At 38.4% G+C, this 110,939-nt stretch overlaps 4 protein-coding genes across 4 annotated transcripts; 3 read left to right on the plus strand and 1 right to left on the minus strand.

The window, feature by feature from the left end:
* Positions 1–22: 22 nt before the first annotated feature.
* On the plus strand, positions 23–3,661 carry LOC135478037 (uncharacterized). The gene is made up of 5 exons (XM_064758302.1): positions 23–463; positions 1,018–1,244; positions 1,548–1,755; positions 2,251–2,465; positions 2,896–3,661. Exons 2-4 carry the CDS (start codon positions 1,044–1,046, stop codon positions 2,424–2,426), a joined length of 585 nt encoding a protein of 194 aa, XP_064614372.1. The 5' UTR covers positions 23–463; positions 1,018–1,043; the 3' UTR covers positions 2,427–2,465; positions 2,896–3,661.
* A 32,341-nt stretch (positions 3,662–36,002) lies between these two features.
* On the plus strand, positions 36,003–40,210 carry LOC135478268 (sepiapterin reductase-like). The gene is made up of 3 exons (XM_064758542.1): positions 36,003–36,588; positions 38,457–38,615; positions 39,148–40,210. The coding sequence occupies exons 1-3, from the start codon at positions 36,003–36,005 to the stop codon at positions 39,264–39,266; spliced, it is 864 nt and encodes a 287-aa protein (XP_064614612.1). The 3' UTR covers positions 39,267–40,210.
* Positions 40,211–45,457: 5,247 nt separating this feature from the next.
* Positions 45,458–62,512, minus strand: LOC135477582 (beta-galactosidase-like). The gene is made up of 17 exons (XM_064757738.1): positions 62,438–62,512; positions 61,654–61,823; positions 59,927–60,077; positions 58,660–58,723; positions 57,739–57,833; positions 56,876–57,059; positions 55,490–55,548; positions 54,716–54,837; positions 53,988–54,028; positions 52,710–52,825; positions 51,523–51,597; positions 50,934–51,029; positions 50,080–50,184; positions 49,124–49,258; positions 48,340–48,446; positions 47,524–47,662; positions 45,458–46,548 (listed from the first exon to the last, which is right to left on the minus strand). The coding sequence occupies exons 1-17, from the start codon at positions 62,507–62,509 to the stop codon at positions 46,273–46,275; spliced, it is 2,007 nt and encodes a 668-aa protein (XP_064613808.1). The 5' UTR covers positions 62,510–62,512; the 3' UTR covers positions 45,458–46,272.
* A 4,251-nt stretch (positions 62,513–66,763) lies between these two features.
* LOC135477583 (kinesin heavy chain-like) lies at positions 66,764–103,372 on the plus strand. Its single transcript, XM_064757739.1, has 25 exons — positions 66,764–67,194; positions 68,270–68,357; positions 76,556–76,629; positions 77,365–77,469; positions 77,673–77,721; positions 78,172–78,227; positions 79,686–79,773; positions 80,668–80,792; positions 81,517–81,621; positions 82,119–82,267; positions 84,779–84,927; positions 85,583–85,776; positions 86,615–86,890; positions 87,183–87,332; positions 87,790–87,981; positions 88,334–88,451; positions 91,128–91,314; positions 91,954–92,116; positions 92,620–92,691; positions 92,915–93,031; positions 93,590–93,726; positions 96,528–96,607; positions 97,074–97,176; positions 99,344–99,368; positions 101,266–103,372. Exons 1-24 carry the CDS (start codon positions 67,057–67,059, stop codon positions 99,363–99,365), a joined length of 2,937 nt encoding a protein of 978 aa, XP_064613809.1. The 5' UTR covers positions 66,764–67,056; the 3' UTR covers positions 99,366–99,368; positions 101,266–103,372.
* The last annotated feature ends 7,567 nt before the right edge of the window (positions 103,373–110,939 follow it).

Genomic DNA, 110,939 nt, shown 5'->3' on the forward strand with positions numbered 1-110,939 from the left:
TGACAGTACACGGTAATTATCCCAGATGCCCAAACGCTGAGTGTTAAGAGGCTGTAGCAACAGCGACTAGAATGGGGCCACCATGCACCTGTGGCCAGAGGACAAGTCTGTCGATCGAAAACGGACAAATTTTGTTCCCCAAACGAGAGTGTGGTCGTCTGGACCGACTCCATACTCGGTACTGTGTTGTGAACATTTCGCAGCAGATTCTTACGGCAACAGTGAGCTGGAGCGGAAGCTTGGTATGAAACCTAAATTTAAATCGGGCGTAGTGCCCGTTATTCGAGATGACAGAAGAAACCGAACCACAGCTCACTCAAGCGACGAATGCTTGATTGACGAAAAGACGATTCGAGTTGATAGTGGTGAAGCCGGCACTATGGCCATTCCGCCTGTCACTCGCAACGCCCGTGTGGATTCGTCAACTGTGCCAGCAGCTATTCGAAAACGGCAGTGTATGAGAGTAGGTTAAGTTTGTTTACAAATTAAATCAGAAGTATCCTTTTTTTTCAAACAAATCGCTTATTCGTGACCTGATGTTAGCACTTTAATTTTCTCGGCATCATCAATACATATTCATGTTGTTGTTGTAACTCGTAAACACACCGATTTGTGTGCGGATGGCTAGCTTTGTCTGATAGTCACATATGGGTGTAGATCATAATAACATCTCCTTGTAGGGCTTTTATACCCACTAATTTCATTTTGGAAATGTTATGTATTTATATTATTATAAATGTGATTTGATGCTGCCTTTCCTCACGTCAGCTAGCATCTACTGTCGAGGCGGGTAGCGTGTTCTATGTTCCAGTCGAACCTAAGGGTTGAAACACGTTGCGTGGCATACAAATTGGCAAAAATTTACATTCTTGAATTTTATTTTGAATTACTAATACATGTAGTCATAAAACAACATCAAACTAAACCGTTGGTTTGAAGATCTGTTTTTCATTCTTTAATTGTGTAATGCCATATTGTTGCCTTTACGTAAAAAATGCATAAATTTCAATTTTTCAGATTATCTCTGTGGCAGAATCTTGGGAATGTTGTCCAGCAGAGGTTGCTCCATATATCTCAGAGCCGGATATCCCAGACCCAGAGACCCAGGTGCACGAGTGCTAGATACCTCAGAGTTAGATCAGACTCGTATGTTGAGGACATCAGTTTCACCACTGATGTTGGACTCTGCAGTCAGGGTACTAGGGCAACACAAGTTACTCTTCGCCCAAAACGAAGAAGCAAAGGTAAGAAGCTCCTGTTTTCTGTGTGATTCTTTTCTTGGATCCCGAATTGACTGTTTTCAAATTGTTTGTGTGACAACTGACTTACTATTTTCACTGCTTGTTTATCATTGTCTAAAATTGATTTCTGTTATCCTCAACATAGACATGAACATTACAAGTGAACCACTCGAGCTGAATGGTTCTCCAGAAATAGTTCCCTCAAGATATTTTAATTTGATAGCTACAGTATTGCAAGATGAATACCAGTAATGCATTTACATGTTCAGTTATGAATATTACTCCATTTGCTTTTTGGGTGTTTAGGTATTTCATACAAACGGCAGCCTGCTACTGCATGCACAGCAGTACAGTGTAAGCTATTGGACGCACCTGCTTTCCGCCGCCTGTCTGAGGTTGATGAAGATAGTGATGAGGAGAGTGGAGAGTTGGATGAAGATGACCATAATGAGACAGAGGATCAAGTTTATCACCCTAAGGAGGAAGACTTGCAAGAAGAGGAGCCAATCATTAGGTTTGTTCAAAATATCAACACTCGTGCAGTATCTATGAAGGTTTCGAATTGAAGCACAGGGTCAATAAGTACTACTAGGATGATTTCCCAAATGTCTTGAACTGGGAGTCTTATGAATAAAAACTATACTTCACTGATTATTTATTACTATACTCCATATGTCACAGTCGGCCATTATGTCCAGGGAAAAGACGATTCAAACTATGAAAAAAATCTTTTATTGTTTTTGAGTTCTGTCTCAGATACCTGTTTCAGCATTGTTTGCAGTGTTGTAGTGAATGTCTGATGACATTTAAGACAACAGGCACGATGGTCAGTGTGTGGCAGGTATGCACCAGCTGCAGTTTTACCTGAGACCTGGACAGTCAGCCATTGGTTGGAAATTATCCTGCAGGAAATATCTTAGTTTCCTCAGCTATTCTATTCTGGGGTGCAAATGTCTCAAAAACACTTCGTGCGCTCTCCTCTGCTGGAATCACTTCTTATTTCTACCAGACTTTCCTCAGTCACTAAAAGTCGTTATTGAAGAAAGCTGTCAGCACGGTGTGGTCAGAAGAGAGAAGAGCCTTGCTGACAGAACTCAGAAGGTGTCAGACTTACTCCTGGCAGGAGATGGAAGGGTTGAAAGTCCAGGTCACAATGCAAAGTATGGCACTTACAGCATTCTGTAAACGAAGATCAATAAAGTCATCAACACTGAAACAGTGACAGTAAGATCATTTCTTTCATGCATTTTGAGAAAAAAATTAATTGTAATAACTTAAAATGTGATCAGACATAAAATTATGTTAAATCATTCATGGTTACTATTTGCAGTTATGCCTCTTTTTTTTGACCGTCTTTTCTTTGTCCTGCTTTGTTATTGGTATTGTATCGAACAGTTAAAATTTTGCATTATACTGTGTGTAAATTAAGAGGTGTGTACTTTGTAATCGTGAGGTCTCAGTGGTTATGGTGCAGCTCTTTATGTGAAATTTCAAGAGGTTGTTTAACGTTATTCTCTCCATGTTCGTTGGATGTTGGTTATTGACATTCCAGAGTCTCCTTTAGAGGCTGAATTTCAGTCTTTTGACATATGAATGTAACTGAACATTGCTGATTGTGCAAATTACATAAATATAAATGTTTCATTAATATTAGATCACAGAAGTTGCCAACAGTAACGCAGTGGAGAAGGAGGGGTGAATCCAGGCTTTAGATAACCTAAAGAAAGAGAAGCTCAGTGTGGATGAGATTGTTACAGATCGACACACCTTTATTCGAAAATATCTTCGCCAGGAACAGCCTTCAATTAAATGCACCTTGGATGTTTGGCATGTTGCTAAAGGTATATCGATGCTTTTGTTTTACTGTAAAATGTTGTACTTTTAATGAACACTAATTCCATCAACCACAGGTCAGACAATACATCAGGGATGGAAATTTAATTCTTTGTCCACTGTTCCTTGGGTCATTTTAGGAATAGTGTTCAATGTATAAACTGGTGATAGCATGACTACAGATGAAAGTAATACTTAAAAAACTGATACAACATTTTAATAATCTGTTACCTTTCCAGAAATCGGAAAAAATTTCGGGAATGAATTAGTTGAAGCGCATCAAGCAGCTATTAAATGAACAGTGCCTGTAGTGTGATTTATGCACACTGTATTTGGTACTTATTGATCAATGGCCATTTTAATAGTATGCACATGTAATTGTAACACATTTACTGTTACCCCACTAATTCTGCAGTTGAAACAAAAAGCTTATTCAATAGCAACCTGTCATTTTGCATGAAGCAACCTTTTTTTGAGCATTTAGCAGTCAGTCATTTATTGGAAACACAATCTGTTCCTGGGCATGCAATTGCATGTCCCAGTGTATTGCCATATTTGATCCAAGGTCAAAGGTCGACTGTCAGTACTCCCACCAGTAAGATTCATATTACTTTAGGTATGTTATAAATGTGACAAATTAAAATCTCAACATATCTGAAAACGGCCTGTTGTGTTGATCTGACATCATCATTGGTTAATTAGTTCATAGATGATAGTTTTGTGATGTCACTACTCCGTTCAGCATTGAGACATCAAACTGTAGCGTGTGATGTAGTAGCATACCATACCACATATATCATATTCCGTATGTGTTAAATATAAAACGAAAATTTACAACCAATACAGTATGACTGGGCCAGTGCGGGCCTATTGTGGGAGATCTGTATTGAAGTGATTTTAGGCTGTATTCGAGCAATTCGTGTACTAATTTGATAAGTAAGGTAGGCTGGTGGCTACTGTGCCACACGTGTCACTTCCTCGCCTTTCACCAATGTGGCAGGCTCTTTGGTCGTGGTGGAAATCTGTGCTTGACGTGGGAACGTTTCCGACATACCTAGCAAAGATCAGTGTTTTTCTTCAATGTAATATCCAGTTTAGTACCCCATTATGATTAACCTGACTAAAGAGAAGTGGTATTGTGGGTTATCTTTAAGGGAATGGGGACCACATGATACCGGTAAATGAGGTTTTCTTTGTATATATTAGAGATGGACATCCCCAAAGGGGGGGGGGGGATATGTGACGTCACTGAGGGGGGCGGGTTGTGGCACAGTCTAGGGGGTATGACCTCACGTGTTCGTCAGCTGGTCGTCTACTGCACACACACACACACACACACACACACACACACACTCTCACACATATAAACAAAGATATATACACTGAGATGTACATAGATCTACATGAATATTTATAAAGTAACCACGGCATAGAAAATAAACATATGCTCAGATTGAAAGTAGACTATTCGGGATATTTGGGTTGGCCCTGAGAAGAGCCTTTTGAATGACGACAGCTGTTGGCGGGTTGGTTCAGGCAAATCACACATTTTTGCCCTGTTTCTGGTGAGTTGGGTTCTGGGACGAGAGCGTTGTGGTCATTGACAAGATCATTCGTAATACATCATGAAACCAGTATAGTCCGGATGGTGAAGGGAATCGGGCACGGATGGCGGCAACTGCACATGAAGGTATTACTCGTCTTGTGTTATTGCCAAGCCAGTGCCAACAGGACCGCATAAATTGGCGATAAGCAACGAAGTTTTCTGAAAAGATTAAGTTCAAATGGTGCAAGTTAATACACAATGCCAAATGAAGACCTCTATTTTTTAACTCTCAGATTACTAGTATTAGTCTCAAGACCAGTTTAGACAACTAAGTTCAAAATTGTCTACAATTAAATACCATGTAAAAAATTAGTTACTATCTGACTACTATGTCACCTAGCCGGTCATGTCTGATGTCTTTGCCATGATGTTTCTGTGGTGGCAGCTCTTTAGCGGCACAGACTTGCTCTCCCACAAGGAAGCACAGGATAGTAAGAACTCCTCATTGTCATATGACTGAAAAATTGTGAAGTATGAAGTGTTGTGAGTATAAAACCTAAACGTACATACATACATACATACATACATTTACAAATTTATTATCACTGATCTACTGATTTATTGTTGTCGTCCATCTTGCACTGTTGCCTGTACTGGTCATATGCCACGTGAAGCACATCAGGGTTGAGGCACACCGGTTCAAATCCTCTATGGTCTGTGATTCATTGGACTGGAACATCCATCTCCTCACAGTTGGCGTAATCATAGTTATTTCATGGCAGCAAACACATTCTGCTGAAGTTGGAATGATGATGCAGCTTCCACATTTAAACCTGTCAAAACATAGCCCACAGTTTCAGAATCTTTACCTTCACAACACCACAAAGAACTGTAGACTTAGATAATTGTTTAATTATCCTGCCGGAACAATCAGCAGACCGGACATCCAAACAGTGACGTTAACAAAAGTATAGTCACTGTTCAATGAACAGTAGGACTGGATTATGCGAAAGTAGAATTTCATAGACTTTAAAGTGTATATTTGGACTATTATGAATTTTGCACAGGAGAACCAAAGAATGTGGGAAAACATGTCTTGAATTCAATGAATTGACGTTATTCCTTGCTAAAAACAGCATAATATTCTGGTTCTAATTTTCTGGAGAATTGCACTGAGATGGTAATGTTAAAAAGCTGTTGACTTGCGTATTCCGAGTTGCATTTTCAGTTTTGTTTTGTTTTTTTCATTTTTGCAGACAAAAATCAGAGGACGTTGTTGTTGTTGTTGTGGTATGTAAGTATTGTTGACAGACGTTTGATAAATATAAAGTTCCGGTTATTAACCTGACCAACAAGTGTATTTGGTAATAGAAAACGTTTCACATATGTGTTCCTAGTGCCCTTAACGCAGGACTTACGGAAAAGTTATACTCTGCTGACAGTTTTATTCTACCGTATCATGCAGTGTTCAGCAAACGGGACTGCTCGCTTTCACTGTCTTCAGTTGCCACGCTTCAGACCTCGTCCCTCGAATCTGTGTCGTCGCTATTTTCCCCCATCATCAGACGCATATGGGTCAAATCATAGGTGTTGCCTTTCCACCAGTCAAGTGCATGCCTGAATGCAAAATGCATGCGGGCGTCTTTAAGGTATACATCATCAGTTAAAGAGGCTACCTACCGAAGACATATGCATAAATCCAATCCAATATTCACTGTTATTTTAGAATAGCTCAAATAACTAACTATCACAAAACATCAGCCTGTGCACATGCTACCGTTCAAAACTGGTAATCAAGCTACTAAAGTTTTTAAAGCGGTCCCCATTACAAGTTTTCAAAGTTTAAAATCATTTCAACGCTATAAATAGTATAATTATACGAGTCTGATATTTATTAATATGCAATAACTTTAACTATTCTTGCATGGTAAATACAGAAACTTTGGTTTAATTGGCGAATATGGATTGTTCTGCCAAAAAACACCGTTGCATAACCTCTGTGAGTTTATGTGATTTGGCCTACATAATGATAGCCGGACTAGAAGTGTCCAGTTCTCACTCTTGTCTGCGTCCGAGAGGAATACATTAGTGGATAGCATAAGTATGTAGATAAAACACACATATATAGACAACAAAATGTGGATGATATAAATAAGTAATTAAAAAGCAAAAAACAGTTACATATTTTCCAATGTATTTATCTTTCCATATACAGCACATGTTCAAGACAACATAGATAATTCATATTTCTTACATTATTTTGTTGAGAAGTTACGTTTCATGTTTGGTTGTCCTTACTGGCTATCATCGTGCTCTATGCCATCACAAGAATTTCAGTGAAAATGTCATCAGGTGGTGTGATTCTGGCCACCGCTGACAAAACCAGATCAAACATCTCGCCTATCGCATGTGATCAGTCGCCTCAGTATGTGTGGTGCATCAGTTTACGCTGAAACGAACAGCACAAGTAGTGACGCTTTGTTTGTGACGTCACAGTCACGCCGCGTCATGTCGTCTATCATTGCTCGGCACAAAACATATTCCCACTGCAGAATTGAGGTACGTTTGAGTACCTCCACTAGGAGTTTCTCCTATGTACAAGTTTGCTTGAAATTACAATAAATCCACTGGTAAGTTGTCGCCATAGACGTCTTTTCAGAGCCAAACTCTACATGATACAAACTATATGTGCGTAACGTTTGTTTCTAGGACTGTAATATGTCGATCGCATGCTTAGCAACGTCACGGCGGCGACGTTCGGTACACGTCGGTAATCATCGGCAGTGCATATATGAAGGAAATGTGTTGTAAGGTTGAGCACTGTTTAACCAAAACAATCTTATGTCATCCAAAAACACACAAGTGTATGGACAACCATGTAGACAAAAAATGCTTTCACTCGTCTGTGAGCTATATACATACATGTAGATTTTAAAAGCTAATAGGTTCTTAAAACACCATGGAACCCAGTGTTAAAGTTTTAGTGGTAGGGGTGGGATTTAGGGTAGAACTCAGCGTGAGGATTGCTTGAATAAACCTGCAAATTTCAGAGTTTAATGGTCAGGGTTATACATTTCTCTCTGTTTATTATACACAGTATTGATTTTACTATTAAAATCTGACAGCTGAGTATGGTGTTCTTTATCTCTTTAATCCTCAATTATCAAATTATCGAGGACAAAAACATATGATCCCTGACAGTGTTTTTCTCCTAAGGCAGGTTTTTTTTTTGTTGTTGTTGTTTTTTTTTCGTAACACATTCTGTGTTTTAATAAAGGTGTATTGAAAAAAAAACATAACGAATTTAAAGCAGGTTGCATGCATAAAACTCCTTGGAATGGCGATTACCAAGGCTGACATGTCGGTCAGCCCTTAGTACAGTTATACTTGGTAAGGTACTAGTATGGGTCGTGCCTAGTGTCTCCTTTTACGGGAAGATACTGTTGTGATGTAACTAAAATTCTGCTGAAAGAGCCGTGTGAGCAAAATCGTACAAACATACTGTTCCACACTAACCGTGTGTAACACAATACTCATCACTGCTAATGGCTCAGTAGTAGTTTACATCAACTCACGTTGGATTTGCTAGGCACTTCGCGCCATTATCAACCCTACGCCATTGTCACGGAAAGCGTAAGGTACACTTCCCGTTGAACTGGCTAATGGGTTTGCATCGATTCCTACGACGCCTACCAAAGACATCAGCACAAATGCAATTTAATTTTTAATATTATTTTAGAATATCTTAAATAATTACCTGTCACAAAACATCAGCCTTTCCACGTGTTACTGTTCAAAATTGGTAATCAAGTTCCTAAAGTTTTTGAAGCGGTTCCCGTTACAAGGTTTTCCAAGTCTAAAATCATTTTAACGCTATAAATAGTACAGGTACTCTAGTATGATATTTATTAATAGCCACTAACTTGAACTATTCTTGGATGGTAAATACAGAAACTTTGATTTAATAGGTGAATATACATTGTTTTGCCAAAAGTCTCGTGCGTATAACCTCTTTAAGGTTATGTGATTTGGCCTAGATAATGATAACCGGACTGAAAATGTATAGTTACCACTCCAGTCTTACAGCGTTCGAAAGAAATACATAAGTGAATAGCATAAGTATGTAGATAAAAATATACCTATGTAGACAAACATAATGTTTGGTGAGATAAATAAATAAATAAATGGCACAAAACGGTAACATATTTTCCAATGTGTTTATCTTTCCATATACATGTACAAGACAACATAGATAATTCATATTTCTTACATTATTTTGTTGAAAAGTTATCTTTCATGTTTGGTTGTCCTTACTGGCTATCATCGTGCTCTATGCCATCACAAGAATTTCAGTGAAAATGTCATCAGGTGATGTGATTCTGGCCACCGTTGGCAAAATCAGATCAAACACCTTGTCTCTCGTATGTGATCAGTCGCCTCAGTGTGTGTAAAACATCAGTTGACTCTAGAACAATCAGCACAAGTAGTGACGCTGTGTTTGTGACGTCACAGTCACGCCGCGTCATGTCGTGTATCATTGCTCGGCACAAAACATATTCCCACTCCAGAGTTGAGGTATGTTTGAGTACCTCCACTAGGAGTTTCTCCTATACGCAAGTTTGCTTAAAATTACAAAAAATACACTGGTAAAATATCTCCATAGACGTCCTTTCATAGCCAAACTCTACATGATACCGACTGTGTGCGCGTAACGTTTGTTGCTAGGGCTGTAATGTGTCCATCGCATGCATAGCAACGTCACGGCGGCGACGTTCGGTACACGTCGGTAATCATCGGCTGTGTATACATAAAGGAGATGTGTTATCAGGTTAAGCACTGTTTAACCAAAACGACATGTTCACATTAGGTAAAGTGTGTTAAGAGCTAATTCTATTTTATATACGGCTTATTTCCTCCCACCGTAATGCTGACGTATAAGTCGAAAACACAAGCATACATAACAATGGTGTTGCCTTGTTACACTCTTACCATATATTCAATAAATAAAATGAAGATATGCTCTATGTATAAATAAGTCACGCTCATTAATATTCAATATCTTTGATAAAATAAGCAGTTTATAACACTTGGACATTTGATAAGAGAAATGATTTTAGTGGACAAGATTTAGTCATGGATTAAAGAGTCAAGTCCTATCCGGTCGTACATGCATGGGAAGGTTTGAAGCAACCTGAGGATGGTCGTGAGTTTCCTCAGGCTTCTGTGAGCGGTTGCCTCCCACCATTCGTATAAGTGAAACATGCTTGAGTACAGCGTATAACACGAATCAAATAAATAAATAAACAGTCGAGTGTATGGTGTAATTATAATAGTGACACGTTCCAATGCAAATTTACAAATGTACCCTAAACAGTCAAGTACATGATTGGATCCAAAACGCATGCACGGTACTGGCGTCTTTAGGCGATTATGGAGACAAGCTATACTAGTAAGTGTGTTCCTTCTTGATCCACATGGATATGTAATCGTATATTTGAAAAATATCAACACAAACTGCGCTGCAAATATCTCCTCGTTCATTTAATTAGTTCTGACCATGATAGGGCTGCCGTACTGTCGATGTGGCGTTATAAGCCATAATATTCATTGATTCTTTTAATCACACATGTAGGTCTATCATTATATACTGACCTCAGACCATTAAATAATGAAGGATTGCATAACTTCTTAAGACATTCACATTAAATATGATAAAATGACACGCCAAAAATTAGGAAGATATTAAGCTACAAGTAGCAACTATGCAATTTATCTGAATGATGGAAACCGTCTAATGTCATCCAAAAAAACACTAGTGTATGGACAACGATGTAGACAAAAAATGCTTTTACTCGTCTGTAAGCTGTATACATACATGTAGATTTTAAAAGCTAATAGGTTCTTAAAACCCCATGGAACCCAGTATTAAAGTTTTAGTGGTGGGGGTTGAATTTGGGGTGGAGCTGAGCGTGAGGGTTGTTCAAATAGTGCTGAAATTTTCAGAGTTTAATAGTCAGGGTTATACATTTCTCTCTGTTTATTATACACAGTATTGATTTTACTGTTAAAATCGGACAGCTCAGTATGGCGTTCTTTATTTCTTTAATCGTCGAATATCAAATTATCGAGGAGAAAATCATATGATCCCTGACAGTGTTTTTCTCCTAAGGCTAATTTTTTTTTTCGTTATGTTTTTTTTTTTCATAATAGAATAAGTGTTTTAATAAAGGTGTATTAAAAAAAACATAACGAATTTAAAGCAGGTTGCATGCATAAAACTCCTTGCAATGGCGATTGCCAAGGGAAGCCTGGTTGGAATAATTATCTTTAGATTAGCTCAGTGTGTTTTAAACCAAACTAACACAGAGTCCACGTCAATTTCATGTGTCTTTAAAGACTTTACTGTTGGCGTAGAATGTCGACGGATCCCTGACAGGTTCTCGAAATAAAAGGATACTCCATGTCCTTGTCGGTCAGCCCTTAGTACAGTTATACTTGGTAAGGTACTAGTATGGGTCGTGCCTAGTGTCTCCTTTTACGGGAAGATACTGTTGTGATGTAACTAAAATTCTGCTGAAAGAGACGTGTGAGCAAAATCAGACAAACATACTGTTCCACACTAACCGTGTGTGATATAATACTCATCACTGCTAATGGCTCAGTAGTAAATTACATCAACTCAAGTTGGATTTGCTAGGCACTTCGCGCCATTGTCACCCCTACTCCATTGTTACTGGAAAGCGTAAGGTACACTTTCCGTTGAACTGGCTAATCGGTTTTGGATCCTTTCCCACGACGCCTACCAAAGACATCAGCACAAATGCAATTTAATTTTTTATATTATTTTAGAATATCTTAAATAATTACCTGTCACAAAACATCAGCCTTTGCACGTGTTACCGTTCAAAATTGGTAATCAAGTTCCTAGAGTTTTTGAAGCGGCTCCCGTCACAAGTTTTTCCAAGTCTAAAATCATTTTAACGCTATAAATAGTACAGGTACACTAGTATGATATTTATTAATAGCCAATAACTTTAACTCTTCTTGGATGGTAAATACAGAAACTTTAATTTAATAGGCGAATATGGATTGCTTTGCCAAAAGTCTTCTGTGTATTACCTCTTTAAGTTTATGTGATTAGGCTTACATAATAATAGCCAAACTGAAAATGTCTAGTTATCACTCCAGTCTTACAGCGTACGAGAGGAATACATAAGTGAATAGCATCAGTATGTAGATAAAAACACACCTATATAGACAAACAAAATGTTTGGTGAAATAAATAAATAAATAAATTGCACAAAACGGTAATATATTTTCCAATGTGTTTATCTTTCCATATGCAGTACATATAGAAGACAACATGGATAATTCATATTTCTTACATTTTTTTGTTGAAAAGTTATCTTTTATGTTTCGTTGTCCTTACTGGCTATCATCGTGCTCTATGCCATCACAAGAATTTCAGTGAAAATGTCTTCAGGTTATGTGATTCTGGCCACCGTTGACAAAATCAGATCAAACACCTTGCCTGTCTTATGTGATCAGTCGCCTCAGTGTGTGTAGTACATCAGTTGATGCTAGAACGATCAGTACAAGTAGTGACGCTGTGTTTGTGACGTCACAGTCACGCCGCGTCCTGTCGTGTATCATTGCTCGGCACAAAACATATTCCCACTGCAGAATTGAGGTATGTTTGAGCACCTCCACCAGGAGTTTCTCCTACATGCAAGTTTGCTTAAAATTACAAAAAATACACTGGTAAAATGTCTCCATAGACGTCCATTCTTAGCCAAACTCTACATGATACTGACTGTGGGCGCGTAACCTTTGTTGCTAGGGCTGTGATGTGTCCATCGCATGCTTAGCAACGTCACGGCGGCGACGTTCGGTACACGTCGGTAATCATCGGCTGTGTATACATGAAGGAGATGTGTTACCAGGTTAATCACTGTTTAACCAAAACGACATGTTTACATTAGGTAAAGTGTGTTAAGAGTTAATTCTATTTTATATACGGCTTATTTTCTCCCACCGTAATGCTGACGTATAAGTGAAACATTATTAAGTGCGGCGTAAAACACCAATGAAATAAATAATCGCACACACCTATCTGAGTGAAAAATTGTTAAGCATACGAGTCGAAAACCCAGGCATACATAACAATGGTGTTGCCTTGTTACACTCTTACCATATATTCAAAAAAATAAACTCAAGATATGCTTTAAGTATAAAGCCAGGCTCATTAATATTCAATATCTGTGATAAGATAAGCAGTTTATAACACTTGGACATTTGACAAGAGAAATGATTTTTGTGGACAAGGTTTAGTGATAGATTAAAGAGTCAAGTCCTATTCGGTCGTACATACATGGGAAGGTATGCAGCAACATGCGGATGGTCGTGAGTTTCCTCAGGCTTCTGTGAGGGGTTGCCTCCCACCATTTGTATAAGTGAAACATTCTTGAGTACAGCGTAAAACACGAATCAAATAAATAAATAAACAGTCAAATGTACAGTGTAAGTATAATAGTGACACGTTCCAATGCAAATTTACAAATGTACCCTAACCAGTCAAGTGCATGCTTCGATGCAAAACGCATGCGCGGTACTGGCGTCTTTAGGCGATTTTGAAGACAAGCTATACTAGTAAGTGTATTCCTTCTTGATCCACATGGATATGCAATCGTATATTTGAAAAATATCAACACAAACTGCGCTGGAAATATCTCCTCGTTCATTTGATTAGTTCTGGCCATAATAGGACTGCCGTACTGTCGATATGGCGTTATAAGCCATAATATTCATTGATTCTTTTAATCATACATGTAGGTCTATAATTATATACTGACCTCAGGCCATTAAATAATGAACGATGGCATAAGTTCTTAAGAAATTCACATTAAATATGATAAAATGACACGCCAAAAATTAAGAAGATAATAAGCTACAAGTAGCAACTATGCAATTTATGTGAATCATGGAAACCGTCTTATGTCATCCAAAAACACACAAGTGTATGGACAATAATGTAGACAAAAAAATGCTTTTGCTCGTCTGTAAGCTGTATACATACATGTAGATTTTAAATGCTAATAGGATCTTAAAACACCATGGAACCCAGTATTAAAGTTTTAGTGGTGGGGGTGGGGTTTGGGGTGGATCTGAGCGTAAATGTTGTTTGAATACTGCTGCAATTTTCAGAGTTTAATGGTTTGGGTTATACATTTCTCTTTGTTTATTATACACGCTATTGATTTTACTGTTAACGTCTGGCAGCTGTATATGGCGTTCTTTATCTCTTTAATCCTAGATTATCAAATTATCGAGGAAAAAATCATATGATCCCGGACATTGTTTTTCTCCAAAGGCATTTTATTAAAATTGTTAAGTATACGAGTCGAAAACCCAAGCATTCATAATAATGGTGTTTTCCTATTACCCTCTTACCATATATTCAAGAAATAAAATGAAGATATACTCTATGTATAAATAAGTCGCGCTCATTAATATTCAATATATTTGATACAATAAAACAGTTTATAACACTTGGACATTTGATAAGAGAAATGATTTTTGTGGACAAGACTGAGTCATCGATTAAAGAGTCAAGTACTATCCTGTCGTACATACATGGGAAGATCTGCCAGCAACCTGCGGATGATCGTGGGTTTCCCCCGGGCTCTTCCCGGTTTCCACCCACCATAATGCTGGCCGCCGTCGTATAAGTGAAATATTCTTGAGTACGGCGTAAAGCACCAATCAAATAAATAAAGAAATAAAATAAAGATATTAAGCTACAAGTAGGAACTATGCAGTGTGTGCGAATCATGGAAACCGTCTTATGTCATCCAAAAACACACGAGTGTATGGACAACGATGTAGACAAAAAATGCTTTCACTCGTCTGTAAGCTATATACATACATGTAGATTTTAAAAGCTAATAGGTTCTTAAAACACCATGGAACCCAGTATTAAAGTTTTAGTGGTGGGTATGGGATTTAGGGTGGAGCTGAGCGTGAGTATTGCTTGAATAAAGCTGCAATTTTCAGAGTTTAATGGTCTGGGTTATACATTTCTCTTTGTTTATTATACACAGTATTGATTTTACTGTTAACGTCTGGCAGCTGTATATGGCGTTCTTTATCTCTTTAATCCTCGATTATCAAATTATCGAGGAGAAAATCATTTGATCCCTGAAAGTGTTTTTTCCTTAGGCACGGTTTTTTTTTTCATGATACATTAATTGTTTTAATAAAGGTGTGTTAAAAAAATACATAACGAGTTCAAAGCAGGTTTCATGCATAAAACTCCTTGGAATAGCGATTGCCAAGGGAACGTTGGTTGGAATAATTATCTTTAGATTACCTCAATGTGTTTTAAACCAGTGTCTCCTTTTACGGGAAGATACTGTTGTCATGCAACTAAAATTCTGCTAAAAGAGACGTGTCAGCAAAATCAGACAAACATACTGTTCCACACTAACCGTGTGTGATATAATACTCATCACTGCTAATGGCTCAGTAGTAGATTACATCAACTCACGTTGGATTTGCTAGGCACTTCGCGCCATTATCAACCCTACTCCATTGTCACGGAAAGCGTAATCAACACTTCTCGTTGAACTGGCTAATCGGTTTGCATCGATTCCCACGACACCTACCAATGTTACGGTATGGAAAACAGCAACAGAAAACAGACTCAGTGACTCAATCATACAATGTAAACAATGACTTTATATATAAAATGAGACATACAGTTTTACAGACAGTTCAACAACAACAACATAAAAAAACATACACATCAGTATTACCGGTCTTTAAAAGTTTCCAGTTCACCTTTGCATCCCAAGGAACGTATTCCAGGAGGTCCAACGTAAAGACCATGGGATAAACACACAATTCACACAAGTCACAAATTGTCCCAGTCTGGTATTTCGCTAGGTTAGCGAACGCAGTACACAGGTTACACAGAACTGGAACAGTCAAGCCTTTGAATGACGTCACACCCGCAGAGCACAACACAGGATAAATACAGGCATGGAGGTATAATCCACTTTAGAACAGTCACAGCTCCCGCAGAAACTCACAAACGAGCCGTTCAGAGACGTGGAGTAATGTCACCTTGTGGCAGAACGAACGTCCTTTGCAAAACTGAAAACTTTTTAGAACAGTTTAGAGTCCGTGACGACCTTGTCGGTCAGGTGAGGTCAGCGTGTTAAACAAACTACACAGTCAACACTGTATAATCATAATAAAGATCCGAGCACCAATAAACGTGACTTCCGCAGAAATTCACTTAAACCAGACATCAGTACAACTGTAGTACACAAACGGTGCCGGCATAAAAATCTGTCCTCCCAAACGAAACGGGCATCACCAGCTCATATCAATATAATAGACTCGATAGGAGAGCGTCGCACACTCTCCTGGCTCCCAGTGGATGCAACAAAAATACCTCCCCTCTGCACAGAAAACACGGCTTATATACGTTCCAGGTGGATTCAACTATTTTTAAACACAGAATTAACAGCCAATGAACAGCTAATAAAAAAAACAAAGCATTCAACAAGGTGCTTTCCATCCGGTCCGCGCTGTACATGTATAATAGGCCCTGTTATGCTTTCACAATGGCCCGCAGACTAACAGTCCAAGAAAACGTTAAATAGTCATACATAACACCATCATTTTAACACTATAAATAGTACAGGTACACGAGTATGATATTTAATAAAAGGCAATAACTTTAACTATTCTTGGATGGTAAATACAGAAACTATGATTTAATAGGCGAATATGGATTGTTTTGCCAAAAGTCTTCTACGTATAACCTCTTTAAGTTTATGTGATTAGGCTTACATAACGATAGCCGGACTAAAAATGTCTAGTTATCACTCCAGTCTCACAGCGTACGAGAGGAATACATAAGTGAAAAGCATAAGTATATAGATAATACACACCTATATAGACAAACATAATGTTTGGTGAGATAAATAAATAAATAAATGGCACAAAACGGTAACATATTTTCCAATGTGTTTATCTTTCCATATACAGTACATGTACAAGACAACATAGATAATTCATATTTCTTACATTATTTTGTTGAAAAGTTATCTTTCATGTTTCGTTGTCCTTACTGGCTATCATCGTGCTCTTTGCCATCACAAGAATTTCAGTGAAAATGTCATCAGGTGATGTGATTCTGGCCACAATTGACAAAATCAGATCAAACACCTTGCCTGTCGCATTTGATCAGTCGCTTCAGTGTGTGTAGTACATCAGTTGACGCTAGAAGGATCAGCACAAGTAGTGACGCTGTGTTTGTGACGTCACAGTCACGCCACGTCATGTCGTGTATCATTGCTCGGCACAAAACATATTCCCACTGCAGAATTGAGGTATGTTTGAGTACCTCTACTAGGAGTTTCTCCTACGTGCAAGTTTGCTTGAAATTACAAAAAATACACTGGTAAAATGTCTCCATAGACGTCCTTTCATAGCCAAACTCTACATGATACCGATTGTGTGCGCGTATCCTTTGTTGATAGGGCTGTAATGTGTCCATCGCATGCATAGCAACGTCACGGCGGCGACGTTCGGTACACGTCGGTAATCATCGACTGTCTATACATGAAGGAGATGTGTTATCAGGTTAAGCACTGTTTAACCAAAACGACATATTCACATCAGGTAAAGTGTGTTAAGAGTTAATTCTATTTTATATATGGCTTATTTCCTCCCACCGTAATGCTGACGTATATATTATTGAGTGCGACGTAAAACACCAATGAAATAAATAATCGCACACACCTATCTGAGTGAAAAATTGTTAAGTATACAAGTCGAAAACCCAGACATACATTAACAATGGTGTTGCCTTGTTACACTCTTACCATATATTCAATAAATAAAATGAAGATATACTCTATGTATAAAAAAGCCAGGCTCATTAATATTCAATATCTTTGATAAGATAAGCAGTTTATAACACTTGTACATTTGATGAGAGAAATGATTTTTGTGGACAAGATTTAGTCATAGATTAAACAGTCAAGTCCTATCCAGTCGTACATACCTGGTAATGTTTCAGCAAACTACGGATGGTCGTGAGTTTTCTCAGGCTCCTGTGAGCAGTTGCCTCCCACCATTCGTATAAGTGAAATATTCTTAAGTACAGCGTATAACACCATTAAAAAAAATAAATAAATAAACAGTCGAGTGTATGGTGTAAGTATAATAGTGACACGTTCCAATGCAAATTTAAAAATGTACCCTAACCTGTAAAGTGCATGCTTCGATGCAAAACGCATGCGCCGTACTGGCGTCTTTAAACGATTATGAAGATAAGCTATACTAGTAAGTGCATGTATTCCTTCTTGATCCACATGGATACGCAATCGTATATTTGAAAAATATCAACACAAGCTGCGCTGGAAATATCTCCTTGTTCATTTGATTAGTTCTGACCATGATAGGGCTGCCGTACTGTCGATGTGGCGTTATAAGCCATAATATTCATTGATTCTTTTAATCATATATGTAGGTCTGTCATTATATACTGACCTCAGACCATCAAATAATGAAGGATTGCATAAGTTCTTAAGACATTCACATTAAATATGATAAAATGACACTCCAAAAATGAGGAAGATATTAAGCTACAAGTAGCAACTATGCAATTTATGTGAATCATGAAAACCGTCTAATGTCATCCAAAAACACACAAGTGTGTGGACAACGATGTAGACAAAAAATGCTTTCACTCCTCTGTAAGCTGTATAGATACATGTAGATTTTAAAAGCTAATAGGTTCTTAAAACACCAAGGAAACCAGTATTAAAGTTTTAGTGGTAAGGGTGGGGTTTGGGGGTGGAGCTGAGCTTGAATGTTGTTTGAAAAATGCTGCAATTTTCAGAGTTTAATGGTCTGGGTTATACATTTCTCTCTGTTTATTATACACAGTATTGATTTTACTGTTAAAATCTGGCAGCTGTGTATGGCGTTCTTTATCTCTTTAATCCTAGATTATCAAATTATCGAGGAAAAAATCATATGATCCCGGACATAGTTTTTCTCCAAAGGCATTTTATTAAAATTGTTAAGTATACGAGCCGAAAACCCAAGCATTCATAAAAATGGTGTTGCCTTGTTACACTCTTACCATATATTCAATAAATAAAATGAAGATATACTCTATGCATAAATAAGTCACACTCATTAATATTCAATATCTTTGATAAGATAAACAGTTAATAACACTTGGACATTTCATAAGAGAAATGATTTTTGTGGAAAAGATTTAGTCATAGATTAAACAGTCAAGTCCTATCCGGTTGTACATACATGGGAAGGTTTTCAGCAAAATGCGGATGGTCGTGAGTTTCCTCAGGCTTCTGTGAGCAGTTGCCTCCCACCATTCGTATAAGTGAAACATTCTTGAGTACAGCGTATAACACGAATCAAATAAATAAATAGACAGTCAATTGTATAGTGTAAGTATAATAGTGACCCGTTCCAATGCAAATTTAAAAACGTACCCTAACTAGTCAAGTGCATGCTTCGATGCACAACGCGTGCGCGGTACTGGCGTCTTTAGGCGATTATGGAGACAAGCTATACTAGTAAGTGCATGTATTCCTTCTTGATCCACATGGATATGCAATCGTATATTTGAAAAATATCAACACAAACTGCGCTGGAAATATCACATCGTTCATTAGTTCTGGCCATAATAGGGCTGCCGTACTGTCAATGTGGCGTTATAAGCCATAATATTCATTGATTCTTTTAATCATACATGTAGGTCTGTCATTATATACTGACCTCACGCCATTAAATAATGAAGGATTGCATAACTTCTTAAGACATTCACGTAAGGAACGTTGGATTTGTTAGGCACTTCGCACCATTGTCAACCCTACTCCATTGTCACGGAAAGCGTAAGGAACACTTCTCGTTGAACTGGCTAATCGGTTTGCATCGATTCCCACGACGCCTACCAAAGACATCAGCACAAATGCAATTTAATTTTTAATATTATTTTAGAATATCTTCAATAATTACCTGTCACAAAACATCAGCCTTTGCACGTGTTACCGTTCAAAATTGGTAATCAAGTTCCTAAAGTTTTTGAAGCGGTTCGCGTTTCAAGGTTTTTCAAGTCTAAAATCATTTTAACGTTATAAATAGTACAGGTACACGAGTATGATATTTAATAAAAGGCAATAACTTTAACTATTCTTGGATGGTAAATACAGAAACTTTGATTTAATAGTTGAATATGGATTGTTTTGCCAAAAGTCTCCAGTGTATAACCTCTTTAAGTTTATGTGATTTGGCCTACATAATGATAGCCGGACTGAGAATGTCTAGTTATCACTCCAGTCTTACAGCGTACGAGAAGAGTACATAAGTGAATAGCATAAGTATGTAGATAAAACACACCTATGTATGGCAAAACAAAATGCTTGGTGAGATAAATAAATAAATAAATAAATGGCACAAAACGATAACATATTTTCCAATGTGTTTATCTTTCCATATACAGTAGATGTACAAGACAATACAGATAATTTATATTTCTTACATTATTTTGTTGAAAAGTTATCTTTCATGTTTGGTTGTCCTTACTGGCTATCATCGTGCTCTATGCCATCACAAGAATTTCAGTGAAAATATCATCAGATGATGTGATTCTGGCCAACGTTGACAAAATCAGATCAAACACCTTGCCTGTCGCATGTGATCAGTCGCTTCAGTGTGTGTAGTACATCAGTTGACGCTAGAACGATCAGCACAAGTAGTGACGCTTTGTGTGTGACGTCACAGTCACGCTGCGTCATGTCGTGTATCATTGCTCGGCACAAAACATATTCCCACTGCAGAATTGAGGTACGTTTGAGTACCTCCACTAGGAGTTTCTCCTACATACAAGTTTGCTTAATATTACAAAAAATACACTGGTAAAATGTCTCCATAGACGTCCTTTCATAGCCAAACTCTACATGATACTGACTTTGTGCGCGTATCCTTTGTTGATAGGGCTGTAATGTGTCCTTCGCATGCATAGCAACGTCACGGCGGCGACGTTCGGTACACGTCGGTAATAATCGGCTGTGTATACATGAATGAGATGTGTTATCAGGTTAAGCACTGTTTAACCAAAACGACATATTCACATTAGGTAAAGTGTGTTAAGAGTTAATTCTGTTTTATATATGGCTTATTTCCTCCCACTGTAATGCTGACGTATAGGTGAAACATTATTGAGTGCGGCGTAAAACACCAATGAAATAAATCATCGCACACACCTATCTGAGTGAAAAATTTTTAAGTATACGAGTCGAAAACCCAGACATACATAACATTGGTGTTGCCTTGTTACACTCTTACCATATATTCAATAAATAAAATGAAGATATGCTTTAAGTATAAAGCCAGGCTCATTAATATTCAATATCTTTGATAAGATAAGCAGTTTATAACACTTGGACATTTCATAAGAGAAATGATTTTTGTGGAAAAGGTTTAGCGATAGATTAAAGAGTCAAGTCCTATCCAGTCGTACATACATGGGAAGGTATGCAGCAACCTGCGGATGTTCGTGAGTTTCCTCAGGCTTCTGTGAGCAGTTGCCTCCCACCATTCGTATAAGTGAAACATTCTTGAGTACAGCGTATAACACGAATCAAATAAATAAATAGACAGTCAAGTGTATAGTGTAAGTATAATAGTGACACGTTCCTATGCAAATTTACAAATGTACCCAGACTAGTCAAGTGCATGCTTGGATACAATACGCATGCGGGTCGTACTGGCGTCTTTAAACGATTATGAAGACACGCTTTACTAGTAAGTGCATGTATTCCTTCTTGATCCACATGGGTATGCAATTGTATATTTGAAAAATATCAACACAAACTGCGCTGGAAATGTCTCCTTGTTCATTTGATTAGTTCTGACCATAATAGGGCTGCCGTACTGTCAATGTGGCGTTATAAGCCATAATATTCATTGATTCTTTTAATCATACATGTAGGTCTGTCATTATATACTGACCTCAGGCCATTAAATAATGAAGGATTGCATAACTTCTTAAGACATTCACGTAAGGAACGTTGGATTTGTTAGGCACTTCGCACCATTGTCAACCCTACTCCATTGTCACGGAAAGCGTAAGGAACACTTCTCGTTGAACTGGCTAATCGGTTTGCATCGATTCCCACGACGCCTACCAAAGACATCAGCACAAATGCAATTTAATTTTTAATATTATTTTAGAATATCTTCAATAATTACCTGTCACAAAACATCAGCCTTTGGTAATCAAGTTCCTAAAGTTTTTGAAGCGGTTCGCGTTTCAAGGTTTTTCAAGTCTAAAATCATTTTAACGTTATAAATAGTACAGGTACACGAGTATGATATTTAATAAAAGGCAATAACTTTAACTATTCTTGGATGGTAAATACAGAAACTTTGATTTAATAGTTGAATATGGATTGTTTTGCCAAAAGTCTCCAGTGTATAACCTCTTTAAGTTTATGTGATTTGGCCTACATAATGATAGCCGGACTGAGAATGTCTAGTTATCACTCCAGTCTTACAGCGTACGAGAGGAATACATAAGTGGATAGCATAAGTATGTAGATAAAACACACCTATGTAGACAAACAAAATGTTTGGTGAGATAAATAAATAAATAAATTGCACAAAACGATAACATATTTTCCAGTGTTTTTATCTTTCCATATACAGTACATGAACTAGACAACATAGATAATTCATATTTCTTACATTATTTTGTTGAAAAGTTATCTTTCATGTTTGGTTGTCCTTACTGGCTATCATCGTGCTCTATGCCATCACAAGAATTTCAGTGAAAATATCATCAGATGATGTGATTCTGGCCAACGTTGACAAAATCAGATCAAACACCTTGCCTGTCGCATGTGATCAGTCGCTTCAGTGTGTGTAGTACATCAGTTGACGCTAGAACGATCAGCACAAGTAGTGACGCTTTGTGTGTGACGTCACAGTCACGCTGCGTCATGTCGTGTATCATTGCTCGGCACGAAACATATTCTCACTGCAGAATTGAGGTACGTTTGAGTACCTCCACTAGGAGTTTCTCCTACATACAAGTTTGCTTAATATTACAAAAAATACACTGGTAAAATGTCTCCATAGACGTCCTTTCATAGCCAAACTCTACATGATACTGACTTTGTGCGCGTATCCTTTGTTGATAGGGCTGTAATGTGTCCTTCGCATGCATAGCAACGTCACGGCGGCGACGTTCGGTACACGTCGGTAATAATCGGCTGTGTATACATGAATGAGATGTGTTATCAGGTTAAGCACTGTTTAACCAAAACGACATATTCACATTAGGTAAAGTGTGTTAAGAGTTAATTCTGTTTTATATATGGCTTATTTCCTCCCACTGTAATGCTGACGTATAGGTGAAACATTATTGAGTGCGGCGTAAAACACCAATGAAATAAATCATCGCACACACCTATCTGAGTGAAAAATTTTTAAGTATACGAGTCGAAAACCCAGACATACATAACATTGGTGTTGCCTTGTTACACTCTTACCATATATTCAATAAATAAAATGAAGATATGCTTTAAGTATAAAGCCAGGCTCATTAATATTCAATATCTTTGATAAGATAAGCAGTTTATAACACTTGGACATTTCATAAGAGAAATGATTTTTGTGGAAAAGGTTTAGCGATAGATTAAAGAGTCAAGTCCTATCCAGTCGTACATACATGGGAAGGTATGCAGCAACCTGCGGATGTTCGTGAGTTTCCTCAGGCTTCTGTGAGCAGTTGCCTCCCACCATTCGTATAAGTGAAACATTCTTGAGTACAGCGTATAACACGAATCAAATAAATAAATAGACAGTCAAGTGTATAGTGTAAGTATAATAGTGACACGTTCCTATGCAAATTTACAAATGTACCCAGACTAGTCAAGTGCATGCTTGGATACAATACGCATGCGGGTCGTACTGGCGTCTTTAAACGATTATGAAGACACGCTTTACTAGTAAGTGCATGTATTCCTTCTTGATCCACATGGGTATGCAATTGTATATTTGAAAAATATCAACACAAACTGCGCTGGAAATGTCTCCTTGTTCATTTGATTAGTTCTGACCAAAATAGGGCTGCCGTACTGTCAGTGTGGCGTTATAAGCCATAATATTCATTGATTCTTTTAATCATACATGTAGGTCTGTCATTATATACTGACCTCAGGCCATTAAATAATGAAGGATTGCATAACTTCTTAAGACATTCACGTAAGGAACGTTGGATTTGTTAGGCACTTCGCACCATTGTCAACCCTACTCCATTGTCACGGAAAGCGTAAGGAACACTTCTCGTTGAACTGGCTAATCGGTTTGCATCGATTCCCACGACGCCTACCAAAGACATCAGCACAAATGCAATTTAATTTTTAATATTATTTTAGAATATCTTCAATAATTACCTGTCACAAAACATCAGCCTTTGCACGTGTTACCGTTCAAAATTGGTAATCAAGTTCCTAAAGTTTTTGAAGCGGTTCGCGTTTCAAGGTTTTTCAAGTCTAAAATCATTTTAACGTTATAAATAGTACAGGTACACGAGTATGATATTTAATAAAAGGCAATAACTTTAACTATTCTTGGATGGTAAATACAGAAACTTTGATTTAATAGTTGAATATGGATTGTTTTGCCAAAAGTCTCCAGTGTATAACCTCTTTAAGTTTATGTGATTTGGCCTACATAATGATAGCCGGACTGAGAATGTCTAGTTATCACTACAGTCTTACAGCGTACGAGAGGAATACATAAGTGGATAGCATAAGTATGTAGATAAAACACACCTATGTAGACAAACAAAATGTTTGGTGAGATAAATAAATAAATAAATTGCACAAAACGATAACATATTTTCCAATGTTTTTATCTTTCCATATACAATACATGAACTAGACAACATAGATAATTCATATTTCTTACATTATTTTGTTGAAAAGTTATCTTTCATGTTTGCTTGTCCTTACTGGCTATCATCGTGCTCTATGCCATCACAAGAATTTCAGTGAAAATGTCATCAGCTGATGTGATTCTGGCCAACGTTGACAAAATCAGATCAAACACCTTGCCTGTCGCATCTGCTCAGTTACCTCTGTGTGTGTAGTACAGCAGTTGACGCTAGAACGATCAGCACAAGTAGTGACGCTTTGTTTGTGACGTCACAGTCACGCTGCGTCATGTCGTGTATCATTGCTCGGCACAAAACATATTCCCACTGCAGAATTGAGATATGTTTGAGTACCTCTACTAGGAGTTTCTCCTACGTACAAGTGTGCTTAAAATTACAAAAATTAAGCTGGTAATATGTCTCCATAGACGTCCTTTCATAGCCAAACTCTACATGATACCGACTGTGTGCGCGTATCCTTTGTTGCTAGGGCTGTAATTTGTCCATCGCATGCTTAGCAACGTCACGGCGGCGACGTTCGGTTCACGTCGGTAATCATCGGCTGTGTATATATCAAGGAGATGTGTTATCAGGTTAAGCACTGTTTAACCAAAACGACATGTTCACATTAGGTAAAGTGTGTTAAGAGTTAATTCTATTTTATATACGGCTTATTTCCTCCCACCGTAATACTGACGTATAAGTGAAACATTATTGAGTGCAGCGTAAAACTACCAGTGAAACAAATAATCGCACACACCTATTTGAATGAAAAATTGTTAAGTATACAAGTCGAAAACCCAAGCATACATAACATTGGTGTTGCCTTGTTACACTCTTACCATATTTTCAATTAAATAAAGTAAAGATATACCCTATGTATTAATAAGTCAGGCTCATTAATATTCAATATCTTTGATAAGATAAGCTGTTTATAACACTTGGACATTTGATAAGAGAAATGATTTTTGTGGACAAGATTTAGTCATGGATTAAAGAGTCAAGTTCTATCCGGTCGTACATACATGGGAAGGTATGCAGCAACCTGCGGATGGTCGTGAATTTCCTCAGGCTTCTGTGAGCAGTTGCCTCCCACCATTCGTATAAGTGAAACATTCTTAGGTACAGCGTATAACACGAATCAAATAAATAAAAAAACAGTCGAGTGTATAGTGTAAGTATAATAGTGACACGTTCCAATGCAAATTTACAAATGTACACTAACCAGTCAAGTGCATGACTGGATGCAAAACGCATGCGTGGTACTGGCGTCTTTAGGCGAATATGAAGACAAGCTATACTAGTAAGTGTGTTCTTTCTTAATCCACATGGGTATGCAATCGTACATTTGAAAAATATCAACACAAACTGCGCTGGAAATATCTCCTCGTTCATTTGATTAGTTCTGACCATAATAGGGCTGCCGTACTGTCGATGTGGCGTTATAAGCCATAATATTCATTGATTCTTTTAATCATACATGTAGGCCTATCGTTACATACTGACCTCAGGCCATTAAATAATGAAGGATTGCATAAGTTCTTAAGACATTCATATTAAATATGATAAAATGACACTCCAAAAATTAGGAAGATAATAAGCTACAAGTAGCAACTATGCAATTTATGTGAATGATGGAAACCGTCCAATGTCATCCAAAAACACACAAGTGTATGGACAACGATGTAGACAAAAAATGCTTTCACTCGTCTGTATGTTGTATACATACATGTAGATTTTAAAAGCTAATAGGTTCTTAAAACACCATGGAACCCAGTATTAAAGTTTTAGTGGTGGGGTGGGGTTTGGGGTGGAGCTGAGCTTGAGGGTTGTTCGAATAATGCTGAAATTTTCAGAGTTTAATGGTCTGGGTTATACATTTCTCTCTGTTTATTATACACAGTATTGATTTTACTGTTAAAATCTGACAGCTGATTATGGCGTTCTTTATCTCTTTAATCCTCGATTATCAAATTACCGAGGAGAAAATCGTATGATCCCTCACAGCGTTTTTCTCATAAGGGATGTTTTTTTTTTTCAATAATACATTTAGTGTTTTATTAATGTTGTGTTGAAAAAAAAACATAACGAATTTAAAGCAGGTTGCATGCATAAAACTCCTTTGAATGGTGATTGCCAAGGGAACGTTGGATGGAATAATTATCTTTATATTACCTCAATGTGTTTTAAACCAAACTGACACAGAGTCGACGTCAATCTCATGTGACTTTAAAGACTTTACTGTTGGCTTAGAATGTTGATGGATCCCTGACAGGTTCTCAAAATAAAAGGATACACCATGTCAGCCCTTAGCAGAGTTATACTTCGTAAGATATTAGTATGGGTCGGGCCTAGTGTCTCCTTTTACGGGATGATACTGTTGTGATGTAACTTAAATTCTGCTGAAAGAAACGTCTGACCAAAATCCTACAAACGGACTGTTCCACACCAACCGCGTGTGATAAAAAAACTCATCACTGCTCATGGCTCAGTAGTAGATTACATCAACTCAAGTTGGATTCGTTAGGCACTTCGCGCCATTGTCACCCCTATGTCATTGTCACAGGAAAGCGTAAGAGACACTTTCCGTTGAACTGGTTAATCGGTTTGCATAAATTTCCTCCGTACGGAATTTTTGGAATATTTTATCAGGAAATAACAACTTGCCTTTTTTCTCCATTGGTATACATTATTAGTTAAAGAGGCTACCCACCGTACCCATCAGCAATCTAATTTGTGCTGTTAATTTAGAATAACTCATATAATTACCTGTCACAAAACATCAGCCTTTGCTCGTGTTACCGTTCAAAATTGGGAATCAAGTTCCTCAAGTTTTTGAAGCGGTTCCCGTCACAAGTTTATCCAAGTCTAAAATCATTTTAACGCTATAAATAGTACAGGTACACGAGTCTGATATTTTTTAATAGGGAATAACTTTAACCATTCTTGCATGGTAAATACAGAAACTTTGGTTTCATTGGCGAATATGGATTGTTTTGCCCAAAATATCCATTGTATAACCTCTTTAAGTTTATGTGGTTTGGCCTACATAACGATAGCCGCACTAAAAATGTCTAGTTATCACTCCAGTCTTACAGCATAAAAGAGGAATACATAAGTGGATAGCATAAATATTTAGGTAAAACACACCTATATAGACAAACAAAATGTGGGTGGGATAAATAAATAAATAAATAAATGGCACAAAACGGTAACATAATTTCCAATATTTTTATCTTTCCATATACAGTACATGTACTAGACAACAGGCATAGATAATTCATATTTCTTACATTATTTTGTTGAAAAGTTATCTTTCATGTTTGGCTGTCCTTACTGGCTATCAACTTGCTCTATGCCACCACAAGAATTTCAGTAAAAATGTCATCAGGTGGTGTGATTCTGGCCACCGTTGACAAAATCAGATCAAACACTTGTGATGAGTCGCCTCAGTGTGTGTAGTACATCAGTTGACGCTAGAATGAACTGAACAAGTAGTGACGCTGTGTTTGTGACGTCACAGTCACGCTGCGTCATGTCGTGTATCATTGCTCGGCACAAAACATATTCCCACTCCAGAGTTGAGGTATGTTTGAGTACCTCCACCAGGAGTTTCTCCTAAGTGCAAGTTTACTTGAAATTACCACAAATACACTGATAACTTGTCTCCATAGACGTCTTTTCAGAGCCAGACTCTACATGATGCCGACTTTGTACGCGTAACGTTTGTTTCTAGGACTGTAATTTGTCCATCGTATGCTTAGCAACGTCACGGCCACGATGTTCGGTAAACGTCTGTAATCATCGGCTGGGTATCTATCAAGGAGATGTGTTGTAAGGTTTAACACTGTTTAACCAAACGACATGTTACATTAGGTAAAGTGTGGTAAGAGTTAATTCTATTTCATATACGGCTTATTTCCTCCCACTGTAATACTGACGTATAAGTGAAACATTATTGAGTGCGGCGTAAAACACAAATGAAATAAATAAATGCACACACCTGTGTGAGTGAGTGAGTGAGTGCTTGGGGTTTAATGTCGTACTTAACAATTTTTCAGTTATATCACGACGAAAGATTCCACCTTTTCGAGTGAAAAATTGCTAAGTATACGAGTCGAAAACACAAGCATACCTAACAATGGCATTGCCTTGTTACACTCTTACCATATATTCAGTTAATAAAATGAAGATATACTCTATGTATAAATAAGCCCCGCTCATTAATATTCAATATCTTTGATAAGATAAGCTGTTTATAACACTTGGACATTTGATAAGAGAAATGATTTTTGTGGACAAGATTTAGTCATGGATTAAAGAGTCAAGTCCTATCCGGTCGTAAATACATGGGAAGGTATGCAGCAACCTGTGGATGGTCGTGAGTTTCCTCAGGCTTCTGTGAGCGGTTGCCTCCCACCATTCGTATAAGTGAAACATTTTGGAGAACAGCGTATAACACGAATCAAATAAATAGCAAATAAACAGTCAAATGTATGGTGTAAGTATAATAGTGACACGTTCCAATGCAAATTTACAAATGTACCCTAAACAGTCAAGTGCATGCTTGGATGCAAAACGCATGCGCGGTACTGGCGTGTTTAGACGATTATGAAGACGCTATACTGGTAAGTGTATTTCTTCTTGATCCACATGGGTATGCAATCGTATATTTGCAAAATATCAACACGAACAGCGCTGGAAATATCTCCTCGTTCATTTGTTTAGTTCTGGCCATAATAGCTACTGCAAATTCAAATGTTAACAAAATAGCACCAAAATTAACACCTTGCTACAACACTTAATTAACACGTGTATGCGTTAAAGTGTTAAATCGTAAACACTTACGTTATTAAATATTACCACTCTCTGGTGTTTTAATTTTAACATTAAAAACGCGTTAAAAGTCGTGCAACACTTGATTAAGATTTTAATGCCATTTATGCCAGTATGTTGTAAAAATCTTATGACATAAACAGCGTTAATACGGGAAAGTGTTAAATGGTATTTAGCATACCACCAGACATCTTGTGAATTGGTTCTGCTAAGAAGAAAATCCATGTCTGCAGGTAAATTCACACTTTATGATGGAGAACGAAACTTTGTCCAAACCTCCACCGGCCTAAGAGGTATATGTAGTGAAGCTACTGTATATGAGAAGGTATTTCTGACACAAGCCACATAGAAGCTTTCAATGAAAGTTTCCCAACTACTGCAGGGAAATGAAATGGACAAATTCACATTGTGATTTTTTAGATAATTTTATTACAACACATACACATCGTAGTTTAGAAACCCTGCGATTACTGCTACAACTTGTCATACATTTAACAGCGCACAACACTTTTTATGTTTTCATGGAACTTGACCATAAAAGATTGTGTTGATCACATGAAAATCACACCGACTACAAATATTGGGTGAATCAAACATTTAATTAAAACTGTTATAATGTATTAAAATATATTGCAAGTAGCCAATAGATATGCATTGAAAACATTAAACATTTTGCCATTCACTTCATTACATTGAAGAAGGCTGTCAGTTGTTAGGAATTGCCTATTGAATCAACTATTGGCAGTCAAACATAGTTGAAATTTTCATGTAAAGTACTTATTTTACTTTGACTGGTTTAATAAATTTAATCTGAACCATTGCAGTAAATGAAGAAAACATCCCATTCACCCATTCAATCCAAACATATGTAAATAAAACAGTTACTTTTGGGCACCTTCGTTCATGTCTTCATAATATAATTAACATTAAAGCACATTCACAGGCTTGATCACAATATTGAATTAATAATAATGAAAATATGGCTGGAGACAGTTTACAATGAAAAGCGTTTCAATCTTCAAAAACAATAACTCTGCTTAAATATTATCAATAGATGAGATATTCCTTGAGAATCAGTGGTATTAAAGTCTGCAAAATGCAGAGCGTTAACGTTGTTCTCCCTTGTGGTAAAATGTTTACAAAGAAATATGCATGTATCTTATATTCAAAGGCCTCTACAAGCGGCAAAACCACAAATACAAGTAAAAAACATCAACAAATTTGAATATATTCAAATATGAAAGCAAAAAGTTATGCCCTTGTCTTACTGAAGAAATACATAACCACTTCATTCACACAGCTACCAAACAGTAGCTCAGTGATTTAGTTTTCTAGTAGTTTTCCACAAACTGGTGTCAATTAAGGTGCCCCGGTAGACACATGTTGTTACTGAATGTCTTCTTGCACTCTAAGATCATCTCAAAATTTTATTCAATTCCCTACTTTCTTATCTGTAAAGGGATCTCTTAAGACAAAGTGCTGGACGATGCCAAGAAACTACGAGTATATCTGAGGATAAGCCAAGTCAAAACATAATAGGTGGCCAGAAGCACAATTACACTGCCTAGAAGATTACCTGTCTGAGCCAATATTGCTTGCCCGTCAGCAAGCACATAAGAGGTTAGAAGCCTGCCGTTACTGGTAAACACCTTCAGCTCAAGTGGGCTAAGATCAGCTGAGTGGAGTTCTCTATTCGTAATATTGCCTACATCATCTATCTGAAAGTATGAAACAGAAGATATTATATTAAATTAAATGCTAAACATTCATTAAACTACACTACTAACTGTAAATTTAAAAAAAAGAAAAATATTTATCCTCTCCATTTATAAAACAAGAATTTATATATTCATCTAAAGCCAGATAATAACAAACTTACATTTTCTTAAAATAATGTTATATGAACACGTGAGGAAATCCACTTCTTGTTTCACAAAGCAGAAGAACAAATCTTACTCTCATTATCCTATCCCACATTATCCTATCCCAAATTACAATAAGTTTGCAGGTCAACTGTACCTTTTTGCTTAATGTTTGTAAGTCAATAAGAGGATGGGACAATGCATTGCATTAGTGATGTTCACAGAGGGCCATGTCCTTCACCATTCAGTTGTATTTCAACTGGCTGTTTGCTTGAGATCGACACATATATGTACATGTATTTATTAGAATTGGTTGAGCACGTGAAACAGGACAAGCACAACGCTCACACGCCTTCGATACACATCCAAGAAAGTCAACATTATGACATTATGGTATCAGCTAAAGCAATGAACTGTTCGCCATATTTCAGAAAGACAGAGGTGGCAACCATTCTACAATATGACCAAGGCCCAATGCCCCCAACAAACTGTGAGACTGGTGAAATCTACAAAATATCTGCCCTGGATTAACAAATGTTCACATTGTATATAACATGTGCTTTTACAGTAATTCGCAATAAACAAGAAATAGTGCCCGATAGAGGTCCTAACAATATAAATAAGGAACTGCTTCTGCTTCAAAATTTGGGTTGCCCGTTACACAATACTTGAATTCTGTGTCAATATTTGTGTTAATTGCTATTTAGGGATCTTTCTTCTTAAATTGTTATTGTACTGCACCATACATGACTTGCCTTTTGTCACGATAAAATCCTTTTATAGGGATTTGGTCAGCATGCTAATGGGTAATCAAGTGTATATCTGCAAAATAAAGAGGTATACGGAATTAAGATGCAGTCATGCACAAACTCGAGGTTTGTCAACAATTTGTATGAGACTTACGGCATTGCATTTTATCAGAATAACAATATTTCACTTATTAAGACTTTGTCAGTTTGTCGTCAAATATTACAATATTACAAAGTTTTTCTCATAAAGATATGTCAGTTTAAAATTCAAGTTAGATAAAATGACCCCCAGATTATAAAAATCTACGATTTAAAAAAAGTCACAGTATTTCATCAGATTGTATTATACCTTTTTACACATTTTTTCACGAAAGTACATACTAACTTCCTTTTTTTTTCATTGATAAAAAGTACAATATAACGCTTTGCTACTCACAAATATTACACATGGTCAATGACATATTTATTTATTGATTACACTAATTCTTCAACTTTCTTCTTGAATATTTCCATAGTTATTCTTGTGATGACATTGGCTCAATGAGAGGTCATTATTTCTATTTTCAGCTCTTAAAAATCAGCGAGACAAAACATTTTGACTCCTTATTTAACGCCATTTAGTTTTTCAAATTACGTTATTTCTTGGCCTATTTGCATACCAGCTTAATCCCTGATGCTGACTGAACTAAATATAACAGGATTCTGTGTCCATTTTTTTAATGCTTGACATCCAAATGTTGTTTATTAAAATTTTACCAACTTTTATTTATACAGACAACACAAGTATATTGATAAGCTTTCATATACGTAGGCTATGGAGAATGGTAATAGATAATTAGTGAAGTATAGTTCTTATTCATAAGACTCCCAGTTCAAGACTTTTGGGAAATCATCCTAGTAGTACTTATTGACCCTGTGCTTCATTTGGACAACTTCATAGATACTGCACGAGTGTTGGTATTTTGAACAAACCTAATGATTGGCTCCTCTTCTTGCAAGTCTTCCTCGTTAGGGTGATAAACTGGATCCTCTGTCTCATTATGGTCATCTTCTTCCAACTCTTCACTCTCCTCATCACTATCTTCATCAACCTTAGACAGGCGTCGGAGAGTGGGTGCGCCCAATAGGTGTGACCTGACCAGGATTGACGTGCAGTGATTTTCCCCACTATACAGTGTCTAAGGCTTTAAAAAGAAGGTATTTCAGTGTGACTGGAGTAGGCTACCATTTTTCGATTTAACTTTCGATGTAAGTCGCATATTTGTCATATAACAGGTAATCTACTGTTCTCAAGCAACACAAGTTCGTCGGATTCATCTATTCCGGAACATACAGCACACTGCGCTGCGTAGATCACATAAGCCGTTCGTTCATTGCTTTCCATCTCATCGCCACTCATCTCTGCCGACTTGCACCTTATCCCCTTCCGGAGCGGATTCTTGGCAAACGGATTCGTGGCAACCGAATCCGTGCCAACCTAATCGTGGCAACGTAATCCGTGGAAGCTTAATCCTCGACAACCTGATTCCCGGAAGCCTTATCCACTGCAATGAGGCTCTACGTAGGCATATTCCTTCTCTGGTTTAACACGTAAAATAAAACATTCAATTTAGTAACGAACAGTAGAGGTGGGCATCCGTAAGTGTATTCGCAATACCATCGACGTTGAATTTATTAAATTAAAAAAAAAAGGCTATGATATAGTAATGCCCTACCAATAGTGAGCCTAACATTCGTTGGAATGAGGATAGAGTTGGGATAAATAGAGTTGCCTATATTGTTTGGCAGAGTACAGTCCTGTGAAATCTATTTAGCAACATTGCTGATGAAGGATATAATCTCCCTATACACAGAAATGATCACGTCTGTGTGTTATATTCTTCCTTGGTGCTTTGGACTCGAAAACAAAATTTGGTGTACGACTGCATCCTTTTTGAACTTTTTGTTTTTTGTTTCATGATTATAGCATCCATCGCATCTTTCTCATACAGATGAACATTCATATCCCTGATATAATCTCGCTAGGCTGATAATTAGCGGTAAAAGAAGCTAAAAGAAATCAGTTATGTTAGCGTTAAATCAGAACCATTATATATTAATTCCGTAAATTATATATTGAAACATTATTCTCCAAAATCCGAGAAAATGAATATTGGCTACACCTTTCTGAACAATCTACACTCTGAAAGAGCGAAACTGTCATGTTTTATTTCTTTTTTTTTTTTGAGGTTAAGGCCATTTCTGTTTAAAGTATTTAGACTCAACCATTTTTTAGAACTGTCAAGCTATATTATAAAAAAATATATTTCCGAGATAGAAACAATTGACATAGATTCATGTATAAGACCTGTGCTCTTAGGAAAAGAGTAAAAGTCTAACACAAGCTACAAACAAATTGTTATACCGTGTTTGGAACTTACAGTTAGTCAAACACAGCATGAGAAATTTTAACAGTGAAGCGAATGAAGCAAAAAAAAAATGGCAAAATAAAGACGTCAAAGGGTATGAAAATATTAAGCAACAAACGAAAGGAAGAATAATGACATACGGTAACGCAGGCAACTGGTGATACTAGAAAGGTATTTCAGAAGTTGTAATTAATGCTTTGTTCTTTGGATTTGATGAATCTCACTCAACGAAAACCCACAAGAGATTATATAGTGAGGCCCATACTGGATCAGCACAAACTGGAAACAGTAAGCTTTGAAACTGCTGATCGACAAGGTTGGCCTATGTGTCTCTATACTCGAAAGGTGTTCGCATCCCATGATGGACAAACTTTTCTGCAGAGAAGGAAACTATAGTATAATTACGACTGCCAGTTCAATAGTTCAAAGTTCCTCTGCGGCCGTACGTGGGAAAATCTTCCAACCTGCCTATGGTCGCGGGTTTCCCCGCGCATTGATCGGTTTCCTCCATCATAATGATGACCGCCCTCGTATAAACGAAATAATCTTACCTTGTCAAGCATCATTTTTACACTGTTACGTAAGAAATAACAATTGTAAAGTGTTGTGTAATCGTGATCCTGGAGCCAGGCGTATCTCATATAGGCCTATAACTACATCTAATCACATGATAACACTCATGGTGGTAGGACTTTGGCGGCATAGAGTCGCTCTGCCACAAATTAAGAAGACACAGTATCTACAAACACGCCAAATGAATATATGAATGTTAAGCAGTACGCACAGATCTACGACGTACGTAATTTTCAAGCGCAAGTATACATGCATATTCATATATGTAGGGGCCTACGGTCTATATGCGGACGCCTTTAATTTATCACAAACGCGGTGAAGCTGGTAATTATCCCAATCACTTAATTTAACAAACACGAGGAGCGGGTTCAATTCCGGGTTTAACTGGAGAATGAATTTGTAGATTTGTAGATAAAACCTGGGACTCATATAACAGATGTTAGCCCCAGATAAAACTGGGCAACGTCATAAAAGGTAGGATTATAGGCTGTTATAGGTGTCCTAAACAAGGAGGAAGAAAACCATCACTCCTTGATTAACGTTATGACATGTCTACAAAACAATTCCATACGCCATTCAACAACAGCATTCAGCATATTATATATAACCACGTGTGTACAGATATGTGCCTACCAAAATTCATATATTCCACCCCCACCCGACCGCCCACTCAACACTTCCCACGGCGCGTCTACGTCATCCTTATCTTACCTCAGCAATCACCTCCCCCCCCACCCACACCCTTCGCCCTCCCTGTGACTCTTAGCCCTCCATAATCCTCTTATCACCAGCATAGCTTTACACAGAAAACTGGTGTTGTTTCCAGTTTGGACCAGATTTTTTGTCTGTGGTTAAACATAATTAACACCCACAGCGTAACAGCTGCTCATTGTAACGAGCGCGACCGCAGTTGAGTCCCTTGACTCCTTCTCTAACTCCGGGAGGCTGAAACAGCGTCGCAGCAATGATGGAGACGGGTGTAAATGTAGATGGAGGCGTTTTCTCACGAAAAAGTATCTGTTTTGTCACAGGTGCCAGCCGTGGTTTGGGAAAGGCAATTGCGTTAAAGTTTGCCTCAACGTTCAAAGCTCCGATCACGTTTGTTTTGATCGCCAGGAATCAAAATGGGTTGACATCAGTGGCGGAATTGCTACGACAAGTCGATGACAGTTTAACGACGACTACACCGAAGACGAAGCTGTCAATCAAAGTCTGCACCCGTGCTGTTGATCTGAGCGATCTCACCACAGATTATTTCGCTCTGTTTTCTGGCATTCTCCAAGAACTCGATTCCAAACCAGGTGATTATGAGCAGGCCATCATTGTGCACAACGCCGGCAGCTTGGGAGACGTCTCCAAGAACGCCCGAGCTTTCAATGACAGAAAGGAGCTGGCGTCGTATTACAGTCTAAATCTGACAAATGTTATCGCTCTGAACTCGCAATTTATGCAGACTTTCTCAGAAGACAAGACCAAATTCAGGCTTGTGATTAACATATCATCGATCTGCGCCCTGGAAGCTTTTAAAACCTGGTCTGTTTACTGCACAGGTACAGTTACTAAGAATCTATAATGTTTTATGTTAAAACTTAAATCATGGCCAATTTAGTTGGAGCAGCCCTTAACACATACACTTCAGCGGGAAAATTCTGACATCTTTGCATGCCCCTGGTTAGTGCTAATATTGAGTGTAATATCGAAAGCAGGGGCTAGTATGGTGTCGTCTGAAAACCAGACATGTCAGACGCTATGAAGACAACACATAACGTTATAGAACTTGGGTTGAACATTTGTTTTTAAAATGCCTTTGAAATTGGTGTGGTTGCCTATAAATAATTTTCCCCATGTTGTATGTAATAAACTAATGATTTGTGTCGAAAATGTTGATAATTTATTTTATTCAGAGATGGCTAAATGTTGGAATTTTGCATTATAAATGTAGGACCTCTTAAATCTTTTCTTTACAAATATATCTGAACTGTCTCTCTGACTAAAATAATTTATCAACATTTTCAATACATTATTTTGAGTATTATATTATGGTATGATGTAAGAAAACAAAATTTTCAGAATTTTACATATAATGAGCAAGAATTGCAAGCATTAGTAAAATATATAACAGTGAATTTGTAATGTGTAAACATTTAACGTGCAGTTGATACTAAAAGAAGTTGTAATGTTTTATGTTAAATCAAGGCCAGTTTAGTTGGAGCAGCCCTTAACACATACACCTCAGCTGTTAAAATTCTGACATGTTTATTTTTGCGTAAGCCAGGTTAGTGTCAGACTGTACACTGGTATGCATCAGAAGAGATATGTGTGAAGCTATCTGAACACTCCCTTACGTAGTGCTCAGGTTCACAGTCTTATTTATTCCAGGCGGAAGATTTCACTGGTCTTTACAACTTGAATCTGTCCATGTATTTGGTACACACAGATACTCCAAGTCAGTCAAATTGTAGATAGTGGCCTCCAATGGCTGAGTGGTTAGCATGTGAGCAATGTGCATTGAATCAGGAGCTTCTTGCCAATACAATCACTGTGAGTTCAAGTCCAGCTCATGTTGACTTGCTCTCTGGTCGTATGTGGGAAGGGCCACCAGCAACCCGCAGATAGTCATGGTTTTCGCATTTACGTGAAATATCATGGAACACAAATAAATAAATAAATAAATAAATATATAAAGTGTAGACAGGTCAAAGCCAGCATCATTAAACCATCACTTAACAGTAATCCTGCAATTTAAACTTTGGAATCAAGCAAGTCCATGCAACATTCACGTTTTGAAATAAAACTTCTGGTGAAAGCCGTGGGCAGTGAATTTTTTGCCCCATCAAACATTCTTCTTACACATTGTAAGGAATAATTTGCCTGGGGTAATATTTTGTTTTTTCTTGTTTTCCATACACTGTCTGCCATGTTTTGAAATTGTCAAAAGCCAGCATAAGTAAATCGTCTTTAAACTGTTATCCAGCCGTTTCAACTCGGCACGTTGAGGCAACATCCACCGTGTTTTGGCTCAAAACCTCTGAGAAGGCTAGGCAATGAGCAACAATAATTATTCCTATCCATGATGTTCCTTATGCATAGGACCCTGAGTATGTTGGCTGGGATAATATGTTCTGTTTGCTTATTTTTTGGGGTTCTGACTAATGAAAAAAAAGCCGTCATTAAAATTTAACATTGATGGAAAATCAAAACACTTCGGTCAAAAACCCAGTAAAAAACTATAAGTAGGGCCATCGTGTTTTGTTACCACCAACATGTGCAGTCTGAATGAACATATATTTAACAATGGCGTGAAAACCTGAATCATTTCTTATATAGACTTTGCAGGTGAAATGTCAGGGCTGGGTACATATGTATCATTATAGCCTGCGGGCTCTTTGCTTGTACATGTGTCATGTCTGTGTTGTAGGGAAGGCTGCCAGAGACATGTTTTTCTCTGTGTTGGGGAAGGAGGAGCAGGAGACAAAGACGACTGTGTTAAACTACGCCCCTGGACCTCTCATCACAGATATGGGAGACGAGGCCAGGACAAAGACAGCTGATCCTGACATCAGGAAAATGTTTGAGGGTGAGGTATCCAGTTAAGGATGTACAATGTACAGTGTAACATTATAGCAGGAGTATACACTGGATGGGGGGGGGGGGGGGGGGGGGGGGGGGGGCAGGCAACACACTCAGTCCTGCTGTGCAAGAGTTCAGCTAAAGTGGATGGAATAAAATTACAATTTTGATTGAAGCAGTGATTTTTCTTGTGGCTTAGCCTTACAATAAGTTTTGTTGTGGTTGCCCGTAGCCTATGTTGCCTATAATTACACAAATATATAGTCTCTTACTGATGACAGCATCCAAATCCACATGGAATATTCTGGCTTACACAGGTGTAAGGTGTAAAATATAATCCTCCGTTAAGAGGATGACAGTCCGATAAGTGACAAGCTGTATTGGGCACGGCACGCTGACGATGTTTATCATAAAGTGCCTGTGGAGGTGTAACTTCTCAGGTGCGGACGGGGCAGCAGAAGCGTCTATGATGTCAGGCTTGCAACAATAAAACAAGCAGTCAAGCAGATCTTTTTTTTTTTCTTTTTTTGTCCTTTCAGAATTTAAACGGGATGGAAAGAACTTGGAATGTGACACGTCTGCAGAACGGCTAATGGAAATTCTCTGGAGGATGAAGTTCACATCAGGCCAACATGTTGATTTCTTCGATGAAATCTGAGGCAGCTTCCACTGTACAAGAATACTGATCTGAAAATAGGTGCCTTTCAGAGACGAGAATTTTTGTTATTTTCACAAGGCAATTACCACTGGTTGATACACTGCAAAGCTAGTTTTAAATAAATGGTAAAATTTTTTAGCCGTGATTTAGAAGGCTTGTTTTCTTTGTCTTATGGGCTAGAATAGTGAAGTGGTCAAAAAAATGAATTTACTGCATGTTAGTAATGCTGAATTATTGTAAGGGTGCAAAATACAATGCTCTTCTGAAATGCTTGACAGTTATCAGACAGTGAAAAAGTGTGATGGAAGATGTAAGTCACTTCATCTGTAGCAATAATAATTTTAGTTTTGAGTTTGTTAAACTTGCCAAAACTGTGACTATATTAAAGGTACTTTAATGTATTTACATATCTTCCATAATATGTAATTTTAGAGGTGATAATAGTGGTTGAGAGAGTTGATAGAAAATCGAAAAAATAATATGTGGACAGTTGAGTATAAATTTTCATCATTACATTTATCTTGTTATTCAGAGGATCATTTCAGTTATGTTTTCTTTTTAGTACATTTTAAAAATGTGAAATAGAAAAGGCAATTTAAAATTATATTGAAACCACTTTTTGTAATACTTTAACAAGGTCACCGAGACTTTTTGCTCAGAGCTGTGCTAATGAACCTTTGGGTAACACAAGATTTATATGCTGGACAGTTTAATGACATTTGTAGTAAGTTGAACTTCTGTATTTTTGAAAATTAACATACTGTTAATTTATATTAACTACATATATTATATTGTTTACTACATATATTAAACAGGGTTTCTTGAAGTTAAATGGAACTGACCACAATGTGTGTACATGTTTTGTTGTGATTATACTTGATGATGGACACTTTGCATGGTCTTAATTTGTGCATTAATTAGAATGTCTTAACAGATTTTTTACTAGCTTTCTAACTACAGGTGGAGATATTGCTGTATATTTATGTCCAGGTTTTATTTGCAAAGTGGGGGCCTCCATGGTTGAGGTGGTTAGCATGCCAGCCCAGCACATTGACCCAGGAACCTCTCACCAATGCAGATGCTGTGAGTTCAAGTCCAGCCCATGCTGACTTCCTCTCCGGCCGTATCTGGGATGGTCATGGGTTTCCCCCCAGGCTCTGCCTGTTTTTCTCCCACAGTAGTGGTGCGCATGGTTGTATAAGTGAAACACCAGTCAAAAACACAAATTAAATAAATACGTGTAAATACTTGCAAAATTAAATCTACAGCCTACTTTGTCATGTCCAGCATGGTAGTGTCAACTAAGCCTTAGGCATTTATTTAATATAATTTTGAACAAAAGGAACATGGGATTCGGGACAAAGTTGGATCTGTTGTTTAGTGTGAAATACAAAATATTATTCCAACATCTCAGATTCATTATAATGGCTGATCATAAGTACTATATACTTACCATTACTTTGACTTGAATAACTCCAGGTAGATCAAAGCCTGATGGATTTGTGCCATGTAATGTTTTACCTTTTTCTGTAAAATATATACTTTCTGTGTTTGCTATGTATCAGGTTTTACTGAATATCCCAAGTTGTGATACTGAATTGTTTTTTGTAGTGTTTATATGTTTAATATCTAGTCACAAGAGATTTACTTGACCAGAAGACATTGGTTGGTAACTATTTCACCTTCGACATGTTGTTGTTGTAATGCCATTCCATGATAAAGCACTCCTGAAATGGCCAACACCCGAGTGAAATTTGATTTGTTGCATGCTAATTGGCAGACTGAAACATTTTAAATTTTGTCACAGAGGTTTAAGAATTACTGCTTTTATTGAGGTTATTTGTAGATCTTTTTTTCTGATGCCATAATTATACCAATGGTCTTCAATTCCTATTTTTGCTAAAAGTTATTGTAACCATAAAGCTTACATATTATTTTAGAAAATAGTATCCATATATTGGTCTATACATGTAAAATATGTAATTCATTTTTAATTGTATGTTATTTTAAAAGAATACTCTTTGCGAGACTTACAAATGTATTTCCTCTACTTAGGGAAGGTTGTTAGAACCTCCTTAAGCCTAATGTAATGTCCTCTCTTTTTGTGCTTTACACGCATTTACAATATTACATATCAAAATATAGTCAAGCTTATCATAGTATGAATTCACACTGAATTATCAAACAGTGTGTATATAATAATCAATAAGCTTTAACTTTTTACCCTGGACATTTTGCATTTTCATTTGTTTGTTTTTTGTACATGTATATTAAAATACATGTATATTAAAAAGCTCTTTTAACTTCATCATTGAAATGTGTAGGCTGCAATGACAAAATCATGTCTCCAAAAAATAGTTTGGTTTTCTTTTCCAATTGTGTAGGAACATACATATTCTTTAAGCCTCAGAATGGGTTAATTGAATATCTGACACTCCAGTGTCTCATGCAGTTGTTTATTATGTGGTGTGTGCTTGTAGATGCAAGTAGATAATATACAGATAGTGCATGCTGTGGAGAGGGACATCAGGAATTGTCAGTTTGAGAGAAATGGTAATCAACGAGGGCCGAGATGAAAGCCATAACCACCATCCAGTTGTTTACTTTACAAACAAGCAGACACCAGAGCTCTCGAAGGGAGATAAGTGCTGTGGAATAAACACATGTGATTGTTGGATATTCTTGTGAATGTTGGATAATACTTTGTGGGCGTAACGTTACATTTCTTGGCGCGCATGATCATTGTATATCATGTCTTGGGGAATATCATGTGACCGTCTCTCGACCAGTGGAAACCAAGAATTACCGTATGAGATAATAATTACTGTTAGGTTATTGTTGGTTTTGTACAATATAAAGCAATATCACACAAGCAATAATAATTCTTTGTCTTCATTGTTTATGGCTCATACCACATGCATGTGCATTATGATTAATACTTTGCTTTACATACGATAAATAAATTTAAAAAAACTCAGAAATTGTATTTGTTTTTCTTTTATTTAAATGTACCAAATACACATACAGATGGCATTTGCCTGGTTACATTCATAGTTCTCAGAGTTACCATTGTTACGTATGCCGATATACATGTATACCTAGACCGATACAAGGTTTGAATTTATTGTTTTGAAGGAAATCAAATCATGTTGAATATGAGTGTACATACATGACAAAAGGGATTAAGATATTTCCTGAAATACACTGTGTTCATGACTGAAGATGTGGTTGTATTTGTCATCTCCTTTTAACTCTGTCCATTTTTATCAAGATGGTCTCAAATATAAGTGGCTTATGCTTCAGTGAATTTCTGTGGAAGACACCATGCAGACAGGAAACTTCACCAGTCAGCAATAATGACATTAAGTGTATACCTTAATGATAAGCACTATAGCTCTAATGCTGGAAACTGGGAGACAATGGGAAGCAATGTCCCATGACCAACAAACAGCATAGCACCATCTGGATGTTGTGTAAGGGAAGATAACTCTGTGATATCACTCATTGATATTGCACATTGAATTATATACCTATGGATTATCCTCCGTTAGACGACATCCTGATGTTGCTATAACTACGGTTATTGGCTGCAAATGAATATTGTTTTGGCACAGGTATGGAAACAATTTATCTTGCATTAAGTCAGGAGTCTCCTGAGACAACAGGCAAAGTACTGAATGGCTCACCCTGTATATTTTATTTATTTATTTATTTGATTGGTGTTTTACGCCCCTACTCAAGAATATTTCACTTATATGATGGCGGCCATCATTATGGTGGGAGGAAACTAGGGGAAACCCACGATCATCAGCAGGTTGCTGGCAGACCTTCCCCCGTACGGCCGGGGAGGAAGCCAGCATAAACTGAACTTGAACTCACAGTGACTGCAATGGTGAGAGGCTTCTGGGTCATTACGCTGCGCTAGCACGCTATCCAACTGAGCCAGGAGGCCCCTCACCCCTTATGAAACAGGCAGCAATCATGTTACTGAAAAGTGTTTGATATAGCATTATAGCATTAAAGAAAAAGACCTCTAAAAATCGAAGTAGGCATCACTAAACAGACCACTTAAAACTATGCATAAATTTATTTTCATTTACTTTTTAGGATTTTTGTGAAATTTGTGCTCAACCATTTGAATTCTAAGGTGGGCTTTATGGACCGTACTATCACAGGTTAGGAATTCTAATGTCACAGGGAAGTTTATCCAATCTAATCACGGACATTGATTGGTTGGAACAACTCTTTTTACGTATGAGTAAAAGATTACTGAAATAATGTTCCTGAATATTCCTTCCTTCTGGTGATCATCGGGACAAAAAGGTGATGTGACGTCAGAGTTCCTAGATACGGTCAGTATGGCTCATAAAGCCCACCATAGTATTCACATACTTGAACACCTTTCAACACATTTCAATGCTGAGCGTCAAGTGATGCAGCAGCAAGTACCTTTCTAAAGTCTTTCGTATGACCAAACCTGGGTTTAATTTCAGGGTCTACCGACAGCATTAGTACAGGCAAACGAATGAGCATGGTGCGCAAATGTGTCACAGATGTGTCACAATGTGTCACAGATGTGTCAAAATTGGTGGAACTTAGAGATCCTGTGGTGTGAAGCTAAAGTGGTTCAAAGTGAGTTTCAAAACTTTTTGAAGACCCCACCTTCACTGTTCTTGGGCCTAACGTCTGGTGGCACATGTGGTACATGTAGTTAGCACGGGGATATTCCCTAGTCATACATGAAGTTTTGTACAGATAACTCACCTTTCAGCAATATAATGTACACACAGAGCCGAGCCTCTGGCACATGAAAATGGTGCGCATCATGTAAGTAAGTTTATCCTGAGATAGAACTGTAACACTTCAGCGGATACCTCACAAACATCCTGACGTAAAGCTACAGCCCATCAAGCAAGAGACATGACCTTGCTGACTTTCTCGTCTGGTATCCATGTGACCTAACTAAATTAGGGCCTAAGACTTTTTGATTCCTTGGAGATGACCCCCTTCACTGGCTGTTTTTTTTTTACTCTCAAATTGATCTCAAATCCGCCCACATGTTGTGTAAATCTGAGTCTACATGTACTTTCTGCCAAATTACCTGGTGATTCAGTGACCTTTCTTCATTATCAGTTCTCAATTTCTAAATGTCAATTAGATCATGCTTTAATAAATTAATAGAAAGCTAAAATATGAAGTAAGGTTCAAAATAAAGACAACTGCGTACATATACTTTCACTTATTTTTTCAGATTTTTTTTAAAGAGTGTTTAAAGGCATTCAAATATTTGAAAACTATGGTGGGTTTGCATCAGCCATACTGACAGCATCTAGGAACTCTTGACGTCACATCACCTCTTTTCGACATGATTTCAGTAATCTTTCATTCATGGGTAAAAACATTCAGTCTCGTGATTAGAGTTGGATAAACTTCATGTGACATAAAGAGTTCCAAACCTCTGAGAGTATGGTCCATAAAGCCTATCTTAGAAGTCAAATGTCTGAGTGCCTTTTGCCTCTTTTCACAAAAATCTAGATAAATAAATGAAAGTATACTTATGCATAGTTTTACATAATCTACTGAGTGATCGACTTTTAGAGGCCTTTCCCTTTAAAGCCAATCTAAACCCTTGTTTTTATTTATTTATTTATTTACTTGATTGATGTTTTAGGCCCTATTCAAGAATATTTTACTTCTCCATATCAGGATTATGGTGGGAGGAAACCGGACAGGGCCTGGTGGAAACACCCCTTGTTTTTACCAATTCCATGACAAATTTCACTTTGACTGGCCTTTCATTTCATTAAGGTTTCTAAATTATACTGGATATGTCATATCATCAGCCTTGCAAACTGTTCCAAATGAGTGAAATAAAATTTATGCCAAACACAACAGTAAATGAATTTCTTTTACCACAGTCACCATTTCTAAATAATTTGACAAAATTTAAATACATGACTGTAATGTCTAAGTTTTAGGCCGCATTGATACCCCTTACTGGTTATGTAACATGAGCTAGTCCGACTCCATGGGGACTAGCAGGGAGTCCGCCATCATGAAAAGAAGCCTGAATACAGCCGTCATTGTGTGCCACTAAACAAACTGTTTTTATATGTCTATGCACAAATAATTAAGACATTATAATGATTTCATACATTTATTTCACACAGACAATAAACTCAATACCCCAATACACTGAAAGCCCATCATTGTATAATTAATGAAATACAGACAACATAATCTTACAAACTGAAACATTTGCATGTCGACAAATAATGACAATATGACATGTTATAACTTTACAGTCTTACAAGATGCTATTCTTCATATACATGTACATATAAAAAGGCAGGCCTAGTCACATTATTCCACCGCAAACTGAAGAAAAGATTTTGATTTTTATGTTGAAATTCTTAAACCTTGCTCAATCTTTCTTAAAATTCTAAAATATTTCATTTTTCTTCCAACAGGTACCTTAGGCCTAAGCCCTACCACAATTTGACAAGAAGAGAGATATTGAATTTAGTATTTAAATTCAGCATAATTTGATGTATAACAATTTAACCCCCAATACATTTCATGAATTACATCTTTATATGAAATAAGGAATAAATAATTTTAGCCAAAAAAAAAACAATATAATAAATTTGGAAACGAACAACAGGAATTTGTATTTGATGTACCATTAAACATTCAGTCACAACAGTCACTGTTCAACAACAACATAAAAACAAAACAAATCAATACAAAACCATATAACAATTATTAAAAAAACTTACTTTTATTCCTTAATCACAGGAATCAAGTCCCTGTAATATTTTCAACAGTTTTAAAACAAAAATTTAACAAAAAATATAAAAAATGTCTTAATAATCTTAGGTTCAAAAGTGTACCCACCTCTATGCATGGCGATGGACAGCCATCGACGCCATGATGTAAACATAGTTTGAAATGGTCTGAAACAATTGTTTTTTAAGTGTAGAAAGACCTAAAACAGTCATAATCATCAGTGTTCTCTGTTCCAATCAAATGCCCACGAGTATTTTTTCTTTGACGACTCTGATAAGGTGCCACTGACTTTTTTGTCCAGGAATGGTTTATCTACGAATGTCACAGAACAGTCTAAAGAATCTGCACAAGGTGCATTTTCCACCTCAAACAATACGACTGTATTGGACTCCGGATATGGTTTGAGTACAGATTTTGGGACGAAGAGCGTGACCTGAGGCCCACGGGTCGGCCAGTATCGACCCAGGTTAAATCCATTAATAAAGGCATGTCCCTGTGAAAAGAACAAACGAAAAATTGAAAAGAAGGATCAAAGACAGCTTCTTAATTTGGATGCCTTCTTCAACTTCACCCTCTGGATTAGCATACCATGAAATTGTTAAAATACATCCAAAATTAGTCTACACATGCAATTTAATAATGTGGCGACTGAGGTACTGGACCAGCAAGGATATTACCTCAGATTGATTCAGTAATTTCACACATTTCCAGCATTGAATTAATCAAGATAAATATATCATTGCTCTGTCATTTTAATTTGGTCATTTACAGCTGTAATTCTGGGAACCAATTAATAAGGGTATGAAGAAAACTGCCTGCATGTGATTTTGTGCTCACACCAGAACCAGTCGCAATATATCAACCAGTCTTTGTGCTTATCCCTGAAGGCTGAAGTGATCGTATTTCAGGCCAAAGTATAGAAAACACATTCCATGACTTTATTTGAAAATTCAAATATTTCAGGTTTTACTCTATGCTCAAAAGCAATCCATTCACATCACTCGAGTTAATGGGTAGAGGAAACCTTAAAATCAAGGCCCAATAGTAACCAAAATGGTTTGGTAAATTTCAATTAAGTACGTATGTGCTTAAGTTGTATGGGCATTGCTTGCTGATTGCTTAAGCTGTATGGGCATTGCTTGTTGATTGCTTAAGCTGTATGGCCATTGTTTGCTGATTGCTGAAGCTGTATGGGCATTGCTTGCTGATTGCTTAAGCTGTATGGGCATTGCCTGCTGATTGCTTAAGCTGTATGGGCATTGCTTGCTGATTGCTTAAGCTGTATGGGCATTGCTTGTTGATTGTTTCAGCTGTATGGGCATTGCTTGCTGATTGCTTCAGCTGTATGGGCATTGCTTGATGATTTCAAATATGATTTTCATATTTGTTTGTTTTGTCTTTTGTCACCATTTTTTCTTCCACTGACTGAAGTTATCCTTTACACTGATCACAAATACAGTGGACTTACCTTTGAAAATGGCCGGGGGTCTAAGAATGTGTCAACAGGCATCTGAGTACCCGGGACATCAAAACTGCCCATCCAAAATGATGGCTTATACTGGATATATTTCACGGGCGACTTGTTCATCAGCTCAACTGGCCTCAACCTACAAGACAGGCAAAACCAAAATAAAGCAATCATTAAAAGTGTACCATACTGATCTAACAGTTTATTATTTATTATTTAATTTATTTCAATCAGTGCTTTTTTTTCTCTTTAATATGCATCTACAGTCATCTTCACAAAATTTCATAAATAAAACTTCTTTTGATGCAGAAAACTTATGGCCAGGTGGGAGGAAATCATGCTCTGAAATTTACGACTCTCCACAGATTGCTGGTAGACCTTCTCACATATGGCCGCACAGCAAGCCAGCATGAGACCTGAACTCACAGCAACTGCACTGGAGAGAGGCTCCTTTGTCATTGTTGCTGAGGCACTAACCACCTCGGCCACGGATGCTCGCCCCCTCCCCTCCCCCCCAAACTCCTGCGAACACAAATTTGACTTGAGTCTCATGCCTTGCTGTAGTATGAGCCAAGTTATATCAATACACGTATAATACAGAAAAGTCACAAATCTTTGTATTGCAGAACTGGCATGGGCCAAATTCACTGAAAACTGCCTCTGCAATTCCATATAATACAACCTTCAAGCAAATGGTTTACTGTTTTTGTCAATAAATGTAAAAATGAGCAATTGATTTATGTTTAATAATTTCAATTCATGGCCATTTGTGTTTTAAATGTCTTTTTATAGCAAACAAACTTCCTCAGATCTTACTTGGAGGGAACATCATCTGTTGAGTTGACGACCATGTCCACATACAGTGGATACATCTCCCAGTCTTCCAGCAACTTTCCACCCAAAGTTACGTTACAAATCAGACCCTGGAACCAAAGGAAACAGTTAACCATCTCTAGACAGAAGTTTATGTCACACAATCCTATATGTTCACATCTGTACTTCTTTTGTCAGCAAGAAAACACACAAAGCCATCTTATAATCATTTATTTATTTGACTGATGTTTTACGCCATACTCAAGAATACCGGGCCGATCCAGGGGGAAACGCATGGTCATCCACAGGTTGCTGCAAGACCTTCCGACTCATGACTGGAGACAAAGTCAGCATGAGCAGGACATGAACTCACAGTGATCACATTGGATAGAGGCTCCTGAGTCATTGCAATTTGATCTTCCCCACAGATTTTTGACAGCTACATGCATGTACATATCAATGATGACGTCCTGACTGCAGGCTACTTTATGTCCAGATTGACCGCTGGGATCTTCAGAAAACTGTACTTTAAAACCGTTTTTACCCCCCTCCCCCGCCCAACACACACAGACACACTAAAGGCTGCTGAGAATTTTTTCTATACTGTTATACATTATTACCCATCCGCAACTGCATATTAAGAAATAAACACGAAACCCTTTCATGTATCCTCTCAACACCTGTGAAATATGTTCCCTTTGGCCTTATGAATTAGATATATTATGGTTTATGTGGATAACACCTAACTTTATACAGTCTTATACAGAACACACATCAGTTATAATACCTTGCTGTTGTTGACCATAGCAGACCCAAAATTAATATGGCCTAGATTTTCCACAATGATAGTTAGGGCATCCCCCTCTCGGGCAGTCACTGTGATGTTCGTCACGTTATCACGCGTAGCGATTCCTTGGAACATCTGCAAGATCGATTCAAGAACATTCTCTCCTTTCTGCTATTCAGTTAACACATGATTTTATTTACTCATTTATTTGATAATGTAATCATTTATTTATTTGATTGGTGTTTTACGCCGTACTCTAGAATATTTCACTTATACAACGGCAGCCAGCATTATGGTGGGAGGAAACCGGCCAGAGCACCGGCAAAACCTACAACCATCCACAGGTTGCTGCAGACCTACCCACATACAACTGTGGAGGAAACCAGCATGAGCTGGATTTGAACTCACAGCGACCACACTGGTGAGAGGCTCAAGGGTCATTGCACCACACTGGCCATTGTTCTCATGTCTGAGGTTAGCTCAAGTTGCACCTTTATGGCAGGAAGTTTGTCAAGCACCACACAAAGTGTAATGGTTTCCTCAGGGTTCCTTCATCCATAAAAAGTCATATAAATAAAATTACCTTAAACATTTTGCCTCAAAGGTACTAATACAGATTCTAATAAACTTTGCCTTTGGACTGAAAACTTACATTTTTCAAGCGAAGATATCAAAATAACCCTCAAAAGCCCCTTACTAAGATCAATGGAGCTCTTAAACTCTGGGAAAAACAAGTCACTCAGTCACAGAATACAGTGTATTCTTCAAAATACCAATAGAGTAAATAGATTTATGCCAGGGTCTATGATATCTGCAGCAAGATTTATCCAGAATAAAGAAAATCAAAACTATGTGTTGTGTATCATACCGTACAGCACAACTGATTTTACCTTAAAAAAACAAGGTTATTAAGAGATTGAATAGGTTTAGGAAATTAGATGAAACCAGACACTCACGGATCCCACATAGACGTAACCACGATCCCGCACACAGTCCAATGCAAGCACAGCTGATGTGAAGTTAGAAGTCAATATGGTCCTGTATTGGATGTAGACGTATGTCTGAAAAACAAGGGAGGTAACTGATGGAAAAAAAACAAGGGAGATAACTGACGGAAAAAAACAATATCAAATCATGCATATCATGTTTTTTATGAGCTGATTTTATTAACAAATATTGAGTTTAACCTAAGACAAATCACAACTTTGGTATACCCAATCGAATCAAACAGAGAATTCCCACCAATTTTTTTGAAAATGCTGGTACATTTATTCAAACTTAAATTTGCATTTGCATTTAACTGGCTGTTTATATCAAATTGCTCCATCAGCTATATTTATGATCAATCTGGTCATTAATGACACAATATCCTACACACTTGTATAAATCAACATCTATTCCTATAGTGCCAGCATGTTCAAGTTTCTGTAGTACCTTGATTCCTCAACCATTTCGCATATAAAAGAGCAACTTCAGTGAAATATATGCACATTTTTAATTTGCTTTTGGGGACAAAACTACATCGATCTGATTTGCCAGTTTCAGGGCTCCACAAAAAGTATAATTTCATCAACACATAAAACTGTCTTCAGAATATTCTTGAATAAACACCTTGCAAACATGCGAAGAGGTTGAAGAATTACAGTACAATGCATGTTCAAGTTGATGAACACTATGAACTGTGTTGAAAAAAATGTCTGGCAATCTGACTTGTGACGGACTAACAGACTAACAGACCGAGGCCGGCAGACAAGGTGTAAACCTATGCTCTACTTCAATATTGGTAGGGGCTAATAACTTTAGTGGTTACCTCTCCTGTCCCTACTTGCTCCAGAGTCAAAGGATACCGTGATTTGACTGGCTGACCAAAACTCCCAGCAGCGATGGCCTCAGCTAATGACATTTGCTGAAATCAAAAGTGAAAGTGAACGTATCTTGATCTGTGCCATGACCTTATTCTTTTTCTAACAGACTTTACGGACAAAGATAACCTAATAATTTTGCTGACTTTCTCCATGCATAAAGTATAAGATGAATGACCGGATTCAGAAAAATGCATTTTTTTTTTAAATCTTCTCCCATTATGTGCTTTAAAATTACTCACAATCAAAAAAAAAACAACAAAAACATTAACTTGCAATTGATTGAATGTCATTTTGTAAAAAACAAACAAGTACAAGGTTACAGACATACAAGGTCAAAGACAAAAAAGGTATCGTATTATAAATATGTATTAAATTGAAACATCGCACAAGTAAAAATGAAGTTAAACATCAAGTGTAGTTTTGCTTTAAGGGGTCAAAAAGAACCACAAAATGCAGGACTTTGTGTTTCTTGTGCTTCCATAGAGTTCAAATAACGATGCCAAAATGATCTGAAGTTGGATCAGATTTACTTACAAACTCCATATGCACTTTCCCATAGTAGCCTTTGGTTGTGGATGGAGGGATTGGTACAGATGGGATTTTCCTGTACTGAAATCCAGGGAAATAAAACAAAAACGAAAATACATGGGAGCATACCTTAGTTCAGTTGGAAAAACTTTAAACATCACATGAAAAGGAGGTCTGGCGCAACCTGCAGATGGTCGAGGGTTTTACCCGGGCTTTGCCTGGTTTCCTCCAACCATAACTCTGGTTGCCGTCATATAAGTGAAATGTTCTTGAGTATGCCGTAAAACACCAATCAAATAAATAAATAAATTACTAGTAAAGGTACTCTAACACCATGAACACTATTGGGCTCTTTCCCTACAAACCTAAGTTGTTTTGACAGCTATCACTGTTGATATTACTGCTGGTCACTTCATTTCCTGACTGACAACTGTGTATTTTTAAACTGTAGTTTTAAGAAGAAAGCACAAAATCTGTTGTTTTTTTTACTTTCATATGTTAGGATGCATCTTAAACTTCATATTAAAAAAATATAAACCAATCATTTATTTAAACAAAAATATCATTTAATTCAACTCAGTTTGCTTTTGTCTTTGATTCCTGATCATGTAAGGGATATTACACTTTATTACATTTTATTACAATTTACCAACATAAATGTCATAAAATAATAGTTAAGGGGTTACAACATTTTTCCAGTGGGGTATCATCATACCTTTCAAGCAAACATGATCTAGGATCAATAGAGCTCCCATAATCAAGCCAAATCGGAGCCTTGTCATAGGTGAAATTTTAATTGGGTAGTTTCAAGTTTGAGCTCTTTAATGGCTAAATTTAGGTACAAAAAGCCCTACTGTATCATGTTTCTTGTCAAAAATGTTAGGCAACTGTTATTATTGATCACATTTACTAAAATATAGGCGTTCAGAAAAACTTTCACAAAAGGTAATTTAGAGTACACAAACACATGGAGAAAATTGAGAAACTGAATGTTTTTGAAGTTCCTAACAGAAAAGAGGTGTCATTTGTTCCTCTGGAACATGGCAAGATAATCGATAGGTAAACTAATGTCAACAAAGCTTGGCTGAGATTTTTCCTACGTCACAAAGAGTCTGAACTTGAAACTCCGCTATTCATTCACAATAAATAAATAAATAAATTAACAAATAACGGATACAGTGTCTGCGTCTTACTCTAGAAATCACATCTCGTATCTGCTTGTACTTCTCTGTGATGTCACCAGCCTCTGTTAATGGAGCGTCATAGTCGTAGCTCGTGATGTGGGACTGTATCGGAGAGTAATTGGCACCTAGAGAGAGGAGAGAGTCAAGGACTGTATCGGACAGTAATTGGCACCTAGAGAGAGGAGAGAGTCAAGGACTGTATCGGAGAGTAATTGGCACCTAGAGAGAGGAGAGAGTCAAGGACTGTATCGGAGTGTAATTGGCACCTAGAGAGAGGAGAGAGTCAAGGACTGTATCGGAGAGTAATTGGCACCTAGAGAGAGGAGAGAGTCAAGGACTGTATCGGAGAGTAATTGGCACCTAGAGAGAGGAGAGAGTCAAGGACTGTATCGGAAAGTAATTGGCACCTAGAGAGAGGAGAGAGTCAAGGACTGTATCGGACAGTAATTGGCACCTAGAGAGAGGAGAGAGTCAAGGACTGTATCGGAGAGTAATTGGCACCTAGAGAGAGGAGCGAGTCAAGGACTGTATCGGAGAGTAAATGGCACCTAGAGAGAGGAGCGAGTCAAGGACTGTATCGGAGAGTAATTGGCACCTAGAGAGAGGAGAGAGTCAAGGACTGTATCGGAGAGTAATTGGCACCTAGAGAGAGGAGAGAGTCAAGGACTGTATCGGAGAGTAATTGGCACCTAGAGAGAGGAGAGAGTCAAGGACTGTAACGGAGAGTAATTGGCACCTAGAGAGAGGAGAGAGTCAAGGACTGTATCGGAGAGTAATTGGCACCTAGAGAGAGGAGAGAGTCAAGATTTGCACAGTTACCTACTGCACATAACCCTGCATGGGGATGTAGGTTCAATACCAACATGGGTCACGATAAAGAATTCAAAACTTAGTGTGCATACAATGAAAGAAATGTCCAATTATTAGATTACCAAAATGCTGCGTTTAAGCTTCCAACAAATTCTCTACATACATCGAGCATGTACCAATAAAATGCTCGAGAGTCCAGATGCACGTCAATGTTAACAGACGTAAGGTCATGTATGTCTAATTCGTGAACCTTTTCAACCTCCTCTGCAACCAATGTTTTGAAACATTCTCAGAGAACAATGGAGTAAGGGGAAATAATTTTCAATAGCCTCATGAAGCATCTTCAGTCACACAAACAAATAATTTTTAGTGTCATTTTCATTATAACTGTATGCAAAAATTCCACTGCTAAAAAAAGAGCTTTAGTGTTTGAAAAGGTTGAAGATTTACAGTACATACAATTCCAGAAACACCTACCATTTGTGTAGCCAAAATTAGTGCCACCATGGTACATATATCTGAAAGACAAAAATTGACTATACTGAAAATTCAATTTCGATTTTTGGTCACATTTTTTTTGAATTTATAATTCAACATTTTGAAGTTGTAAAGTTGTAGAAGATAAAAACAATCAGACCTTCTCTCCAGCTCATCTAAAGCATTGTTCTCAGTATCTGCCAATCAAACGTTTATGTCACCACCTACATGTTGACATCAGCTTCAGCCTTCAACACCACTTACATGTTGACATCAGCTTCAGCCTTCAACACCACCTACATGTTGACATTAGCCTCACCCATGACAACCACTTACATGTTGACACCAGCCTCACCTTTGTCACCACCTACATGCTGACATCAGCTTCAGCCTTCAACACCACCTACATGTTGACATTAGCCTCACCCATGACAACCACTTACATGTTGACACCAGCCTCACCTTTGTCACCACCTACATGCTGACATCAGCTTCAGCCTTCAACACCACCTACATGTTGACATTGGCCTCAGCCTTGACAACCACTTACATGTTGACACCAGCCTCACCTTCGTCACCACCTACATGATGACATCAGCTTCAGCCTTCAACACCACCTACATGTTGACATTGGCCTCAGCCTTGACAACCACTTACATGTTGACACCAGCCTCACCTTCGTCACCACCTACATGATGACATCAGCTTCAGCCTTCAACACCACTTACATGTTGACATTGGCCTCCGCTTGTAACATCAGATCCAAAGAATAGGCAAACGCGGAGCCGTTGACTCGGGCAAACTCTTGACCCCAGTGGTCAAGCCAGCCTGCATAAAACTCTGAGCACACCTGAAAAAAGGTTATTAAATGGTTCAGACATTAGTTTCAAAATCTGTGTTTCTGGCAGGGGCCAGAAGGTGATAAATAAGATGAAGTTAAATGACCTGAAATGCTGATTTTTTACAAATTCCTAAAGTTTAAGGTATTACAGGGGACTGAAACTATCAGAATTGTAATCGTAATGGTTCGACATATTCTGATTACTTTTCCAGAAAGAATTTCTGACTTTATTTTCATTTCTTTTTTAATGGTAAAATCTTATTCAAGGTCTAAGGTTTAAATGTGTTTTCTTTTCACCTCAACGACTGAAGTGTTTGCTAACGAATAGCTTATATCAGCTATGACATCACTGCAAAAATATCAATTATATTTTTTAAAAACTTTCACAAAAACCTTTTGAAGGTCAAGTGCTAGTATTGTATTTAAGAAATAAAGGGTTGTATTTTTTGCAGTAAAATGCCTGAGATATATGTATGCCGAAAATATATACATGTACAGGAATGGCCACTTTTCTGGCTATATCTCAGGCATTTTAATACGACTAAAAGCAAACATTTGTTTCTATTTTAACACACCCAAATTTCACCAAATTTTAATCATTCGTTGTATCTTGAATCCGTTCGTTTACAAAACCACCAACTCTGTACCTTTTTATACTTACCAAAGGCCCTTTTGGTTCAAACTTCCTTTGACTGATTTTAAAAACACCAGCAGGGTTTACTGTCCAACAAGAGAAAGAAAAAGACTGTATAAAAGAACACTTTTGATCAAATGCATATATGAATGGATAAATCATAACATATAAACCTTACAAATCATACTAGCACCTTTTTACATTTGTGATGTTACGTAAACAAGATATTGCATTTCAAATTTAGCTTGAGATTTTAAAAAAATTAAGCACTGCCATATCTGTATTATCAGTTTTAATCAATCATGTACTAATCAATTACCATTTCATATAACAGGAACGAAACTGTTTCCCCTGATGTCATGCAAAACCTGTTTGGCCCGTAGTCACATGCGCATGGCTGTGGTATGCGCGATGCAGTATTGTGCTTCCAGTTACTCTAACATGGTGTATCATATGGCCTCATACTCAATTCATGATTATAAGTCGATTTATGCAATTACCACGAAAAATTGTCGTCTCTGTTCAGGCCTCTTAATGTTTCCACCCTTTACTTTCAAATTTCGATGGAGAATTTCTGCTCAATTTAATTTTGAAAAAACAACAGTGCATTACACTGAAAACCCCTCGACCATAGGTCAAAATGTTTTCAAGGAAATGGATGGATGGGCTGTTCAACTGATGGAGTGTTTGCTGGGAAATGATAGATGAATGAACAGACATATTGTCTCAGTCTGATTGTTCGGGCGATTGGTCAAGGAACACTAAAATTGATTTTTTTTTTTTTTTTTTTTTGATTGGTGTTTTACGCCATACTCAAGAATATTTCACTTATACGACGGCGGCCAGCATTATGGTGGGTGGAAACCGGGCAGAGCCCGGGGGAAACCCACGACCATCCGCAGGTTGCTGGCAGACCTTCTCACGTACGGCCGCCAGCATGAGCTGCACTAAAATTGAACAGGGCTCAGCTACATTCCTACATGTAGGTTATATGTTATGTTTGTTAAGTTATATTTGGTTACAAATTTCAACAGACGTCATGGTAAGATTAATGCCTTTCATACAATTTAACTTTAATGGCACCAAAGACCTTGAAAAAATGAGGTCAAGGTCACTGAAACTCTATACGCTTTTTCCTCATGACACATTGCAGATGTGGTGTAAGTTTGGTGAACTTCGAATAACTGATCAGGAGACATCGGGTAAACAAGAAAAAATGGATGCCCGACTACCAATACCGGCCGAGGGGTGAAAAAAAAAATGTTAATTTCATCAAGTTCATTTGAAATGTGATTTACACCCAAATCAATGTGAATTTTACTTCAATGGAAAAATGTCAGTTACGTAGGTTGAAATACTGAGGGCAAACACTCAGTATTGCTTCCATGTGGAAGTATATACCTGCCTACTTACATGAGATGCCGAAGTCCACTGTGGCGTAAAGCCCTTGCAGTGTTCCGCATTTTAAGTACGACACTCCAGCCCCATCTGTCGTGAATAAGACAATGTTGTCACCAAGGAGAGCCCGGAATTTCTTCTCTAGGTATCTCAAATAGTCATAGTCACAGGCGAAATAACTGCCATACTCATTTTCAACCTGGTGAAGAACAAGAAAACATAAAATAGTACAGCCTCATTTATGACATGATTAGGCAAATGCTAGAAGAGGTCAAGTTTTGGGTGGTGGTGCTTGGCAGGAGGCGAGATTGTCTTTTTTTTTAACTTAAGAAACAATATTTATTTATTTACTTATTTGACTGGAGCTTTAGGACATACCCCCCCGGGTACTCAAGAATATTTCACTTACGAGTCAACCGCAGTATTACGGTGAGAGAAAAACTGGCAGAAGGACAAGAATTAGGAGGAAGTTGATACAAAGTATATAGGCCTATGTATGTATGCTTGAGGTTTACTGTCATACTTAACAATTTTTCAGTCATATGATGATGAGGAGTCATTAGGTGTGCGTACATAAACTGTTGTGTTCCTGTGGCAAGGTGAGTCCATGGTGTCAATGTGCTGCCGCCACTGAAGTATCATGCCTAAGACACCAGACATGACACCCCAAACCAGTCTCATTATACTTGACAGCGGGTTAACCAGTTCTATTTCCTTGCTCTAACGTCTGAGTGCTGAGCGAGACAGCAACATGCACCGTATTTGAATTCTTTCGTATGACCCGACCAGATTGATACAAAGTAAACAGCATCACCATCAGGACATTAAAAGACTTCTGTAATTTTCTACCCTGTGTAACCACGGTTTGCTATAATTACCTGTACAGTGATGATGGGCCCTCCGTTACTGTACAGGTAAGGGCGGACAATGGGTAACAAGACATTCAGCCATCTGTCTACAGCCGCAATATAGTCTGCAGATAGAAAATATGAAGGAAAATATATGTCCACATTAAGCAAAGTAACTTTTTTTTACCATTACCGTTTCTTGATTTCATATTTTATAAAGAACAAGATAAACCTGACCCCCAACAGTGAAGAAGCTACATGTAAGAGCTGTAAATCACCCTCATCAATCTACCAGTCAACTAAGCAAAAGCAATTACATGAAAGTGTCAAATATAAGAATCATATCTAAGTGTCAAATTTCAGCATCATTAAAGTGTACGAACTAAGTTTCAAATCTAAACACTGCATCGAGTCAAATCTATTAAGCAGGATATCAAGGTGTCAAATCTTAAGCATATTGTATCAAAGTGTCAATCTAAGCATATCATATTAAAACTTCAAATGTATGAGTCCAAGCTAGGCCTCTAATCAAAGTGTTCAATCTAAGCACAAAATCAAAGTGCCAAATCAAAGCAGCATGTCAAAGAGTGAAATGTAAATGTAAATGTAAGTATCATAACAAATCATGAAATCTAAGCATCATGTCAAAGTGCCAAATCTAAGTAACAATCAAAATGTCAAATTTAAACATCATATCAATGTGTTAAATTTAAGTATAATATTACAGTGTCAAATATAAGCATAACATTAAAGTGTCAAATCTAAGCAGTATGTTAAAGTGTCAAACCTAAGCAATATATCAAAATTTCAAATTAAAGCCTTAAATCAAAGTGCAAAACAACATAAAAACAACAAAAGCATACACATACATAGTAGTTAAGTTAATAAGAGTATGATGAGAGTCATGCAAAAGAGAAGCTATCACTTTCAATGTGACCCAACTGAACTCACCTCGGTCCATTGTCCTTACAACCATATTAGGCGAATCCTTCAACAGCCAAGCAGGCAGGCCACCCTGAACAAGGAATTATACTCATTGGGTTTATGCTGTAGGGTTTGTTCTGTATGGTTTATGCTGTATCCTGTGTCAAAGATCTACATGTAGTTTTTCAGCACTGAACAATGTCCTCCAATGTTCTCAGTTTATGGACTGAATATACTAGTCTGTCTTTTTATAAATTAATTATCTCAGTATTCAAAATGGTAAATTACAAAATCCTCTTTGGCTAAAATCTTAGGTCATGTCCTGTTCTTGAAATACATGTAATCCACTTTGAAATTCTGTCTGGAAAAAAATGTAACTGACTTCAACGTTGCACAATTCAGTTCTCGATTTACAAAGTCTTAACTTTATTTATTTATTTATTTATTTATTTATCTGATAGGTGTTGTACACCATACACAAGAATATTCCGCTTATACGATAGCTCCCAGCATTACAATGAGAGGACACCAAGCAAAGCTTGGGGGAAACCCCTATAAACTGCTTAAAATATCCTAGCTTTACAATATCAATGATTTATATCATAATCTTACAACATCAACACTAAACATCAGCATTCTCTGCACAGTGGGTTCCACACCTGTCATTGTTGGTATGATCACTACAGGCTATTTAATTTTCAGATTGACCACTGGGGCTTCCAGAAAAGTGTACTTTAATTTTTAGTCCCTGAAAAGGAAGGCTGAAAATGTTTTTTTTTTCGTACTGTTATATATTATTACCTGTCCTAAACTGCGTATTAGGAAATAAACACACACCGTTTCATGTATAACTGAACAACGTACAAGGCCGAGCATTACAAAAATAACAGTTAAGTGTTAAGCCAGGATTATAAATATGTTCTCTACGAGTAACTTAACTGACCCTCCAAGATAAAACACTAGTTTACAATGCAGTATTTTATTTGGTTTCAGATAGAACCTTTCTTTCCGTCCTCTCAATATTAATTTCTATAAAATCTTAATCTAAAAACCACTGATGACTTTGCCTATTTTAAATGATAGAGTTGTATTACAGCCAACAAAGAGTCTATTTAAGGATAGCATTATATTATAGCTTTACCTTTAATAATAATAAGAAGTTTTTAAGCTTAAAAGGATAACAGCAAAACAACGTCCAAGCTTATTAAAGCATAATGACTCCTAATTTTTAACTCCTAATTTTACAAAAATAACAACTTACAATGCCCTAGGTTTTAATACCACAGCAACTTACAAAATCCCACTCAGCACAAATGTATGGTCCTGGCCTGAGAATGACAACCAGGCCTACATCTTGAGCAATTTGGAGAAACTGCTCAAGATTTCTTTTTCCAGTAAAGTCATAATTCCCTGGAGTCAGCTCATGGAAATTCCAGGGCACATACCTGAAATTGAAAGTACAAAAGCCCATCGAAAAACTGATGTGGATTTTATTGTGAGAACTAATTTTGAAAACATAATCTCCTTGGTGGGGCCTCGGTGGCTCAGTTGGTTAGAGCGCTAACGCAGCATAATGACCCAGGAGTCACTCACCAATGCAGTCACTGTGAGTTCAAGTCCAGCTCATGCTGGCTTCCTCTCCGGCCATACGTGGGAAGGTCTCCCAGCAAACCTGCAGATGGTCGTGGGTTTCCCCCGGGCCCTGCTCAGTTTCCTCCCACCATAATGCTGGCTGCTGTCGTACAAGTGAAATATTCTTGTGCAAAACACCAACAAAATAAATAAAAAAATAATCTCATTGGTCAAGGGCTTGTGTCAACAGCAAGTCCACCACTTTCTGCATGTTTCGCCAGTCAATTCAAGAGGATGCATGAAGCAAAAATTATACTGAACACTACCTAGTACTATTAAAAACACAAAAAAGGAAGGCTGACATGGAATAGTTTCCACAATATATCAAGATTTGCCTATTAATTACATGCATCTATTCTCAAATTTTTCGGTGCTATTTGGGGTTACAACTTGGAGCTTAAAATAATGCTATAGCTCAGAGTATAGTTGCTTTTGATTTCAAGTTGATACATGTGTTTTGGCATAGTTTACCTACATGCAAATGATGGTGTTCAGTGTCGGGGGTAGAGCCCAGTATATTTTTTTAATTTATTTATTTGACTGATGTTTGATGCCATGATCAAAGAAGTTTTCACTTATACAATGGTGGTACCTGGGATATTTATTTATTTACTTATTTGATTGCTGTTTTAATGCCATGATCGAGAATTTTTGACTTAAATATGATGGTGCTCAGGTTCGCCATTCATGGGTGAATCACCCGCATTTTCAACGTACATGACAAACCTCCCAACTTTAAGCTGAAGTTCAGACAGCAAGAGCAGGATTTGAACACCTGATCTCGTTGGTAAAGGGTCAGGTACAGCAAACCCTGAATAAATCATTCATGTAAAAAATGCCAGGTCACTTAGATGCTTTAGTACCACAGCCCTGAGAACAGAGGAGACCTAGGAAGCTCAAAAATGACCTGTCTGAGATTGGGGTTGAACCAAACCTGGTGTCTCCGTCAGGCAATTCAACCACCACTTCAATGCTGACCATTTCTATGGCTTAATTGTTAGAGTGTTAACCTCCAAGGCATGAGACCTGGGATAAAACCTTGGTTGGGTCATACCAAAAGCTTTAAAGAGTGGTACTTGTTGATGCCTTGCTTGACGCACAGCACCACGAGTTTAGAGCAAGGAAACAGGAATTTTTGGCCCAGTGTCAGTATAATGTGACCGGGTGGGGTGTCATGTCTGGTGTCTTTGGTATGATACTTCAGCACAAGCAGCATTTTGCCAGCTTGGACTCACCCTGCCATAAGAGGACACAGTGTATGTACACATACCTACTGACTCTTTGTCATCATATGAACAAAAAATATTTCAGTACGAAGTAAAACTCCACGCATATACACAAAAAACTGCAAAAATTCACAAGCAAAATAAATGTGCTAGCAATACTTACACTTGTACCGCATTGAGTCCACCCGCATACATCTTCTCCAGTCTGTCTCTCCAGTAGATCGGCGGTACACGGCTGTAGTGGATACTGCCAGAAATGTAGCGGAAAGGTTTGCCATCCTTGAGGAAGGTATCGTTATCATAATCTATTACAAAGGATCTCTCCCCTTCGACCTATAATATAAATTGCAATTTGTTCAAATCAATGGTCACCTTACTTTAAAACAAAAAAGTGTTATTATAAAATTCTATTTTATATTTAATACTATTTTTAAACCTATGTATTATCGCCACCAATGAAATCCCTCTGAGTTCAAGTCCAGCTAACGCTGACTTCCTCTCTCTCTTACTGTATGTGGGAAGGTCTATCAACATCCCGCGGATGGTCATGAGTTTCCTGCAGGCTCTGCCCAGTCACATCCCACCAGCTATAGATTCCAATCATTTCTAACACTGCCAGCTTAAATACAATTTTGACAGGTGAGTTTTGTCATGTTTTGAAGTCCTGTTCTACACATCATAAAACTTTCTGGTGTTGTGAAATTGTGACTGACAGCGCACGGTGTCCAAGATCATATTGTGACTCGCAATAAACAAAATTTTGTTTTTACAACACAACTTGTAAACGCAAACGGGCCGTGTTGTAGTTGTTGCAAAGTGCCGCTGCTCTTGGATAGGCTGGATATGCAGTCATTATTTGTTCCTTCACACTAAAAAACTACATCCACATTATCAGGAGCAGTGGCAAAATCACAGTAAGATGCTTCAAACTAATGCAAAATGCAAACCTTAAGTGCTGACACTGCCAAGATAACTAAAATCAGAAAGCCAACTGTTCCCGAAAAGCTTTCAATCGCCATTTTGTACCGCCTTCAGTCACACGAGCACAAGTCACATGACATATTCTTACAGGAGGTACCCTGCGGTGTATTTCAACGGTCGTAAAAACAGCCATAAATTATTGGTTCTCGCGTGCTTGGTGTCTCTACACCTGCGCATAAACGAAGCAAATTATTGCTCAGCTGTGTATTTATATTTCTAATTTACATTAGTTATATGAAAGCTTTGGTCACTTTTTAGATGTAGAAACTACCTTCAACGTCGGAGAATGCTGAAGTTACGATAAGTAATAGGAAAATACAGTAATATCGTTTTTGTTCAAATTGTGAAAAAATTGATCTGATTATCAGACTGAGAATTCTTTTTGAAATGTTTCATGCCCCGGTATTTTTAGCTCATATTCTTAACAGTATTTATCTTTTCAAAGGACTGTTTTGAAACATGTCCAGTTTTATCTAGTCAGGCCATGGAGGTAAATATGGACCTGTTTGGTCAGACTGTGTGTATTCTAAAATCATGTGCAATGTTTTGTTATGAACTTTTGTTACATTTGTCAGTTTGATTTTTAAACAATTTTGGCCGTATCTCGCTATGGTATGACTGAAATATTGCCGATGTGGCGTTAAACCAAAACCGTTCATTCATTCTATAACTGTATTAATCCCTGTATAGAGTATGTGCCCCGTAGTTATCGCGTTAATCGTGTGAAAAACCACAGCTGTATAATTTTACATGCGTATGCATACTCACCTGTGTTTGACGTAAATAAATTATATAGGAGAAAATGATAATCGTCATATGTACGCCAGGGCCCTCGATCGTTGTATGACTCGTGCAGTAAAAGCCTTACTCTCACAACACCAACAGGGATCAACCACTAGCCACAGTCTTATATCACCACATTGGGACTGTCCACAACAATGGTACATATCCGTCCTGCTAAACTGGGTATTATTTGGTATTATTATATTATATTATATTTGGGGTTTAGCGCGCCTTGGGTGACAGGATTTCGATGATATTTACTGTTTGGTATCTGTTGGTTTGTATTATATGTCAGTTATTATTTTATCATCTCCTCTTTCTAGTAGGATGTCAAAAAAGGCAATTCATGGTTCACTAGTTGCCATGGTAGACTGTGTAGCGTCATCAAGATCATTTAACACTTGGTGAAAGGATTTTAAATCTCCATGCAAGTTTACTGTTCCAAAGGATGAATCAGTCACGTGAATACCGTTTTAATGACTGTTTCACAGAATCTGAAGTTGGAACACTGAAATATTGCTGACAATTTTTATATAATTTGGTTTCTAAATAGCCCAACGCCAATTTAGCATATAGGTAAGGGCAAACTTGCTTCTCATAGCATGCAGTTCCTAGTGTAGATATAAAAAAAAATTCTAGCACCGGAAAGAGTAAAGTCAGAAGAGAAGCGTTCACTGTCACTGGGATCGGGTAGAGTGATAACCAGTATGTTAAAGCAGAAGAAGAAAAACTTTCTCTAACGTAAGAAAGTGCATAATTAATAAATAGCTGGGACAGCAATAATAGGCCTAAATGTAAGACTAAGGTCCAAATGTAAGACTAAGGTTTAAATGTAAGACTAAGGTCTCAATGTAAGAAATGTAAGACTAAGTTCTAAATGTAAGACTAAGGTTTAAATCTAAGACTAAGGTCTAAATGTAAGACTAAGGTCTAAATGTAAGAAATGTAAGACTAAGGTCTAAATGTAAGACTAAGGTTTAAATGTAAGACTAAGGTCCAAATGTAAGACTAAGGTGTAAATTTAAGACAAAGGTCTAAATGTAAGACTAAGGTCTAAATGTAAGACTAAGTTCTAAATGTAAGACTTGATGCATGGATTAGGAGCAGAAATACTTCTCCGGCTTCTGTAATTTCCGGTCATTTGTTTACCTTATATAGGCAGTCCATAAATTTGACTACTTTTATATTCAAATTTTGTTTGAAAGTCTTTCTCAGATCTGCTAAGATTTTTGCCATGTGTTTCAACAAGTTGTTCTATCGGTCTTCAAGTCTTTTTGTCATGGTTTCCCAAAATTTGTTTGTATGTAATTTCATCTTGAAAGATATCTGAAATTTTGCTTTTGAAAGAGCGTTTGTCGGCTACCTTTATAATTACGTACGTTCTGTCCCGCATATGTTTATGAGCTCACCATTCTTTCTTGTTAAGATTGCTTCTTACCTGCTTGCTTTTGTTGGTACCTTTAGGAATATGATTAATTAAGTGTATAAATGTGTCTAATTGATTGTTTCGGCCTCTTGGGGGACTGAAAGTACCCTTCCTATCACTTATGAAATGTAATCATTTTCAACATTACAAAACTATTCCTGTCGGCGAAGCTTCCTTTGGCGAAATATCACTCTTCAACTCAGTGGGATTTCCATTAGGAGTATCAGTAAATTTGAGGCCTTTGCTGATTAATTTTACTTCATTTTCAGAAAGAGTCACTGAAGATGAGTTTATTATCTTTGGGTCTGTCGATGATGGTATCTCTCCTATTGTTTCCACTGGATGCCTGTGTATGGGTTGGTTTCTCTTCTCCTCTCGCCGTCGTGTGAAAAATGGGTTCTGGGTGAGTAATTTGGATGACGACTGGGTTGTTGCGGGTTTCTCTGTTTGCTTCGGGTCATATTCCCGCCTTTGAGACTGACGGAACATCCCTATAATCTTTCTGTTTTTTGGGGGTTTTTTCGTGTTTTTTTTTATTGGGCTGAGTTTTTACCACATCAGCGCAGGCTTCATCCACTGTTCACCTTGAGACGTTGGAAGGCGTGTGGTAGGAGGAATCTTGTCGGACCCAGGCTCGGTGGTTTGGAGTGTCGCTCTGGGATTGGGTATAGTGGTGATAAATGTATATATATCTTCAATGGAAGGAATGTTTTCAAGCCATACCTTTTTCTTTTGCAATACGATTTTTGACTTTTCTTCGTCCTCAAATATTTCCATCAGCCAATTTTCAGTGAATTTTGGCGTTTGGCATTTTTTGTATTAAGGTTTCAAAGGCAGTTTGAGATTAGAACATGGCGATCTCACGTTTCGCCGCTTGTTCGCGGAGACAATAAATTCCAAACTTGACCTTCTCCTTGTGTAGCTCTGTTTAGCGTCGTATTTGTTCCAAACTCCGTCCAGTTCATTCGGTTTCCTGTATATATGTATAATTGAACGTGGATTGCACGATGTAAATGAATGTAGCCAAATGTTATTTATATATGTTCTACGCAAGTATACACACTTGCGTATATATTGCGTATTTGCGTATTTATTCACGATAAGTGTATATACTTACGTATTTATTCACGATAAGTGTATATACTTGCGTAGAACATATATAAATAACATTTGGCTACATTCATTTACACCATGCAATCCACACAGATACAGACAGACATCACGTGTGCAAGCATGGGCAGTCAGGCATTTAAATGCAGCACATGCTGCTCTAGTTGACATCCACAAATAGATTTGATCGGATTAAGCGCATTTAACACTCACTGCGTGCGTGAACACAAGCAGAGGTTTCTATACTTGATAAGACCTTTCCAGTGGGTTACCACGTCCACCCCATCCCATCCTCCACCACCTCTCAACCAACCCCTACCCCACCGTGCACCCATCTCCCTCAACCCCATACACCAACCATCTTCAGTTTAAACACCATTCAATCTTTATGCACAGGCTCTGGCCGGTGCACGCATGAAGACACCGCCTTGTTTGCTTTTCTTCTTCTTTTTTTTAAATATATATATATATATATATATATATATTATTGTTATTATTATTTAAACAATTAATGTTTATATACTTATCTATGCCCCAATGTAGCCTTATAATGTAATTTCAGATATGGGTCGAGGACGACGAATTATTATGTCATGATCTGGTAATATGGTGATATTAACAGACTAGGCCTACGTGTGAATGCATATCATGATATTTGCAAAACATATGCAGGTAAATATTGATTTTACCCAGTCAATTAATAATGCAGGTACAGTCTGCGTAATTATATACGCAGACCCGTCTGTGAATATTCAACATTTTATTCAATATAAATGCCAAAATGGTTTGATTACTAATTGCTTGTTTTTATTTTTCCTTGTTGTTTTCTTTCTTCAAAATTATCTTTTAACATTTCATATATAAAAACATTCAACTGAGAGAAGTGAATATCTGCTTTTCTGTTCGAATAGCGAAAACCCCCATCTCGAGCCTCAAGGTGACGTCATTTTCTCCACCATTCACAGCACAAAATGGAAGTAGACAGATAATGTCAATGGATGTCGTGTCGGAATTTTACGTGTAATTGATATTTTGACGGGGTTTTCGTCTCTGATCGCCGATGAAATCGATCTGTTAAACTTCGGTTTTGGGCTCAGGTGACTAAATCGACGAAAATCCTGCCCGAAACCAGTTATTTTCCAGGCAAAACGTCACCACGGCTGTTGCCGGTCGGCCATGTTGTAACCAACAGGCAAGCTGCTCGGGTTTATTTTTGACAGAAGCTGTCCAAACATTTGAGGAAATCGACTGATATCTAGTTTTAAAATGGCTGCAACAGCAGAACCACCGGCAGAATGCAACATCAAAGTAATTTGCCGTGTTCGGCCGTTGAATGCGATTGAAGAGAAGGCAGGGAGCAAATTTATTCTGAAATTCCCTACGGAAGATTCCATTTCCATCGGGGTAGGTATAGTTTCTCATGTGATTTTCTCCTCCATGCTTTCGAATTAACTTGTAGTTGTCACTGTTTGTGAATATTCAGAGCTTAATACATGCAATCATTTGTAGTAACATAGCACTTTGCCGAAAGACGGTATGTTGTACCATACATGCATGTTGTTTCAAATTTTTATTTCACACAAGGTGCACTCGCATGATTACTGCCGTGCAGAATTTCAGCTTGCTGTTTATATTTTGACAGCTCTCATGTGTGGTGAACCAGCAAACCAGATGTTTGATTGAAACATGTTTATGCATAAATAACTTTAATGTCTTGGCTCTTCAGTCTGCAGTGTGGCTTAAATAATATGTGTCATGTCTTGAATAAATCAGAATACATGCAAATCCTGTACAAAATGTGCAAACAGTTCCATGGACTCTTTAACTGCCGAGCGGTTGTTTTCTGAGTGTTCTTCAAAACACTTACCCATGTTTGATTGAAATATGTGGGAAAGTTGAGCCTTATTTCTCATCATCCGAAAACCAGAAATGACCAGAATGCATATAGATGTAGCAATTGTGCCTGCTGTTCAGGGACCAAAAATTTGTCAAGTGTCCACTGATGCCAGAGACATGTAAACTAAGTTTAGCAGCCTGCGGCCAGCATTATGGTGGGAGGAAACCGGGCAGAACCCCGGGGAAACCCACGACCATACACAGGTTGCTGACAGACCTTCCCACATATGGCCAGAGTGGAAGCCAGCATGCGCTGGACTTGAACTCATATCGACCGGATTGGTGATCAACTACATTGAGTAGACTAAGAATAAGTATGTAAGCATTCAGCTACCAGTATTGACACACATCTCTCAACAGATGCTGTCCAACACATCCTGTCATTTACACGTAAAGTCCATTTGTATTTTTCCAATAAAATTAAGACACATTTCGGCTTGACACAGGTATTATACCACTTGTTATGTGACAGCACAGCACAGTTTATACATGCCTAAATGTATAAAGCATAAATATATTTTGAACTGTCATGCAAAAATGAAATCTTTTAAATATAGTCTGTATTATTCTGTGTTTTCTTTAGGGCAAGGTGTTTGTATTTGACAAGGTGTACAAGCCAACCGTCACCCAGGAGTATGTGTACAATATAGCAGCCAAACCTATTGTAGCAGGTAAGTTCATGTTACAGCATCAGGGTGGGGTCCAGTTGTGCCTGACATTGAAGTTCTCATGTCAGTGTGGGGCAAATTAGTGGAGTTTTATTGTGGATAGGTACATGTACAAGTATGAAAATTATCCACGAAAGATGACATTTTATTTCCTGGCTCACGTTGCAGATTGTGTACAGTAAGTATATCAGGAAATAAAACTACATGTAAGTCATCAGTTTTGGATCACGTACATGTAAATTATTTTGTAGACACTGACGTGTTAAAGTGCATTGATTTGCCTCACTCTGCCATAAAGTGATGACACTACAGCACGACAGGACATCACCCAAATGACATTAATGCGAAAACCTTGTATTAATTCAGTTAATCAAATCAGTTTGGTTTCCTTGACTGACTAGTCTTCGTTTGTTGACCGAATATTAAAGAAGCTATACCAGAGGTGTTTTTGGCAGAAATCCAATCAAATTTTCGGTGTTTTACAACAAGTTTTAACGCAAGTAATGACCTCTCAGCAAATATCAAATAGATGTATATGTGCTGTTTATAGTGTTGGTGATCTAAAGTTTGAAAAAGTTAGAATGCTACCTGCATTGTAAATTTTTAAAACTTTATTAGAAATTCTAAATGATAACACATGCACAAACAAAGCTGATATTTTGTGAAAATTATTTGGGTTATTCTGAAACAAGAGCAAAAGGTCAAGTACAGGTTGGTGGAACAATGGTATATAATAAGCAGTTGGTTGATCCCCCTGGTCAGAAATGTTTAACAGATGAGGCATTCTTTCTGATTGGGTCTGAAGCTGTTTTTAAAAACTTCAAATATTTACGCTAAACTAGAGGGTGTTAATTGTGTTAGTTTTGGTGAGATTCAAGACAAAAACTGACCACTTTTGACATGTGGAGAGGAAGTTGCTAGTTCATAGAGATTACCATATTTCTGACCAGACACATACAGAACTGAAACATGGAATTATAATGTGGCCACATGATGCTATTCTGTATGTAGAACTAACAAGCAAGATTAATGATTTCAATCAAAGCTTCTTACTCGTTAAATGGCCTAGACATTTGTCATTGTCAGTATGGATCTCTATCCTTTGACCATGTTTATTTATTTATTTGATTGCTGTTTTATGCTATACTCATGTTGACCATGTTGATCTATATGTATATGTAGATGAGATTATGGGTTCAAATACAGATGTTGATGGCTTGAATGTCTCATTTTGCTAAGTTTGTCAGGAGACCTGGCGAAAAGTAATAAATTTTTCTGGAATTGGTGTTTTTTATTTTCTTATTATTATACATGTACCAAATTCATAGTATGCACATCGATATACATATGACATTGAATTCAGAGTTTTTCTTTCTCTGGGCCTCTGTGGCTGAATGGTTACCATGCTAGTTCAGATCAGTGACATAGGAGCCTCTCACCAATGTGGTCTGTGTGAGCGCAGCTCTGTCTCTAGTCTGGTCTGTAGGGTTTTCCTGCGGTTCTGTCCAGTTTCCTCCCACGGTAATGCTGGAAATACTGGATTTTGGATAACACACCAGTCAAGTAAATAAATCAATAAATGTGTGACGTCTGTTACATGTATATGTTTAAATAGTTATTCTTGCAGATACATGTAAATCTGTTTACATGCTTGTATATGTACACATAATTGTAATAATGTACTGGGGTTTTCAAAACAACAACCAATCATGCTAATGTAACAGCTTGATTTTGTGCATGTATACAAGTCTGTAGACCAGCTGGTATCATCCTTATTACATGTGCATGTATCTGTGCTTGTATCTGTCAGTGCTAGACTCTGTGCTAGCACCCATGGGCTGTTACTTTGCAATGCTTAAACACTACATAGCTCACCATATAAAACATAGTGCCATATATGACAAGCTTTTCTTCCAAACCGTCCACTAGATTGGGTACATTGTAAATGCTATTCTGCGATATCAGGCTGCGTGAAGTCAATCAATTTGAAACGCTTGCATCAGAACACATAACGTTTCTATTTGGGCCCCTGGTTACTCGGAAGATTGCCAAGTCGGCCGAGCCCAGTTCAGATGCCCTGCCTCGTAACGTTCATGTCAGGGCAAAATAGTCGATCAATAATGAGAAGCCAGATCTAGACTAAAGCCAGGAATGTTCAGCTGTACAAGATAGTGTCATATACATGCACATCTATTTTGTGTGCTTCATACAGGCATTAGGCATGCACACAGTCTGTAGTGAGGCAAGCTTCTGTCTGAATTTATTTTATCACTAAGGTCTTGTTTTGGTATTTGGTATGTGTGCGAAGAAGATATTAGTGTTTTGAACTAATAATATCATTTTCTGACAGGTGTATTGCACTAAATTTACTTGCATTCACTGTATGTAATCTTTATTGAATCAGATGGCATGTTTTTTGGTCCAGAAATTTAGGATGAAAAGCAGTATCAGATTCTGTATCACCAACCAAAGTAACCAGCAAGTAACTTTGTTGAACCTCAAATCTCATGAATAAATACTGTAATGCAGTTTACAGGTGACTTCAAACAAACTATAACTGGTGAGAGACTGAAGGCATTGTGACCAGATCAGTGAAAAATGTGCATGAATGCTGAGGAATTGGCAGAAGCCTAATGTTAATTTATTTATTAGTATATTGTTTTTTTTAATGTTTATAATGACATTTGACAGGGCTTTAGGTTTATAGTTGAGGTTAGGGGAGAGAAACTAATACTTCAGGCTACACATCTGATACATTATAAACTGGTTGGAAGTGATGGTAGACTGGCAGATGTACAGTACATAAGCTACAGTATACCTGTATGCATGTAAATACCAACAACTAGGTTATTGTCCGAATAGTACATTGTTTTATTAATGTGCTGACATTTACAATGAAGGATGTAAGGTTATGTAAGGTTCGGATAGCTTGCTCAATGTATGACCAGCCAAATTCACATTTAAGAGAACGCTTTCACCCTACTCCATAAGATACACAAGAGGTCAGCTGCATCAGACTTAGTCATGAATGCCATTAATCTGATAATCATAAACACGTATACCTCTAGTATGTATACATAACACAGACCAATGTCGATGGTATGGCTCCATTCCAGGTACATGTACACTGTACTGACACAAACAACTGAAGCTGACACTCTGATCTGACTTTAATATCAGAAAGGTACCTTACTTGCTGGTTAACAGAGACTGTATTCTGATGACTAGTATCATGTATGACTATCAGGTACGCCTGCATAATGTTAACCGTATGTTGGGATTCTGGGATGGAAGGTTTGCCTCACCCAGTTTTCTGCATGCTAAACAACCCATGTGTTGTACGTGTACAGTGTAAAAAATGTAGTTCAGGGATTGAAGACTTTCTATGATACCCCATTGTTAGTCTACTGAATTCAGATTCACAGAAATAAACCTAGGCCATACATGATATGATAACTTTCTTAATGTCTTCGTATTCATTTATATTTCTGACAACAGGGGGCTACCCAGTCTCGTTCTTCCAGAACTGATGTTACATAACCTCTAGGTGAACGCATTAAGCCATTCCCCATTCATCACGTTCATCCGTTCATTCGCAAGTCTGTAATGGGTGGGGTAGATATCTTATTTACGGCTATAAACTCTTTCATGTGGTTGAACATACATACATTTCCTTTTGTCTCATCTACATGTAGTCCTGCTGACTCCTGCTAAACCTCACACTGCGTTATCAGACATCCAGCTGACAAACTGTGGAGTTTAGTTACTGAAGTTGACAGTCAAAACATTTCCTTAATATGATGCCAGACACATGAAACCAGTGTGAAATTTGATTGGCTGTTGAAAGCATGACATGAGATACCACATGTGATCTTTAGTTTTTGAAATAGTCTGAACTTACATATAACAACATGACCTACGAGGGCCCTTGGTGGCTGAGTACGAGGGCCCTTGGTGGCTGAGGTGGTTATAGTAAGTGCCAATAGGGTACAATGACCCAGGAGCCTCACCAATGCGTCGTTGTGAGTTCAAGCCCAGCTCATGCAGGCATCCACTCCAGTCGTGCATCATGTACATGTGCGTGGGAAGGTCTGTCAGCAACCTTTGGATGGTTGTGGGTTTCCCCTGGGTTTCCTCTCATGAACCATAATGCTGGCTGCCTCTGTACAGTTGAAATATTCTTGAGTACAACATAGAACACCAATCAAGTAAATAAATAAAATAAAATAAAATACATGTAACAAACACATGCTGTAGACCAAGAGTGCGACCCCTTTGATCACTGTCCTATCATATTTTGCCACTAGACAAATCAGCTGTCCAGTCTGTCACACCTGGTGCTAGCCCCAGGCCCTAATCCCCCTGTTCCTCACAAGGCCTGGTGTGACATGTACTAAACAATGGTCCAGGGGATGGGCAGACATCAGCAGGCAATTGTACCAGCCTATTGTAAACAGCATGGCTTAACCTACCTCTATCTGACCTTCTGACACAGGGAAATTCTTCTAATATACATAACAGGGGGGGAAGGTTCTGCTACACAGTAGTTTTTCTGTACATGAAGCTACATTTATAGGTTTTCACCTTGAATGATGCACACATAAATGTTGATGTACCCATGAATGAGTACTGTAAATGACCTAAAGTCTTGCCCGTGTCCAAGTAGGTACAGGTATTTGTATGTTTGTTTGGAAGGCATGATTACACATATACCTTACTTAAAATTTAACTTTCAGCACCAAAAATAACATTTTTAGACATCTATTTGCCTCTAAAAGTGCACTTTTTGGGCAAAAGTTTAGGTCATTTGGCAAAATTCAAGAATGTTTCCTTGTTTAAAAGTGTTTACCTGTACTTGTACATAGGTACCTGGCCTTGTTGTTTTAAGGGATATGACACCATGATGCATGTCTGCACTCTGCCTGAGGCACACAAACCGACAACTGTCACATGTTACATGATAAAGTTTTGCAGGGTATGATTGTAGATTTTCGAAGTACATGTGTACTTGTATTAAAGCTTTCATGCAATATGAAATTAAATTGTTTCCCAGGTTTTATAGTAAAGCACAAATCAGTTTCATTCATTGCAAAAACTTCTTTTATTGTTAATTTCCTACTTATACAGCACATCCATGTACATCCATGTGAACAGAACCAGAAATAAGATAAAATATATAGAGATGTACATCCATGTGCACTGTAGTAACAGTAGATGCATTTTATTCTAATCTAAAAATACATGATGTAATGCTAGAGAATACATTAACACATATGTGTACAGTTCTCACTCATACCAGCTTGGTTTAGCCACACCTTCATTGCTGAATCATCAAAATTGGTCAAAGATGATAAACCAGCAGTACCAGAATGAAGGCTTTTTTCTTTCTGGGTAGGGTTGCTCTCTTCTATACAAGTATATTTTCTATCTGCGAAGATACACGTACATGCAGGTGGAGTACATTTTCTAAACATACATGTTCTGTGTAGTTATACACATATTTTGTCCTTCAATGAATCTTTGAATGTAAATAATAATTGCAAATAATACTTATGGTGTATAAATTTCATGTAATTTCAAGAGATATATGTATTTATACAAGCATTCTTATATGAGTGGTGAGGAGAGTGAAGAAATGAAATGTGTTGGGATAAAGCCTCTGAGTAATGTACACATCTGCATGCAGTACATACCTGTATGTACTAGCTTGTACATACCTGTGTGTACCAGCTCCTACATACTTTTACATGTGGATCCGATGCACACATCTTATGTTTTCGTTCACAGAAATAGCGAAGAATATCTAGATTGGTCATGGTCTTGTTCTTAATAAACGGGGCAAAAGCGAGTAGACATTCACAGCTATTGTGCATGTAATGAAGGTGTATTGTAATATTAAGATGAGGTATATTGACTGGATGACTCAGCCAGACTATGTTAATAATGGAGGGGAGAAAATAGACAGCTATACATGCATTACTAATACAGCAGCTACATGTAGATCACGTGCAGTGCCAATACTCCCCCAGTCATAGGTAATGGTAGTGGCCATCGGAGAGCCTGGAGGGGTGAAATCAAATACATGTAGATGATTGTATGTAACATGGTAAGTGACAGTATATATGTACTCGCATACGGGGTAAGATCTATAAATTTGTGGCCTTGTCCTTAATCAAGAGAGAAAAACATGAACCAATAAGTCCAGAAATTCTGTATTTCTCATGCTTTTCACCTAATTTTTGGGGAAAAGCAATAAATAAATTTTTGGACAGAAGGTATTTTTTCCATTTTTACCTGTATTTTGTAGGTTTTTCATGGATGCCTGATAAATTTTGGTAATCTGTGGCATACATGTGATGGTCAAAAAACGAAAATTGAAAATTACCATTTTCATCAGTTCCCTGGTTGCATGTAATTAACTTCTGAGGACTACAGGTTTACACCTTGTCGGTCTCTATATTTGTCAGTCAGTCATGAATCAGTTTTCGCGACTTTTATTTTTTCAGAATGGTTCATTGTATTGATTTGAAACTTTCTACATTGCTACAAGGTTTCACCATGACATTTTACAGATCTACATGTTGCTTTTGGCCACTTTTCCCAGTATTACTATAACTTTGACAGTCCTCCAGATTTTTGTTGTTGTCAAAACAGTTTAAAATGAATCTGGTACATGGCCACTTTTGTTCTGTTATTGGCCTTGATACACAGGTACAGTACTGCCCGATCCTAACGATATATTCTACGCGTATCATCCATCTGTCCTACTCGCATCTTGATCAGATGTGGGGCGGATCATACGTCCATGATGGGCGGCACATGCGGATATTGGCACTATCCTGATCGAATCTTGTGTGATCAGCCGGTACATGTAGTGTTGCTTAGACAGGTGGATGATTGTCGGATCCTACGCCCATCATACGCGAATGGTACAGCAATCCTACATCCATCAGATGCAGGTGGTACACCCTTCCTACACCCATCAGATGCGAATGGTACACCCATCCTCCTCCCATCATACGCGGATGGTACACCCATTCTCTGCCCATCATACGCAGATGGTACACCCATCCTACACCGATCAGATGCAAATTGTACACCCATCATACGCGGATGGTACACCCATCCTACACTGATCAGATGGGAATGGTACTCCTATCCTCCGCCCATCATACGCGAATGGTACACCCATCCTACACTGATCAGATGGGAATGGTACTCCTATCCTCCGCCCATCATACGCGGATGGTACACCCATTCTCTGCCCATCATACACAGATGGTACACCCATCCTACACCGATCAGATGCAAATTGTACACCCATCTTGGCTGTATGATCCGCGTACGATGAGAACATCTTCCTGTGATATTACGCCCTACTTCGGCAGATGTTCTGACCCATAACCCTGCCATATCGTTAGGATTGAGCAGTACTGTACATATACTATTCAGATGGCTCAAACCGATAAGGGATATGTATTGCTTTTACAGTGCTTCCAGAATGCTTGTCAGTACTTGTGATGCTGATGCTGGGTATAGACTCAACAGCATTGTAATGAATGTAGCAAAAAAAGAACAATGAATGAAGTGCACATACATGTATATACAGTATATATACTGAATGTATTACAGTGGTGTATATCTACCTACAGTATTTCTGCAGGAAAATTGGTTAATCCATTTGAAATCAGGGCAAAGTTGTTCAAAAGTGTATCACATATAGGAGTTAAGCCCTAGGATTTTAGTCCAGACTACAAGAGTGTCATTTACTTTGTATTAGGATAAGGCTGGTGTTAAGATTTAGACCTGTTTAACTTATATACACTTTTGAACAACTGTTGCCAGGGGCCCTTCTTCTCAAACTTGGTAAATCAACTTTTTATAACTTTTCTCTCAAATGACGTTGTCTTACAGCAGTACAACTCGGACAACTTCTTGTACGAAAACAGTTACAAGAAATATGACATACAAATTTTTATGATAGTGGCCCCAGGGCCTTTAGGGATACATGCAAGTTACATGTACATATTGCAAGTACTATGGCAAGCAACACTGCATGATGTTGGTATGAGTGTTAAGACAACTGTGTCCTTGTTGACCTTGGCACTTGACGTTTGTGATCTGGGTTTTTCATATAGGCTTTCTTATGAAACGGCATCTTGCTTCAGTCCTGTCATTGTATAATTTCCTTGTACTTTCAGATGTACTTAGTGGATACAATGGAACTATATTTGCCTATGGTCAGACGTCCAGTGGGAAGACCCATACCATGGAGGTACGGCATCCACCAATCAAATCACTTAACATATTTGATAATGTTATCACAAGTATTGTTAGAAAAATGGATAATCTTTGTAAAATTGACTTTAATACCGGAATATTATGGATGCGTTAATCTCTACACATTTGGTGTTTTTGAATTGTTTAGATTTAAAGTTTGCATTCGGGTTTGGAGTAGTTTTAGATACATGTAGAACCAGTTATACCGCGTAGTATTATATACATCTAAGTCTCACTAGTCATGCGATTATTTGCATAAACTTGTTGTAATTCTTAATATACTTTAACAAATTCAGTGATTATTTCCGTATTATAGGAGTTGACATGAAGGTTAATATTGTTCTGAAGATTACAGATGATAATACATTGTTTTTACTGTTTAAATGTTGTTTTTCTGAACTTATTGAATATATCTGCCATTAGCCATGTTAGCTCTTTATGCTGCAGTTCATCCAATGATTGAGGCACCTGTTCTTCCCTGTTTTTTTCGCAGGTGCATTCGTAATTGTAACAGGAATGCACTTTTTTCTTTTCTCATGCAGTTAATGCATCTAGTGAACACATGAACACATATGTTTACTTTTCAAAAAAAAAATTGAAACTCAAGATGAATTCATATTAAGACTAAATCTGCTTCCCCTTGGTCCAGCACACCCTTGCTGTGATGTAGCTAATGGTTTGAATTACCTGATCAGTGTTCTTCCAATACTTGTGTTTTGTGTTGTGACAGGGTGTTATTGGGGAGCCCACCAAGCACGGCATTATTCCACGCATCGTCAATGACATCTTTAACTATATCTACGGCATGGACGAAAACTTAGAATTCCATATAAAGGTAACATTTTACACATGGTTTTCTTTCCTCAGATTTCAGATCCTTGTGAAATTTTACGCTGAATATGTAGAAGATTTGTAGAAGTAATGCAATATTTTAGTAAAGGGCAAATTCCTAATATTTTTCATCGATATGCCATAACCAGCAGATTTCTTGTAATCAAAGTTTCATGATTCATGTGAAATATATTCTTCTTTTTCCAGGTTTCCTACTTTGAGATTTACTTAGACAAAATTCGAGACTTGTTAGACAGTGAGTATTACTTTTTTTGGATTTTAAGTAAAAGATGAATTTAAATGTTTCCACAAATTCGCAATAAACTTTCTTCTTAAGTAACGGATCATTTCCATCTTGCTTGTTGAATTTTGTTGAAATTTCGTTTTTCTCTTGGTGGTGAAATTACTGAATGTAATATAAATGTGTACAAAAAAATAAGTAAAAAACTGTTTGGTGTTCACAAATAAAAAGGAATGAGGAATAAAGATCTTTGAAGCCTCATAATTTTGAAGAATGTAATTGTTCAGATTTACCAAAGACTAAATATTTACAAGATATATACATGTACATCTATTTTCTTGCTATAGTCTTATTTTCACCTCATGGTCTCAAAAGACTGATTATTGGCCACATACCCTGTGGGCGTGTATTAATATAAAAATTAGAATCCTGTTCATGTTCATCTTCCTTTTATTTTCATTTTAGTTACAAAAACCAACTTGCCTGTCCATGAAGATCAAAACAGAGTCCCATATGTCAAGGTGAGCTGTCAGGGGAGAATACTCCTGCCAGACTATTTACAAACTAGACTGAGAGACTTTCCATAAAAAATTGCAACATTTGACATGAAATTTCGTCTATGACAAAATTATTATGAGTGCTCTGTTGACCTCTGAAAGGTGTTGGAGGTTTGTTTGAAAGCTAGGATGATAACATTAGTTTCAGGCTTCATGAACTTTATTTGGCTCCAAAAATTAACTTTGCTGTACAAGTTTTCAGGGGAAATGGTTATTATAATGGTTTAGTATCTACAGAGAATTGTGTTGGCATAAAGATTGACGAAGCATCACCTGAGATCAAGCCCTTAATGTTTTGTTTGAGGCTTGAATTGATTTATTTATGTGATTGGTGTTTCACGCCGTACTCAAGAATAATTTACTTACACAACGGTGGCCGGCATTATTGTGGGAGGAAACTGGGCAGAGCTCTGGGGAAACCCATGACCATCCACAGGTTGCAGAGATAGCTTCCCATGTACGGCTGAAGAGGAAGCCAGCTTGAGCTGGACTTACACTCACAGCGACTGCATTGGTGAGAGGCCCCTGGGTCATTGCGTCGCGCAAGCATGCTAACCCCCTCTACCAAGGATGCCCCAGTTTGTATTGAATCACTGATCTCTGTCACACGTCACACCATGTGTGCACATCATGATTTACCTCCTTGTGCTGACTGGTCGCACATTACACGAAGCTGTCATAGACTTACGTGAGACATAGCCTTAACTTTAGGTATAATTCCTGAACTTGAGAGCTAATAAAACCCTAAGTAATGAAACAAAAGTTCCAGTTAGGTAAGTAACCATTTTATAGCAGGAAACAGTTTTTAAGTTAATAACTCTACATGTAAGTCTGACTATAAAGGCCCATATTTATCAAGTGTCTTAAAACTTTTAAAGTCAAAAAATCAATCACAGCTACAATTAAAGTGTTTCACTCTAGAATGTTTAAAATTTATACCTTAATTCTTTACTGCAGAGCAATGTGCTAACCACAATTTGAGTTCTTTTCAGTTCTGATGTTGGCTTTTGAAACACTCACAATTCATGAATTAAGTCCTTATTTCAGTGATAAATATGGACCGTGATGCCAGTACCTGTCATAGGCTGGAGAGGTCAAATTTTGGAACCAATCAGAAGTCTCATTGTTTTGGGGTTTTTCCCTTCAATTGAGTGCTGGTTGGGCTGGTCGCATGTTTCTGTTCAGATGTGCATGTACTAAGCAAAAAGTCCAAGCAGGAAACTTTGGTTGGATTTACCAGCCGTTTCATTTGTTAGTTACTTTGTTATGTATGAAAGCATAATGGTCTGAAAATGAAAGGATTTTGAAATGGTGATATGGATCCTGGTATTGATTCAAAACACTATGTATCAAGAAAATATGATAATTTATTTGTTAGTATGCTGCATGAGCTCATATGTAAATTTATTTTGTTTCTTTTAGGGAGCGACTGAAAGGTTTGTGTCCAGCCCTGAAGAAGTCATGGAAGTCATTGAGGAGGGAAAGTCCAACAGACATGTGTCCGTCACTAGTAAGTACAGCACCGCAGCTGTCGGATAAACCTATCCTAACCACACCTGCTTACTGGAGTGGGATTTATACTCTACAGTTGTTGATAATAAATAATATCTTCACGCACATGCAGCATTTTTGCCAGTGATCGTATTGAAAGCACATGATATTTAGCTGAAAGGGGACCACTTCAGTGGCTTAATGTTAGAGGGCCTCAATGTCAGGAGACCCAGGATCAGACCCAGATTGCGTCACACCAAATACTTCAAAAAGGGAAGAAAGTTTACTGCCACTACATGGAAAATGGTACTTGTTGGTGCCTGGCTAGATGCTCAGCATCAGGCGATTGGAGCAAGGAAACACAACTGGTTGGGCCAGTGTCAGTATTATATGACTCGGTGTAATATGACTTGGAGGGTGTCTTGTTTGGTGTGTGCGGCATGATATTTCAGTGGCAACAGAACTTTGTCACCATGGTCTTGCCCTGTCACTAGAAGACCTAGCATCTTTGCAGCGAGGCCACATGTGGAATTCCAATCCTCTCTCTCATGTCCTGAAAGTCTTGCACACTTTAACCTTGTTGGAAGTCAAGTCCGTTCTACCAGTATATAATAAGCATTGTGCACATTCTGTGGATGATAATGTGTGTGTCACATCTGGCTGAGTCAAAGACTTACTGTACTTGCCAGGCCGAAGTTTTACTACAGGCACTCCGCTTTCCTACGACAAGCAAAATATTGAGTACAGCATTATAAAACAAGTCAACTAATCAGTCACTTAGCCTGTTATTAGGAAGGAATTCCAGATAAATCAGTATAGCAACTTTGTTATCCAAGCTTTACACAAACCTTCACTCACTTGTTCATTTAAGGTGTTTGTAGGTGATTCCTAACATATGGTGTTGTTGTTGTAGACATGAATGAGCACAGCTCCAGAAGCCATAGCGTATTCTTGATCAATGTGAAACAAGAGAATGAGGAGACTCAGAAGAAACTCAGCGGCAAACTCTACCTGGTTGATTTGGCAGGTAGTGAGAAGGTGAGACAGGCTTTTAGGTTTAAATGTATAAAGTTATGAATTTTGAAAATTATTTCCTCATTGAATTATGAATGCATTGTTTCGCTGCAATGAGGCCAACATGTGTTTTGAAATCAATTGATATTAGACGCTACCCTCTGAAAATGGAAGACCGTTGTAACTTGTAACACATCTCTCCTGGTGGTGTGGTCAAATGGGTTTAAGTTGCACAAATTTATGTTTGGAAGCCAATGAGTTTACTCTCTGTTCCCATAAGGAGGAGATAACTGTGACAGCATTCAAGGCGATTTATAGATACACATTGACTTATAATTTGTGAACATGTTTACAGGTGACCATCCAGTTAGCAATACCACCGACACACCAAAACAAAACAGAATGGGCATCAGTTCACATTGAATATGGCTGGGACAACAACAGATTTGGCTCAAATTCGCCATGATGCATATTGATTTCAGTCCACGTACATATGTGGTTTCAGAAATTTGATACAAGTTTGTTTGGTTCATTTACACAGCGTGTCACTGGAAACACAGTTCTGTTCCGCTAAATTGAGTTTGATTGTGCATATGTGCGAGGCACAGATTCCCCAAGCTATTGTATTCCAGAAGTATGATAAACCACGACGTTATTAGGAAGGAATTCCAGTGTGTCTACTTTGGTCTACATTAGAGAGTGGTGTGTCAACAGAAAATTTATTCTGATTGAATGTTTGTGTCTCCAGGTCAGTAAGACAGGAGCTGAGGGTATGGTGTTGGATGAGGCGAAGAACATCAACAAGTCTCTGTCAGCACTTGGTAACGTCATCTCTGCTCTGGCTGATGGCAATGTAAGTAGTACAACAGCATCTGTCACTTCCATATGGACACTGTGCAGTCATGGAAATTTTCCACCAATTGCCTGATTTCAAACTTTTTTTGTTTAAAATTTAAAAAAATATTAAGCAACTGAATTCATGAATGCATCTGATTGCTGATGTAATTTGGAGGCACAGTAAGGAGAGGGTTTTTTTCCAGGCTTTCTCCTGAGAAGCTTCAGACGTTTTTTAACCATCAATTCCCATGCTTGACTGTGACAACAAGATTGAACTGACAATGAATCCTCAAACTTTGCAAGCTTTTTTCCAAAAAAAAAAAAACAGTTTTGGAGCACCTGTTTGTTTTAAACCATGTGAAAATCTAAATCAGATTCAGAGTCAGTGAATTGTTTTGCAAGTATGGTATCTACAATAGGACACTTTCATACGACATATCAAACCTAAATCAGCTAATCTTCCAATCAAACTTTGATAAATTAAAATGTCCTCACCTTGTGTCACGTCTGCAGAAATCCCACGTGCCGTACAGAGACAGCAAGTTAACAAGGATCCTTCAGGAGAGTTTAGGAGGTAATGCCAGGACGACCATGATCATCTGCTGTTCCCCAGCCTCCTATAACGAGTCAGAAACCAAGTCCACACTCATGTTTGGACAGAGGTAAGATAGTGTGCCCAGCCTTCTAAAACGAGTCAGAAACCAAGTCCCACACTCATGTTTGGACAGAGGTAAGATAGTGTGCCCAGCCTCCAATAACAACTCAGAAGCCACGTCCATACTGAGTCTCATGTTTGGACAGAGGTAAGATAGTGTGCCCAGCCTCCAATAACAACTCAGAAAGCACGTCCATACTGAGTCTCATGTTTGGACAGCGGTACGATAGTGTGCCCAGCATCCAATAACAACTCAGAAGCCACGTCCATGCTGAGTCTCATGTTTGGACAGAGGTACGATAGTGTGCCCAGCCTCCAATAACAACTCAGAAAGCACGTCCATACTGAGTCTCATGTTTGGACAGCGGTACGATATTGTGCCCAGCCTCCAATAACAACTCAGAAGCCACGTCCATACTGAGTCTCATGTTTGGACAGAGGTACGATAGTGTGCCCAGCCTCCAATAACAACTCAGAAGCCACGTCCATATTGAGTCTCAAAATTGGACAGAGGTATGATAGTGTGCCCAGCCTCCAGTAACGGCTCAGTAACCACGTCCATTCTGATTCTCATGTTTGGACAGAGGTACGATAGTGTGCCCAGCCTCCAATAACAACTCAGAAGCCACGTCCATACTGAGTCTCATGTTCGGACAGAGGCACGATAGTGTGCCCAGCCTCCAATAACAACTCAGAAAGCACGTCCATACTGAGTCTCATGTTTGCACAGAGGTACAATAGTGTGCCCAGCCTCCAGTAACGACTCAGTAACCACGTCCATTCTGATTCTCATGTTTGGACAGAGGTACGATAGTGTGCCCAGCCTCCAATAACAACTCAGAAACCACGTCCACACTGAGTCTCATGTTTGGACAGCGGTACAGTAGTGTGCCCAGCCTCCAGTAACAACTCAGAAGCCACGTCCATATTGAATCTCAAAATTGGACAGAGGTAAGATAGTGTGCCCAGCCTCCAATAACAACTCAGAAACCACGTCCATACTGAGTCTCATGTTCGGACAGAGGTACGATAGTGCCCAGCCTCCAGTAACAACTCAGAAGCCACGTCCATATTGAATCTCAAAATTGGACAGAGGTACGATAGTGTGCCTAGCCTCCAGTAATGACTCAGAAGCCACGTCCATACTGAGTCTCATGTTTGGACAGAGGTACGATAGTGTGCCCAGCCTCCAATAACGACTCAGTAACCACGTCCATACTGAGTCCCAAGTTTGGACAGAGGTACAATAGTGTGCTCAGCCTCCAGTAACGACTCAGAAACCACGTCCATACTGAGTCTCATGTTTGGACAGCGGTACGATAGTGTGCCCAGCCTCCAATAACGACTCAGAAGCCACGTCCATACTGAGTCTCAAAATTGGACAGAGGTACGATAGTGTGCCCAGCCTCCAGTAACGACTCAGAAACCACGTCCATACTGAGTCTCATGTTTGGACAGCGGTACGATAGTGTGCCCAGCCTCCAATAACGACTCAGAAACCACGTCCATACTGAGTCTCATGTTTGGACAGCGGTACGATAGTGTGCCCAGCCTCCAATAACAACTCAGAAGCCACGTCCATCCAGGAGAGTTTAGGAGGTAATGCCAGGACGACCATGATCATCTGCTGTTCCCCAGCCTCCTATAACGAGTCAGAAACCAAGTCCACACTCATGTTTGGACAGAGGTAAGATAGTGTGCCCAGCCTTCTATAACGAGTCAGAAACCAAGTCCACACTCATGTTTGGACAGAGGTACGATAGTGTGCTCAGCCTCCAGTAACGACTCAGAAACCACGTCCCTATCCATGTTTGGACAGAGATAAGATACTGTGTCCCACCTTTTATAATGAGTAAAAAGCCAAGTCCATGCTAATTTGTTGGATTGAGGTAAGATAATGTGTCCCACCTTCTATAATGAGTCAGAAACCACGTCCATATCCATGTTTGGACAGATATAAGATAGTGTGCCTCCCTTAATGAGTAAGAAACCAAGTTCACGCTTATATTTGGACAGAGGTAAGATAATAGCCTCGAGGGGCCTCTGTGGCTCAGTTGGTTAGCACGCTAGCGCAGCGTAATGACCCAGGAGTCTCTCACCAATGCGGCTGCTGTGAGTTCAAGTCCAGCTCATGCTGCCTTCCTTTCCGGTGGTAAGTGGGAAGGTCTGACAGCAACCTGCGGATGGTTGTGGGTTTCCCCGTGCTCTGTCCGGTTTCCACCCGCCATAATACTGGCCGCTGTCGTATAAGTGAAATATTCTTGAACAGCTGTCAGATAAATAAATAAATCATAGCCTAGAAGTCTTCAACACTTTTACTTCTACAGTCAACACTGACTGTATTTACTTTTAAATTTCGCCCCCAAAAGTTCAAATTTGGAGGCAAATAAAAGGTCGTAAAGTATTACTCTTGGTGCGGATGGCCTTTAAGCATGAATAATGTTTGAATATGTAGACAGTGCAGTTGTGTCCTCAATTTTGAAGGTATCTATATCATTGTTTGTGTTGTTTTCCTCAGAGCAAAGACGATCAAGAACGTTGTGACAGTGAACGAGGAGCTGACAGCAGAAGAGTGGAAGAGGCGCTACGAGAAAGAGAAGGAGAAGAATGCCAAGCTGAGAGGCATGCTGGCGAAGATGGATGCAGAGCTCCAGAAGTGGCGCAGTGGTACGCTTTATTCCTTGTCACCCTCCCTTCAGTATGTCACCTATAGGTTAAGTCTGAAAAATAATCCTTAGCCATAGGACAAGGAATCACAATTGGCTGTTCAACCATAATGGACACTCTTGGTCAATAATCAGAACGCCAATTCCCAAAATGACATATAACACAAACCACCAAAGAACTAAGAAAGTGCACAAGGTACGAAATTAGGTAATCATGCAAAGAGAATGGCAAGAGTGTCATGATGGAAAGACGCAAGGAATGTTCTTGGCAGATTAGTGAAATCAGTATTCAAAACGTGTACTGTGTTTGGTATATTTCAATTTTGAACAAAATATTCAGCATGCCAATTTTGTTGTATCCACAAGTAGCTGTCTTGCACATATATGTGTGTTTGCCATGAAGGCCTATACTGGCTCAGGCAGCTAAAGAGTTGTCCTTGCCACATACGAACCGGTCTGATTGTTTGAATCCAGCTTCCTGTTGAAAGGGCTGTGGTTGTCTCCTAGCATTCTGTTGGAAGGCTGTGGTTTTCTCATGGCACTCCAGTTTCCTTTTCTCCAAAGCCTGACACTTACCATATAATTGAAAAGTTTTGGCGTTGACCATCGTTCCAGTACACTGACAGATAAATGATATGTGTTGCTCTTCTTCACAGGTCAAACGGTGTCACAAGACGAGCAGATTGACCTTAAAGCAGAGACGGATGCTGCAACGCCTGGTGCTGCGGGCGACAAGACACAAGTGATCACGCAGGTGGCGGGTGCAGGTGCGGGAACATCAATCAGTGACATAGAGCGAGGCCAGTGGGAAGAGGAGAGACTGAAGCTGTATCAACAGCTTGATGACAAGGTCTGTAAAAGAGTGATATTGGCCATACCGAGCAGGTTACACGGGTGACTTCAGCCCCATCTATCAGTACTTATGCACTTCATTATTTCCATTTTGAAATTTGCTGTGGATTCCTTTACAAGTTCAGATGACTTTCTCACATGTATCAGTGGTTTGCTTATACATCTGAGTTAAGTTGGTCTCCCATAAGTATAGTTGGTTTCCCCACAAGTGTAGTTGGTTTCCTCATAAGTTTTGGTGATTTTATTGTGGTTTCTTCATGTTATCCTGGTTTCCTGTGGACTATATCCGGTTTCTGCAGACTATATCTGGTTTCCTGTGGACTATATCTGGTTGTATGCAGACTATGTCTTGTTTCCTGTGGACTATATCCGGTTCCTGCAGACTATATCTGGTTGCGTGCAGACTATGTCTTGTTTCCTTTGGACTATATCTGGTTTCCTGTGGACTATATCCGGTTCCTGCAGACTATATCTGGTTTCCTGTGGACTAAATCTGGTTGTGTGCAGATTATGTCTTGTTTCCTGTGGACTATATCCGGTTCCTGCAGACTATATCTGGTTTCCTGTGGACTATATCTGGTTGCGTGCAGACTATGTCTTGTTTCCTGCGGACTTTATTTGGTTTCTTGTGGACTACATTTGGTTTCTATCACCCATTAACTTGGCATCTGACACATTGAGGAGATTGTCTTGAGCAGCATCTTCACCTAAGTTGTAATAAAAGTGATCGGTCAAGTGCAGTTTATACATGCATTTTAGATTTTCAAGTTTTCATTATGCCAAGATCAGGCTATAATTTTACTGACTTTTTATTTTGATTGTTTAATCCTGCACAGGATGAAGAGATTAACAACCAATCACAGCTGATTGAGAAGCTGAAGGAGCAAATGCTAGAACAGGAAGACTTGATCTCCGCGTCCCGACGAGATTATGACAGCCTCCAGGCAGAGATGAACCGTATCCAAGGCGACAATGAGTCCGCCAAGGATGAGGTGAAGGAAGTTCTGCAGGCTTTAGAGGAGCTGGCAATGAACTACGATCAGAAGTCACAGGAAGTGGATAACAAGAACAAAGAAAACGAGTCCCTGAGCGAAGAACTTAGCAGCAAACTGGTGAGTTATTTTATCTCCATGACAGATTTTGCTCATGAGCTTGGTGTATTAGATGATGAAAAGTTAGTAGTTAAAGAAATAGTCCAAGAAATTAGTAAAACACCAGTCAGTCAATACCGTGAAAAGTGAATCTTCCGACAGAGACCAAGAAAAACATTGTGCTATTATTTAGAAAGGTAAAAATTTTGAGTGGGTTTTTTTTGTTTGCTTGTGGTTAAATAACATGTTCCGTCTATTAAAACTATACCCTATGAAAGCTGATGCTTACAGCAGTTTCTTGGGTTTGTTTCAGTCCACGCTGAACAGTGTGCAGAATGAACTCGACAGTCTCAAAGACTCAACACTTCACCAGAGGAAGAGAGTGACTGAAATGATGGCGAGTCTGCTCAAGGATCTAGGTGACATTGGAGGCATTGTGGGAGGAAATGCAGCTGAGAGCAAGGTAAGTGATGGATTCTGCCCAGAGGTATGGATAAGAATCAGAGTGCATTGTGGGAGTTCACTGGTAACAAGGTAAAATAGAGTTTTACAGGAAAACGTACATGTTGAATGAGATAATGGTGTTTTTGGGTGGTAATAAGGTTTTATAAGAATAAGACACTGGTGTTACATTGTGGGAGGACTTGTTCACTGATAAAAAGGTAAAGTGGAGTTTTCTGGGAGACGGTATGAGTAAGAACATAAGTGGTGCTTTGTGGGAGAAAGTGTTCACTGGTGCCAAGGTAAAGTTGTTTTGTTTTGTTTTTTCAGATGTGTTGCTCATTCAAAATTAACACTTGCTCACGCCTATTGGTAGTTTTGTCAAGACAGGATTTTAAATTTAGCTAGTGACTGGGCAGTTTTTGGAAAAAAATAAAAAACAGCCTTTTCAGTCACTCACACTGTGTTTGTGTTTGCAGCCTGATGTTGTTGCCAGTGAGAAAATTGAGGAAGAGTTCACCGTGGCTCGGCTTTACTTGAGTAAGATGAAATCTGAGGTAAAAACGCTCGTTAGCAGGTGTCAACAGCTGGAGGTGTTCCAGACGGACAATAACAAGAGACTGGAAGTGACTGAAAAGGATTTGTCTGACTGCAGACTTCTCATCCAGCAGGTATGTAGCAAGCTTGTACATTGAATGCAGCTACTATTGCAACACATGCACAACAACATGCAATGGGTATCTTCAAGTAGATTAACTAGGCCGCGAAATTCAGTAGAATCCTGATGCTGTGTTTTGACTAAGGTTTACTTCCATATTCCCCCACCACCACCACCTCCCTCCTGACTACAATGGCCGCGAGGTGTATGTATACTTGTAACTGGCCCCATGTAATGAGGTGTTAATCCATTTTATGTAACCTTCCGTCAAGTTTGAAAACAAGCTTGATGCAGGAGCTGTGCATATTTAGCATAGGATTATATTCTCTGAATTAGCCTGTTGTTGTTGTTGTTGTTGTTTGCAGCATGAGGCTAAGATCACAAGCCTCCAGGAATCCATGAAGGATACAGAGGTGAAGAAGAGAGAGCTGGAGGAGTCCCTGGACGCCCTCAACGAGGAGTGTGCTAAACTCAAGGCACAAGGTCAGGATACTTCCTTGACAGCTTACTTAATGTGCAGGGTGCTTAGAGAACACTGAGCTTCAGGTTTTAGATGACAGGGTTCACCAGTTACCCGTCCAACCATAGGAGGAGAAATCTATAATTGAAAGAAAAAATTTCAAAAGAGTACTTAAATTTGGACAGCTTTTTAGCTCGCCTGTACAAAGTATTTATTTATTTGATTGGTGTTTTACGCCGTACTCAAGAATATTTCACTTATACGACAGCGGCCAGCATAATGTTGAGTGGGAACTGGGCTAAGCCCGGTGGGAAACCCATGACCATCCGCAGGTTGCTGCAGACCTTCGCACATACAGCCTGAGAGGAAGCCAGCCTTAGCTGGACTTGAACTCACAGCGACCGCATTGGTGAGAGTCTTTTAAGTCATTTTGCTGCGCTAGCGAGCTAACCAGCTGAGTCACGGATGCCCCTGTACAGAGTAAGGACATGCATTGAAGATTAGGCTTGTTTTTTTGCTCCCGAGTCTAAGGTCTTCTGTGCACATTTTCTGATGGCAGGTTAAGCTTTTGGTGTTTAGGTTTTGTACATGTATGTAGGGCTATAACACATAGATTGAAGGTTATGCTTTTGTTTTTGCTCCCTATTCTAAGGTATGGTGTGTAAATGCACATTCTCAGATGGAAGGGTTAAACTGTTTTTTTAACTCTTGCGTAATAGCAATCATACGTGGATCTCCAACATACAGCGATAGAAAGTCATGTTTTGTTGTGTTTTTTGTTATATTTCTTCTCGCCTGTGTACATCTGCAAAGGGTCTGCTAATGGAAGGCTGAACTGTTTTATTGGTTTTAGTTTTATAGGCTCAGTGAATGTTTTTTAATGATTTTAATGATTAATTTCAATGATTTTGGTTGATACACTTTCGGTTCAAAAATTACCAGTTACATAAGCTTCAGTTTGTTTTCTGTAGTAAACACATTCTCTAGAAATTAAGCCTCCATGCAGGGTAACAATTTCTTGTATGCAGGGTTTCTTTGACTATTTCTTATGAGGTTTTATGGCCAGATTTACCATTTTTGTAATCAAGAAAGGTTTCGTGTAGGGCTACAATTTTTATGCACATGCTTACCTACATGTTGGAGAACAAGAAGGGTATTGGGTTTCTCTGGCAAATTTACCATTTTCCTGTTTTGTGGACATTATGCGCACAATCAGATTGACTTCATTCTGTTCTCCTGTAAACATGGATATCTACAAGCCTTTCTTGTAGAGCTACAGTTTCTTATGCATTCATTTATCTAGATAAGCTTTTTGTCTCTCTAGCTACTTTGGCAGATTTGTAGAGTGTAAGAATTTACCTTTGGTGTATGCGAATTTATCTGGTATACACAGTATCTGTAGAAAGCTTTTCTCATCTGTATTAGTACTAGGAGCCTATGACACTGGCCGATGCATGTGGCTTCCCATACTGTGACCGAATGTTTAAACCATTCACATTGACAGTGACTGTTGTCAGGGGAGTATATGCTCAGCCAATCAGAGGGCTGCAATGGCCACCCTTAGTACACAGATAGCCAATCATGGGAAGCGATATGCATATCAAAGACCACTTGAACACCCCACAATGAAGCTTTTGAACTACCATTACTTAACATTTGCTCAACCGTTCACAGTGTTAGAATTTTTCATGGATTGCCGCAAGCAGTTCACAATTTGCATATCAAAGACCACTGCCTCAGTTTTGTGCACGAACTCCCCTACAGTGACGTCTTTACCACCACAACACTTTACAACTTTTATCTTTATTCTGATTCCATTGTCTAGTTGACTGCTATAGCAGGTGGAGCTGGTGGGATTCTCTGATTCCGTTGTCTAGTTGACTGCTATAGCAGGCCAGCTGGTGGGATTCTCTGATTCCATTGTCTAGTTGACTGCTATAGCAGGTGGAGCTGGTGAGATTCTCTGATTCCATTGTCTAGTCGACTGCTATAGCAGGTGGAGCTGGTGGGATTCTCTGATTCCATTGTCTGATTGACTGCTATAGCAGGCCAGCTGGTGGGATTCTCTGATTCCATTGTCTAGTTGACTGCTATAGCAGGTGGAGCTGGTGGGATTCTCTGATTCCATTGTCTAGTTGATTCTCTGATTCCATTGTCTAGTTGACTGCTATAGCAGGTGGAGCTGGTGGGATTCTCTGATTCCATTGTCTAGTTGACTGCTATAGCAGGTGGAGCTGGTGGGATTCTCTGATTCCGTTGTCTAGTTGACTGCTATAGCAGGCCAGCTGGTGGGATTCTCTGATTCCGTTGTCTAGTTGACTGCTATAGCAGGTGGAGCTGGTGGGATTCCCTGATTCCATTGTCTAGTCGACTGCTATAGCAGGTGGAGCTGGTGGGATTCTCTGATTCCATTGTCTAGTTGACTGCTATAGCAGGTGGAGCTGGTGGGATTCTCTGATTCCATTGTCTAGTTGACTGCTATAGCAGGTGGAGCTGGTGGGATTCTCTGAATGCCTTGTTTAACATGGCAGAAGAGTTTTGGGGAGCTTTGGGACAATGACCTACGTCGTTTTGGGGGCATTATTAAAAAAGTATTCCACATTGAAAAGCCACTTATAATTGTAGTATTCAATCTATGGCGCTTCAAAACATGTTGTACAAGGAATTCCTGACCTGATTTCCGTATTTGTGTTTTACAGAACAAGTTCAGGTGGCGACATTATCCCAGCAGGCCAAGGAGACAAGTGATGAGCTGAAGAATGTACGAGACGTACGCGCTGCACTGGAGACGCAGATGGAGAACCATCGCGAGCAGCACCACAAGCAGCTCACTGCGCTCAGAGATGAGATCTCTGAGAAACACAGCATGATTGAACAGCTGAAAGAGTGAGTTGTCTCCCCTAGTTATTCTGATTATGTACTTGCGGATTTGTGCTGAAATGTCAGTGGCTTAAACATGTATTTAGAAAGAAGGCCTTTGATGCTTTAACTGTTGAGGCCATGTGTGCTAGCAATGCCTAGTGAGGTAATGATTGTATGAAAATATTTGCAATTGTTAAGATGTAGTGAAAAATGAGAAATGCCCTGATGTGGCTGAGCAGTTAAGAGAGTAGGCTTTGTTGGCATGTACGCACTCTACGTGTGCTTAGATTGAAGGCAAGTACTTGTCAGCCCCATTTGCAGTGCATTGTTATTGGATGGGAAGCCTCATGCCAGGTGTCCTGAGTCAGTTCATACCAAAGACTGAAAATGATACTTACTGCTGTTTCATTTGATGCTCAGCACTGAAAGGTTATCAGTATAATGCGACTTGGTAGGGTGTCATGTCTGGTGTCTTCAGCATGAGGCATTACTATACAAAAATCTCAGCATTGTGACCAGCCTAGTACAGTGGTACACGATTATGACATGTTTGTTTAAACTTGCCATTGGGTCGCCTCTGTTTTCCTCAACTCACATAACTGATTGCCATGAATGTGCTGTTAAGCTACAATCAGATAAATATTTTAAAAATGTGTCTTTTAGTACAAACCAGAAGCTGGCTTTGGCCCAAGAGAAGCTGCAGGCTGACTATGACAAGCTGAAGCAGGAAGAGAGTGAGAAGTCAGCCAGACTGGCAGAACTCTCTCTGCAGATGGACCGTCGTGAACAGGCCAAGCAGGACCTGAAAGGACTCGAGGAGACAGTGGTATGTACAGCTGCACACCTTGTACGCTTGGCCAGAAAGCTTTGCTGGGGATGTCATTAGTATTGTAATGAGGGGAGGTTATGAAAATTTTGTGTTGTGAGTACATCAGTAAAAAACATGCAGGACTGGCTGCAATTATCTCAAACATATTTAACTTTTTTCACTCCTGTTTTTGTTTGCATAAATGGGGTATGTGCTGGGAACCAGGGGAGCCTGAGGAGGCGGGGGTTGGTAGTAAAGGTTAAGAAAATGCCATTAGTGATACTTTATGAATCCTTCCCACTGTCCAACTGTTCATTTAGAGATTTCCTGTTTGGTCCTAATTTTTTGCATCACATACTGAAATGTACATGGAATTGCTGAAGTAAAATTACATGTATGTCAGATTTATATGTGAGTTTTGTCATTTAGAATTTGTCACGTCTGTGCATTCCCTTGTCAAGTTTGAGTAGTTTAGAGACAAATTACTTATTGAGTGATTGTTCACATGTTTATTATTTCAGGCAAAGGAGCTTCAGACCTTACACAACCTGAGGAAACTCTTCGTACAGGATCTCCAGAATCGTGTCAAGAAGGTGAGAAAACAGGGTCTCCCACAAGACAAACTAAGTCACTGAGACAAAAGAAAACAAAGTTACTATCTGTTGTCTGATGAAGAGTTGAGAAAGTCTCCAAAGCTTGGGATTCAGTTACCTTTGCGTGGCCAGTCATAGATTAGGTACATTATACTGAATGATTATGTATAGACAGTATTAATACCCTTTTTCTCTTTATTTATTCTCTTTGTCTTTGCTCCAGTCTGTGAACAAGAAAGAAGAAGAAGAAGATGAGGAGACAGGAGGAAGCGCTGCCCAGAAACAAAAGATTGTATTCCTGGAGAACAACCTGGACCAGCTGACAAAGGTCCACAAACAGGTAAACACACTTGGTGACAAAGGTCCACAAACTGGTAAACACATGAGCTGACAAAGGTCCACAAACAGGTAAACAGACTTGGTGACAAAGGTCCACAAACAGGTAAACACACGAGCTGGCAAAGGTCCACAAACAGGTGAACACCCTTGGTGACACAGGTCTGCAAACAGGTAAACACACCAGCTGACAGAGGTCCACGAACAGGTAAACACACTTGGTGACACAGGTCCACAAACAGATTAACAGCACAGCTGACTAAGGTCCACAAACAGGTAAACAGACTTGGTGACACAGGTCCACAAACAGGTAAACAGCACAGCTGACAAAGGTCCACAAACAGGTAAACAGACTTGGTGACACAGGTCTGCAAACAGGTAAACAGCACAGCTGACAAAGGTCCACAAACAGGTAAACAGACTTGGTGACACAGGTCCACAAACAGGTAAATACACTTGGTGATACCGGTCTGCAAATAGGTAAGTAATTTGGATAGTTGGTGACAGTCGACACATGATAATTTTGAAAAGCTTTTACAACCTGTTTATTTTCTCTTCCCAGTTGGTGCGTGATAACGCTGATCTGAGATGCGAGTTGCCGAAGCTGGAGAAGAGACTGAGGGCAACAATGGAGAGAGTTAAGTCCCTTGAGACAGCCCTGAAGGAGGCTAAAGAGGGCGCTATGAGGGACAGGAAGAGGTGTGTAGGGCCGATGTTGTAATTATCGTTCCTGATACCAGCTTCGGTAGAACACTAACCCGTGGTGTTCATAATAGGCTGAAACCTAACTGGGGAAACCTGAAACTTGACGTGAAATATGTAAAATGCCATCCAATGTAAGCATATTTAAGGTTATGCACATGGTGTGCGACTTTGGACATTGTGGAAAACACAAAAAAAAAAAATTCCTGACACCCAATTCTAGAGGTAAATTGGGCTTGAATTGGATAAATCTTACTGTGCACTTCAGATGGTTTACGCGGTAATAATTGACGGTTTTTAGCCTGTTCCTACGTCCTAACCTCGAGATGGTAAAATGGAGAGGGATTTGGGCAGATTTTTAGCATACCTCATTTCACCAAAGATTTGAAGATTTTTTGTGAAAATAACATTTAAGGTAGGACACAGGATTTGGGAATACTAAACAAACCAACATGTGGTGATATATTTTGATTGTTGTGAAATCTAGACTAACCAAGTGGTAGAGGGTAGAACTGTTGTGGAAAGTTCTAGTTTTGATGAAAGTAAATGAACTACTAATGTGTGTTTTTTTTTTTGCTGTGCTGTGTTTTGGGCTTTCGTAGCTCATTTCCTTCATTTTGGATTTCCTCAGTTTGTTATAGAGTATAAACTATTATTGCCGAGAGGTCAGTTTCAGACTTTTTGACCACATTTTGGAGAGCGAATGTCTTAGTTATTGTAGCAAGTACTTTTATGATCTTGTAGTTTTGAAAGTGGCTTAACTACTACACTCAGATATTAAAGGTAGGCAGAATGGACACTGATTGGCTGAGAGTACAGATGTATGTCCTGGGTTAAACCTTGCAGCCTTGTGCACCCTTAAATGAATCAGACATATCCAAAAAAAAATTTTTTGAGGAATACAGAATCAACGTTAATTGATTGACAATTAAGATAGGATTTCCCGGCTTAAGGCTTGCAACCTTTGTCACACTTGAATAAATCTGCCATCTCTCTCTCACACCAACCAATGAGAAACAGTTCTGCACCCTTTTAAGACAGCCTTAGCCTGGACTGGCCTATCTCTCACACCAACCAATGAGAAACAATTCTGCACCCTTTTAAGCCAGCCTTAGCCTGGACTGGCCTATCTCTCACACCAACCAATGAGAAACAATTCTGCATCCGTTTAAGCCAGCCTCAGCCTGGACTGGCCTATCTCTCACAAAAACCAATGAGAAAACAAATCTGCATCCTTTTAAGCCAGCCTCAGCCTGGACTGGCCTATCTCTCACACCAACCAATGAGAAACAGTTCTGCACCCTTTATAGACAGCCTTAGCCTGGACTGGCCTATATCTCACACCAACCAATGAGAAATGATTCTGCATCCTTTTAAGACAGCCTCAGCCTGGACTGGCCTGTCTCTCACACCAACCAATGAGAAAACAATTCTGCATCCTTTTAAGCCAGCCTCAGCCTGGACTGGCCTATCTCTCACACCAACCAATGAGAAACAATTCTGCATCCTTTAAGCCAGCCTCAGCCTAAACTGGCCTATCACTCACACCAACTAATGAGAAACAATTCTGCACCCTTTTAAGACAGCCTTAGCCTGGACTGGCCTATCTCTCACACCAACCAATGAGAAACAATTCTGCATCCTTTTAAGCCAGCCTCAGCCTGGACTGGCCTATCTCTCACAAAAACCAATGAGAAAACAAATCTGCATCCGTTTAAGCCAGCCTCAGCCTGGACTGGCCTATCTCTCACACCAACCAATGAGAAACAGTTCTGCACCCTTTATAGACAACCTTAGCCTGGACTGGCCTATATCTCACACCAACCAATGAGAAACAATTCTGCATCCTTTTAAGCCAGCCTCAGCCTGGACTGGCCTGTCTCTCACACCAACCAATGAGAAACTATTCTGCATCCTTTTAAGACAGCCTCAGCCTGGACTGGCCTGTCTCTCACACCAACCAATGAGAAACAATTCTGCATCCTTTAAGCCAGCCTCAGCCTAAACTGGCCTATCACTCACACCAACTAATGAGAAACAATTCTGCACCCTTTTAAGACAGCCTCAGCCTAAACTGGCCTATCACTCACACCAACCAATGAGAAACAATTCTGCATCCTTTTAAGACAGCCTCAGCCTGGACTGGCCTATCTCTCACACCAACCAATGAGAAACAATTCTGCACCCTTTTAAGCCAGCCTTAGCCTGGACTGGCCTATCTCTCACACCAACCAATGAGAAACAATTCTGCATCCTTTTAAGCCAGCCTTAGCCTGGACTGGCCTGTCTCTCACACCAACCAATGAGAAACAGTTCTGCACCCTTTATAGACAACCTTAGCCTGGACTGGCCTATCTCTCACACCAACCAATGAGAAACAATTCTGCACCCTTTTAAGACAGCCTTAGCCTGGACTGGCGTATCTCTCACACCAACCAATGAGAAACAATTCTGCATCCTTTTAAGCCAGCCTCAGCCTGGACTGGCCTATCTCTCACACCAACCAATGAGAAACAATTCTGCACCCTTTTAAGCCAGCCTTAGCCTGGACTGGCCTGTCTCTCACACCAACCAATGAGAAATGATTCTGTACGACATTAAGAGTTTTTGGATCTGCCAGACCGCTTTACCTGTACTTTTTTGTTATGAGCCTGTAGTTATGTGATATTGAAGGTAATTTCTCTACCCCACAAGTTATCAACATGAGTTAGGCAGAATTATGAATTCTGATATGAGGGCTGTCTGATATTATGAGCCTGTGCTTACATGATATTGAAGATTATGTCTTTACCTGTCAGGTATCAACACGAGGTGGACAGAATTAAGGAGGCGGTCAGACAGAAGAATCTAGCCCGTAGAGGTCATGCAGCCCAGATTGGTGAGGCTTTGGTTAATGTATCAGGAACACAAGCTTTGTTTTGGTCAGGGATTTGTACGATATTTCAATACTGGTATGGAAATTGTGGCGCATTCATTTTCCCATGAAACTATTGTGAGAAAGTGTGAAAGTATCCAATGCAGCACTTGATGTGTATCATTAAGATAACAGAGTAATGTCCCTTTAATACATGAATTTGCGTCTTCGCAACATGAGGTCTACAAACTCATTCTTTATCCTTTTTATAGATTTTGGATTAGCAGTATAGAGCGAACTTTACAGACTAAACTTCCCAATCTTGTTATATGATGAAAGAATGAACACCTTTGAAATAAATATATTCAGAAGGTTGACGTAATTGCTTAGAGATAATTTTTATTAGTTTATATCCTGGAACATTTTGAACAACAGTCATGGAATGTGACCATTTTTTTGAGGTCACTCACAATGAGTTTTACCTTTTCAGCTAAACCAATCCGTGCTGGTCAGCACCCAGGTGCCCCAGGAACTGGGATTCGCGGAGGGGGCGGTGGCATGTCCCAGAACGGACCAGTCACAGAAAGCAAGGCGTAAGTCAGGACTTCTGTATAGCACTTCTATAGTACTGTGTGATAGAAAACAGTCGTAGCAGCCTTGTACTCTGCCAGTCACACACCTTACAGTACAGTGTGATAGACTAGAGTTGTACTCTACCAGCCACACATCTTACGTCACAGGGTTATAGAATACAGTCGTAGCAGCCATGTACTCTGCCAAACACACACCTTACAGTACAGTGTGGTTGATAACAGTCATAACATCGTTACAGTGTACCAGTCAGGCACAGACCTTACAGTAATTTGTGATTGATTACAATCATAACATCCTTACAGCGTACCAGTCAGGCACAGACCTTTCAGTAATTTGTGATTGATTACAATCATAACATCCTTACAGTGTACCAGTCAGGCACAGACATTACAGTAATTTGTGGTTGATTACAATTATAACATCCTTACAGCGTAGCAGTCAGGCACAGACATTACAGTAATTTGTGATTGATTACAATCATAACATCCTTGCAGCGTACCAGTCAGGCACAGACATTACAGTAACTTGTGATTAATCACAATCATAACATCTTTACAGCGTAGCAGTCAGGCACAGACATTACAGTAATTTGTGATTGATTACAATCATAACATCCTTACAGTGTACCAGTCAGGCACAGACCTTACAGTAATTTGTGATTGATTACAATCATAGCATCTTTACAGCGTAGCAGTCAGGCACAGACATTACAGTAATTTGTGATTGATTACAATCATAACATCCTTGCAGCGTACCATTCAGGCACAGACATTACAGTAATTTGTGATTGATTACAATCATAACATCCTTACAGTGTACCAGTCAGGCACAGACATTACAGTAATTTGTGATTGATTACAATTATAACATCCTTACAGTGTACCAGTCAGGCACAGACATTACAGTAATTTGTGATTGATTACAATCATAACATCCTTGCAGCGTAGCAGTCAGGCACAGACATTACAGTAATTTGTGATTGATTACAATCATAACATCCTTGCAGCGTAGCAGTCAGGCACAGACATTACAGTAATTTGTGATTGATTACAATCATAACATCCTTACAGCGTAGCATTCAGGCACAGACATTACAGTAATTTGTGATTGATTACAATCATAACATCCTTGCAGCGTACCAGTCAGGCACAGACCTTACAGTAATTTGTGATTGATTACAATCATAGCATCTTTACAGCGTAGCAGTCAGGCAAAGATATTACAGCAATTTGTGATTGATTACAATCATGACATCCTTACAGCGTAGCAGTCAGGCACAGACCTTACAGTAATTTGATTCCCAGTGCAGTACAGTGTGATTGATTACAATCATGACATCCCTAGTGTACTAGGTACATGTGCTTAAGTACAGCGTGGCTGACTTCGGTCATAATATCCCACAATGCACCGGTCTCAGAGAGTAGGGCATTCATCGTCTTCTACAGTGCAGTTTCTAAAATTGCGACATTTACACGAAACAGTTTTGTGTAATTCCTTTTTACACCAAAAAATATTACAGTATTTTTACAATTTAGCAATATATTACAATCAAAAATGTAATAAAAGAATGCGAAAAGAAATTGTTACAATGTAGTATAGTCTCACTGGTACACTGAAGTATACTTTTCTTTATAGAAACTACAATACAAAGTGTTGCACTACAGTAGTGATCTAAGTTTTTACAGTCAGTACTATGTAACTTTTGCAGTTGCAGTCAGTTGTTTTTAAAAATGAATTCCATCCCATGGAACATATTTATTTTCAAGAACAATTCCAAAGACCTGGTTAGAGAATGTGTAGTGCAGTGCAAGTTTTGGAACATTCATCTGCCGAATATAAAGCTGTTAAGTTACTGTTGTATGACTGAGGCATCTGAGATTGCATTGCTTAAGCATGATGTTTTGTTCTTGCAATTTAAATTTGCTTGTGTGATCAAGAAAAATTGGCAGAAATGTTTGTGTGTTTGATACAAGTTTTGTATCCACAAGACTTCAAGTGACTTGACATACGGCGCAGATGCTTCTAAATGTTGTACAGTTTCGACTGATTTTATTTTTGGCATGTTTGCTTTCATTAGGTGTTTGCATCCTTGAAGTCATGGCATTAAAAAACGAGCTATTCCTGCAATGTTTTTAATTTATTTTTGTTAACTGTAATTTTCAACAGTCATTCCACGCTTATCAACTAGTAGGTGAGATATTCTGGGTGTGCACCAAGTCAAATCCTTTAGAAAAATACTACATATATGTGTGTAATGCTTTTGCTTATGATTTTACATCCCTGTGTGTGTGTGTGTGTCTTGTTTGCTTACATGTTTGCTTACATGTGGGTTTGAGAGAGTAGGAATTTGTGTTTACTCTATAAAAGAATCTATTTCTGATTCTCTGTTAAGTCCTAGTTTTATGTGGGTCTATAATCTGTTGTTTGGAGACCCCTTATTTGTTCTGTGAGTGTGGTATAAAAATTGCTACTGTGCACATGTAGATGTAATCTAATGATATCCTGGGAAAATTAGGCAGAATATTGAAAATCCAGATATTTGAGGCTCACTATTTGCAAGTCAGCTAAAGGGTTGTTTTCACCTCCACCTATCTGCTCCAGACCAAGCTCAGATTTATCTGATTTATCTGTTATCCAGTGGGTCTAAGGGTTTATTGTGCACGCTTCAGTATCGCCACCATCCGCAGGTGCTGACAGACCTTCCCACGTATGGCTGGAGAGGAAGCCAGCATGAGCTGGACTTCATCTCACAGCAGCCGTGTTGGTGAGAGGCTCCTTGGTTATTGTGCCGTCCTGGCACGCTAACCTTCATGGCCACGGAGGCCTCAAAAAATTTTGAGTGCTCTGTTAGACATGAGTCAGATAATTTAATGAATGTTAATGGTGTATTTCACCTAGAGTTTAGCATTTGTATGATTTGTATGGTTTTATTAATTTCTTATCAGAAAAACTTTAATTGTTGGCACCAAAAGTATTTTTTTTAAGTGCATTTATACATTCCAAACTTTATGCAAAATACATTACATCTGACAAAGAAACTGTGAAATGAAGGTGCAGCTTAAAGTTGGGATGTACATGTAAATATAGCAAGCATTTCCTATTCTGGTGCTCCAGCCGTAAGTGGGGAGATCTGCCAGCAACCTGCGGATGGTCGTGGGTTTCCCCCGGGCTGTGCCCAGTTTCCACCCACCATAATGCTGGCCGCCGTCGTATAAGTGAAATATTCTTGAGTACGGCGTAAAACACCAATCAAATAAATAAATAAATCCTATTCTGGTGTGGTTGTCAGTGTGTTGTGTTGTGTGGTGAGGAAGCTAGCCCTAAGGATCACCACAAAGCCTACACCTTGGTTTGCACATTTTGTCCATTGTAATTTTAACTGCTTTCATTACTTCATCATGTCCTTTGTTGCTTAATAGCTGGTGGCCATTGTGTGTATTTATCTTTTATTTATGTGTCTTTGATAAAGTGCTATAGATCCTACCTTGTGTTTGGGGCATTTTGTGGGTATAGTTTGGTTAATTGATCTTACATTTGAGTGAACATTTAAGATTCAAGAAACAATTCAATTGAAACAAAAAGAACATTGAAATGATCATACCTGTTCTTGCTGTCATCATGTAGTCACATAAGATATTTCAGATATGTTTCTCTTTAGCAGCTTGGTATTATTTTTAAACTATCTTCACAATGTATTGTTTTTAAACTAGCTTCACATTTTTTTTGGTTAAACGGTTATACACAATTCAAGCAGTATGATTTTCATTGGCATGGCCTTGAATCCGTTTTCAAAGCCAAAAGCATAAGAAGGGCAAAGTTTGTGGCAAAATGGTTCAGACATGTTGGCACAATATTTGTGATTAACTTAAAATCAGATCTACTAAGTGATGAGTCAGGAGGAGGAATGGCAACTAACTTTGGTGCGAGTTGTCGAAAGATTACCTGTTCAGAGCACCATTTTTGTCTGTTCAGGTATTCAGACTTTTGAACTCTTCAATGCAGAAGCTGTTTTAAGCTGACGTTTCCGTCTATACAGGTGTCTGAAATCCTTTTAATGATGCTTATTTTCTGTTTTCTTTTCTCACCAGATAAACCAGCTGTGCCAGAACTCCAGTGAGTAACAGTGGATGCCACTTCTAGCCTATAGGCGTGCATATTTCAGAGGAGCTACAGCGGTCGCTTTTTTTCCATGGGGAAAAATGCAATTTCTTCTGCGACCATGTTGTCCGTTTTTGACGCTTTGTATAAAATAACACCAGGGCAAGTTTTTTTGTAGCATTCCTTAAGCTTTCTGTGTGTGTGCATAAACTTGGCAACAATCCACCATCTGAAATAGAACACCCAGCCCTTACAGGAAAATCTAGACTACTTTGGAAAGGGACAAGAAGTACCTGTCTATCCCAGACTGTCTCGCATTTACATGTGCCCTTGGGACTGTTTGGTAACATAGAATGAATTCTGGAGAGAAAAAGGGGAAAGGATATTTACAACTGGTGAAAATGTATTGCGATATAAGATGGCATGGTGCTCCATTAGTAATGTAAACATTTTGACCTAGTGGTTTAAGTTTAGATACGTGTAGTTTGGCCGAAAACATGGAATAGATTTGAAAATAAAGATGTGACTGGGTAGGCCAGAATTGGTATTCTACCACTGTGTTAAGCATCCATTCTGAACGAAGTATTTCCAGACAGTCCCTTGATCATAAGTAAGTACAAGACAGTCTGGGATTTTAGAGACTGGACAATTTTTGGATTTTGTGCAGTTCCCCCTCACTCTCTTCATTCTGTATATACAAGACAACTATTTATAGACTTGGTGTTTAATATATGAATATATGTTCATCTATACGTAAATACATACATGCATATATATATATATATGAAATCTCACATGCCACAACCTTTATATTTAAAATTATAGGTATGTGCTATATTTCAATTCACCATTTTACAATTGGGTATAGCTCTACATGGGAAACTGTGAACCGAAACAATATTGTGACAGAGCTTTTTTGATTCAACATGGTCAAAGTAAATTCCTGCATTTTAACAGCTGCTGAAAGCCACATATGGATGAAGATACTGTAATGCTTTACAACATGGAGATGCATATAACATCTCAGTTTTTTGCACCAGTGTGATATATGTGAAATAAATAGATTTCTCTAAATTTGTCAGATATGTATAGGGACAGATTTAGCAAGGTTTTGTGCAGTCTCCTATGGGGGTGTGCACGATATAAAACCAGGTTTTCCTTATCTGAAATATTTGAGATTTTGACCACCTGTTATCAGACTAGTCTGGCATCTGGGTCACCCTTGGGTTTGACAGCTGTATCACCTGTTGGGATAGGTGTTGTACACGACATCTGGATGACTCCCTTAAACACAGAATGGCCAACATAGCAACATGGGCTTTATCACTGCTAGAAAGACACTGAGATACTCATTAATTTCAGTTATCAAATTGTTTTTCTGCAGAGCTTACATGTTCAGATTTCATAATACTTCTAGCCTAGGCCTTCAAAAGTTAATAATTTTCCATATTTACTAAATTGCAATACACACAATAAAAAGAGAGAGAAATGATACCAATAGATCTAAGCCAAAGACACCCCAAAGTGACCCAGATTGCCAATAGCACTGTCTGAAATGGAACACTATCAATGTTTTTTCGATGACCCTTCTTGCCACTGTAGCAAGAGCAATGGAGGTCATACTTTCGCACAAGCTTCACTATTTCCCATTTCCCATCAAATAATTGGAATTTGCAAGTCACCAGTACCTTGCCGGGAACACGACCAACTGGTACCTTTCTGCAGAACATGATTGTATGGTCCAGTTGAACTTGGCTTTATAGATTGACGGACACCAACCCTAAAAATTGTCTTTCTTTAGCCGAACAAGGTTATTACCTCTTGTCTCCGTTTAACTGAGTGGTGTACTTTATTGAATTCTTCAGTTTTGTTCAAAACCTTTTTTCGTGACTTGTAATTTTCTGCCAGAAACTGTCATGTTGGATTTTTAAGTTAATGGTCACGTGCTGTGAAATCTAAGACCGTCATTTTATGTTCCTTTAATTCTCTTGAACTCGTTATGAGGCTCTGGTCTTATTCTTTACTGATTATGGTGCTTAAAGATTGTTGATTACTTGTCATATTTGTGTGGAGTTGTATGTTTGTTTGTTTTTTTTTTTTGTTTTTCATTTTTTATTATTCTTATTTATTTATTCTTACTGTTCGTTTCAATGGCCTTGACCTTGTATAATTTTGATTCATACCACTCAAAAGTTCGGTGTTGGAAAGGCTTTCATTGGGGAACATGTGTCCAATAATTAAACATGGTGAGAAAATCCGAAATGTTTCAGGTAGATAAAACACACAGAAGAGAACAAATAACTGGATTTGTTAGTTGTTGTAAGTTATCACCTTTGTGATATATGTCATTATGACTTAATGACATTTTTTTTTTAATAAAAGGTGGCATGTGTTGAAAGGGAGCTTAGTTTCTAATGAATAAGCACTAGCCAGACACCAGTGTCAGTTACATCATTTCAGAACAAGGAGTCGATTTCACCGCCTTTTTCACTTTTGGCAGAATCGTAGATTTAAATATAACGAAAAGCATGTGATACCAATAGTTCAAATTGTTGAGCATTTTACCTTCTGTACATTTCCGTACTTTTGGCATTTGAGGGTAAAACCAAAAAGCAGGCCTTTAGAACGGGGTCTCATAATTTGGCTCGTGTGGAATTGGTCCCTTGGCAACCAGATTGCATAGTTGTCAGGTAGAACATATATATCACATATATATACACATTACCACGTGTATTGTTTAGTGTTTCCTTCAGACTGTTTATTATTTTCTTATAAACTGGGTGAATTTTACCGATTTCCTTCAACATCTATCTTCACTGTTGCCATTTTATTGCCATGAATTGAGAGCAAATATTTAAACATATTAATAAGCCTTTTGAAAACATTGTCATTTTACACGGTGGACACTACCTGCGATAATTTATTTTACCGTATTTTTTTTATTATTTTTCTTTATCTCCCGTCGTTGTTCCATCGCTTGTTCCCTGTTGGTAATTCGTGTTTTCATGGCATGCGCGACAACAGTGGTAGCCAATAAAGCCAAGAACAGATATAAATTTCCTGGCGTATTTGCCGTTTTCTGGCACATCTTATGGTGTTGATATATCGCATAGATTATGCATGCTTCCTACAAATCGTCTGGTATGTGCTTTGGAAAAGGACAGCTGTGTCAAGCAGAATTGAAGCTGTACTTTTCTATGATCGAAAAGTAGTTGTAACCACATGTATTAAATGTTTCACACAAAAATCTTAGATGTGTGTCGTATCAGCCGCTGTCTGTGTCGAAGATGTTGCGTCGTCGTGCCAACTACGTCGCTTTTGTCGCATACAGATTTGCGTGGTACATGTAATGCAAATTTACCTAATAGTGGTCGCAGCGCAACGTTGTCGGCGTATTTGTGAAACATTTGTTGCTTTCGTAGTGCAACATGTTATCGCTGCCACTATGCAACCTTCTCTAACGATACCTAATCTTAATCAACTTCCGCCGCAATTTATTTCATGCCGCACGGGTAATATTTATTGCCGCCTTCCCCTTCATTCACACACGCTTAGCGAAATTTGTGGTTTTGATGTATATCTGTGGATGATCTAATTTTTGTTGCTCCACTCGGGTATGGTTTTGTAAAAAGAAAAAGTCCTGCTTTGGATGTTTTGCCAGTTGCGCCTGCGTCGACAATTCATTACTAGTCACAGCGCATTGATCCGATTGGCTGTACATTTGTATATAGTCATTTTGAGTATGAGGTTTTTGTTTACCTTTGCATTGTTTACGTGTCGACCCATCGTGGGAATTTTTCATAGACACAAGGACTGGTTGCAATAGCTTGTTTTATTTTTATTTTCCAACAGAGTAGATTTGGAAAGAATGTGCACAGGGGACACTTTAAAGAAACACAGAAGACGCCTCAAGCAATAGTAGTACCAAGTACCTTTTTAGGCAAATTTTAGAAATGAGCGTGAGTTGTTTTTCAGCTGACGAAAATCATTCTGTGATGGACTTGCAAGGAGGCTAAGGATTTATCCGAATATAACTGGATAAAAAGATTTGTAACAATCACTGCATTTATTATTTTTGTTACAATCATTTCCGCTCCTTTTTGAAGTTGTTCCGTGTGGTTTTTGTTTGTCTTTTTTCCTCCAATAATTGGCTGTGTACAAATAATTTATCTTAAAATAGGAATCATTACAATGTGTGGTTTGCTTTTACGAACGCTTTGCCAAGGCAAGCAACCCACTCTGTGTCGGTCAGCTTATTAGGTGTTGTGATGTTTGGCTTATGAACTTTGTAAGCTATATGGTGACAGATTAAAATTCAGATCATGTAAATTTTTGTCTTGTCCTGTTTTTGATTCATTGATTCAGTGATATCGGCCGCAGTTGGAACGAATCATTGTGCCGACTGCATCATCGGTGAAACTGGAGCTCAGTTTCTAGTCTTGAGATCGCAGGCTCGAGTCCAGCTCTTGCTGGTTTGGTTGTAATTTATTTCTGGAAGTTTCACACCAGGTGGAAGATAGTGGTTTGCTCCAGTTATTCCAATTTCCAAAGAAAAATTCTTTAGTGCTGGTTAATTGAAATGCCATGTCAAAGATACCAGGCATGACTCTCATCCCACAATATTCTGACCCCAGATCGAAATGTAATAGACCGGTTTTCATGGTCCATCTCACGGTACAAACGAGGAAACACAATGGCTGGTAATACACGGTAGCATAATGGCGTCACACCCTGGACGCACATGCGATGGTGGTTGTACACTGGAGTTATACAAAACACTACGGCTTAGAGAGTAAAACCCACGCAGCGATGACAGTATGATAATTGACATATGGTCACATCTGTTACCGGTGAAGTCCAGCCTCTTGTCAATTTATCGACTTTCGAACAAATTTAAAACTGCCGTGGCCTAGTTGTTAAAGGCGCTTGCTTTTCAGACAGTGTAACATAAGAATTGCGGGTTCAAAGCCAGCTTTGGATAGGGAATTTGTAGATGGACGATCCTCGCCTGTGCAGTCTAAATTTGTAATGAGGAGTCGCCTTCAAGCAGTATGATGTAGAAAAAGTAATCTACCCAGATCCGGGGTTGATCCCAGGTCTCCCGAATGCGAGGCGCACGCTCTAACCATTAGGCCACGGAGAAAGTGATGTCTGGACATACGCAGATAAAAAGAGCTCACCAGATAAGCAGCTTACAAGGTATTCTAATGATAAGATAAAATGAACATTACGTTACCCATGTTTTTGTTATATAGCAGGTACATGTACACTGAAAAAATAATGTGTTAGTTTTAACCGAAAGTCTGTTGCCTGAGTGAAGCTAGAATGTCTTCTGTTATTCCAGCAGATTATTCTTTTAAATATAACACACATATTCTATTAATTCAACATTAATATTCTATTAAACTAACAGGATATTATGTTGAATATGACTTAGTAGCATACTATAATATTAGAACACATTCTAGCATCACTTAGACAGCAGACATTCTGTTAAAATTAACAAACTAATTTTTTGAGTGTAAATGAATCAAATATAGTAAATTTTTGAAGAAAATCAATTTCAGTGTTTTTTAGCACAGTTCGACGATTTTCAACACGCAAACAATTTATACGTTGCTCTTTTCATTCAGCGATTTTGAGCTTTGCAGCGGTGTTAATTTTCGATCAGGTGACCTGCAAATATCAAGGAAATTGCCTTTTTTTGCATTTTGATCTGAATTTACGACAATAGTATACATAGCATAAAAAAGAATAAGACAAGATTCCTGATCAGGAGCTCAACTTACGTCAAGTTTAGAAATTTTTTGTTCTCACCTGACATCACTTTTGCTGTTTCAGTTAAAACCTAATTTGCCCTCACAATGCACTCTTTTTCTTCTCAAGTAGCCCCCAGGAATCGCTATGACGTGTGTTAAATATCAAGTCAGTCAGACATGGGGTTCTGTAGAAAATAACTTTCAAATGTTTTCATTGAAAACCCAAAATGGCACCTGGTCACGTGACTGAGGACGAAATTATTACTCGCCAAAGTTCATCTCGAGGTCGACTATATACCTAAGTTTCGGGTGTTTCTGCCATGCTGTTTTAACTCCAGAAGTTTTTCAATAACAAAAAAAGGCATAAGGGCATTTTTTTGGCATGTCCTATTTCCACCATATTCAGAATCAGTTTCCAAAATTGCCTTGATCACGACTATTTTCGGCAGAAAAATTATCAGCAGTGTAGAAATTATTGGTGAAAAACTCGTTTTTTTGTTGGTTTTTTTTTTTGGTTACATGACATTTTCAATAAATAGCAAGCTTGTACAATTTTCAACCGAGGAAATCCTTATGAACAAATGAACATGTCTAAGCTGTGTGCAACAGCAGTTTCAATTCCTGCATCAGCCGCTCTGGAGAAGAAGATTGTTTTTTCGCCTTGCACAAAATCCAACTTTACCGCAATGTCAGTGATCAAAAGCTTCCAAAAGTTTAGTTGTACAACTCCTGGGTTCGTATTTGTCATGCGTCTTAAAACTTAGGTCAAAAATTCAAACTCAGCTATAGTTAAAATGTTAGGCACTAGGAAGTTTAAAATTTGTTTTAAAAATTAAAATCTTTACTGCAGAACAATGTGCCAGTCATAATTTCAAATTTCTATTATGGGTTTGGCTTTTTAAGAACTTGCAGTTTTTCACTTAAGTCTTAAGTTGCTTGATAGATACGGGCCCAGGTCCTTACCTAAAACATGCTGAAGTTTCACAAATGGCTGATCAATCATTTTTTTTTATCAAACATGCTGTACAATTTTTGAAGTTTGAACACAACGTCTACAAGGAGCCTTTCACCAGTGCGTTCTGTGAGTTGAAGTGCAGCTCATGGTGGTTTCCTCTCCGGCTGCACGTGGGAAGGTCTGTTAGTAACTTACTGATGGTCGTGGGTTTCCTCCGGGCTCCGCCCGGTTTTCTTCCAACACAACACAATATAATTGAAACATTCTTGAGTCACAAGATATAAATAAGATAAATAAATAAACAAATTAATGACATTTTGTAGCTGTTCGGGTAATAATCCGAACAAAAACAATAGGGATTCAATCCAGAATGGCTTAATCCCCATACAAAACCCTAACTGAGGTAAACTGAAAAAAGGCCGTATTTCACTGGTTGCGTGTGATCAGATTTCACACCGTCGTTACTGCTCTAGTTTTACTCTCTATGCTTTGGGTCATTAATTATAGTGTATTCCTGCATAAAACAGGATTCTGCTGGTGGACTAAGCCTCCCCGAGGCCCGATCCTTTTGCTTTGTTTTTATGTTATTGTATGTTACATGGGATGATAACACAGCTTTCTGAGTAATTCCAGACCAGTGACGTTTAATAAATTGCAAATGACATCACTGTATTTTTACCTGACAATTCTGCTTAAGCCATGGTCCCAATACCTGGTGTATTTACCTGGACAGTTAGAATAAAACCCTCATGAGGCTGTTTTACTCTCTATGCGCTCAGTTATTATATTAATATTCCGTTGGCCTCGAAATATCATGAACCTGAACTTCATGGTTTCTCTTTGTTTTAAGATCAAGATCAAACTTTTGAAAGTATACAAATCCATTTTGTCTCACCCTGTGTGTGCTGAGATAGTTTGACCACCTTATTTTTTGTTCAAAATCTGTTACAGAATCGCACGTATCTTCCTATGTTTTTGCGTAACACACAGTTTGCACTGGAAAAAGTTCTGAGCCAAGTGTTTGAGAAAAATTCTTGTGATGATAAGCGAATTTTCACCCGTGGAACCCCGGACTGAAGGTGTGACTATCCTAGACGCATCACTTGTGACGGCTCAGCCTATGGTACCGTGTCACTCATGTCTTACAACCCTTATTATCGCAGGGACACAGAGGTTTTCAAATGAAACAGGACGTCAAGATGTTGCCGTTCAAGATTACCCATTTCGTGCTCATTTTTATCATCAGCAGAGTTAGTACAGCATTGCTAGATTTAGAGTAAAGCATATCATCATTGGCCTCCACTGTACTTTCGGCACTGGTGACTCTTTCTGCTCCACACCACAAGAGTTACCAGACTGTGCAATTAATCCTAGGATTTATTTATTTATTTGATTTACTTTTTATTAAGGAAAGCTACCGTTCTTCAAGAATTCTAGCTAGGAAAATATCAAAATATTAGTCATTTTTCCCCATTTTTTGCGTTCATTCAGCTATAAACGGTCATTTTTCCACAGTAGTACGAACTGTTCACAAGTCAGGGTCCAACACATACAAGAAAAATAAAACAACGGAAAACTAAAGCCGATAAGACAACACTGACGAGTATAATATGACGGAGAAGTACACATCACCTATCAAGAATGCCGGAAAAACCTTATTCGACTGTCATGTTGCCAAAATTTGCATTCTGTTTCTAAGTTGTATAAATCGCAGTATCTTTATTTATTACAGAGAAAATCGTGGTTGTGATCTCCACATACGATAAATATATAAAAGTTATGTAAGTAAAATACGTGTAGAGCTGAGAGTTAGGTCTTTCAGCATTTCACACATAAGCAATTCTCTACATCGAGAATTCCTGAGAGCACTTAGATCTTCGATGATTTTGGTCGCAAATCTATACGTCGAAACAGACATTCGTATATCAACCGTCAACCTAATGGACGTTCAAGGGAAGTAATCCTAATGCCAATTCCCAAAGTAAAGCCCACCACAGATCACCACAGAACTAAGACAGTACGGTATATAAAGTATGAAATTAGGACAGAATCTTGCAAAGAGAAGCTGGCAACAGTTTTCAAATGATGTTGAAAGGACCCAAGGCATGTTCTAGGCGAATGAGTGAAACCAGTATTCAAATCGTGTACCGTGCTAACACGTGTATATGCATGACCGATAAAGGTCTCTAACTGAATGCAATATATAATACTCACGTCTAGAGGAGTAAAAGAAAATAAATCAAAATAAAATTCTTTTGTCTTTTTTTGTGTTTTAAATCAGAATATTTTTCATTAAAGGATTCTTGATTCTTGGCGTAATTTATCAAATCTAAAAGTACTCATTTATGAAGAAATATTAGTCATTTGTGAAAAAGTATTGATAGCGCGTAATAGAAAAGAGCAAGACTCAACCAGCACATGGGCACGAGCCTATGTCAACGTTTTGGTCCATATCACTAGTGGTTCCAAAACCCGTCACACGTGATTGGAAAACGGAAAACGGGTTTTTATCGGAGGAACCTCGCTGGTGAATCCCAGACAGCGGAAAATGTCTCCGTCGCTAAGATTGGTAACTGTCCTCCTAATACTTGTGAAATCATGTTTAGCTGTGTATAGATTAAGATTAATAGACAGAATTTTCTTACCGACGAGCTTTAATCCAACTTTCTACCTGTACAAGCAAGATGCCGCAGAACAATTGTCATATGATCCAGACCAAAGAGATTTTTATGTTGTGGGTAAGCCCTATTGTACACATTTATGTCTGTATAAATATTTTCCACGATGTATACATGCCTTTTCTAGTAGCTAAAATGTTGGGGTGTGTAGGCCTATTTCAGGTGATTTACTTTAACAGCCTATTAGATTTCTGATATCGTATCTAACTTTTGAGTTAACTATATGGTTGGTTTACATATATGTAAGATAAGATACATTTGTATTTTAAGAT

The sequence above is a fragment of the Liolophura sinensis genome, chromosome 11 (assembly GCF_032854445.1).
Source record: "Liolophura sinensis isolate JHLJ2023 chromosome 11, CUHK_Ljap_v2, whole genome shotgun sequence".
NCBI classification, from domain to species: domain Eukaryota; kingdom Metazoa; phylum Mollusca; class Polyplacophora; order Chitonida; family Chitonidae; genus Liolophura; species Liolophura sinensis.

Coding starts and splice junctions, on each gene's coding strand:
- LOC135478037 (XM_064758302.1), top strand. CDS start 1,044: ATGTTGTCCAGCAGAGGTTGCTCCATATATCTCAGAGCCGGATATCCC. Junction 1,245..1,547: donor CCCAAAACGAAGAAGCAAAG/GTAAGAAGCTCC, acceptor TTGGGTGTTTAG/GTATTTCATACAAACGGCAG. Junction 1,756..2,250: donor GAAGAGGAGCCAATCATTAG/GTTTGTTCAAAA, acceptor TATTTCTACCAG/ACTTTCCTCAGTCACTAAAA.
- LOC135478268 (XM_064758542.1), top strand. CDS start 36,003: ATGATGGAGACGGGTGTAAATGTAGATGGAGGCGTTTTCTCACGAAAA. Junction 36,589..38,456: donor CTGGTCTGTTTACTGCACAG/GTACAGTTACTA, acceptor TCTGTGTTGTAG/GGAAGGCTGCCAGAGACATG. Junction 38,616..39,147: donor CATCAGGAAAATGTTTGAGG/GTGAGGTATCCA, acceptor TTGTCCTTTCAG/AATTTAAACGGGATGGAAAG.
- LOC135477582 (XM_064757738.1), bottom strand. CDS start 62,509: ATGGCGATTGAAAGCTTTTCGGGAACAGTTGGCTTTCTGATTTTAGTT. Junction 54,029..54,715: donor GCGGAGGCCAATGTCAACAT/GTAAGTGGTGTT, acceptor TTTGTCTTTCAG/ATATATGTACCATGGTGGCA. Junction 51,030..51,522: donor GGAAAGTGCATATGGAGTTT/GTAAGTAAATCT, acceptor TTTTGATTTCAG/CAAATGTCATTAGCTGAGGC.
- LOC135477583 (XM_064757739.1), top strand. CDS start 67,057: ATGGCTGCAACAGCAGAACCACCGGCAGAATGCAACATCAAAGTAATT. Junction 76,630..77,364: donor GGAAGACCCATACCATGGAG/GTACGGCATCCA, acceptor GTGTTGTGACAG/GGTGTTATTGGGGAGCCCAC. Junction 91,315..91,953: donor ATGATTGAACAGCTGAAAGA/GTGAGTTGTCTC, acceptor TGTGTCTTTTAG/TACAAACCAGAAGCTGGCTT.